Source organism: Chiroxiphia lanceolata, chromosome 3 (assembly GCF_009829145.1).
Source record: "Chiroxiphia lanceolata isolate bChiLan1 chromosome 3, bChiLan1.pri, whole genome shotgun sequence".
NCBI lineage: Eukaryota > Metazoa > Chordata > Aves > Passeriformes > Pipridae > Chiroxiphia > Chiroxiphia lanceolata.
Genome location: NC_045639.1, coordinates 100,092,821 through 100,236,999, shown reverse-complemented (window position 1 = coordinate 100,236,999; position 144,179 = coordinate 100,092,821). Strand labels below are relative to the sequence as shown.

The 144,179-nt window shown below is 40.5% G+C and overlaps 3 protein-coding genes across 10 annotated transcripts; 1 reads left to right on the top strand and 2 right to left on the bottom strand.

Moving 5' to 3' along the window:
* Window positions 1-38,100: 38,100 nt before the first annotated feature.
* On the bottom strand, window positions 38,101-105,687 carry RNF144A (ring finger protein 144A). 8 transcript variants are annotated; one of them, XM_032682764.1, is made up of 11 exons: window positions 105,158-105,222; window positions 87,798-87,887; window positions 83,163-83,275; window positions 81,964-82,062; window positions 66,442-66,587; window positions 50,588-50,692; window positions 50,315-50,375; window positions 49,034-49,241; window positions 47,028-47,175; window positions 45,739-45,828; window positions 38,101-42,859 (listed from the first exon to the last, which is right to left on the bottom strand). In XM_032682764.1, the coding sequence occupies exons 3-11, from the start codon at window positions 83,230-83,232 to the stop codon at window positions 42,728-42,730; spliced, it is 1,059 nt and encodes a 352-aa protein (XP_032538655.1). In that variant the 5' UTR covers window positions 83,233-83,275; window positions 87,798-87,887; window positions 105,158-105,222; the 3' UTR covers window positions 38,101-42,727. The 8 variants fall into 8 exon arrangements, with proteins under 8 accessions (XP_032538655.1, XP_032538653.1, XP_032538656.1 ...); XM_032682762.1 differs by lacking the exon at window positions 81,964-82,062 and adding an exon at window positions 76,312-76,431; XM_032682765.1 differs by lacking the exon at window positions 81,964-82,062.
* A 3,459-nt stretch (window positions 105,688-109,146) lies between these two features.
* Window positions 109,147-113,703, bottom strand: RSAD2 (radical S-adenosyl methionine domain containing 2). The gene is made up of 6 exons (XM_032684425.1): window positions 113,250-113,703; window positions 112,898-113,059; window positions 112,288-112,517; window positions 111,239-111,388; window positions 110,463-110,495; window positions 109,147-109,920 (listed from the first exon to the last, which is right to left on the bottom strand). The coding sequence occupies exons 1-6, from the start codon at window positions 113,575-113,577 to the stop codon at window positions 109,756-109,758; spliced, it is 1,068 nt and encodes a 355-aa protein (XP_032540316.1). The 5' UTR covers window positions 113,578-113,703; the 3' UTR covers window positions 109,147-109,755.
* Window positions 113,576-128,980, top strand: CMPK2 (cytidine/uridine monophosphate kinase 2). The gene is made up of 7 exons (XM_032682242.1): window positions 113,576-113,723; window positions 119,688-119,738; window positions 120,585-121,051; window positions 121,374-121,488; window positions 122,268-122,469; window positions 123,709-123,942; window positions 127,710-128,980. The coding sequence occupies exons 1-7, from the start codon at window positions 113,576-113,578 to the stop codon at window positions 127,828-127,830; spliced, it is 1,338 nt and encodes a 445-aa protein (XP_032538133.1). The 3' UTR covers window positions 127,831-128,980.
* The last annotated feature ends 15,199 nt before the right edge of the window (window positions 128,981-144,179 follow it).

The window sequence follows — 144,179 nt, the reverse complement described above, 5'->3', positions numbered from 1 at the left end:
CATATTTAAAAAATAGAACCATAGAAAAATTGGATTAGAAGGAACTTCAGAAACTGAATGCTGTATGATGAGATCAGTTATGCTTTCTAATTATACCCTAACTATGCCTTGTAAGTATAGATATATACTATACCTACACCTCCTAATCACCAATCAAACTCTTCCACTGGTTCAGTAACTTACTTTTTTTTTTTAAATTAAATTTTAGTAAGCTTTCTCAGTGTCTGACATGAATGACTCCTGTATTTCTTCAATTACCTTGTTTATCAGTATATCCCTACTGGATGTGAAAAACAGATCATTCTTTTCCTCTCTGCACGAGGTTTCTTCCTTCAGGTTTCTCTTCAGGTTACCCTCCCCTCCCATTTCACTATTTATGTCAATATTCCCTCATTCCTTTAGAATTCCTTTTTAGACCTCTAATTCAGCTTCCAGACTCTCCAGAAGGTCCATCTAATTCTTACAATATGGTACTTGGAGGTATGATACTCAAGAATAACTGTAGTGGTCCAGCTGAGTCCTTAGCAGCAAACAGAAAACTTGTTACCAATTCTTATGTCTTGCATTTTGTCAGGTTTTTTTGGGTTTTGTTTTATTAGATATATAGATGTCTCCTTTCTTATATGCCCTTATGGTATTCTGTCATCAAATGTATAGTGTTTGCACTAGCTTGAAATCCAGCGTCTGTTGCACATGAGCTCTTCAAAGTCAAAGTACTCTCATCCCTGAAACACAGACTTAGGTCACGTCAAATATATTCAGCATTGACTTTGCGATGAATGTTACAGTCCAACATGAAGACAGAAATCAAATGGGCTGAGAATTTGGTTCCATTTAGAACAATGGCATCATACATTTGCCCTGAGGTTCTATCCATCATACCTGGCTCAAAGGACTTGTAAGCTAAAGAGTCATGCCAACATCAGCTGTAGATTACAAATCTTTTTATGATTTTTGTGAAATTCCAATGTTGAAACATTTACATATCAAAATCACCTGGACAGATAGACGTTGCTTCAACTATTGACATTACCTCATGACAACTGAAATAACATTGCATAAATCTCTCTAATACCCTTCATGAAGGTCATCATTGATTTTTAAGTGTTCATAACACTGAAGTGTAAGAGAAGGTAGTATTGCTCCTTTGGATGTAGAGATGCATTGCACTTAACCACAGCATTTTTAACAAACTCTCGATAATGATAAAATACATATATGTACTTAAAGTACATATATGTAATGATAAAGTACATATGATGATGATCTTATTTATGCCTCAGTTACATCTGACAATTTTAATATTTTATCTTTAAACAATTTTATTTATACTGTTTCTCATCCTTTACTTTCTCAAAGTTGTAAAATGGACTTACTTTAAGATACAGTTTGAAAATTCTTTCCTGATCAGGAATGTATGAGAGACCTGGAAATATATAGCTCTTATTTTCACATCTATATAATCAAGATAAAACTAAGTGAAAATTAAAGTCTTCCCTTAAATAAATAGTTTTATGAACTTTACAGCCCACTATTTGCCTGGTTTAGGAATAGCAGAAGAGATATTGCACTGTAAAGGTTATAAAGATCTTTCAATCTGAAACAGGTTGGTAAAGGACTTTAGACTATAAAAGCTACTAAGAAGAATATAGTGACATGTAGTGAAAGCGATATTAAAATAAAATTTACATGTCATTACATTTGCAACTTATTTCCCCTTTCTTCTTTGCCTTGAAATTTAGTCCATGAATTTTTCCCCACACTAGAGAGCTTTGTTGACCAAGGACAGACCTAATAGCGCTGACAGGCCCAAACCTCCAGGTGCCACATGCAGATCACCACTGCATGACCTGAGCCATATGGGGAGAGGTTGGCCCTGGTTTACTTCTGTGCACTGCTCCAGATCACTATGCCAAGCAGCAGAGACAGGTAGTCCTCCTCAACAGGGCAGTCAGTCTTACAGAGCCAAGGGATCGGGAAGGAAAGGAAGAAGGATGCTGAGAAAGGAGCACTGCAGCTCATGAAAGGAAAGAGGATGAAAATAATTGTTGTGAGAACTGAAAGGAAACCATACAGGATGAAGTGCTGGAGTTTGGAAAAAGTCAAAGTATCTCACACTCCACTAGGCTCCAAAGAGAGATGTTGGAAAACCTTGCAAAACACACCCCCCAGGAGCAAGTGCTCTGTGCTGGCTTATCCTACCTTGCTCCCCTCCTGGCCAGGTCACCCACACCTCCACACCTCTCTGTTAGTGGGAAGGGTATGAGATCTGTCCCTAGAGAAATGAAGCAGCAGATTTGATTGAGGAGGAGAAGGACAAAGAACCTGCTGGTCACCTTGTACTGAAATTGATGGTAAGAAGAGGAATTTCTATGTATATATGCAGTAAATTCAGGTCGAGTGCATGGGAAAGTCAGCTTTGAGTTACTGGCCCTGCAGATGTGGGGGAATAGACTTGACCACTTAGGGAGAAAAAGCAAAACAAGGAAAGGTGAAGGTGAAAACTACATATAACCAGATGACAGGAAAAGTGGGGGAAAAAAAGACTTGCTAAAGGAAATTAGAAATTAAGGGTCAAAGTAAGTGAAGGGAAACCAGGAGAGTATAAAATTGTAGATTTCAAAAAAAGGACAGTGCATTCCTAGTAAAAGCAGCATTTCATTAGGACTGGTGAGAGTTTCAGGGAACCTGAAGAGTGGCAATGACACAAAGATGGCACATTATATTAAATTTAAGACATAAAAATTTGAAATAAGTATAGGAGAAAAACTGCAATTTGAAAAAAAATATGGTCTCTCAAACAAGACAGAGAGCACGTACAGAAGTAGTTGCTTTTAAAAGCTGAAATAATGATGCCATTTTACCAGGTTCAGAGAAATCTAGGGAAATTACTATTCCCTTTCTCCTTGTAATTGGAAAACTAGAAATCTGATAGAACAGGTTCAAGAACAGTGAGGTTGTATCAGAAATTGTATTTAGAATACAAACATATACAAAAGAGGAGGAATTAGATTGAGGATGTGGTAACACTCTCAAATTGTTAAAAATAAAACAAAACAAAACAGCAATCATTTTTCCGGAGCTATTTTTTTTTTCTCCCTACCTGCTGCCTATGAATAACATTTAACAACAGCTATTCTGATCCTTTGCCCAACTGTGTTCTGAGACCACTTACATCTCTGTGGTAACCAAAGCATTTAAAACTTAAGCAGACTTAAGCAGAAGAAAATATACTTATGCTCATCAAGAAGAAAAACATGAAAGCAGGAAAAAGTAGAAGAGTGTGTACTGCATCTTGTTCTGGAAAATCTATCATACCATGGACATAACTGTGATTTGATATAGAAAAACAGTCACAGAGAAACTAAAAAAACAAGCGTTGCGACTTTCCTACTTTTGCAATCTCTCCACGTCTTTCTCTGTCATCACATCTCCAGCATTTAGATGATAGATGAAAGACCTGCGAGAATTTTTTAGAAATTGAGATTTTAAAAACCTCTCAAAGTACTTTGTGGAGGTTTCTGACTGAAATAATAATAGTCCTAATCTTATGCCACATTGTTTAGCTGTAGTTCTCAGAAGATTTTCTTGAATAGGTCTGTTTAATTTTTTTTCTATCAACAAATAAGTAACACCTGGCTCACAGGTGGTTCTTCTTTGAAAGGGCTTTTCTTTTAAAATACTATCTATATTGACATAATATGAAAATGTAATAGCAGTTAACTAACAATCACTTTGCTCTGAAGACAACTGAAATTAGTATAAAAAATTCCAGTACCATTAAACCCAATGGCTTGTCAGGCTCAACTGCAGTTTCCTTTAGATTCCTCTTCATGACCCCTGACAAAAACTATTGACCTTGTTTGGTTTCATTTGTGTCATAAAAGGTACCAACATAGGAGCTGCAAAAGAACATGCAGGGAATTTAGAGGCAGCCCTGGAGATACTGGAGTTGGAAGGGGGGAGGCTGAGCTTAATGGAGAAGTCAGTCCTAGAAATGAGTGGGATGCTGGACGACCCATTGTGCTTAAGCACAGAGGTTTAGTTCAGACTGTTCATCTGGTCTTAACTTGTGGTGGCTCAGAGACAGCAACTGTGAGGATTAGCTACCGCTGGAGAAATGCTGATTAGCAAAATGTGACTAAAAACCTTTTCAGATCATCAGCTGAAATTTTGAATCAAATTTCAGTTTCAGCTTTGAAGGACTTACTTAGACTTAGGACTTAAATCAAGGACTTAGAAGCCCCCTTTGCCATAGAAATGTTGAGATCACTTAACCAGCAACAGATGGTAACAAGAGAGAACTTCATAAGGAGATTGGAAGAAACCAGGATTCAGAGAGTTTACAGAGCTATGGAAAAGAAGGTAATAGGGCATGTAATTTCTCCCTGTTAAAGCTGACTCAGCAGCCAGCTCTTCCTTCACCTGCCCTCAGGGGAGCTATGTCCAGACTAGGATCCAATCCCAACTGCAGATGTTTTTATCTGGGTCACAGTCTGGATTTTCAGAGAATGTGGTTTATAGCATAATCCAGAGATCCAGGAAGTGTAATTTCCTAGAAATCAAATGGAAGAATTACAGGAAGAGAGGGTGGGCTGAGAAGTATGAGGGAGCACAAAAACTTCATAGATGTACTAGATGTGGAGACTCCAAGAACAAAGAAGCTGAGGTCTGCAGAAGCCCCAGCAAAAGAATAGGAACACATTACTCCACGGGGAGAAAGTTGGCTGTGACCTACTATTGCTGGCAGATGGAGCTTCAGCCTCAGCTGGCAATCTATCACGCTTTAAAAACAGTAGTAAACTGTCTTGGCAATGAGTGGGAAACCGACTGCATTACTGAAGGAAGAAAAACCACATGCTCTGACAGCTAAGTAGTTCATGACCCCTGCTCACAAAAGAAAATGAAAGGTGGTAGTGGTTGGTGACTCACTTCTCTGGGTAACAGAAACATCCATTTGTTGGCATGATCTAATGCTTATGGAGAGATTCTGTCCAAACCAGAGCTATTGCAAAAGTCTGCCAAGGCTCATTCAGCCCTCTGACACCTCCTCCATGTGGTTCATTTACTTAAGAGCTAATGCTGCTGCTCTAGGAACAAGTAAGAGAAAACCATAGAGCAAGGATCCTGAAGTGATGGTGAGAGAATCAGAGCCTCAGCTGGTGTTCTTATCAATCCCATTGGAGAGGGTGAAAGCCCAAGCAAGGACAGACACATCCTGGAGATAAATATATGGCTGTACAGATGGTGAGGCTTAGAGGACTTGGGTTTCCTGAAGGGGGAGGAGGTATTCATAACAGGGTCATAAGAGGGACGAGAAGGAAATGACTGAATCAGTAGTAGATATGTGTAAAGTATTTTAACTTATATGATGCAGGATGCACATGTTCACTCTGAGATCTGGAATCTGGTGGGAGACAGACCTGTTGAAAGTCTCCAGGGTAATAACAGGAGGAGGAAAGGACATCTTTAGGAAAGAAATACAACAGGACATAGAAAATGCAAAGCTGGGTGTGTTTAAACTTATTTTAGCCTTTTCATAGGTATCTAACTTAAACTAGTCATGTAGGCTAGTATTGCAATCAGATTCTTCCACCTGTCCTAAACTGCTGTTTTAGGATGGGAAGAATTGCCTCTGAAGGAGTCTGTCTCTACATAGAATATGAAGGAAACCTAGGTAACAAAGTATCTAGATAACTAAAAATCAGAATAAATTATTATTACTTTCACAGTTCTGCATGGAAATCAAGCCCCTTCTCATTTTGATTCTGATCAAAAAGGAAAACATGACTGAAAATGAGGAGGGGCAGGTAAACTCAAGGAGAATGAGAAGTGGTAGAAATGATACTTCTTGGAAATGGAGGAGAGAACAGTGAAAAAACAGGACAGTGGGCTTCAAGAAAGGAGGTTTTCACAACTCACTGAACCAATCAGTAAGACCTATTAGGAAACACAACTATAGGAAAGACAGTCCAAGGGAGTTGGCAGCTGGCAGTTTCTTAAAAAAAGGCAAAAGAAAGAGGCATAGTAAGCTAAATAAGTATAAGGAAGAGTGGCCACCTCAAGGACTGATTTAACTTTCTAGTTTAGGGGACTCAATAACATATCCAACAGTATTCCAAACCAGAACAGAAGCGACATCTTTTACTCCCTCACAAGTTTCTTTCTCATCTGTCTCTTAATTTCCCTTTAGCTGTAATGAAAAACAATCTTACTTATAAGTTCCGCCTCAAATTCTCCTTGAAAACAAATACACGAACTCAATAGCTAGATGCTTCAGCTACCTCTTCAATATTTCACTCTCAAGGGAAAAAGGAATGTAAAATATAAACTGGTCAAACTGTTAATGACAAGCATGATGAATAACATAAATATGAAGAGCCAATGCCAGAAAGACCAAAACGCAAGATAATTTCAATGCAGTTGTTACAAAAGAAGAAAAAGAGTAACACTAAAGCATTCCTCATTTTTTTAAGTAGTAGGGTGTAGTCTTTTGCTTAATGGATAGCGAAGGCTAATGACAGATGTCTCCAGTAGATCTGAAGAATTCCATGGGTTTTTGGCTTTAGTCTTCACCAACTGTGAATAGATAGCTAATACAATTAGCATCAATGTCAAAGGAGTATGAAGTCATCTGGCATAGAAAAAGAGCATCTTGGAGTCTATCAAAATAAGTTAAATACTTTCAAATAATTTGATACCCTCCTTAAATTCTCCTCAGAGAAATTAGGACATTGACTAGGGTAATGCCAGAAAATCTAGTCATTATGGAGGATAGCTGGGCTCCAGAAGACAGAATAGATAAAATACAGTGTAATGTATAAAAAGAAGAAAAGAAGTCCTCAGTCATTTATAGACCAGTGGAGCACTGGAATAAACAAAATCTTTAAAAAGCTGTAAGTATTTGACATAGATTAGTAAAAAAATAAACACTGTCAAATCCATTGAAAGACCTTTGATGACACAATAAAAGGGTGTGTGGATAGGAAAGAAGAAATAAGTATGACATACTTATGCATGTTGTTTAAGCTTTTGACTCTGTCTCCTATCCCAACTCTATAAACATTTTAGGAATATTGCACAGAATTAGATAAGAAAATAAGTGTTAAGCAACATCAAGATGGAAAGATGCATAAAGGTGGGATCTACAAGGTTCTGTGTTTGGTTTGGTAGTCTCCAGTATCTGCAGTAAATAATTTGGACAGAAGAATAGAAATAAGTTTTTGAAATCTGAGGTTGTACCAACCTGGAATTGCAAATATAGTAGATGTCAGTATTAGAGCTCAAAATGGCTTTGATAAATTAAATATATTCCTGATTTCAAGAATGACATTGAGAAACTGAATAAATGGCATGCAATAAATGGGTCACAATTCAACAAGCTTGTTGCAAAACATGGCACTGTAAGATATAAACAAAGGTGAAGTACAAATATGTCAGTAAATCTACTGGTTACAGGTGAAGCTCTTCACCCTGTGGTGAATGACAGTATATAAGCTGATTGTGGCATACATTACAAAAGGGCTGACATCACACTGGTAATAATAAACAGATGTTCCATATGGAAGACATGCCATGGAATCCCTTTCACTTCAAATAAAATGTGACTTCAGCCAGAGATCCATTCTATATATATTTCTAAAAACCAGGGCACTTCTAGAGAGGGTCCAGAGGTCAGTGACAAGTCTGGTCAGAAATTTAAAGACCTAGAAGACCTAGCAAGGAGTCTTCTGGGGTTTTTGTTGGTTTTTTTTTTTTTAAGTGCAAATAGAAGAGAGGCAGACCCTTAAAAGCTGTTTTAAAAAATATCAAAGTTTACTGAAAAAAAGAAAGAAATTTTTGGCACCAATTTTTTTGCCTTTTTTTTTTTTTTTAATGCACACTGGAGACAGAACAAGTACTGGGGATTTAAATTGCAGCAGTAGAAAATTTCACAAGATTTTCTCACTGCAAAGAGAGGGAAACTCCAGATTGGTTTGCCAAAGATGATTACAGAATCCTCAAACTTTGTTGACCAGGTTAGGCAAAGAGGTATTACACAAAGTAATGAGTGTGGGAGGGATTTTGCCTTAGATTTAGGCAGTTTGGCTTACTTATTTTAGGCTATCTCCTACATATTTCTTTGAATCTGTACTCTTGACCGGATCCTATTCTTTCCTTCTTTGAGAACAAAAACGATGCAGAGCGATATTAACCTCTTTTCTTTGCTTCAATCCTGTTGTCAGTTGTTGCAAATGGTATCCATTTTGAGAAAGATAAATGTGGAGAAGAGAATGTAATAGTCATGACACTGGGAATGAAAGCTGCTGCTGCTCTGGAGGGCTGCAAGATCTGTGATGGACATCACTAGTACACCTTTGAGAAACTTCGTCTCACTTGCAGATGAGACTCACTGTAAAGCATACAGTTATTCTAAAGGAAGTGAGTTATCCATGAGCCTAGATTTAGAGGTTTATTTTAGATATCCTTGGTTTAAACTATAGAGTATCTCATAGGTTTGGAAGACAAGTTGTGTTGCTGACAGATTCATATTCTGGAGTAGCGTATGAAATTAGCTCATTTAAGGAATGAAAAAGACATAAACAACCCTTCCTTTTCCTTATCTCTCTGGTAGAGCATTCGTTCATCAGTAGGGTATGATTGAAAGTTTTACCCACAGGCACTTCTGCTTGAAATCTTTGATATAAGTCATAAACCCTTTTATCTGAGGGAATAAAAGTAGAGGGCTACAGTACATTTTAAATATATGTAAAATGAAAAATAAAATTAAAAACAAAAGGAAAAACAGACACAACAGGAAAACAGTTCCTTTCAGTTCTTCATTTAGTGATTTTTTAATTGTACACTCTGTATGTATGGCCAGTCTTTGCGAATGAAGATTTGGGAAAGGTCTTTACCCTTCGAGCCTGCGCAGTGGATTTTTTAGGTGAGACACAGTGTACGCTGAGCTGAGCCCACCCTTTAATCCTAAGGTTCATCTGCCGGGGCCGAGCAAGCTTGGACAGTGGCAGTGAGGTCCTCAGGACGTAGGTTTGTTTAGAGTGACCTTCTCTTAGATGGATGGGTTTACAGGGCTGACGAGCTCCGTCTGCCCAGGGGAGTTTCCCTGGCCAGGAATTGAACCCAGGCTGCAGCGGTGAGAGTGCTGCATCCTAACCACTAGACCACCAGGGGTCCCCTTGTACACTCTAATGAAGAAGATATATGGCAAGCCCCTAAAAATATAATATTTACCTTCACATTGTGTAGTAGAGACAACAAGATATTGTATTGTTTTCTTGATTTAATAAAGGCTGATATCTTGTTCCGTGTGAAAAGCAAATAAACACAGGTAGTCTCCTTTGTGATAAAAAAATAAATAAAAATTAAATTTCAATCCTAAATATTGTGGAACTGTCTTATATCTCTCTGGTTTTCAGTGCATATCTTAATCCTACAATTCCATCCTTACTAAGATGAATTTTAATTTTTCTCATGCATGTATGGGAAGAATTAGTATTTCATGGATGACTGCATTGATTTTGCTTCTGTACTCCAATAATATGATATTAAAAAAAAAAAAGAGAAAACACCAAGGAGAAATTTTATATTTCGAGAGAATCTATCATTATATTAAATTCTTTCTGACAACTAACTGACCTGGTCCACTAATATTTATTTACTAGCTGAGGAGGAAAAACTCAAATAAAAATAAACCTTCAGCAACCCTATCAGGTAATGGATTTTTTTTTGTTTAATTTCACATAAAACATGGGCATTGTAGGCCTTATAGGCCTCTTTGGTGAACATTTACTATCAATTCTATCCAATGCAAATTTAACATTCAGGAACTAATAAAAAAGAAAAATTGATCAATTAAAGTCAGGTGATTTCTTTAATATACATATTTCATTATATATAAACACTGGAAGTTTAAAGAAACTGATTTTAGAAAACTTTTCAGGGGGCAAAGATTCTTATACATCTGTCCTATAAAAATACATAAGGCTTGTCCTATGATAAATCGGGCAATGATTATGTTCATCTAGCTTTTACCATGTCAGAGGAAAAATGGTCCACACCTTTATTGTTCATTTCAGCTGGAATATCTTGCTTTTTGAGAGTGATATGTAATGCTAGAACTGAACATTGGTTTACTTACATGTTGTTTCTTCCTTTGGAGAGCTGAAAAAACAGACCTTAGCTACCCTTCTGCCTGGCAAGATGCACACAGTGCAAATAATCAATGCCAGTAAAACTAAGGTAAGAAAACTAGCTAAGCTGAAAGTTGACTTTGAGGTTTTCTTACTCATAGGTCCAGCACAATAATAAAGACCATGGTTACTCTGACAATAAACTTTGTGTAGTTTGTGATGCAGAAGGGACTGGAATGGAAAGGAAAGCACCAGGTTGATACAACCTTCACAATATAACTGTTGGATAAAATCCTCTGTACCAAAACATGAGAAAAATTAGTACTAGTGGGACATTTGAGAGTGTGGAACAACAGGGAAGCCAGTCTATGCATCGATGTTTCTCAGGCATTGAATGGAAAATGTCAGTGTTTCTAGAAGTCTGTTGAATACATTTAGGGTAGTTTTCTTCCAGTAAAATTAAGGCAAAACACTGAGCAAATAAGAAATTCTGGAGCACCTCCATTCACAGAATCACACTTCCACAGAATCACACTTCCACAGAATCACAGAACTGTTGAAGCTTGGAGGCTCCTTGGGGATTCACCTAGTACAATTCCCTGCTCAAAGCAAGGTCTGTTAAGAGCAGGTTTCTCAGGACTGTGTCCTGTCAGGTGTTACATATCACCAAGGCTGGAGATGCCACAAATTCTCTGAGCAAATTGTGGTGTTAAACCAGCCTCACATTAAAAAAGTTTTTTCCTGATGTTTAAATGGAATTATCAGTATTTCAGTTTGTAACCATTGACTCTTTTATTCTCGCTAGATACCACTGAGAAGAGTCTGGTTGTCTCCTGATCAGGTATTTATATACATTGACAAGATTCCCGCAAAGCTTTCTCTTCTCCAACAAGAATCAGCCTTTACTCATATGACAGATGCTCCACTTCCTTCATCATCTTCATGGTCCTTCCCTGGATCTGTTCCAGTATGTACATGACTGTCTTGTGTTGAGTCCAGAATGTACTTGTAGTCCAGAACTGAACCAAGCACTCCAGATATTCAGGGCTGAATATAGAGGAACGGGTCACTTCCCTTGATCTGCTGCCAATGCAGCTCTGATGTAGGCCAGGATGCTGCTGACTTCTGCTGTGAGGGCATGTTGTTGGCTTATGGCCAACTTGGTGCACAACTGCACTCCCAGGGCTTTCTCTGAAAAACTGCTTTCCAGCTGGCTGTACTGGTGCATGGGGTCACTCCTCCCCAGTTGCAGGACTTGGCATTTCCCTTTGTTGAACTTCCTCAGATTCTCGTTGGACCATTTCTTGAGCTAGCTGAGGTCCCTCTGAATTGCAATGCAAGCATTAGGTGTATTAGCTACTCCTCCCAATTTTGCAATGACATGGGTACAGGCTGACACCACGAATTTATGTACAGCATTGCTGGTTCTCCTTTACACAGAGACACACATACACACAAACATACATATTATGCACTGGAATATATATAACAACTGTATGGGCAGTTGGACTAGATGGATGCTGTAGCTTCCTTCCAACTGAAGTATTCTGTTATTCTGTTATATACATATATATATATATACATAAAAACATGGATATGTAAGGATGCATATATACACTTATACACACACTGATATCCACAGAGGTATACATCAGGTGTAGTAGACAAGTTCATGGTGTTTGAACAGCTCATTTTAAGCACATTTAGAAAGTGTCAGTCCCATCCATATTCCACAGGCAAAGGAGTGGAATGATTAGAGAGAAGTATGATTGTGGACAGTGAACCACCCCAAATCTGATCACCAGAATGTGCCAAGCACAGTACAGGTACGGTACACACCAACATTCTCCTAGTCCTGTCAGTTCTTCAGAAAGTGTGGAGATTGTTGCACTCAGATAGTATCAAGGTTCATTGAAACAAACACATACTGTCTGTCATTCAGTTGAAACAAATTTACCTACCTTGGCGGCAAACCATGGGGAAGATGGCATTAAAGTGCCTGCATGAAATGTGAAGACAAAACTCCTTTCAAAAACTCTCTGTGCTTCAAGAATTGTGCAGGCTGGTAAGGTCAGATATTCAAAATTCAGAATTTGATGCTTTGATGAGCATTTAAATTAATTTAATTAAATGGTGCCTAAAGAAGAGCTGGCATTCTTGAATGTCCCTTAATAGGACATTCCAATCAATGCCAAATCTAGAAAATGAGCTGTATTTCACATCCTTAGCAAAAGGCTTTGGGTGTCATAGGCACAGCAGGAAGTGAAACCTGAGTTTATAGAGAAGCAAGTTGATGATTAGATTGAAATAGATTTAGAGATGAAATTTAGGCAGACTGGACAGAAAAGATGTAGATGGGTAGACACAGCGCAGAAATGGAGAGCTGAAGAGATAGATACAGCAGATAGATTCTCATGAAATAGTCTTTCCGTGTTTGGTGTGCAGCTGCATAGCACCTGCCTGACATTTACAGCAGATAGCTTTTATTCATTTCATGGGATATTCATCAAAATGTGGTTGAGAGATGGAGAAAATTCCAAGTATGTGTCATCACTTTACTGGTTTGTGCAGCTGTTTCCTAAAGCATACAATGATGTTGTGTTGTTAAGGAAATACACTGTCACCCTGCTGAACAAATAAAGCATTTAGTTTTATTGAGTAACATTACAATAATGGTGGGAAATAATAGACTAAAAATACTGTTTATTCAGTAAGAATGGACAAAAACTTTACTGTCCGTGAAAGAATCACTTCATGTACAGAAAATAAAAATTGTCTTATTTATTTAAGCTACCTTTTTGATAGTACTGGTGCAAAATACTTCCTGACATAAGCCTTGATCAAGGATAAGAACCAGCAAGCATCCTTAGCAGCAGAACTCATCAGACTAGAGCTCAGACTACTGGAACCTGACAGAGGACTGTATCTATTGAGTCTAACAAATAGCAAATAATTATGTTGGGAAATGCATAAGCCTAAGATAGATGGGGGTGGTGGGTGGGGGTGGGTGTTGCAGTGTTGTTGCTGGGATATTAAATTCATAGATTTCTGATCATAACAAAGACTCGTTACCCTATGCTGGGAATAAATCTGTCTTGATTTTAAATGATGTTAAATATTTCTCAAAAATTGATGCTTTCAGAACACTTATTTAGATATTTCTGATGAGGATGGTATATCGGCAAGTCCATCTGAGCCACAGTTCCACAGGACTAGGCTGTTAATTGTATGGAGACTTGTTTACAAAGGCACATCTACCCAAGTGGTAACATTTTTCCTATGTGCCTGTTTTCTTTTTTTTTAGTTTTTGCAACTGTTGAAGAAGAAAAATAAGGAAAAGAAAAAGAAAAAAAAAGAAAAAGAAAAAAAGGAAAAGAAAAAATAAAAAAAGGAAAAAAAAGAAAAATAAAAAGACAAAAATAAAAAGAAAAACTCTTACAAATAAAAAGAAAAAAAGAAAAAAGAAAAAAGAAAAAGAAAAGAAAAATAAAAGAAAAAAGAAAAAGAAAAAAGAAAAAGAAAAGAAAAGGAAAAAGAAAAAGAAAAAGAAAAAAGAAAAGAAAAGAAAAAGAAAAAGAGAAAAGAAAAAGAAAAAAGAAAAAGAAAAAGAAAAAAGAGAAAGAGAAAGAAAAGAAAAAGAAAGAAAAAAGAAAAAGAAAAAGGAAAAAGAAAAGAAAAAAGAAAAAGAAAGAAAAGAAAAAGAAAAAGAAAAGAAAAAGAAAAAGAAAAGAAAAACAGAAAAAGAAAGAAAACAAGAAAAGAAAAAAAGAAAAAATAAAAAGGTCTGACATAATATTTTTTTCAGAGGGGTAGCTGGGACCAATTTTCTGCTCACAGTTTCATTTGTAATAGATTTTTCTTATGTTTCTTATATTTGAACCTATGTTTTGGGGCTTTTACTTGATTTAAGCAAACTTTCACAAGAAAGTTCAGGGAAAAGATAGAAGTATGTGGTTTGTATTCAAGATTGTGTGTTGGTCCAGACTGGTCAAAATCAGACTTCATTTCAAGCAAGGCCCCCTTTGTGTGCTTCACTTGCATTATCCGAAACCTGTCACCAACCTCCCACACATCTGACCTGTCCCTCTGGGATAATCCCAAGGGAGTGCCTTGCCCCCCACACTGCCCCATGCTAGCTCAGCCGCCACACTGCACAGCACGGTGACAAACCCCATCTTTGGGCTCAGAAAAGCACTCCCTTGAGGGTAGTCTTGAAGTAGGCACAACCCACAACATGGCAGTGGGACAAAGAGCAAAAGCAACACCTTACCAGCCCAGGATTACTCAGCAAACCAATATGAGCTCGCCCTCCATGGCTAAAGGCCACGTGCAAAGACAGGACACCAGTGCTATGTGCTCTGTTATAGCTCCTGGCTGGAGCAAGGACTGCAATACAAATGAGGGGGGAGGGAGAGGGGAGGGAAGGGGGGAAACGGTGTTAATTATATTTATGTTTTTTACTTATTTATTGGAAATCTAAAAAAACCCCAAAAACCAAAAATAAAAACCTCTTCTGTGAAGAAGTTGTTGCAGAAGGCTGAATGCTGAACTGCTGATGTAAGCCCTTAGGACAATCCCTGCAATCACAGCTACAGTGACATGCAGTTACTGAAGCCGTCCAGGCCATCTGTGGTAGCAGCTGAAGAAGAGAGTAGAGATGCACTGTTGTAATTTATGGAAAAAGCTTCAGAGCTCCCTGAGAGCCCTCCCTGTTCTAGAGGCAACCCTAACCACTGCAACCACAAGCTTTTCTCACTTGAGCACTTGGTAGCATCCTCTCAACTAAAAGGAAAGTAGATTCAATTCATAATGCAAACTGTCCACTGAAGCCTCCTGGAGCTAAGTAAGGAATTAATGAGTGTTGGAACATTTACACTTTGTCCTTTAGGACAAAGTTGTTAAACTATGACCTCATGGTGCCTCTATCCTGGCCTAGATCCAAAGGCAATTGAAGTCAGCTCCTATTGACTTCAGCGGGCTTTGGAACAAGCCCTCTTCCACTTCAGCACAAGGCTATTTTTAATGACTCAAGACAGCCTCGTCAGAATCCATTTTGGCCTTAAAAATGGAGTGTACTATTGCCCTGGAACTGAAAGTCTCATCATGATGCTTGGCTATGGTATCAGGATGGAAGGAGAGATAAAAGTCCTCTTCTTGCACCAAGCTGCTCCCACTGGAGCTGCCTCTTCCTTGTTTCTTGTTGCTAAAATAGCAGTGCTATTGTTTGCTTTTATTGGTTTCATCTTCTGGGATTTGGAAATTGCTTCTAAGGCAGGCAACTTGCATGCATACACAGGTACCCCACACTCCCCTACCCACACAGACACACACAGACACATCAATCTTGTGTGCTCATTGCTGTCCACATTTCTGCAGAGGTATTTTAGATTCATTGCCTACAATTCACTGATTGTCTATTTAAAATAAATTTTTTTCTTATAATATAGGACAGATTTCCCGGAAGAATTTACTATCATATTGCTATGCACAAGCACTTTTTCCATTTCTTAAACATGTAGCAGAACAACTTTCATACTGTTTTTTGTGCTCAAGGGAGATGTTTTTACTGTATTGCCTCTAGTTTTCTCAGTGTGTTGTCCTGTCTTAAAACAATCAAACTATTTCATTGTAACATTAAAAGGAAATACTGATTAAAAAAAGAGGGAAAAAAGAGAGATTTCATTTGTTGTTATGTTACTAGAGAGCACCTCCCCCTACAATCTAAAAAAAGAAAACCATATCAAACTGGGTTTTTCAACCATATTTCTATCACATTATGCTGTATTACAGGCAGTGATAATTTGTGTTTCAGACAGTAATTAACGATAGATGATGGTAATTATGTATAAAAGAAGAAAATCCCATTTCATAAGTTAAATATAAAACTGAAGAATGATCTCAGCCTTGATATTTCAAAATCTGAATAACCTCTTAGGTTATTACATTCTATAATATTTTTGTCATAAGAAATCACAGAATCATAGAATTATATAATATTCTGAGTTGGAAGGGACCTATCAGAATGACTGAGTCCAACTCCTGGCCCTGCATAGGACACCACGAAAGTCACACCATGTGCCTGAGAGCGTTGTCCAAAAGCTTCTTGAACTCTGTCAGGCTTGGTGCTGTGACAACTTCCCTGCCTGTTGCAGTGCCTGGCCACTCTCTGGGTGAAGAACCTTTTCCTGATATCTAACCTAAACCTCTCCTGACTCAGCTTCATGCCATTGTATTTTTCTAAATCAGAATGAGAACAATCTTCAACATGTTAAAAATTTCTTATTCAAAATTAATTACAATTTTCAGCTGGCTCTGAACTGTGAGAGGAATAGAAGGTCAGAAGACCTATGTTTCAAGTCAAAAGGGCTTTATCTTGTTTGATATTAATAGAACTCATAAAAGGAAATATAATGAGCTTTCACTAAGCTCTGTGGATGTAAGTTACCACAGAAATGGGAAGTGCTGTTATTAAAAAGAAAAACATGATTACAGGTCCTGAGCCAAAACGAGCCAGGATACGGAAAGAGCCCGATCCAAAGCCCTCTGGAGTCAACACAGTCTTTCCATTGCTTACTGTGGAACTTTATTCAAATTGCAAATTTCTCATAGTGACATCTGTGCGTCCTTCATTGATGGATGTGGTGAAACAGTGCTGGAGACGATCACAGATAGATGCCATTGCTGCAAAATGACAATTTCCTGGCTTTGTGTACCATTTCTTCAGTTTTGTCATGCCATTCTTTGGATGTCATCATTCATCTGTTTCTTACTTTGAATTAATTCTCTCATTTTTTTTCTTTCACAAGGTATAGTAATAACATATACCATCAGACACAAAAAATTATTCTGGAATATGACCAGTCAGACAATATATTTTCTGTTTTACTCTATAGCATTTGTTTCTCTGCAAGTATTAAAATTGCTTTTTTTCCTTCCATGCAATACAATACAATACAATACAATGCAGGTAAGAAGGGTGGAAATGAAGTACAGTGTTGCATTTGTGACAACCTGAGGAATAACACTGTCACTTCTTTCCCTCATGAGATGAAATTACGACTCTCATGTTTTCATGTCCCTTTTCCATATGTCATTTCTTATGTTATCTTACATTAGAAATATGCAGGAAAAATAAAAATGCAGTTGTTTCCTTGCTTTTCACCTCATAGGAAAATATATTGGTATGATTTCATTCCATTGCTTTGGGAGTAGAGGAGAGTTTAGGGCCAGCTGGGGTCTACCAAACCTGGGCAATGTAGTTTGAGTTCAACCAGTGTAAGGCTTGCATGAGCACTAATGAGTCAGACTACTGCTCCTTAGTGCATGTATTGTTCTTCAGTATAATTGTCCATCTCATAGATAGCCCAAAGGGACTAAGGAAGTGCATAATACACACCTGGAAAACAGTAAGTTGCCAGTATGTGGTAATAGTATCTACATTTTGATCTACACAAAATGGGAAAAGGAACAACTTGTTTTCATGCAATAGATACGTATAGGTTTAGAAAAGATCTCTAGGTTCCAGAAACACCATGATATGGCAGGCTTTTAAAGGTGATTTCACTCCACTAAAACTATAAGAAGAAAAAGAGAGTAGAGATTTAGTCTGTTGTCTTCCCAAGTAAGTCTGACTTGGTAAACATCACTGCCTGCTATTTATTTCTTTCCCTTCACAGAAAGATTTCTTAATGCACTGCAGCTGATATCTGCAAAGACAGCAAGTCCTGTCTCCAACCAGAGAAGTATTCCATTCTATTTTAAATCTAGTCAACCTGTTAGAGCTGGTGTGCCAAACTGTCCCATAGTTTGGTTACCAAAAAGAGAGTAAGGTTATTGAATGTGTCTGTATCAGATCTTACTTTCTGGACAAGTAAACTTTTCCTCCACCTCAGGTTTGACATGGGCTTTTGAAACAAGGCTTTCCCTTACCAAAGTTTTTTCCCAAACAACCTTTTCTCTGTGTCCTTTTGTTTCTTGAGCTCTCTTTACTCCCAAGCTTATGTTGAAACTATTTCAAAGTCAGATATTTTACCCTCTGTCTTTTCTCAAAACCTTTGTAAAACTGAACCTATTGCACAGGGTGGTCTCTCCTTTCATTTTCACTGCCTTTATTGTAGGCTGCTGGAAGGGCAAGGAAAAGCCTCTTCCATTTGTTAAGGAAAACTCCACTTTCATTCACAAACGGTCACTAAATAGTGATATGGATACCCACATCCTGGTAATCATGTGAAGCAGCAGCTGGGACAAACTCAGGCTGCTTCCTCCATATGCTCTCTTGAGTATCTGTGGCCAGGAAGTGAGATTTTAGTAGCCTTCCTATGTTATAAAATACCATAGCGGTCATAATGACTTGCCCAAATGTCTGAACACAGGTCTGAACTTTTCTGAAGTTTTGGAGTAGGTTCTACTTGAATTGTTATTGGTAACACAAGGTCTCATCATGGATTTAAATTCATAGGACAGCAGAGTTCAGAGGTGTTTCAGGAGGTCCCAGTCCATCACCAGAACAACTTTCCTACGAAATATTTGTCCAACCTCTTATTAAAACCTCTAACATGAAGAAACCTCAGAATCATTAGCCTGTTCTGGGGCTTCACTGACTTAGCCATTAGTAAACCTTTGTTTCACTTAATTGTCCTTTTTTTTTGCAGGCTAAAGCCACTGTTTACCCTTCCACTACGGACAGAACCATTCATCAAATAATATTGTTGGTCACGGCCTTCAGATTTAGGAGATTATGCTTTCAAACAAGAGTGAATCTAAGATGCAAGTGTGAGACGTGAATTCAGCCAAAATACAGTGAAGAGGTAAGACTTGGCAAATATATGATAATGGCAATAGTAGGAGAATTTAGTTTGGCCTGCATTTTTTGAACTTCACTTTCATTATAAAATATTATTTTGGAATATCAAACTGCTCAAAACCACATAAATACTTGTGTTAAGCAAGTCTTAGAGAGTTACAGCATATGAAGAATTATTATTTAGTACATTTTTGAATAAGAAAAGAGCAAAGCATGCATTCTTCATGGGGATTTTTGAATGTAACACACCCATCTATTTTTAAACTGATGAATTGCTCTAAAAACAAAGATCAGTCAGAAACAATAAACCAGAGGGGACTATAGACTACATATAAATATTCAAAGTGAAGACATATGGCTTCTGGCACCAGTGTTCTGCAGTTATGCTGGAACAGTGAAGAGAATGGAAAGAAGGAATATTACCTCAAATTGCATTGATTTGCAATGTCCTGATATGGACCTTTTTATATATGGGCTACATCTCGATATATGAAATTGTGAACTGTTAGCTGGAAAAAGCACACCTACATACCTGATGAGTATAAACAACTATAAACAGAAGAGTCACAAAGATGCCCCCATGTGTTTCAGGTGAGTTTAGGCAAGTCTGCTACACAAAGAGCTCAGCTGACTGTTTCTAATCAGAGTTCAGAACAGGGGACACAAAAGTTTAACTATCTGCAGTTTTTATTCTTAATCAAATTCACTTTCAGTTTCCCATGTATGGCTGTATCAAGTTCACTGTCTTAATTTCTCCAGTGTCAGGAATATCCCTCAAGAATTCAACTGCTGAAATACAGAGCATGTGCAACACTCTGCTTGCATTTCACAGAAGAATTTTTAGACTTTCTTTCCCCCACTCCCCAACCCCACAGAAATAACACTTGAAAACAGCAAGTCTATCCTGTCTGCTCAGAAATCAAAATGAGAACCGACCTCTGTAGTAGGCATCAGGAACATAATCCTTTTCCACAAAAGCAAACACACAAAATCCCTCAGAAATAATTTTATCTCAGGAAATTTAAGCAGCCAAAATTTATTCATTTCAGACTGCAATTTTACTGTGATAGTTCTGATGGGCTGCTAAATAAACACGTGGAAAAGTATCCCAAAAGCTCCAGTGTTAGTTTTGGGAAGAGAATCTTCTGTCAGGCTTGCTTGGGTTATTGCAAACCAACTCCATGCTTCTTCAACATCTGTGGACTGAAAGAGGGAGCAGTTAATCTCATCTCACCCCTCTTAGACACCAAACCTGGAGACGAGTCTAAATTTTGCATAACCTGCAAGATAAGCCTCCTCCAGAGATAACTTTCTTTCTGTTGAATGTAATGAGAGGGTTTGCTGTCTAGACATCTAATTTGTAGACATCCAGTTTGGGTGAGATAAAAACCCATGAGAATCAGTGTGAGAAACTCAGTTTTGGGCTCCTCATTACAGCTCTGTGAAAGGAAAGAACGAAAAATTTTGTAGAGCAATAGAAATTAAGCACATTGTGGTGGTTTCACTCTAGGCCTTCCTGGAGACCAACTTGTAGCCAGGAAGGAACTAGAAAAGTGATCACGGAAGTATTCCATGCTATTCCTTTACGTAACTTGAGGTATAAATAAAGCCAGCGGGAGGGATCTCGCTCTCTTCCTCTCCGGCGAGGTTCGAGAACGGTGGATCCCTGTTTCGGTCGGGCTTATCTGGAGCCGAGGCCTATAGTGACTGCCGTTATCTGCCCGCGTGAGGGGAGAGCCGAGGACCGTGTCTGGTCATCCTGCCTGTTCGAAGGGAAGTGGTGAGATTTTTGCTAGTTTGCCTTCGGCTGGCCGTTTGACTTGTTCGGTCCTTGCCCCTTTTTGTCCTTCTCCCTTTCCCCCCTTCCCCCCCCCCCCCCGCCCCGGTGTGTGGTATTCTCCTTTTGTGTATCTGTCTCATATGTAAAGTATATACATATATATATATATATATATATTTTGCTATAGCTTTGGCTGCTTGGTTTTTTTTTCTTTCCCTTTTTCCCTCTCTGGGAGGCGGGTTCTTGTTGTCAAGTTTCGGGGGGACTTGGCGGGAAGCCAGCTCGAAACTTGTACAACATTTTTGGTAGCAGAGGATGGTTGTTTTGGTTAAGTTTGGCTTGTTTTGATAAACATTTTCCGGGAAGACAGCCAAGTTCGGTGTTGTTTTGCAAACCAATCTATTGTTTTGGGAACAGGTCTGGGAACACTGCCAGAGTCTGGGAAAGCAGCCAAGGAAACTTTGTTTATATAAACAAAAGTTTGTTTTGGGATCAGGAAGAAATAATAACAAAAACAATGGCTATTTCATTAATTTGTCTTATAATTCTAGCCATCTTTACACCTGTGTTAGGCTACTCTATAGGGAGACGTCCAGACCTTGAGGATGGATGGAACGAATTGCTTCCATCCTTTAATTTTGACATCGAAGGTTTGGTAAAGGAGATCCCCATGGTTAAAATTGGCTCTAATTACTATATAAATCTTATTGCAACAGTACTGTCATTGATAAAGGTACTGGAAGTGCTCCTTAAACTTGGAAGAATGGGGTTCCGTTGCTTTCCCTCTTGTAGGAAAGATCACACCTCAAAGGGACTCGCTGGAACTTTGGAAAGGGCTGCAGACAGGCCAGTCTCCGGGTGGCATGGAGCTTGGGAAGATTTCGGTAGATTAGTAGGACATGTGTCACCCCCCATTAATTGGGAGTTTACACCAGAACAAATGTTTGATTCTGGTGAAATGGCCCACTGTTTGGCAGAAGGGTGTTTTTCCTACAAAGATCCGAATATGCAATTCTCCGCTTTGTGCTGGGGCCTGGCTAATGCTTATCGAGCTGCCATAGACCACCTTCAGAGGGTTAAGGTTGACACAGAGACCCAAACCACGCCACTTGAAACCAGTGATGTCCCTATTAGGTCCACAGAAGTTGGAGTCCAAGCACAACTTGAAGTCAATACCATCTCTACTAAGTCCACTAGGACCGGGACTCAAGCTAAGAACCGGAAGGTCATCATTGCCCCTGTGAAGAAGAAGAAGACGTGGGTAAGGGAGATCAAGGAACTTACGGACCCATCTCCGCAACCAGAATGCACAGAAGAAAGAGAAGAAGAAGAAGAAGAAGAAGGAACAGAGGATGTAGTGAACGAAGGAGCGGCAGCAATTGGAGAAGGAGCAACAGCAAGTGATGAAGGCGCGACTGCGAGAGAGGAAGAAGTGGTTGTGACTGAGGAAGGAGCGATTAGAAGAGAAGAAGCAGTTACCAGAGAGGAAGAAACGGCTACACGGGAAGGAGCACGTCCAAAAGAACTAGGGGCACGCCCAAAGGAATACAGAATAGCATCAAGAGAAAAGAAAGCAACAGTACAAACGGTCGGTGGTATATTGTCGCTTGATGATTTATATCCTGACTACACATTCAGTATTACAAAAGACGCAAAGAAGGAGCCAAAGCATCCCCCTCAATTGGAGGGGGAATTATCCCTACCCCTCCAGACCCAACCTTCTCTTGGAGGTATGAATGATTGGAGGAGAAGGCCCTTATCTCAGCACGCGGAAGATTACTCACTACCTCCACCCGCGGGGTATCGCGAACGACACAGGAGTCCATCCCCATGGCGTGAATGGCATAGAAGTCCATCTCCACGGCGTGAACGACGCAGAAGTCCATCTCCGCGGCGCGAGCGGCGTAGGAGTCCATCCCCACGGTATGAACGACGTAGAAGTCCATCTCCGCGGCGTGAACGGCGTAGGAGTCCATCCCCACAGTATGAACGGCGTAGAAATCCATCTCCGCGGCGTGAACAATATAGAAGCTTATCCCCACAGTACGCCCAGTCTCCACCTCCACATGAGAGATATAGGGAGGAAGTGGGAGCAGTCCCACGTAGGAGTGGAAGAGTAAAGAGAGAGGTGGAAAAGATTCTACGTGGGAGAGATGGACAAGAAATAATGCGAGAAAGCGAAATTACACAATCACTGACCACAAGAGAGCTTCGAGATTTACGGAGAGATTATATGCGCTTGCCTGGTGAAGAAGTCCTCACCTGGCTGGTGCGATGCTGGGACAAAGGAGCTGATAGTCATGTAATTGAAGGTGATGAAGCACGACAATTGGGATCCATTGCTCGAGACCCTGTGATAGAGCAAGAAATGGGGAGGGAGAAAATGGCGTCCAGCCTTTGGCTCCGAATCCTCCACGCGGTGAGAGTGAAATACCCATTTAAGGAGTCCCTGAAGAGTTCTTCAAGAAGGTGGAGGACTGCAGAAGAAGGCATCCAATACCTACGGGAATTGGCCATGCTGGAGATCATCTATTCTGATCCAGATTATTATGACATCCAAGTTCCTGAGAATGTTCCATGCACGCAACCAATGTGGAAAAGGTAATTCAAGGTGCCCCCAAACCATATATTTCCTGCTTGATATCCGTATATAATCCAAAGATGGAGGAACCAAGCGTGGACGCTATGTGTGCTTGGATAAGAACCATAGAGGAAATATGGAAGACTCCTTCAATCCCCTCTACCGACGCACCTACGATAGGGAAAGAATGGAGAGAGATTATGAATGTTCCAGATATGAGGACGACCTTAGAGACAGAGAGGACAGAAGGTATAGAGATTACCAAGAAAGGCCAATGGGAAGATCACGGTGGAACCGACAAAGACGACCTCGGCCTAGACCTCGATCCTGGTCTCGATCTCGCTCACGGTCCCTGTCATTCACACGTCGAAGGAAAGAGAACTCTAAGCGTTGGTCACGTAACCAACTATGGGCATACCTTCGTAGTAAAGGAGAAAACATGAAGAAGTGGGATGGTGAACCCACTTCTAAGCTTGAAGCTAGAGTGAGGGAGTTGAAGCGAAAGAAGACTGACAAGAAAGTTGTCTATGTAGTAGACGGAGATTTCTTAAAAGAGAAACTGCGATCACCGAAACACGAGAAGATGGAGGTCCACTTCGACAACGGCAAAAAGTCTAAGAAGTCAAAGTCAAGCTCTGACGACGAATGCTCTGATCAAGACCAGTAGAGGGGCCCTGCCTTCTGCCAGGAGAAGGAGAGGGACCAAGAAGATAACCGAGTTTACTGGGCTGTGTGGGTTCGATGGCCTGGCACATCGGATCCTCAGAGATACCAGGCCTTGATAGATACTGGAGCCCAGTGTACTGTAATGCCTTCAGAGTGTAAGAGTACCGAGACTGTTACTATTTCTGGAGTGACCGGAGGGTCTCAAGAATTGTCAGTAGTAGAGGCAGACATGAGCTTGACGGGAGACCAATGGGAAAAGCGTCCCATTGTGACGGGGCCAGAAGCCCCTTGCATCCTTGGTATGGACTACCTAAGAAGAGGATACTTCAAGGACCCGAAAGGGTACCGGTGGGCTTTTGGTATAGCCTCGGTGATTGAAGAGGAGTCCAAGCAGTTGTCTGCCCTTCCTGGCCTCTCAGAAGACCCTTCCATTGTAGGATTACTGCGAGTTAAAGATCAAGAAGTGCCAATAGCCACAACAACTGTACACAGACGACAGTATCGGACAAACCGAGATGCTGTGATCCCTATCCACAAAATGATCCGAAAGTTGGAGAGCCAAGGGGTGGTCAGCAGAACCCATTCACCCTTCAACAGCCCCATCTGGCCTGTGCGTAAATCCGATGGAGAGTGGAGACTGACTGTGGACTATCGTGGCTTAAATGAAGTTACGCCACCGTTGAGTGCTGCCGTGCCAGATATGTTGGAGCTCCAATACGAGTTGGAGTCCAAGACAGCAAAGTGGTACGCCACCATCGACATAGCCAACGCGTTTTTCTCCATTCCTTTAGCGGTAGAGTGCAGGCCACAGTTTGCTTTCACCTGGAGGGGCGTTCAATACACCTGGAATCGACTGCCCCAGGGGTGGAAACACAGTCCAACCATCTGTCATGGACTGATCCAGGTCACGCTAGAGAAGGGTAAGGCTCCCGAACACATCCAGTACATCGATGACATCATTGTATGGGGGGATACAGCAGAAGAAGTTTTCAAAAAAGGACAGACGATCATCCAGATTCTCCTCAAGGCCGGTTTCGCTATAAAGAAGAGCAAAGTCAAGGGACCTGCCCGAGAGATCCAATTCCTAGGGGTGAAATGGCAAGATGGACGACGTCAGATACCAACAGACATAATCAACAAGATTGTAGCAATGGCTCCCCCCACAAACAAGAAAGAAACCCAAGCTTTTCTGGGAGCAATAGGTTTCTGGAGGATGCATATCCCAGAATACAGTCAGATTGTGAGCCCTCTTTACTTTGTGACCCGTAAAAAGAACAATTTCCAGTGGGGTCCTGAGCAACAACAAGCTTTCAGGCAGATCAAGCAAGAAATTGCACATGCCGTGGCTCTTGGACCAGTTAGAACGGGACCAGATGTAAAGAACGTACTCTATTCTGCAGCTGGAGATAAAGGTCCCTCCTGGAGCCTCTGGCAAAAGGTGCCTGGCGAGACGCGAGGGCGACCACTGGGTTTCTGGAGCCGAAGCTACAGAGGTTCTGAGGCCAATTACACCCCTGTGGAAAAAGAAATCTTAGCGGCATATGAAGGTATACGAGCAGCTTCGGAGGTAATCGGTACTGAAGCACAGCTCTTCCTGGCACCCCCGATTACCAGTCTTGAGTTGGATGTTCAAAGGGAAGGTGCCCCCTACGCATCATGCCACCGATGCTACGTGGAGTAAGTGGATAGCCTTGATTACGCAGCGTGTACGATTGGGAAGCTCAAATCGCCCTGGAATTCTGGAGGTTATCACAAATTGGCCTGAAGGTGGGAACTTCAGTCTGGCAGAAGAAGAAGAAGAACCAGTGAGCCGAGCTGAAGAAGCTCCACCATTTGATCAGCTGCCAGATGAAGAAAGGTGTTATGCCCTTTTCACTGATGGTTCTTGCCGTATTGTAGGAAGGAACCGGAAGTGGAAAGCAGCCGTTTGGAGTCCCACCCGACGAGTGGCAGAAGCTGCCGAGGGTCAAGGCGAGTCGAGTCAATTTGCAGAGCTCAAAGCCGTCCAATTGGCCCTGGACATCGCCGAACGAGAAGGATGGCCGAGACTCTACCTCTACACAGACTCGTGGATGATAGCCAATGCTCTGTGGGGATGGTTAGACCGATGGAAAAAGATGAACTGGAGGCGTGGAGGAAAACCCATCTGGGCTGCTGACTTGTGGCAGGACATCGCTGCCAGAGCGAAGAGTCTGAATGTGAGAGTCCACCATGTAGATGCCCATGTGTCCAAGAAGCGAGCTAATGAAGAACATAATAACAACAGAGAAGCTGACCGAGCTGCACAGATAGGGGTGTCACAAGTAGACCTAGACTGGCAGCAGAAGGGAGAGCTGTTTCTGGCTCGATGGGCCCATGATGCTTCCGGTCATCAGGGCCGAGATGCCACCCACAGATGGGCACGAGACCGAGGGGTGGATTTAACCATGGATATCATTTCTGAAGTTATCCATGATTGTGAGACCTGTGCCGCTATTAAGCAGGCAAAAAGACTGAAGCCCCTATGGTATGGTGGACGATGGGATAAGTATAAGTATGGAGAGGCATGGCAGGTTGATTATATCAAACTGCCACAGACTCGCCAAGGTAAGTGCTATGTACTTACCATGGTGGAAGCAACAACGGGATGGTTAGAGACTTTTTCGGTGCCCCACGCAACGGCCCGGAATACCATTCTGGGCCTTGAAAAGCAGGTCCTGTGGAGACACGGGACCCCAGAACGTATTGAGTCAGACAACGGGACTCATTTCAAAAATCAATTAGTCACCACTTGGGCGAGAGAACATGGTATCGAATGGGTGTACCACATTCCTTATCATGCACCAGCTGCTGGGAAGGTTGAGAGATATAATGGACTATTGAAGACCACTCTAAAGTCATTAGGAGAAGGAACTTATAAAAACTGGGACAAAAACTTAGCCAAGGCTACCTGGCTAGTTAACACCAGGGGTTCTGTCAATCGAGCTGGCCCTGCACAGGCAGAATCCCTTCACATTGTTGATGGAGATAAAGTTCCAGCGATCCATTTGAGGGGAATGCTAGGGAAAGCTGTTTGGGTTACCCCTGCCTCAGGCCAAAACAAACCCATTCGTGGGATTGTCTTTGCTCAAGGGCCAGGACATACGTGGTGGTTAATGAGGAAGGATGGAGTCATCCAGTGTGTGCCTCAAGGAAATTTAGCCTTGGGGAAAAACTAATTGTAGGTCCTAAGTTGTGTTTTTACAGGAAGCCAGTCACCAGATGAGAGAGAGACCTGAACTAAGCTGATGCTGGTATCCGGCGATGAAACAGCCCAGTGACGAAACAGCCATAAATCGAAACTGTAATTGTGACTGAGGAGACCAAAGATCTGGACTGAACTGACATCGGCATTGATTTTCCAACGACGAGACAACTATGCTATATATGCGCGGGATGTAGGCGAACATGAAACATAGGTGTTACGTAAAGAAATAGTATGGAATAAGGGGTGGAGAATGTGGTGGTTTCACTCTAGGCCTTCCTGGAGACCAACTTGTAGCCAGGAAGGAACTAGAAAAGTGATCACGGAAGTATTCCATGCTATTCCTTTACGTAACTTGAGGTATAAATAAAGCCAGCGGGAGGGATCTCGCTCTCTTCCTCTCCGGCGAGGTTCGAGAACGGTGGATCCCTGTTTCGGTCGGGCTTATCTGGAGCCGAGGCCTATAGTGACTGCCGTTATCTGCCCGCGTGAGGGGAGAGCCGAGGACCGTGTCTGGTCATCCTGCCTGTTCGAAGGGAAGTGGTGAGATTTTTGCTAGTTTGCCTTCGGCTGGCCGTTTGACTTGTTCGGTCCTTGCCCCTTTTTGTCCTTCTCCCTTTCCCCCCTTCCCCCCCCCCCCCGCCCCGGTGTGTGGTATTCTCCTTTTGTGTATCTGTCTCATATGTAAAGTATATACATATATATATATATATATATTTTGCTATAGCTTTGGCTGCTTGGTTTTTTTTTCTTTCCCTTTTTCCCTCTCTGGGAGGCGGGTTCTTGTTGTCAAGTTTCGGGGGGACTTGGCGGGAAGCCAGCTCGAAACTTGTACACACATCAAATGTAAATACTGGAAATCTACATGTATGTATGTCAGAGGAAGAGAATGATTTTGAAAAAATAAGACTGCATTGAAAATCTCTGTTTCTTTTAGGTACATTTTCACCATTGCTCTTTATATCCCAGTCCCCACACTGAAGTGGGATGGAAACTTGCTGTTTTACTGCAAGATTTTGTTGCATGTTGTGTGAAAGGATGCCAGTCCATGATGTCAGTCTACCTTCTGCCAAACTCAAAGTCTTCTCAATTTTCAAACTCCTTTCATTCAGTATTATTCCTTGTGGTTGCACACCTTCGCAACTACTTTATCATCCTTTATAGTGGTCTAAGTCTTATTAAATGTTAAGCTATGAGATGCTAAAATTACAGTATTATGAGGTTTGGCTCTTGAACTTGCCCTGTATGAAGATGCAAAGTGCCCCTCTTTGGTGACCCTGGCTGGAGTTCTGAATGAAGGCAAGTCTATTTGTGCTCAGTCAGGTGGCAGTGCTGCTGCCATGGAGGGAAGTGTGCTGTCAGCAGTCCTGGCTTGAGTAGATTTGCATAGCAGATGCAAAGTAACCCAGTAACACAGACAGATTAATAAAGACAGTAGAAATAGTCTTTTACCCAGGTATTCTATGAAATAGTATGCATGTTTTTTCACATAAACATTTTACACCTGATCAATTTGCATTTGGTGGTTTTTCTCCTTTCACTTGTATTTGCATGGTGGATTTGTGTGGTGGTTTGATTTGGTTTACTTTAGAATTACACTGCTGTGTGTTTCCATCTTTTTATTAAGTACAGTGTTCTCTTGTACTCTACTGGACAACTCTCCTCTAACTCTTTAGGTTTTGTCCTTGGCCCCACTATGAATCTGCTCTGCCAGGTTTTCAGCTGACATAACATTGTTCATATCCAGGAAGTTACTTAGCTTCTGCTGCTTTCCCACTTCTGTTTAACTATGGATTAAACATACAGATTCTCTTCAGCTGCCTGCAAGGTCTCACCATTTTGCTAACTGGGAACACAGTTTTCAGAAGTGACAAGTTGGGAGCATGTTCCTGGGAGAAAGGGGTTACTGGTACACATCAGTGCCTTCGATTGCTGCTTGCTTGCCAGTCTATATGGAGAAAACCCGGATCTCACTACCTCCATGCATAAAAGAAACAGAGTCATTTAAAACAATATAAGAAATAAATGGCAATAACTATTTATGGAACTATCTAAAAACATGTTAGAGCAATTCAGGTGATATAAATCCTCCAGTATAATCTGTGACTATAAATCCTGCTGGCTGCAGGCCATACAGATTCAAAACACTGAAAGAGAGCCACAGTTAGAGAGCCACTGTGAAAGCACTACTCCTCAGAGTAACTACAAACTACTAAATCTGGTTGTTTCTTTGTCTCTTACCCACTCTCCTTTAGCCTCACATGTTTTTTCAGAAAGCTGACACTAATGTGGTATCACATTCCAGAATATCTTCATCCTCCATGTTGGGGAAGTGTCTACAACCCCAAATATTTCTGCTGAACTGAGTAATTTACTGTCTTCAAAAAATACAGCTAGCAGAATTCATGTCTTTGATATTCCATATGTGGAGACAAGAGGAATCAGGAAAGGTGCTTCTCTCATACATCTGTAAGTGGATCAATACACCAACACTCTGCATGGAGGACTTAACATGTTGTTCGGTTACTATTTTTCCCACATGTTCTTCCTCAGTTGTTGCAATGAGTAGAAGTTTTATTCTGACATAGAAATTAGTCACAATATTCAGAAGTTATTTATGTAATACCACTGATCCCTGATGCCAAAGTCTGGGAGGGCATTAGCTTCTGGAACTTCCTTTATCATCAGCACTTATTGTGCAATAACTCCTAGAAATTGTTTTGAGACCAGAGAGGTAAATAAGTTTGGAGAGACTTAGCTTAAAAATGCCCTCAAAGTTGCTCTCAGTACATGTAAAGGCTTGGACAACAGCGATAGTCACAAGCTTCAGGACTTCCTAGTGCCTGACTTCTGGGGAATTATCAGCTCAGTAAGAGATCTCTTTAATTCTTCACTTAGTCAACAACTAAATGCACAGTAATATCTGAATATAGGTTGTAGATTGTTTGTTTTTTCCAGATGGATATAGCTTTCCATTCCAATAAAAAATAGCATTTCTCCTATTGAAAACAAGAAAGAGAATATCCTGTTTAGTCGATGGTAGGCTGTTTGTGGCTACCTGATACCTGGAACATGCAATTCAGGGCTGACTTGGCATAAAGGAAATGAGATGTATGCAAGATATCTTGTAAAAAACAAGCAATAAAATGCAACACCTTGTTATATTTATTATTTATTTAGAAATCTGATTTTTGGAGTTTGTGCTCTAGCTTGGTTTTGGCTTGTTTGTTCTGGGATTTTCATAATGAGTGAAAACTTGCATGCTTATTATTCAAAAGCCGATGAGCGGACATAAAGAATCCAGAACTTCCTTTTTCTTTATGATGAACACCTGTACACGTCTCATGATTTTCCAGGAGCTGCCTCATAAATGGGTCACTCACACATCACACAGGGGTTATTTCTGTGTAACACAGAACAGGTTGCAGGAATCTGCTGCAGGGCAATCTCAGACTGTACTGTGGTCCCTTCACAGGATGCACAGTATGTCTGCAGGTGGAACTGCAAAATAGACTTGCTGGTACAGATCTGCAGAGCTGGCTTTCCAGGTATAAGAATGCTATCTAAAAGCTAAAAAACTTGAATTTGGTCCTCTCTGTATGAAAATACATACAATATATTGCTCTTTAGCAATGCAGAACAGAAGAGAAAAATGAAGAATTTGGGACTTGGAATGAACAAGTGAAACGTGTTAGGCTGGAAAGTCTAATTGAATTTTCGTTGAGTTCCCTTTGTGTACCATCAAGGTGTCTTTAAGGTTAAGGTATCATCATATCAAGGCAGGTACTGAACATTTCTTAGATGAAGTATGTTCTTATATCTGATTACTAAGTCATAAATCAAATCTTTTTAGGCAACTTGTTAACAGCAATTTTCATTGAGCTGTTCCCCCTAAAAGGAACATTTTTCACTTTGTTTTACTCATGGGATTTACTCAGGTTTAACAAGATCTGTTTCTCTTAATCACTTACTACCTTTTTCTGCTTTTCCCTTTGAATCTTCTATTGTTTCATATCTTTGTATTAAATCAAAGCAACAATTTTCACTGGCATCTTGCTACATGGTCAAATTAGTGACCAAAAGATTTCTTTACCAGGGAAAGAAAAATCCCTAGTAGCAAGGAGCACCTTTGTTATTGCTTTGTCAAAAATTAAATCAGGAGGCCAGGCTACACCCAGCATAATGTAAGTAGAGGCCATCTTGCCTGGATTATAATTAATTTTGAATTCCTCCTGTTGCCATGACACCATGCATGAAAAGAAATAAGCCAGGCATTGTGCAGCACTCAAGAGCTTGTTGGAATTTTGGGTTTTGATTCTTATGTTTAAAATAGTAAGAAAATTCCAATTCAGTGAAACAAAAGCCAGCACTAATATCACAGAGGTTTTCCTCTCTGTAGACTAGTAGAGGGGTACATGCAAGATATCTTTTGAAATTTTGCTTGTTGAAGGAAATAATAATGAATTGGAGTTGTTTGCTTAAATTGCCTGATTCCACTCCTGACAAATCAAGTGATTATCACCTTTTCTAATCTTTGTGGAATACTCTCATTTAATATTCCTCTGTGACCACCCCCTCCCAGCTGCTACAGGGGCAGCAATTAGCCAGAGCACAGCACACAACCCACACACCCATCACACAAACCTTATGTTGAGCCTTCAGTACCTCTTCAGAGAGCTGAGAGAATGAGTTCTTCAGGGTGGAAAAACCTATCTCACACAAAGGACATACAGGACACTCCAGAGAGGAAAGAAAATTTTTCTCAACCTCATGTTCTGACTGCTTTTATGGCCTTTGAAGTGATTATAATACTTTCCAATAAACAGAAAATGTTTTCTTCTCCTACTGACACATCGAGTGCTCCTTTATCCAGGGGCTTTGTTTGTAGTGTTTCACAGGTGGTTGTTGAATACTCCGAAACATAAAAGTCTATAAAATCCTTCCACTGGGGCATCCTTAGGTGTTTTATTGGCAAATCCCACCCAACACAGACTTCTGACTGAGACCAATAACTGTCAATTGAAGAAACACTGCAGTCGTCTCTGTGGGGCTACTGTCCACACTTGTTTGGAGAGGGTCATCTCTGAGCCCAGACAATCATAAGCACTGCTACTGAATGCTCCAGAGTGCTGTGAGCTGCAGGAAAAGGGCAGGAAGGCAGCTCTCAGCTGCTTTACTGGCACTGGATAGCAGCTAGAGCTCCTGTACAAGCCCCATATTTTAACTGGAGTAAGGAAAGTCATAGTCCATCCAGCTGAGAGTGGTGTTATAACCCTACTGACCTATGCTGACAGGCTGCACATTTGAGGTTGCCATCAAAAACTTTAAAGACTTTAAGTACTTAGTGTCCTGAAGGGTCATTAAGGTATCCTGTGATTTAAAGCAGATGTCGCTGGAACATCAGGCATTTCTCAGTTTCCTTTTCCTCACAGGCACAGCTTTTCCCCACAGCTTCTGGCCAGACCCCATGGCTCAAAAGGCATTTTCTCAGGCTTAATGTTAAAAGCTATCAAAGGGAGATGGTTTGCACACCCCCCCCCACCCCCCCCCTCAGAACTCTTTAGGTTTCAAAGGAGCCCTGGGATGTCTTTAGAAGGACCAAGGATGTTGCTTGCAGCTACTGTAGCTTATCACATCTAGTTTATTCCCACAGACAAACAGCAGAGAAAATATCTGGGCCTCATTTTTAGGGCAAAGGAGAAGCTGAGTCAGGGGGCCAGTTCTCACGTAAGGCACTCACATTTTAACTCAACTCCCCCCTCTGCCTTCCCCAAGTCTTAGTTGTAAGGAAATGCCAGTAATTGACTGCAGAACCTGCAATGCAGTACATCCTGAGATCATAAGTGAAAGGATAAAAATTGCTGGTAAGGATGATGGGACTGAGCACCAACGTACATTTTAGTCACAGCATAGGTAGAGGGTGTTATTCTCAGTGCCTCTGCCTTCTGCTGCTCTGGATCTCTCTGCTTTCTGCTTCAAATTGTGGGAAGCAGTGAGATGGCCCCTCTAGATTTGCACCTTCCAAGGGCCATTCTTCAATACTCTGCACTTAGAAACACTACCCTGCTGCTGGGAAGCCAGGAAATGCTGCAAAGGACACTGAAAGGCTGGAAGATCCTGAACTGTGAAGGTTCTCAGCCTGTAACCCCTGATTGATGCTGAAGGTTGGGAAAATCTGCTGAACAAAATGCAGGGATACGGTGGGAATAGAGTGTTAATGGTCTGGTAAGATACACTGTGCTACCCCAAACCTCTAATTGCATCATTTCATGTAAGAAAATTTCAAGGTTCTTAAAAGGAAAAATTGATCCAGCTCACAAAACATGCTCCAAACACATCCCTAACAGGCTGTAATTGTCATGAACTAGAAGTTTCCTGGGAGCCCCTGGAAGTTTATCAGGGAGATGGTGGCAGCCAGGACTGTGCATTATATTTTTTTTTTTTTTTAAAGTTCAAGCTTGTGTTAGTGTTGGCAGGATCCTCTAGGCCACAAAAAATACAAGAAACCAACTTTGCTTTACTCAGATATATTTGGGGGCTGGGCAGGGGAAGGAAGACACACTAACTTTGGAACATATATAAATAGAGTAAGGTAAAGGCAGAAGAACTCACAGCAACCCTCCCTTGCAGCTTGTCTCCCCTGCCAAACATGTTGACTGCTGAACGGATGGTTAGAGTTATTGTTTGGACAGTTACATTGTTTCTGCTGAACATCTGTATTAAGGAACACAGATACGACAGCAGGCCTGGCTAGAAAGGGAGAAAAGAATAATTTGGCTCAGCTACAACATCCGTCAATTATAAAACATAGAGAAGATGTAATGTTATTAGTCAATAGTTACTGTTTGTATCTGATTTTTAGTGTTCCCCCTTCTCCCAGTGCGATTAGTCAGTGCTCTTTGACCGTGGCATTTTGAAAGAGACCTCTGGTATGCACCTCTCATTTACATTTGTAGACTGGAACATCAGCTTTTGAAAGTTCAAACACTTCAGCTTTTCCTTTTCAGAAAAGGTTTATATGCTCTCAAGAGAACAGGAGCAATAACATGTTAATATCAGAGACTAGAACAGCCCCAGCAGAGTGTGCAGGCCCATCATAACATTGTTATTTTTAGCTGTGTCTTTACAATTAGCTCTGTGGAGGCTTTGAAACCCAGACTTTACAAGCTCGAGGTAGAAATCTGGTTCACAGGGATTTCTCTGGGAAACCTACCCGCACTGAGCCGTCGTGATCGGCGGCTGCTCCCTGCTGGCTCATGGCAGCACCGCTCACATGGCTGCCTGAAACACCCTTCCAGGGGGGCTATGCTAAGGCAGTGGGAAAAGTTTATCCCTATTCCAACTCAGGAATCACTCACTCCACCTGTACCCCTCATTACATGAGATTTCAACAAAATGAGTCCACTAATAATTACTAAGGCATGAAAACAAAGAAACACTGCACTCTGCTTATCTGCTGAGGCAGTTTTAAATGCAATTTTACACAAGCTCATGCATTTCTCCCATGGCTAATCCCAAAAAATGACAGTGGTGTTCTCAAAATACAGTAAGACCTCAGGATTTTGAGGCAGCCCCGAGCATTTCTTCCACCCACCAAAACACCATCTTGAGGGAGCATAGAGGAAAAATTGTTTGTAATTGTTCTTAAGAATAACACACAGCAGTGAGATCTCAGGAATGGCTGAGCCTGCATCTTTAATTTTGACTAGTATGAGCAGGTCAGGCTTACGGAACCTTCTAAATTTTTAATGATACATAACTTTTTTCTCTCACAGTCCACAGTGAAATCAGTCTCATATTGTGTCACACAAAAAAGACCATGACAATTGAAGAAACTCACTGGCAGAGAAAATCCTGTCAGAAAAACATAGTTCTGTCGCAGGTGCTCTCTTACACAGCAAGATGAGCTCTCTGCTCACCTAAAATGAAAATCCAAACTCACTAAAAGATAATGGAAAGGCTAATCTGTTTTAATGGGCTCTCAGCATCCAATTCATAGGAAAGATGGATGGAGTCAACCTCACCCAAGCTTACAGGTAGTTGGTTTTACTCATCCAGCTACTTGGTGAAAAAAGGTAGTGTTTGGAAGAAAGAAGTGATTTAATTCTATTCCTAATACACTTTCTTCCACATAAGCTACAAAAAATATTGCAGAACCGTCACCAGTCTATTTAATATGGGCAATCTGCATTGCACCAGGATCAGATTTCTTGCTCTAAAAAATTACACAGAGAATTTCCTCTTCCTGTAATCATATATATCACATTTGACATTTAAGGAGATGTTGCACATAAAGTACATATCAGCTAGACACATACATAGATCCAGATTTTAGAAAATTGCACTGAGTGAGGACACCTAGAATTCACTCCCAGGAGCTCTCTTCATGGATCTAGGTTCAAGTTTAGCATTTATATACTGATTATAGTGTTAATTTCATTTTTGGCTTTAAAAACCAAAAGAACAAGGAATACTGGACTAAATTCCCAGTTATCACATACAACTTGACAATGTTCTCTCCTGTCACACATCACAAAAGAACTGGACTCTACAGTCTTTTAAGTGCACTTCCATTGCTTGCATGTCTGAGTTGGTTTGCATGATATACAGCTTCTAAACATTTTTTATATGTGCCACATGTGTTAAGTTATAGTCACTACACATATATTCTCATCTGGAAACACCATATGGGAGCAGAGTAACCTGGTTTTAATTTGCACCACCAAGTTCTGCCCTGGCATCTGAAAGCAGTCCTTGCCATAAGGCACTCTGTGACTGTTTCCCTCAGTTTTAGCCATGTAAAAGTTATATGCCTGGACAAAGACAGTTGTCTAGACTTCCTCTGTCAAAGTGTGTGAGGAAAAACCCACACCTAAGTAGCAGCTTGAGAGGCTAAAGTTTGTTTATACAACTACTTTAGTAAGAACCATAGGACACACAAAGCGAAATCTCTCAGGAGATGTGTTTTTGCACTGACTACCATAAGTTAAAGCCAGATACATGAATGCCAAGACAAATCTCATACTCAAGTGGTGTCAGATACTAGGCTGAATCATAATTTCCAGAGCGCAGAATCTGGATATAAAACAGCTTTACCTATAATTATCAAAATCAACAAAAGTTTTCATCAGTTTCACTATATCCTGCATAAAATAACTCTTGGTATAGATGCAGGGCTAACAGGCAAGTTAGCACAAAACAGCACAAAAATCTTTTATCAGAAACTTCCTAGTTGATCTCCATTAAAAAAAAAAAAGAAGGAAGGTGCTTTGTAGATGTGGATGCACTGTGCTTGTAGGTTGATAGTGTCAATTCCTAGCACTACCCCATACATGCGTGAGTACACAATATAAATGTGGGTAGAGCCCCTCCCAAATCTTCATTCGCGAAGCCTAGCCATGATGACCTGACACAATACAATTTCTACAGTCACATCTCCATTAGTGCCACTATGACTAGCAGAATGCTGGAACTATCACAAAGTTTTTGCGCTGTGCAACTCTATTGCTTAAATCTTTCCGATTTTACGGGACAGTTACTGCCATGATTTTCACCTGAACTCTCCCATTCAACACCCAAGTACACTTCAGGAGTTATTCTGGGCCTTGGGCCCCTCCTAGCAGAACTTATTACTACAGATGTGGGTCACATCCAGCAAATGAATGATCCTGGACACTATTTACTAGAACATACATGGGCTATAAGTTTGCCACTTAGGAATTCAACTTAAATGCTCTAATTTTAGACTATCGACTGTTACTTAAGAGTTTCTGCAGTGCTTGATTTTCGGATGACAGACAGTTGTGCAGAAACCCAGTCACACAGTTGAAGGCATGGGTGAGAAAATCCTTCTACACTAAGGTAAGTTGAACCCGGCAGAGAGACTGAGAAACTGCCCAGGAGCTAAATGTTACTAAACTATATGATTACTGCATGTGACTAAGAAATAATCATACTCTTTAAGAGAAAACTACAATGCAAAACATGGTCTAATTGGAAGCAACAGATTGGTGGAGTTACAGAAGCAAGCAGAAAGACCACTTTGTTACCGATACCTGCTCCTAGAATATGTCAAAACCCCTTGTAGCTTTTATAGACTATTTTCTGCCCAATTAATTGAACAAAAAATCTAAATTGATCTTACCCTTATGGAGAAAGATCATTATTCTCCATGAAAATGAAAGAAGGAATGACTGAGTAGCAGCTATTACGTGACCCTGATTTCTCTAAAATTGTCAGGTATAAAGCATGTAGATGCATATTATTTATGCACTGCATTTTCTTGAAGAAATTGTGCTTGTGCTTTTTCATGGGTAGAGACAAATTGTGAGAAAAACAAAGGCAAAAAGTGAGAAAGAAACTATGGGGACTGAAGGAAAGTCTGCATCCTCAATTGCAATTTAGGCAAAATACAAAGTGCCTGTTGGTGGAGTCAAGAACACTGGAGCCCATTACCACTGTCAGAGTTAACTATGCTCTGTTGTTCAGGAGATTGAGCTTTGCCTTTAAGAGTTTCACTTCCGCATGACCAAGCTGAGGGGAATACAAGCTTTTCACAGCAACCTCCACCAGATCTAAATCTGTGGTGCAAAAATATACACACTCCTCAGAGTGATCCTTGGGGTAGCACATCCACCTGCCTAGAGCATCCATCAGTGGACTGCAACAGGAGCTGGACCAAAGACCCAGGGTAAAATTAGCTCTAGAGATATGCAGATTCCCTCTTTTAGCTAAATGGGAAGACGGGGAGTCAGAAACCACAGTTCTGCCCAGAAGTGCCGCAGGAGGTCTCCAGGCTGTGTTTGCTCTGAAAGACTGAGAGGCAGAGAAAGCCCAGAGAATCCTATAAAAGTACTTTTCTTTAGCAGACGTACAGAGCTGAAAAGTCACTATGAAGAATCACAGGAGACACACTCATTTAAAATATCTATTGAAATTACAAATTAAACTCTTCAGTATGATTCAAAGTACAAAACACCACATTAAAAGGCATTCAACAGCTCTTTTATACATCACAGTGTTAGTGGCACAAAATGTACTTACATTTCAAATACATCAACAGAACTATTTTTACACTTATCAAATACATTATTTATACATATGCATGACTCCTTCATGCTTATCCCTATACAAGTTTAAAATACATTATGATAAAATGATCAAGAAAGGTTCAGTTATGGACCACGTACCTGTACCTAATGTTCCTGAAATTCTTATAAGAGATACACAAATCAAAGCAATAATGAAGACCACAGGGCTCTAAACACAAACAGCATGCCTTACTTAGTATAAGTGCATTAGCAATTAAGCGCCGATACAGGCTTTTTTTATGTCCTTAATATCACTTATTAACAACCGTATTCTACTTGTTTTCCTCAGGCTTTCAGATTATGTATGTGAAATGTACAAACTTTGGTTTTTGAAAAAGCAAACCTGCACAAAGCTTTATGCATGCTGCACCTCACTGGGATAATGGCCTGCATTAAATACATTTATTCTTATACAGTAAAAGGCCTACAGATGAAATGCACAGAACTTAATTTTTATCTTCCTGGTCATAGTATTTAAAAAAAAAAAAAAGCACTTCATACTTTTCTGACCTATGAATGTTTTATCCTGTCAGCTCCACAAATGAGGGCTTTTCACTACTTTTGTCAGATCAGATGTAAACTGAGATTTGATCCAGTCAGCTGTTATTTGGGATTTTGCCTAATTCATAAACCAGAGTATTTGAGGAAAGATCATGCTATTTGGTATGTGAGGGAAAGCATCCCAAATTCTTGACATGCTAAAGTCAGTAGGAGGAGACTTCAGGATGACTGCCAATATGAATAAAACTGAAATAATAACATAAAACAACAGTAAGCTTTTATATATAATTGTTCATCCCAAACTCTTGAAGAGCTTCAAAACCAACTTATTTGCCCTCACAGCCCTCTTATGAAGTAGGCAAACACTGGTTCATCCGTTAAAAGGACAGTTAAATTGAGATAAAAGGAGATAAGTGACTTGTCCAATGTGGGGGAAACCCCAAAGCTATCATCATTGAAGTTAATGTGGGCTGTGCTCCTGTTCGCTCTCAGGACTGACTTCAGCCCAACTAATGAATGGCAAGCCTAGGGACATCCAAAGCCTCTGGAGTTGGGACTCAACACTTGCTAGACATGACACCACTTCACCCAGAACATGCAAATGAAGTACTGTCACAAACTCCATTAAAAACAGGATTTAAGAATGGGCCATTCGCTTAAGAGTTGGACTTGATGAATGTTGCGGGTGCCTTCCACCTCAGAATAGTCTGTGATTCTGTGTGAATGCAAAACCCTAAATGACAGCATAACCATAAAAATGCAACAGAAATCATACTGTGATACCTATTTTTCTGGTGAAAAATCTAAAAAGCCATAGCTGTTGTAATTTAATTTGAAAAGCAGCAGAAACAAACATTAACTTTTCCATGGCAAAGCATTTAAATGTCAGAGTTTAAAATAATGTATTTACAATTCAATTTCAGGGTATTTAATGTCACAGTATCAACATAAGCTGTAACATTAAAACACTCTGAATATACCTTACCACCAAAAGTTGCTACTTTGAAACCAAATAATCTGCATTACAAAAAATAAAATAATGACAACAAACAAAAAAATCCCATGCAGATGGAATGACATTTAGCAAACCTGAAAAGACTAGGTATTTGTTAAATATATGTAGGCATATAGTCTATCCCAACAGCCAGGATGTGAAATAAGAGCTGCGTCATAAAAATCTCCAGTAGCAATTCAGGTGCGTTGAGATCAGAGATATACTAACACAGTTTTCCCATTATATATAATGTTACCTGTGAGCATCAATTATAAATTATTATTTAAAAAATATCTGTATTTGGAAAGGACATTTTTCTTTCCTTTTTGTTTTAAATTTGGAAATGCATTAATTTTGACATTGATTATTAACTGGCCACACAATACTCTGGGAAACTCAAGTTTTGCTGTATTGATACATAAAGGCTAAGAAAGGCATAGAGAAAACAAACCTTATCATACCAGGACACTCTAACACTGTTCACAGGGCACTGAACCTCTACTGTTTACTATGACCCCAGTAGTACATATATGTGGTCATCAGAGTCACAGCCACAATACAGCAGAATCTCTTAGTGCCCCCAATTAGAAAATTAATAACCCATGAAGTCTTTACATCCTGTTGTCCAGGTTTTTCCTCTTCTCCAGTTAAAGAGAATTACAGGGCCATGCAGGCAAGGCCACAGTTCAAGCTTACCTGCTGGAAGCTGTCCTTCTCAGAATCCTTCACAGAAAGTTTTCTGCACAGTGAAACTATGACTCAGGACAACCAGGTGCTTGCCTTGGGATACCTCTGGGAGATGGACTGAGCTGACACCAGAGCCAGAGGGAGATAAGCACTTCACTGCCTGCTGAACTCAGCAGTGCTTCAGACACCCTTAGGGGCTGGCAAACAGTGATCAAATGCACTACAGATATTTTTTAAGAACAAAGCAATTTTAATAACAAATTCTAGACTACTAAATATACTCAGGTAACAAAAGATCTTAATTGCACATTGCCATAAACAATCTGAAGATATCACAAGGAGTTCATATTTGCTGGAAACCAGCTATCCTTTTTCTTCACATTTTAATGGCTGAACTCATTAAAATCAAGCCCAATAAGTGAACTACAGATAACCTCCAGCTCCTAGAGGTAAAATCTGTGGTTAGACAGAGTTTGTATTTGAATAGAATTAAACCTGGAAGATGGGGGAGGAGAATGGTTTTATAAAAAGACAGTGGCCCTTTTCAAAACTGCACCCTACAGTATTTTTATTAACAGATAGACTGCAAACCAAAAGCTAAAGAGTAATTTTTTATGCTTGAGCTATGAAAACACATTCCCAGTCTGAGACAGCAGACACAAGTAGTTGCATTTAAGGGTCTTAAGACATTTTCAGTGTAAAGTTATTCTGGCTTCAAGATATCCATTCACCTCAGTACATTGTTGACACACAGAACTAAATGATGATGACAAAAATGCAGTCAGACTTCAGTCCACAAGCCAGTTGAAAGAATGTTTTCCTTCAGTACTACAGATATACACATTGTTTCAGGTGCTTCATATTTCATGGCAAGAAGTTATGAGTCAAATTCTTGCAGGCTTTAAAATCAAAGCAAAATGGTTTTCAATAAAATATTTCTAAAGAGAAACCACAATGATGTAGCATGTTGGCTAGCACACTTTACTACCCTGAAAACACAGCACTGAATACTGCAAAACTATCAAGTGATTATTTTTCAAATAAAACCTCATTTTGTTACAGTATTGTTATTAACACAATACACCACATACCATACAATTTTAACTCTGAAATGGGCTAAGTAGTTTAAACGTAAAGTAGAACTTCCACATATATCCCAGGCATTTTATTATTACGGGGGTAATTATACAGGGATAACCATGATGTATTTTAATATTTAAAAGGGAAGATTCATTGATAACCCAAGAGTCTGCTAAATATTAAAGTTAGTCCTGTATTTTTAAATAATTGCCCTAAAGACAGAAGCAATATATCCTGAACTTCAAAAATATTTCAATAGCACAGCTATTTACACATTTGTTTAAATAGGATTATATATATATATCTATGTATCTATAAAAAGATTAAGATACCTGGATTAGAAGTTATGTAGCCCTATAAGTGTAGCAGAACCCTAAACAACAGCAAAAAATAACAATTCAGAAAAACACTAGTGGTCCAGTGGTAATCAATACCATCAATGCATTTTTAAAAGAACCTTGATTAGATAGCAGGTTTGTGTCACCACTCAACCTTACAGCTTCATCAATTAATTTTAAAATGTAGCTTTTAATCAAACGAATTTCTTATAAGACTTGACAAAATTTGTGGAAGGCAGCAGGATGAACTTTGTCCCTCTAACACCCTCCCCAAATTTCAAGAAAGGCATAGGATGGCCTATATGCACCTTACTAATTTTATTATACTTGGAAGAATAGGTACTAGAAAGGACATTGTGATGGCTTTAACAAAAACAATGTGTAATAAACATAATAAAGTCACACTAAGTTGACTATCTGATTTAAATGATAGGCAACTTAAGTATATACAGGAATAAGACACCAAATCTGGAAGCGAACAGATATGCAGAAGTTCATATTTGTATGCTTTTTCAGCTTGTTTTGCTGATGTCGTTCAGTACAGTTCCCAGTCCACTGGCAGGGCAGCACCAACTTTTTGCATTATTTTTAGCAGTATCACCTCTTGATTTCAGGTAGCTACCCAGGTCCGTGGTCTCCCTTTAGCACCAAACTTGCCTTCTGTTACCCTCCTTGTCTATTATCAAGTAATCTATATAACAGTAGTAACAACAGTTCCTGGAACCAAGACTGTGTGTCAATGAAAAGCAGAATGGGACAAGTAAGGCTACAGCAATGTAAGTGCAAGAGAGAAACATAACAGCACAATAAAATAAAAACACATGTTGTGATGAGTCCAATCTTTTCCCAGTCTAGGTAGGTAGAGGGTCATCATCTCCTTTATTACATTTGCACTTGCAGCACAGAACAAATGGTGTAGCAAGTAGAAGGAAAGGGGAGGCCACCAAAAGTAGAAGACCAAATCCTGCAAAAATTCCTACCACCTGCAAGAAAAAGGGATAACATTGTGTCAGGGATAGCATTGCCTAGATTCTGTGCCTGCTGACACCAGCGTATCATCAGTGTCTGTCAAAAAGACCTCAGCAAACACCATTGACCTTATCAGAGCCAGGACTCGCTCCAGGTGTACACTGCAGTCAGCTCCTGTGACCAGTAAATGCGAGGGAAAGGAGAATGTTCGTGTTTCATGGCTCCAGTCAGAACCACGCCACACAACTCGGTTCCATCACAAAACATGATGCAAATGGCTATTTGCCTTTTTGAGTTTTCCTATATCTCAAACAACTAATGAAGCAAATGACCACTCAAAAGCTTAGGAATTTCAGTCACAGATTAAAAACACTACAGATTATAGGAGGACTTTGCATACGCAATGGCTTTCTGCAGTCAGACCTAAGCTCATCCTGCTGCTTCAGGGGACAAGACCTAACTCTTTCTAAAAGCATTTTTTCATTGACGTTTATTAATTGCCCTCTTCCCAGCATGGGAAGAGGACCACAGACTTACCCATCCTGTCAGTGTGCCAAACTAATAACTTCTACAAAGTTGAAATTTGGAAAATTATTTAGAAAAACATTCAAGTTGAGGTTCATTGCCTGAGAAAGTTCCCCATTTGCCATAGGCAGCTGTAAGAGTGATGTTGCAACAATATGCCCACAAATTATTTGAGAAAATAATTTAGATTTATTCACATAAGAGTGCCTGTGAATAATTTTGAATAATGAAGGCAGGAGTGGAATGCTAATTTGCTAGCAAAACCTCACAACAGAAGGCAAAATGAAATTAAGAGTGCAGCATTCATTAAGAATTCTTCTAAGTCAGCGCTAGATACACCACTCCAATTAGCTGGTAAATATTTAATTGGCCATGGTATAGATGGGACAATCCACTAGCACTTTTGCTGGCCACGGGCAATTTCGCATTTTGATTACCTTGCACATCGTTTTGCCATCACTCCACTCCAGGAATTCCGGCAGGGTGAGAGGGCCAGGTGCCTGCGGGAGATGGCGCTGTAGGACAGCGCTCACCATCCCTGGCTCCGGCACTCCTGGATTCCGGCTGTCCAGGGATATGAAGCTCGAACCTCATTGCCCTAACAATTTTATTTCTTCCCAAGAGCAATTTCTTTTTCAGCTTCAGAGGTGGGCAGGTTTAATAACTCTTTTTTTTTTGTGGCGCTGACAATTGGCTGCAACTTCCATTTACTAATCTTCACATTATTTCTCACAGATATAAACCAAAGCTAAATTCTCATCTTTAAAAAAAACACGAGCTGCAACTATTGTGTTGCTTTTTGGAGTCAGCATGCCCTTGTCTAGCTCTTTGCAGTGCAGGCTGAGTGCAGTGGTCAGACAGAGCCAAGCTAGAAGTAAGCAATTCAATGGACCAGACTGACTACTGGTAATTAAAATTAAATATCTATTTACACTTTCCTTTCAGCCTCAATATGCCATCAAAAAAAATCATCAAGTTTCATTTTGTTTGTTGTACTGGTTTTCTTTTTGTTTGGTTGGGGTTTTGTGGGGGTTTTTTGGGGTGTGCGTGTGTGGTTTTCATTTGTTTATTTTTAAATAAAACTGACTGCTGAGTATTATTTATTTTCTACTTGGTTGTTCGCCTTCTGAAGACATTGCTGCCTTATTCAGCATCAAGTCATTTCCTCTGGCCAAAACCAATATTTTTTTAAACCCACAAACAACAAATCAAAGGCTCACCTCAATTTACTTTGGGTAAATCTAAGAATAAACAACTTAGTCAAAGAAACTTAACATAAGGAAACAATTGCAGTGTTGATTTGGCTTTAGTGGGTTCAGCAGAATTATATCCTGACTGCTAGAGAATGATCACTTCCTTTCTCAACAATGACTTGATCAAACATACCGTGTATTAAACATATTTGCACAAACTGCAGTGGCTTAGAACAGATTCCAACTATCAGATTAATTGCCTCATATTACAGGTGTATCAAGTAAGCTTAATGTAGCCATACACTTCCTAAGATACCAATGGCTAAGCCAAGCAAAACCCAGTCCATAGCTCAGTCACTCAGTGGTGCATGTAAAAGGTGAGGGGTGAGACCCTTTTCCTTTTATTTCAGTTTAGCTGTTTGTCCAGACTTGAGGGTTATTCTATAGACCTGGGGCTCATGCTCAAATGGAAAGAAATCAGTACTTCAAGAAAAGTACTTCATCTCAAGTTACGGTAGCTTTTTACAGGCACACAGTTTAGGAAGAGATGACTCAGATACACGGATGTCCCTGTATCTCTGAAGTGACTGTACAGACAGTAGATTGGACCAAATAACACATTAGCATTTATACTGCATTCCTGCTGAGTCCAGCCACACTGAATCTAGACTACAAGAACTATTCCCACACTCTTTGCAACTGTCAATTTTAATCTGTATTTGAAACTACTGATAAGCTTTCAGGGTTACTTTCTATTCAACCTACACGAATGAGTCAAATGGAGTCCATAGCAAGATACAGACTGTATTCAGGCTAATTCCTTTCTAGTTCTGGATCCGGACCTAAAGATCCCTTGCAAGAAGAGCTTTCCTATTAATAATATGGATGGTGGCAACCTACTTTGTCCTCCAGGTTCAGTGAGAACATATCAGGGCTGGCACTAAAGTGGCTCTGCAAATGTACCTTTCCTCGTTCTCAGTGGCTTTTTGTCAAGGAGTGTCCTCTCTTGAAGAGCTAATTGGTCCTCTTCAAGCTACTGCCCTCTTTAAATCTGCTATGAAAATCAGTTACCATTTAGCACAGAATTTTACCCTAAAGTGTAAAATGAGTAAAGCAAACAAAGACATTATGACAGCAGTAGACCTATACAGAGTTTTTAAAGATCTGAGCTTTACCTGTGTCCTGTGCCAGATAACAGATGCCCTGGAGTGACCCAGCTTGTTTCGACAAGGTCCTTTGTCATAATGTATAAGGAGAAAATCATCCTACAAAATATTAAATGAGAAGGTAGGCAATAAACAGAAATTCTTCAAGTTACAAAATACCATATCCTAAGAACCTAAAACCAGGAATTAAATAGGAAGATAAAAGCAGGCGGATGTGGCCAGGTCTAACCTTTCCAAAGCACTTTTTTTACAGTTATAGATATATAGGCTCTCAAGCTGCATATTTAAATGCTAGCATGGACTTTAGCAAGAAGATCCAAGAAGATAAGCTGACTATTGCATATTTTACATTCACAGAGAAGAACAAAGGAAATGAATACTTGTACTGCAAAATTCCCAAAGTTGATTCCCTTCACTAGTTAAAGAATAGAAGAAAGACAATACAGACTTTTGAGATATTATGTCCCTATCAGTCCCACCATCTTCACACAAACCAGCCAAGACAGAAGGCTTAGTACCAAGGGAATGTTGCTTTTTATCTGAGCATGTGAGAAGCCTGTGACTTGAGGACCCTTATTAAAGTATTCAAATAGGACAACCACAGGATTTGAGTCGTCAGAGTAGCTTTCGGGAACCTAACTTCCTTTGCTATTGTTAACAATGCTGTAAAGTAAAACTGATAACATGGAAACAGATGTTGTATATACACATCTTGTATCTGATCCTTGGGCATGATAACAGGCTGATTTAAAAAAATATAAACAAATGACAGCAACAGCTTATAGACTGATAAATTCCTCATGTTGGGAGAGTATTGTGTTCTTTCTCCTATGTCAGATCTATTTCTTGTCTCACAGAATACAGTGAATGGTAAACAAATCTGACTGTTATTGACACACCAAATCTAGTTTATCTGTTAAAACTTCCTCAGACTAATAGCATTGCTACATTCATCCCTGTATCTCCTTCAAGAAGGGCACCACTGAAAAATAAGTACTGAAGAAAAAGCAACGCCCCTCCTCCATGTTAGTTGCCATATATAGATTGTAAACAGATTATTCTCATAAAATTTTACTTTTCAATAATTATTTACTGACACACACAGAGCAAATGCTAAAATCACACAGGTCAGACAAGTAAAACAGAGCATATAAATCCTATCAAATTTCCAGCAACAGCTCTGGTGAGTTGTGGCCAAAAGCTAGTGAACTATTATTTAATTCACTAAAGAGACAGCCACATGGCAAAGCAATGAACTTTTAGGCTTCTGAGAGCCAGAGTGCATGGCATATACTCACATCAAGAGATTCCAGACAGTACCAGCAAAAGGCATGTTTGCAATTCTTACACATCATTTGGGCACAGCCTTCATCTCTTTCAATGTAAACTTTACACTTTGGACAGCGTTTGATTGGAGCATTGTCATCTTCCATTTTAAAAACTGAACTGCGGGAGAGAGTGAGACATCAGTAAGATGTGTGGCCATGTCAGTTTAGAGAAGACTGTCTAAGAACTGTGCTACAAAAGCAAGCCTGCTTTTTTGTTAAAAAAAAAAAAAAAAAAAAGAAAGAGAACTTACTAGAGATTCAAGTATTAAACTGAATTTTATTATTCAGATATTTTGGCTATACACTATTTTTGAAACATATCTCTGGAAAAGATGTTTAATGACTACAATATCTACATAAAAGTTAGGATACTTTCTTTACCACATATTTTCCAACTGTTTTTGTTATCTAGAGATACTAATAGATATTAAACTGTTTTCTCTTGGAATGTAGCAGATGAGCAGCTAGGTCACATCTAAATGTTTTGTACCTCTAGGTCATTTTCCTTTTTTCTCCCTTCTTTCTCAGAAAAGGGAACAATCCCTTGATTGCACAATAAGACCAGACCATATTCCTTTGGATTGGGCACCAGGGAGAGATTACTTATCTCTGCCCTCCTTGAGGATCCTCCCTAGGAATTTCCCTCCAAATAAAGAACCATAAGGTTCTGGGGGCATGTCATCCTTCCAGAGTTATCTCTGTCCCTGTTGACACAGTTCTAACAAGTCACTGTTCATGAGTTAGGATCAGTATCGACTCGTCTTGCACAACTGTGCAAAACCACAGGTGTCCCCTCATATAGTGAACAGAACACAGAGGAATGTCAAAACACTGGAAGAACATTTATTTCCCTTGGGGAGCTTCCTACTGTATGCAGGTTTTATGCACACTAATAACTAAAATGTACCTTGAGAAATGACAATTCCTGCAGCAACTGCCAGTGGAGATACAAGAATAACTGATGGGTAATCAACAGTTTGCTGGAAAACAGGACTGACACTTGATTGATTGGTTTACCCAACAGCAGGATAAAAGGACATACACTAATTAATTATACTAGGAGCAACTGTATTGCAGAAAACTGCTTTGCATCCATAAAATGCATATGAAACTCCAAATGCATTGTAGCACAAGTTGCTACCGGCCCATTATGCTCCAAAATAATGAAAAAAATCAACTTTTACTCAGTGGAGTGAAAAATAAAGCGTGAAACAATTAACTAAGAGCAACAAAAAGACTAAGCAAAAATAGATGACATTTTTTACCTTGCCATGAAATATAGCGAGCTTCAGTTCTTGTCAAGCACTCACAAAAGCATGTGTATAAGTTAGTATATTTGATCATTTGATCACTTGTCATGACAGCATCCTAGCTAGTCATCTGTTACAGCAGAGCTTGAAAGAAGACAAGTTAGGAGTAACTAAGTCCAAGGCTGGGCAGGGCTTCATTGATGTCTTGACCTGTGATACAATCTTTGAAAAAGCCCAAACATGAAGTGGAACACATGCACAACAGCCTTTCTTATTCAGTGGCTGCAGTACGCCATGGGAAACTGCTTGAAAAAAAACTTAAGATCATGGGCCAAATGTGCAGCAGTTAGGATGACTGACAGGGCATCCTAAAAATCACTGTCTGGCATGATGTTACTGACCCGCACATTGTCCAGGAGAGCAGCAGTAACAAGATCTTCTTTCAAGGAAGCTCATGAGCTGCCTGGATGTCATATTTTCCCACTGGGGCAAAAGGCCAAAGGCCCAAGCAGCTCCTTTGTGCTTTGCTGGGAATGGTGGCAAAGAACAAGGCTGCCAAGAGCTATTCAGTTTTGGAATATGGCATTAAAAGAACAGGAACGACTAAGAAAAGGAAACAGCTTTAGAACAAAACATCAGGAAAATGCCTCTTTACTATTCATAATCCGATTTGTTCAATAATTGAGTGTTTAGTTTCTAAATACTTGATCTTTTGCAATACTTTACCTTGTTTCTCCTGGAAGAAAAGAGATTGGCATGTTCTCTTGACAGCCCTGACCTGGATGCCAATTAGATTTGCAAGCAGAGCAGAACTCAATGTCACACACTTTGCACTGGACCAGTTGGGGGTCTTGTGGGCTTGATTCCTGGAGTTGGCAAACTGCCTGGCAAGTAGAGGATGGACACCAAGTCCGGCATGGATCCAAAAGCACTTCTGCAAAGGGACATAAAAGAACAAAATTCAAAGGCGGATACAAGACTGGCCTTCCACAACAGTGCATTCCAGCTGAGGTTGGCTGGCAGGGCTTTTGAAGACACAAGTTTTCAAAAGGAGCCCTTTAATTTATGCTACCCACTTAGACATAAACCTGGCCTGTTTTCCAAACTAAAGACACCAAACTAAAGTGAGCTTCACAAGTCCGAATTAATTGCCCACTTTCATTCACTGAACTAAACCTGTTCTGAGAATGAGATTTTTTTCTTTTCAGATGTACTTCAAATTAAGCACAGCATATACTATGGAGGTAAAACCCATTAGAAAGTGTTTTTACAGTGTCCTGCCCATTAGGATTCTTATTTCAAGTTGGCCTCTTCTCTAATGTGACGACATGATTAATAATGGCATAAGACTCTCGCAGAGTTCCATCTCTTTCTTGAAGGCTCCTTACAGGTAAGTCATTTCACGTTTCAAAGCCCACTGAAGACAATATAAATAATTAACTAAATAAATAAAAAATTAAATTACTTCAGTGGTTTCTAGGCTGGATCCTGCCCTCAGTAAAACCTTAAGTTCTCTATGACCACACCATTCCACATCCTGATAGGCACGCAGTCAGCTTAACACAAACCTTATTAATGCTTATATCATTACACACTACACATAGAACTGCTTGGTAATTCTGCACCAGATGCCATCCCAGGAGATAATGCTGACTGTGAAAGAGGTCAGTCTACCTCTCCAGCCCCTACAGTACTAGTAGTCAACTTAAACAGCAAAGCTCAAAATAGAAGTCACTCCCTCCCTTAGTTATATAGCAATATAATACATAGCAATTTTCTTTCCTTTGTTTATTGCCAGAGTGTTGTAGTTCTGGGAATCACACAGGCAAGAACAGAAACAACTACTTCTTGGGTTTTGGTTTTGATTTTTTCTTTTTTTATGATGACCAAACAATTAATGTACAATGCTACTGCATGAACACGTGCAGAGACTGATTCTGATTTATAGGATTGTTCTGGAATGATACCATTCTCACAGCCTTCAATGGGTAGTGTTATATGTGTTACCTCTTTCAAACTGCAGCTTCTTATATCTTTGCATGATTTCTGATGCAACCATGCACTCAATCTGTTGAAGGAAGTAAAACAAAGACAAATTTCCAATTAGGAGCAGCGATAATCTAACTAATTTTAAACAAATGAAGATAAAATATTTGACCTTTGATGAATTATTAAAACAATGTCTTGTTAACAATGGAAGCTATAACATAAAGAGCAAGACACATTTAAACATCCTGTAAAGAAAAGAAAACACTCCATTTGCAGTAACAGTGTACCTACCTCATTTTCTTGCAGATGACCTCGCTTTGGGCAGGCAGCATCAGGGCAGCTGATTGCTGTTTCTAGACCTTCTTTGATTAACAGTTCCACATACTGTTTTAGGCACTGTAAGACAGCCAAAGACTGAGTTCACTATCCCATCAAGAATAAATCACTCAGTATTTTAACAGCTTTCCTCTGAAAACTGGAAGAACTCAAACTTTGCAAAAACAGGTACTATGGTGTCCCTTTTACAGCCATGGGCTTTACAGCTTTTGCTACAGTTATACCTTTAAGCAGAAAACAGTAAAGTTCATTTCCCCATCAAATCATAGAATCACTTGAGTTGGAAAAGACCCCTAAGATCACCAAGTCCAACTGTTAACCAAATAACTCTTCATCAAATTCAAATATGCCGCAAATTAAAAAAATAACAATAATGGGGAAAAGGACAAATCGAACAGGGAGCAAAGACAAAGGGAAAAAATAATGAAACATCATCATGATAAAATTAGACATTTCAAAAATCCTTGTGACTGGAAGCCACAACATAGCTTAGTAAGCAGTAACTCCCAATAACCACTCAAAGACAAACATCTGTCAAGCATATCAGAGCATAAAGGGAGTTGTGTATCTTGCCTTCATTGTTCTAGAAAATAATATGTGAACTTCACGGTTAAAGAGATATCTTTTCCATAGGAAGGAAAAATGTGAGAATTAGGACTCCCCAAAGAACTACAGTTTCCATGGGGACTGAATAATAAATATTGGTAATACTAATACTTTTCTCCCCTAGCAACCACAGTGTTTTACCTAAGTCATAACTGAACATGTAGCCTCTAACACAGCAGCGCACAGCGCGGTTGTCAACAAAACAGATAAGAAAAAGGCGTATTTTTGACCAAGGGCAAATTAAGACCAAACCTTGTTATTCTTGAAGAGCAACAACCCCCTTCCACCTCCACCCTTCCCACATGAAGGTGAGAGCTAATGCATAAGTGTCTGCTGGGAAGGCAAGGGAATGATAGAGACAGAGACTCTTCTCTCTACAACTTCCACCAGCCCAACATTACACAGAAAGAGCAAACCAGGGTCTGCTTCCCAGCAGATTGGTCACCCCACAGTGTTCTCACCCTGCTTGTGAGCTCAGCTGGCAGTGGTAAATCAACTACAGGAGTCCCCTAACTCTCTGTTACCAGATGTTTGAATAAAGAGAAAGGCTAGACCAACAGCAGAGTGAAATGAAGATATGAAACAAGCTCAGCATCCAGCTGTGTAGGAGGCAAGAACAATTACATACTCTGCAGCAAACTGGCAAAACAGGGACTTCAGTTACCATTTCCACAAAGCACTTGCAAAACGTACGCAGCTGCTGACTCACCACCAGCCTAGGAAGGCAAAGGGCTGCACTGACCTTGCCAAGGCTGGCGTGCCTAACTGCACATCAGAGCACAAAACTGTTTCTTCCTTCCAACCACGCCATCAGTGAGCACCTTTTAGCCTAACTCTCAAGCATGCAGCTTGTAGCTGTTAAGGTCCAGACTTTGAGCCTATTTTTCTCTTCTGCCTCTTGATTTGTCTATTCAGCTCCTTTCAGAGACCTGTATTAACACAACATTCTCGGTTTTAGAGCTCACAGCTTGATTGCAGCAAAAACTTAACTTCCTGCCCACGCAGTCTTTGCTGCTCTGGTCCACAGCTTTTCTGGTAGCAACATGCCACCACCTTGATAGCACAACAAATAATTTCTGTTAGAGTCCCTCTTCCTTGTGTCTCCCACTCAGTAGAGAAAACAGGTCTATTTTTTGAAAAAGAAAGGAGACAGAAAACTGACACCTTAAAAATTTTTAATTGGGCAGAGAAATCCATATGTAACAGACTATAGTTTATGTCTTTCAATAGGGACTTAATAAGGACAACTGTTCACTTAGTAAATGTTTGATTTGCAGGTTTCCAAGCCTTCATTTTAAGCTCTTCAAGGCAGCTGGTGGAGCAGTTGAAGAGAACCACGGGCAGCAATCACCACAGGCTGAGCTCTGCAAGACCCAGATCCCAGGTTGTGTGCCTTGACAAACTGTAATTTCAGCTGTAGTGGGGTATTAGTGCTGCTATAATGACACTGCTGGCTCTTCCCTTTCCTCTCCATTTGCAGACGCCAAGTGTGGATTAAAATGAAAATGCATGCATTTTTAATGCCAGCACTTAGCACTTATAGAAAGTACTTTTCGAGCTGAATGAGCTTTGCAATCATTAATCATTAATGTGGCTAATTCTCCTCCTCAACCTGTTTGGGAGCATTGCCAAAGCCTATTCAATTTGCTTCCCTTTCTTCGCTTACATCTTCCAAGAAATGACACAGTTCATCCCTGTCACGAGCAGTGTCCATGGCCTTCCCCTTCCCCTGATATGGTACTGGTCCCTGCCAGTACAGCCTCAATGTCAGTACAGTCAAGTGCACTTCTCATGCTTCACCCTCTGGGAACTGTCTTAAGGCCGCAAAATCTTGCTGTAAAATAGGCAGAGGATAAAACACTCTGTCCACTCAAGACTTCCTCACTCCAGAGATTTTTTTAAGTGGAGAAAGAGTAATCCACAGTAGTTGAAAGAGAAGCCGATGCAACACGTGCCACTTTACCAGAAATGCTCAAACAACACTAGGATTAGTACTCAATTATACACTATGAAAAGTTCATTGCAAAACAACTACAATAGGATGATAAATAAATTGTTGCTCATTTTCTGTGTAACTTGTAGTTGATTCCATGCTGGAAGAAAGTATCTTCATAGCCTTCCCAGTAAGGCAATAAAGTACTGTACAGCATGAAGAAAAATGTGGGAGTGTAAGTAATTAAATAACTAAATATTATTTAAGTAAATCACACTTGAAGGTACTCTAAACCTGATTTTTTTTTATTTGCATTTCTGCTTTATGCATAACAATCTCTAGCCAGTTTATTCTGGTTTATGCTGCAGTTGTAACAAGCAAGGAGGTAACTGGAGTAGCTTAGATTTCTATCCAGCATGCATTCTCTCAGCATATCAAACAATTCAGGAGAGGAAAACAGTTATTATATGGTGGTACCCCAGGACACTGGTAATGTTGTTTGGGTTCCTTAAGGATACACATCTATTTTTTATCTATTTATTATCTATATTTTTATTTATTATCTTATTATTTATCTATTTATTATCTATAACATTTCATTTTGCAATGTCATGAATGTTAGACAGGCAATGAAAACTGCCATTTAACTCTGGTAATTTCCCATAGACAAAGAAAAGTAAAGCACTGCACAACATGTGTTACATATAAACCATATACAGGTTACATACACCATATATATATAATATATATATAACCTATAAATAAAACTTTTTATAAAAACTATGTAAAGTACAGGTCAAGATGCATCCAGTGCCCCAGATGCTGCTAAGATCAGTCAGAAGAGAGTGGTTAGCTCCCCTGAGCATCACCCCTGTATTTTCCCTGTGCATCTCTGCTCTGTCCTCCATCCATCACTGTTGCCCTTTCTGGTATGTGGATAACTTTCACTTGGTAATTCAAGAATTCTACTGTCACTTGTTGTCCACATGCCAAGGGCAGGAGCACAACCACTTTTGAGGAGTTTTGACCCAGATCCATTCTTACCTCACAAAGGTAAACTGAGAGCCCAACTCAGCAGCAGTTTACAATAAGCTGCCTATATAAGTTGGGAATACTTTTGGTTTTGCCTCAGAGACAGATGGCTAGTAAAGGAATGATTTCCTTTCTGAAGCTGCCAAACACAGTTTAGTATTTAAAGCTCTGCAAGATGTGCTGTACTTCTAACCTTTATAGATCAAGGATTGCATCACACAGAAAGGTATGTTCAGTGACCACTACATGCTGCTGTTTTAGAGCATATCTTTTTGTCTAATGCTATGAAGATCAAAATATACTACGAGAATCAAAACAGTTATTTTTTACCTAATTTCCAAACCATAACACAGTCTTGCTCTGTTGCACTTAGCTCTAACAAACCTGCACAGGCCACAGCAAAATTTATATATATAAAGAATTAAAATTTCCGGCTTTCAATTTTTTTTCCAGAAGAATTCCAGGAACAATCATGCTTACTTCTGATGATGGTGCTTTGACTTTTTTCTCCTGACATCAAATCTCAAATAAACCCCATCCTAATTCCTAAGAAGGAATCTGGCTTTCATTATTTCCACATGGGGCAACACTTATCCACCATCTACTTTGACACAAAAAAAAAAAAAAAAAAAAATGTATTCACTTGGTGCCTAAAGGTCATTTTACAATACAAAATGCATATAATTAAAAACACTTGAAGATGTTTCTGGAAAGTCATAAATTTACTGTTAAGAACACGTTATTGCTACTATTGCAGCAAATGAGAAACGGCTTTTCAAGATGTCATCTTTAATTTGCAAGTTAGGTGGGCAAAAATATTATCCTGTATTATTTTCTTAACAGCTGCTAGGTGGATTTGGTCAGAATGCAGACTTCTGACTACATTAATGCTGCAGATTCAAGTGCCAAGTCATATGGGAAATTTTATAAATAAGTCAATGGATTTGGAAAAGCCAAAAAAGCATGACAGGATTGCAGAGCCAAGTATATCATATCATTTGATTTATTTCTTAAAACTTCAAATGTATTTTAGTGCTGGCACTAGGCCACAGTCATTCCCAAATGAAATGTGCACTACATGCGGAATCATCACATGCTGGTGTTGATAAAACATTTTTAAAAAGCCACACACACAGAGATAAAATTGAAAGGAGAAAAAATGAAGAAATAAAAAGAAGAAATGCAGTTTTTACCAACTTCTAAAAAGAAAAGGAAAATAGTTTTTTACAATGCATTTGGTAATGGTAAATATTGAAGATAAGCAAAGGAAGTTGCTACTGTACACAAAGATTAACCAGGTAAATAACCCCGCACTTTGGGTAGACAACTACTAACAGTTTGCACTGCACTTCAGGAACACAAGGAAGGACTGACATGCATTTTTAACAAGGGAGATTTCTTTAAAGTTCAAACTGATCAAGAAAATGTTTTCAAGTAGGATGATTATTAGTATGTAGACTAAGCTGCTAGTCTAAAATTCTGTATCAAACCAGCATTAAGTGAACTTCTAAAAATATACATACATATATAAATAAACTTGCATTCAACCACGTGAAGAACCAGAAAACGCCAGCTGGTATTTTGTGATTCATATTACAAGTGACATCAGACTATGTGAATGTAAAGATACCTTTGAGCCTTACATTCTAGGAAAGAATATGAAGAATATGAAGGGATATTGAGTGAGTAGCACTTACTTAGCAGTGTCTTCTAGCTACAAATCTACAGTTTGGTTCTATGGGTCATTCTTGAGCTAATAGGACACTAAGTCAAAGCTCAAAAATTCATGTGATGAGGATACACAGATGAACAAAATTACCACAACAACTACTTTTGATAGTATTTTGTAATACTTTTATGCTCTGCATACCAGGAGTTTTTCTTTACATTACTTTAAAATGACTACCCAGAAGGTGATATCTTCTCTTGCCATAAGGCAGTGCAATACCAGTTATTCCACCGCTCTGAGCTAATTCCACTAAGCCAATTCTGCAGTCAGTCTGGTGAATAGGTGTTTATACCAGTAGACATATTGCCTGTAAAGGTTTCAGGTAATGAGATGTAATGCCCTATTTTAGCTTCAGATTAGGATAGTACATAGTGATGCAGTCTGTGATACTCAATGGGGCTGGGGGTGAGAGTGTGTAAGAGTGAGTGAATTTCTGTAACTACAAAAAAAAAAAATCAGATCAATTTGGGTGTCCGTGTCTCAGGTGAAGACTAATACTCTTGGAATAATAGCTTCCCTCCCTTTTGTCCAAACAGCAAACTCACTCTGGTAGAGAGCTTTTACTTGAATAAAACATCATCATCTAGAAATATTTTCCATTTTGACAAAGCTGAACAATTCCAAGAAGAAAAACTCCCTTAAATTAAGCAGCCTACATCTGGTGTGTTCTCTGAAGAGAGAAGTAAGGCTTGACCTTCCCTATTCCTGAAAAAGAGATTCTTGTAGCCACATATAACTTTCATATGCTTCTTAAAGCAATAGTTCATCTGGCAATAAGACAAATCATAGAATGGCTCGGGATGGGACAGACCTTAGAGATCATCTAGTTCCAAACCCCCTGCCATAGGCAGGGACACTTTCTACTAGACTAGGTTGCTCAGAGGTCCATCCAAACTGGCCTTGAACACTTCCAGGGATGGGACATCCACAACTTCTCTGGGTAACCTGTTCCAGTGCTTCACCACCCTCACAGAATTCTTTACTTAGTATCTAAACCTACCCTCTTACAGTCTGAAGCCATTTCCCCTTGTCCAATCACTACATGCCCTTGTTAAAAGTCCCTCTAACTTTCTTGTAAGGCCTCCTGGTCAGGTTCCTTGTAACAGACCCCATTATATAAAGTTACCTGTCCCAGCCTTCCCTTTAATTCTGACCCATAAGCTCTGGGTTGGCTCCTCGTTCATCCTCAAGCAGAGCTCCACAGCTGGTTACTGACATACAGGGTAACTGACACCCCCACCTCATCTCCTCTGCCTGTTCTTCCTCAAGAGCCTGTATGCTTCCATTCCAGCACTCCAGTCATAGGAATCATCTTATTTTAAGCTTAATGTTTCATAGAAAAAGAAAACTACTTTCTGACAGATTTCCGTGGAAGAAAACCTGTGAGAGAAAAGGTAGATTTCTTGGAGAGCTTTTAAGCTTTTTTCAATCTTACTACATGGCCTCTTTGTGTTAAGTACTTACAATCCTGTCTCAAATCTATTGTTGTTTAATAACAGGCTCAACTTGGAATCACTCCTGTGTTGCTGCTCCAGTGTGCACAATTCTCTACATCAGATCTCCAATCTAGCTTTTTAATATCACCCTAATCCTACTTAGTTGACAAGTGATTTATGAGAAAATATCTACACACACAATCAGAGATCTGTTTGAAGCATATGCATGACTGTGGGAGTGATTTTTTCCTCTATTAGATAATCTGTCAACTATACTGACCAAACCCACAAGCACAAGCTCTATCCAACTCCACAAACCACCTAGACCAGAGACAGATGTACACTAGAGATGTTTAATATTTGCAGTAATACTTTGAACTTAAAGAATTTCCATTTCTATAGACGTCTTCTCACAGACAATACTCTACCATCAAAGAAATCTTCACTATTAAAATTCCAATTTTTATTAACCCTGCAGCTGATTCATCATCCTTAAGAATAAATCACAGGAAGAAACAGTCACTTATCTTGACATGCAGTACTTCAAATCTACCAATCTGAAAGCAGTAACAGAGAACAGTCTAACATGTTTATTCTTTATATCCTTTGTTTTGTTACAGAGACAAAAGTTCTGCTACACAAGCACACCAAACCCTGACTCCCAGAAGAGCACCTGCAAGGTGATCCAGAGCTCTGCAACAGGAAAATATTTAGTGCCCTGTGCTGCGAACAAGAATGTACACACCAAGAGACCTTGGCCAGGACCAGATATAGGTAACATCACAGCTAATAAATGCTTTACCCCAAGAGGCAAACAATTTGAAAAACCTCTGTTTGACAGCCTTCTTGCCTCTGCCTGCCCAATACTTGGACTTTTTTTTAAAAGACACCTTTTTGTTCAAAATTGCCAAGGGTAAATGCCTCTTTCTCCCATCATGCTGTCAATTTTTAAAGACTGCACCAGCTGTTCTGTAGCTCTGTTACAGACTATATTGTTAGTCTAAATGCAATCACATCATCTTGCCTGTGGATGATGGCCAAACAGGATGATGGCTGGGAAAGATAAACAACCTATGTGCTTCCATGTCTGAGGACAAACCATCTGAACATCCTTTCCTGAGCTGTAAAAATTTTCTTGTTCAGAAATCCCTGTGCTCCCATCCATGGTGCAATCTCAGGATGGGAATTGGCCAGCATCCTGGCAGGAGCAGGGACTCAGTCACTGTATATGTCACTGTGGGTTAGTGCAACAATGGCTGATGATTCATCCCGTGGGCAGCAGAGCAATTTTGTTGCTTTGGTTCTATCTCTGTCCAAAGGCTTTGAGAGTACACTCAAATATCACAGCAGTCCCTGGTACACACTGCTTAACTGATGCAAACAATAACTCAGACAAAATATTTATAATAGAGATGAGGGGCATCACCCTTCTTGACTGAATCCAGCCTCCAACCCCTCCGTGTAAGACTAACTGCCAGTATGAGCACAGGGAAGTGGCAGCATCAGGCTATGGAGTCAACAAATGATGAAAGGAAGGTGAGAAGAAACATATGTTTCAAGAATGCAGCAAGAAGAGCCCTGATAACTACTTCAGCTCAAGAAATATTAGGATATGGCAAACATCCTGTGAGACACAGCAATCAATGGCTGCACAAATCACAAGCAGGACCAAGCATCCAGAAACAAATGCACTGGAAAACAAGTGCCTTTTCCCAGTTGAATATCTTAAAGGGAAGGTAGACTTACAGCAGCCTAACCTTTGAAGTAGTGGGGCTGTTTTTTATATACATATTTATTTATGACTGTGTACTGTAAAATATACAGAAGACGAACAATTTTTCTTCAGAGAAATCAATCATAGTAGACAGTAGAAAATGACCAAGTGAGACAAGGATAATATCTTTTAATTTGTGCATATCTTCATCTTACAATAGGTAGTTCAAGTGGATGTATGTGTAAACTTCTTTCATGTTGGATTTTTACCCCTCCATTTCCCTGCATAAGCTGCTTGTTCTCACCTATTCAGGACTGAAATTCATAAAAACACACAGAGTAAACTTTACAAAAATAAACTTGTTTTCAAAACGCAAACATATGTTGGATGAAACTTAAATATTCAGGAGGCAAAACCACCAACAAATAATTAAGTCTTTACTTATGTTTGAGAAAAGTTTATTCTATTTCAGAACAAAATTAATAGTTCTAATGGGAGGACAATACACCTGCAGCAAACAAAGGACCTTCCTTTTTCACATGCAAAACACTGCAAACAAAAGTGAACTAATTTCCCCAACACGCTTATGAAGGACAGATAATGTTAATCTTACTTAGTAATGTAACATAGGAGAGGAAAGCTGAAGGCTCTGGATCAAGTTTAGTTTTCACTCAGGGTTCTGCAGTTCACAAATGCACATTACTCTGTAAACAGGTAAGTTTATTATTCAAGCAGGAAGTTCTGTCATCATAGCACCTAAAGACAAGTCAGAACTCAGCCAGCCACGTGAATTGCTATGCAAACACATAATGACCTCTAACCATGAAGCCTCTACTGCCACATCATGCGTCAAGATTAGTATCAGTTCTCTGCTAAGGTTGGGGTAAGTGAGAAAAAGCAGCAAGCTGTAACCTTTGCCAGCAGCTAGTAGGAAATAGGGAAACATTACAGCTACTAAGGAGGACTCAGAATTCTGTAAAACCTCACAAGCCATTAGGTTTTCCCCCCTCCTGTTTCCAAGCATGTAGGCCATCTCCTTTGGTAGAGGCAAGGCCTGGTCCCACTACAGTGCTGCCCTGCTGAGGCAGGTTTCCCTTGGCAAGCAGACACAAACCATCCAGGATCAGGAAGGCAGCCAAGCCCACCTGTTCCCATCCACACTGCTCTGTTTGCCTTGCCCCAGGGGAAAGAGAAGCTGAATCTGCCTCATTTGGAGTGAGGGATAACACTAACTAAATCATGCCTTTTCCTGTCATTTAACTCAGAGAAGCTCTATGTGCTTCCAGTCAAGCATAACAAGAAGAAGAAAAAAAAAAAAAAAAAAAGGGATTCCTGATGCCGGTTATAGGCAGGATAATATTTGCTTTGCTGATCTTCAGTCTACGAGGAGGCTCAAAGAGGGGAATGATTAGAATTAAGCAGATATGTATGAACAGTCACGATTAGGCAAATTCAGTATTCCTGTTTAAAAAGGACTAGTGAAAGCAGGAGTTTGTCACTATCCTGCTGCCATGCTACTTGAGATAGAATACATCAAACCACGGGACACCTAAAGGTCCAAGTAAGATTGACCATTTGCCTCAAGGGCTTAAGGTAGAGTCTAAGGAGTAAGAATCCAAGTATGAGTATCTACTAAGCAGTGCTAGTTTCAAACACCACAAAGTTGATCCACATGTGCACATCTGGTCAACAAGAAAACACAAACAAGCAGCAGAAGGTAGGTCTTAACATTAGTTTTGTTATTTTCTTTCTGATTGTAGGCCCTCTCACACATCTGAACAACAGTTTCTCCTTCCATCAGTAAAAAGGTGAACTGCAAATGAGCAATCAAAATAAACTTTTCCATTAAAGACAAGTTTTCTGTTAGGCTTCATATTTCTTCTAGATGTTTTCTTGCCTGGACTACCTACTTGACTGATTTTCTTTTTAAATTTGAGAAAAGTAAGCAATGAATCCTCCAGAACCAGAATGATCAGCACTGCATAATACCTTGAAGGGAATTGAGCAATCTAATGTGAGGTCAAAAGGAGTTTAGCATGTCTTGAGTAATAGTGCCATCACGGTACTTGCAACACACTGACAGATCTACGTGTATGCTTCTATATATATAAATTATATAGTATTTATATACACAGATGTACATGTAAATCTGAATTGGAACACAGTCAAGCAACTAACTGCTTAAACGCAAGAATATCAACTAGAACAAAAACCTGTTGTAACTTTAGCCCAAATACAATTGGTAACACATCAAGGAAACATCCTATCCTTTAAGACACATGAGGATTTCATCATAGATTACAAAATAATTAGAATTTCAGACATTAAGTCGACTAAAATTGCTCCCTCCTTATCTCCTGCTAACCCTTCAAAAAAGAAAAGGCTAAGTAATTAGTGAAAAAATTTAGTGCAGTAACTAATAAAAAATAGAAAAAAGCAGTGTTCTCTGCTTTACTCTCCTTCTATAAGTGTTATGAGGAAAGTTTTCTGAAGAAAACATGTACAATCAATTGCTTCTGCTGGGGCAAGCAACTGTTAAGCAACTATCTTAAAATTTAAGTTACTAGCTATGTACTGTGTGCTATTTAATAAAAAGTAAGCTATTTAAGTGTTTTGGTCCAGAATTAGATGAGCACACTTAAGATTAGTCCTGTTGTTGACATGATTCCAGAAGAGAGATAGTAGTCTGCCTCTCGATAATACTCAGAAAAACTAAAAGCCATCAGCAGATCGCTTGTTTTCTTTCTACTCTCTAGACTTTTGTTCCTCTGGTACCTTGAGCAATCCAACAAGGATTTGCTTGAGGTGCCAGAGCAAATACATTCTTGTAACATTCCTAATGGATGAGATACACAAAACTTGAGGGCTCACAGCACTGTGTGCACATTAACGATCATAATGATAAAAGCCATAATGGAGTATGAAATGGAGTAATTTGTACTAAATAGTCACAATCGCAAAGTAATACTATGGGAAATTGCAGTGCCTATGCCTTATCAGCAGAGGAGTGGCAGTCTGTTCTATTCAATCCATGCACAGCTCTGCCAGAAAGCAAAAGGAAACAATGTCCCCATTCTATTTTTCTGAATAGCAAAGTTGTGCTACTGTATAAGTGTCAGGAAGAGACAACTCTTCATGGGATCTTTACTACAGCATTTCTATGATTAGAAAGAGTATTATAATATACAAATATTATAGGATTAAGAGACCTGTACATTGATACAAATTCTGCCTACATACCACTAGTACTTAATTTCAAAGATTTTTTGTAATACATACTGATGCTATCTCAGCTTGCTGTGATTTAGACAGAAAGGCTAGAGCTGGTGACAAAAGCTCCAGCAAAAGTACCTCTCACACCTGTAACAGACATTCCTTTTTCTCTTTTGCTCATATCCCTGGAGAAGCCATCAGTTATCTCTGTTCATTTACATAAAAGCAAGCAGCCAGAAAAAAAAATTATATATTGGTCAATCAAAACCAAAATAGATGTGGTCGATGTACTGTACATAGACTCCATGCAAAATTTTGAATCAAAAGGCTTGTTTTTTTTTTCTGTCAGTTTTAAACAATGTTAGTTTGGCTATTTACAAAGCATAGTTCATACTAAAGACTGCAATGTCCTTGGTGTTTCTGGAAATTGTCACTAGAGGAACAGGAGAGGAGGAATCTGTGAACAGCTCTCACACTTTTCCTTAACAATTGCCAACAATCTTGCCTGATTTAGGGGAGTATTTTCTTCAGCAATTTATTTACCTTTGGGACAGCCTGCAGGTTGAGATGAAGGTCTTGGATTTCAGATGAAAGTTGGAACTGTAACAGGTTTACAGTTATTGCCTCTTGCATTTATTTGACTGATTCTTAATTCTTCCTTCACCATCACCAACGAAAGCAAAAGTAATATTTCCTTTTAATTTACAGCAGCACTTTAGGATAAATAATTTTTTCAGGGCGCTCAAACATCACTGTAGTGAAGCAAGTGGCAAACGAGGCAGACAAACTACACCAGTTTCCTTAAACAGGACAAGGCTGAATGAACTATTTAAACAGCCAAATACAAGTGAGTTGGTGATTCCACCCAAATAGAGTTCAAAATAAAAAGCCCGTGTCACAACAGCCAGGTTACTTATGTCAGCTGCTAAGTACAGATTACTGGCAAAGGTTACATATTTAATGTCTCTAACTGGTTGTATCTTTCAAATGAGCAGTAAGAGCCAGCTACTATACTCTGTCAAGAAACAGATCAGTGACAGTAGCAAACATCAGAAGGAACCACGTGAAGATGAAAAGGTGTATCTGGTAACCCAGGTTTTCTGCTACCATTGAAATGCTACTGAAAACTGAAATTTAAGTATTTTCCACACCCAAGCAAGAGAGAGAAACAGAATACTCAGCTGTAAGTACTAGAACAGCGGAGAACAGATTTCATGAAGCCTATAATTCTACATACTTTTGCATGTTTAAGCAAACACTCCTTTCAAACTGGAATTGTCTGTTCTATTGACTGTTCTTTTTTCCATCAGGGAAAAAATCTATTATTAAAAGACAGTATTTTCATGAAGAAAAATAAAATTAAAAAGTAACTAAAATCCTTGATCTTGAACATTAAGAACACACACTCAAAAACTTTGTTGAAAAGGACTTTCAGATTTAACAAAAAAGAAAAAGTCACTCAATCCCATTTCTGAATCTGTAACATCATGTCAAAACTCTTGGGAAATTAAAGCCTGAGCATCATGTACCCCAGAAATTATATTCTTACTCATAATACTCCAACTCTTCCTCTGTTGAATCATTGTTACAAAGTTTTTGGTGTACCTGCACCCACTGTAAAATTTAAGGATCTAAAATTTTAATTTCAAATCATTATAAGGTAAGAAAAATTAGTACTAGTTTTCATCCTCTATTCATAAACCATCAATATCCATTAACTGTGATGATGATGATCTTTGTCACATACTACACTTATGTTTGCCAGTGTTTTGTACTTAACTGACAATATGCTTGTTATTCCAGGCAAGCATTTGTACAATACAGTAATGGAAACCTGTTATGTGACTAACTATGATACAGTGAAATTAAAGTCTATAATACATTAAATACTTTCGTAGTTACAAGTGTGTGGCAATACTGGGTACTGCTGAAAGGCATTTTGAAGAATAATGCAATCATCAGGCACAGTCAATATGGGTTCACAAAGGGTAAGTCTGTTTTAACTAATTTGATAACCTTCTATGACAAGGTCAGCTGCCTAGTGAATGAAGGAAAGGCAGTGGACATATTTTTTCTGGATTTTAGTAAGGCTTTTGATACTGTCCTTCACAGTAGCCTTCTGCACAAGATGTCCAGCCATGAGATGAACAGGTATACACATGGTGCTCTGGGTGAAGAATTGGGCTCCAAGGGTTGTAGTGAATGGGGCTACCTCTGTCTGGCAACCAGTCACCAGCACTTTCTCTGAGCTCAATTCTAGTGTCAGTTCTGTTCAATATGTTTATCCACTGTTTGGATGCAGGAGCTGAATGCACCATTAGCCAGACTGATGGTGATACAAAACCAGGAAGTGCTGTTGATTCTCTTGAGGGACAAGATACCTTGCAAAGGGATCTAGAGAAACTGGAGCAATGGGCTATGATTAATGATATGAAATTTAAAAAGTTGAAGTGTCAGATTCTCCACCTCATATTGAGTAACACCAGACACAAGTATAAATTCAGAGAGGAGTGCCTGGAGAACAGTTCTGCAGAAAGGGATCTGGAGGTGCTGTGGGACAACAGGTTCCATACAAGTCAGTGAGCCCTGGCAGCCAGGAGGGTAAACCCCATTCCAGGGTGCATTAAACAGCCTCACTAGCTGGTCAAAAGAGGTGATTGTTCTCCTGTATTCAGCATTGGTGCAGCCTGGAGTGCTGTGTGCAGTTCTGGGCCCCATAATTTAAGGAGAATGTGAAGGAACCTGAATGCATCCAGAGAAGGACAAAAAAGTTGATGAAAGGGCTGGAAGGCACATTCATGTGAGGAGCAGGTGAGAACCTTAGGTTTATCTTGTTTGGAGAGGATGGGGCTGAGGGGGTGAACTCATTGCTCTCTAAAGCTTCCTGAGGAGGGGAAGTAGAGAGGGAGGTACTGACCTCTTCTCCCTAGTATCCAGTGAGAGGACATGCAGGAATGGTTCAAAGCTGCACCAGGGAAGGTTCAGACTGGACATTAGGAAGCACTTCTTTACAAAGAAGGTGACCAAACACTGGAACAGGTTTCACAAACAGGTTTGGGGTAGCAGCCTTCTGTTGGTGTTTAAGACACGTTTGGATAACACCTTTCACACTGTGCTTTAACTTTTGATGAGCCCTAAAGTGATCAGGTAGTAGGACTGATGAACATTGCAGAACAATCCTTTCCAACTGAAAGATTCTATCCTCTTCTAAAGTTAAAAAAAAAAAAATCCAAAATCCAGCCAACCAAAATCCAGCCAACCAAAATCCAGCCAACCAAAATCCAGCCAACCAAAATCCAGCCAACCAAAATCCAGCCAACCAAAATCCAGCCAACCAAAATCCAGCCAACCAAAATCCAGCCAACCAAAATCCAGCCAACCAAAATCCAGCCAACCAAAATCCAGCCAACCAAAATCCAGCCAACCAAAATCCAGCCAACCAAAATCCAGCCAACCAAAATCCAGCCAACCAAAATCCAGCCAACCAAAATCCAGCCAACCAAAATCCAGCCAACCAAAATCCAGCCAACCAAAATCCAGCCAACCAAAATCCAGCCAACCAAAATCCAGCCAACCAAAATCCAGCCAACCAAAATCCAGCCAACCAAAATCCAGCCAACCAAAATCCAGCCAACCAAAATCCAGCCAACCAAAATCCAGCCAACCAAAATCCAGCCAACCAAAATCCAGCCAACCAAAATCCAGCCAACCAAAATCCAGCCAACCAAAATCCAGCCAACCAAAATCCAGCCAACCAAAATCCAGCCAACCAAAATCCAGCCAACCAAAATCCAGCCAACCAAAATCCAGCCAACCAAAATCCAGCCAACCAAAATCCAGCCAACCAAAATCCAGCCAACCAAAATCCAGCCAACCAAAATCCAGCCAACCAAAATCCAATCCACTGAGATGAAAAGAGAAGCATGAATAACCTTGCTAAGGAGGTAACTATACAGTATGTTCAATGCCAAGTAAAAAAAATTTTTTGAACAGGAAAACAAAAGTTTACCCACTAGCATTTGTGTCAAGTACACAGAAACAGTATTTATTTCCACTGCAACATCAATACTTCAGTGTGAAACCCACACAGCAGAAACATAAAAGTTATGTTTTGGTTTTTATGCCTAATATAGAACACAAACTCACCAGGGTACAGAAGATGCATTGGCATTGTGCTATTGTTGTCATCTGCTCCACAGGATATTCACCAAGGCAGAGTTTGCAGGACACTAATGGGTCAAGCACCAAGTCCCAGGTAGGCCTGTATCTTGCTGTAGTCATTGCAGAGCAGTCTGAAAAACAGCACAAAAAGGAAAGATACTCCATTATTTCCTTAAATTAATACTCTACATCTCTGCCATTGGAAATCACATTGTCAGCTGCTGCCTGTTGGGTTTGTTTTTTTCTAATGACTTTGCTGTAAACAGCAATAGCTAACTTCTTGCTGCACTTGTAGTAGGCTATACATCCCCTGTCTGATGGAACTTCATGTAGAAACCAGAAAGCAAAAAACCCACACTGACAAAATACAAGAGTAAGCAGTAAATACCTTTTGGTCACAGGCTTTTGTCAAACATTACACATGCAAAAATCTTATTTCCAATTCCTGTCATTTTCACCACTGGTTAAAAGTTTTCTCTCACCAGCATCAAAATTTACTTATGACATTCCTTAACCTCAGCTACCCCGGCAAGATTCAAAAGGTCTTTCATAAGCCAGGCATTTATTATGTCCCTTTTCCAGCGTGATGATATTGCAACTCACAGAGCCAGATATTTTCATTCCCAAGAGCATGACAAATCAATCAGTTTGCTGTTAATTTTAGAAAGAACTATAAATATTTTGAGTACACTACGAGTTTTATTCTGCATTTTTCTTCCAACACTTTCAATACGCTGAGACTACAACTTTGTCATTGCAACAACCAGTTGGGGCAGATAAGAGCACAAAGTGAGCTAAAAGAAGGGGTTATAATACCTATATATCACTCTAAAGACAGCAATAGGACAGGACCATGCAGAGCATCTTTATCCTAGGCTTCAGAGCCCTGATGGAGAGTTGACAACTGACTAACCAGAAAGAAAATAATCTCACACACAAACAAATGTATTCTCAAAAAGTGTAAAGCTAATTTACAAGTTTTACAGGAAGAAAAACAAAATAAAAACCTACGCAGCTCCCCCAAACATCTAGGGTAATTTACACAGTACATCAAATATTAACAACATATTTACTAGTAATATTTTGTCACTGTGACTTTGACCTTCCAAGTGTAAAAAATTCACATCCCAAGCTGCTGAGGGGCTCACATTATCTCACCTCTGTCCTTCAATAATTAGGTGGTTCCTTACCTTCTCCACACCAGCAGTTATGCCACTCCAATCATGCTTACAGTTTTTTTTCAATTCTGGTTTTCTTTTTTCCCCTGCCTTCATCAGCCCTTGTAGAAACTGCTTATATCTAAGTCACATCTGCGAACTTCGCAAGACCTCCAGAACTGTAAAAAATTACTTTAATGCTTACTAGACTAGATTTAGGTAGATGTTCAAGCAAAATGTGCTTTTTGTCCCTGAAGAAATCACATGCAGACTTCACAAACACTTCTTTTAAGTCCAAGGCTTTGATATTTAATCATGGGCATGACTCCACCAAGGTCTCTAAAATTTCTGAAATGAAGATTTTGTCAGCCCCTCCATTCAGTCTAACTCATTAGAAGATGCTTTTTATAAGGTACATAAAGGACACTAAAAAACTTTTTTCTAGTGCAGCCATCAGGAAGAAGGGGAGATAAGAAACATTAAGCAACCCCATTTCCAGGGTCGCTCTGGATCATTTCCTCTGAAAGTCCCCACAAACTCCACACTCTTTCAAAGGAAACAGATGAAAGAGTCACACAGAACAACACATGAATGATGGCTCCACATCACAAAATACAACTTGTGCTGTGCACTGTGTTCTGAGACCCTAACATCAAGGTCTGATACAGTGATATTAATGAAACCCCAAGACTTTTAAGGTTATTAGGCTGCTTCTTTACTGTCAATCACCACTACTTCTTCATTTAACACAAATTACCATCAAAACACATTTTCTTTTTCCAAGCTTTGGTTTAGCTGACATTTACAGACAGTTTCATAAGGTATTTGAGAAGAAGTGACCAAACACACCTGAACTGTCTGCTATTGTTTGGAGTGTCCTTTGCTTGTCCTGATCAGTTTTATTGCATATCTGATACTTATGGTAGCAAGTGGATGAAACTAGCAAATGAACAATCAAGAGGGATAGATTTAAGTTAAGGATGCACTTGTATACATCAGGCAGACCAAAATCCTAGCGAATTTTATGGTGAAGATGTAAAATCCGGTACAACGCAAACTAAGGCTTACCAAATATACGATACAACCCAATTCAGACAAAAAAAAAGAAATTTAAATATATATTCCATGTGGGTCAATAAGCGAAGATAAAGGGGAAAATATCAACATTTCAGCCCCAATGCTTACCGTTGTTCCCTAGGACATTCAGAGGCTTATTGGTATCCCTGTGGTAATTCTTCTTGCAGCACAACTATATCACAGTAACACCTCACTGGGAAATATTTCTCCTCTTCATCTGCCGCAAAGTAAGAATTCATCTGAATCAAAGCGAAATGTCTTTCAAGCTGGTTCCCAACAGGCCAGCAGAAACTGGCTGCCCTGTACAGCTGGCACGTAATTCATGCTGAATTCAGCCATCGTGATAACCAAGCAAAACCTGAATTCAGCTTCAAATGGCAGCAGACCTAATTCTCCTCACCCCTCCTTGCCAAACATCTTTTAATAATGAAATCTTGCATTTATGATGGGACAGGATCAAGAAATTTGCCACCTGGCCTTGAAAAATATATACAAAAAACCTCCACATCCCCGTGGATCATCTCTGCTGGGTATCTCTTTAAAGGTAGAGAGAATAAAACCTTCCCAAGCACAGACTAGATCTTGTTTCATGATCATCTGGCATACTGCTGCAAGTAAATAATAAGCTTCTGTGTTTACATCATGATGCTTAAAAAAGCTTTTTTACAAAAAAAAAACAAAACCCAAAAAACAAAACACAACAACAACCCAGCACAAAACCAAACAACAAACTCACAAGAGAAAAGCAGAGAAACAAACAGCTTCTGTCATAAACAGATTAAGACTCCCACTGTTCCACAGTTGTGGCATCTTATGGCTTCAGATTGCGTTCTCATGCATTCTAGTGATGAGCAATATTTCAGGGACAATGCTACGTAATTGCAAGAAAAAAGACAAGATAACTAAAAGAAGTTCTAAAGAAACAAGATATTGAAAAACGCCTTGGTTTGTCATTGTACTCAAGGTCACCAGTTACACCAACAGCCAGTAGAAAATTTTGCCTCTTCATTTGGCTACCTGCTATGAGGCCTCAAGAAATACAGCTAGCGAAGGTACAGAACTACAGACCAATATATCTATCTGAATAGACCTTAGCACACTAAATATTTAGCTCATTGGAGATTTAGTGTTGCTTACCAAACTCAGTCCAAACACCAATACCGAAAATGGACACAACAAATCAGACTTAGAGACACAGAAAACCAGAAGGGAAGTTGGTTGTCAGTTCAGAGACTCCAAACTCCACTGCAATCAAGGTCAGTCTCATTTTCGTATTTTTGCTGACTGTGGTCCATATCTGATAATATTGAATTTGTAAAAAATATGGTCACACAGCACATAATTTTCTAGAACAGCATCCCAAAGCAAGCTGAAAGCAAGAAGCATAAGAAACAGCTTTACTAAGAGTTTGTTCAGACAGTCTTGTCATAAATAATCAACAACCTGACTAATAACTGTTCAATTCTGCAATCATGTGCATGCCCACACTAAAAGGAAACCACTGCATAAAGAGATAGAAGTGACTGAAGTCCTGTTGCTGTAAAAACATGTCAATACATTTAAAATGTGATTGTTAGGCATTCCAGGAAATGGGTATGGAGGGAAAAGGAATCTTTCATTTTTTTCACTTCTGCAGAACAATTAATGAATTAAGTGAACACAAATTGTATTTCTGAACAGTAATCCCTCAGTTTTTGGTCCACCTACACAGACTACATTTTCCAGTGAGAAACAGCTGACTTGACCTCTAGTAAGTCAAGAATAGAACAATTCTTTCTTTCCAGACCTCAAAAAGTTGCAGAAAACAGTGAAACAGAAATACTGTGAAAGCTTCTGTGAAAGCAGGAAATAATGTAATTTTTTTCCATAAAAGTCATTGAAGAAGTCATAAAACAGGATGATTTTTCTTACTGCTTGCTAATCAAGTATTTTATGGCATTATACAATCAAGCTGCATTTGCATCGCAAACGCTTCAGATACATGACCACCACTGAGAAAAGTGTGACTACAAAATAGGGTTGAATAACAGTCATATGAGCACACTAACTGGTGGGTCTTTTTCACCAAGCAAGACTCAAAATAGAGATTTCACCAGAATCTAAATTTCAGCTTTAAATCAAGGATGGGTTTAATTTCTAAATTAAGAGCTTCAGTCTCCTCTCCTACCAGACACATGTAATCAGGTACACTTAAGTCATCTGCCTTAAGGAGTTATCTTAATCTGAATTTACTGACACAATGAAAAGCAGCTCTTTTAGAAGTCAAGGGAAGGGATTTAAACAGGATTTAAAATTTGTTCTCATTCCTCTCATCCCTCTGTCAAAATAACTCTATTGAAAGTCATACAGGCTACTAAATGAAATCAAACACATCTGCTATAGTACAGTTTTAGTATTGTGTATATATATTTATAGATATAAGTATATATGTAATTCAGACTACATTTCCCCCTACATGAAGTGAAACACATCTGTCACATTGTATTTATGTAATATATGAAGTATGTTTATATACTATTTATACCATTTTTAGAAATACATAAAAATATTAAAAAAAAAAAATTTTTTTACTTACGGGGAAAACCCCACACATTTCTCAAGTGGAGTCATCTGCAGAAAGGCTACTACATTGCACTGTGGGACTGGTACTGCCTGCCACATCTATTAAGAGAATATTTTGGACTCTGACCTAAACAATTCTGAGCCTTCCTATGCAGCCACAGCTGCAGCTCACTGCACACAATTCAACAGCTTTCTGCCATACCCCCAAGGCAGCAGGGACCTGTTTACATGATCAAGGTTGGCAGCTAAGGGTGTTCAGCAGTCTTGCAGCTTGCATTATTTGTCACCCCTCTGTCAGAGTTTGAACTTGATGCCCTTTTTCTTTGTTCCGAGGCTCTTAAAAAGATCCTCAGGAAGACTATGCGAAAGGAGCCTACATAATATGATTGACCACTTAGCAACTATTTTTTTTGTTGTCCACAGTTTTTATTATGCAACTATACCACAGATAAGGTCATTTAAAAGTCACTTTATAAAACAGATTGATTAATAAATCCACCCACTAGGTAGATTTTACAGTAACACAAATTGGCAGGCAAATTGATACCTCTTATTTATCAATCAGTTAGTTACCGGCATCTATCTAAATGAACTGTCTCCAGTTCTTCATCCTCACAGAACTGCTTGGGAAGTAAAGCAAAATCATTCTTTGATATCAGGCAAACTAACACATGGAAGTTTGGATTTACATGGATATTCAGAGACTTCTAACTTCAGAGTTTTGATGCCTGCCTTCTTAGGTTCTTAAATTCTGTCAAATGCCTACCTAACTCTAAAGGTCCACTCACAAATCTGATCTAAAATCAACTACATTATCTACAGCTTAAGTTCAGCAGGTAGATATCATCCTCTGAATTGACAACCCCAACACATAAAGCCATGTTCTGTCTTCCAGCAGTATAACAGGCTGCTGTTTTCAGGCATAACTCACTTCAACACATAAGAAACTTCATCTTGTGCAGAATACTGCAGAAAGTCATGTCAACACATTGTCTATTCTGAACTCTCCAGACCTGGCCTTTAAGTCCTTACACAGATTAACCATCAATTCCATCCTCACTATGTTTTATCTTCAAGCTATTCCAGTGCCCAAGCCCAGAAGGGATAAAAGATCACGTATAGGCTTAGAGCACTGTCAGCAACTTCAGTCTCTTGGACAACATAGCTCATGGGAAACAGGCTCTTATCCTGAGTTGAAACAATTACTCCAGTGTGGCAATGGATTTGCCATATGTAGGATGGAAGAAGTCCTGTCAGAGATGGACTAGTGAAGAAAAAGAAAACAGCTCAAATGTTATAGAAACAGAAGTTTTTAAGGTGGTTTAAACAGGTTTTAAAATGGCTCTTGCTTTTCTGCAGAGTCATTGCTCCCTTTTCCCGACACCCCCTGTGAGGGACTTGTCTCCCACACAGGAGTGTCCTGGGAAGGTGTCCTGAGGTGTTTCTTATTGGTCCTTGTTAACCCCTTCCTATTGGTTGTTGACTTTTTACCTGATTGTTTTTTTCTATGTGACCCTGAACTTGTGATTGGTCCCCTTTTGATCCTCCTGAAAGCCTTATAAACCCCTACCCCACAATAAACTTCCTCTTTTGTCCGTCCCTCCCTGGTGGTCTGTGTGAGCTCCTTACAGGGTCATCAGGCCACATGGCGGGGGCAGGGGGGAAGAGCATTCACCTTCCAGGTAATAGGTTCTCCCCCTCCCACTAATCCACTGTACTCCAGGGACTTCAGTCCACTCACGAACAGCCACTGTGTTTCTTTGTTTCACCTTCCTAACTGATATATATATAAGATATGGTTATATGAGTAACATATATAGAGAACATAAAAATATATACATGTATAAAGATTACATTGAAACATTCCAACGTGGAGGGGAAAAAAAAGAGAAAGAACATCTAGTTTTTCACTAATGAAAGGTATTTGAACAATACCATTACAAGTACAAAACTGTACTGCTTCGGGGACTGTCCTAGTTAGAACAGCTGGGACCAGTTCATGAGTGGATGGGTGTAACCCAAAACTGTGTACTCTATAGCCTTCCATGCCATTTCCCAGAAACTGTTGTCAATAGACTATTTGCACCCTCTGCCCATAGAGCCTGACTCCTCAGGCTATAAACTGGGTGTTAAGAGGTCTGTGAGATAGGAGGGTGCCCCCTGTCCTCACACCTATTGTGGAACTCCCCGCCCTGAGGGAGGTACTGGGCATTCCTGCCTGAACTGGAGAATATATAATCTTGGAGTCCTGAAATTTTTTTAACCACTTGTGGGATCCAGAGGAAGACTGCAGACCACCACCCTCAACCGGACTGCACCAGCACTCTCACCAACAGGTTTTCCTCTCTCCTTTTACTTTGGACTCAGGGGGCCCAACAAACACCACTCTGTTCATGCCCCAGGGTGCTGGGTTATACATTTGGGTTTTGTGGGTTAAAGCCAGTTGTTTGTCTGTGTAATCATACTTATTGTATTATTTTATTAAATTGTTATTCTGACTTATAGTCTCTCTTTTGGGTTGAGTTCATTTTCCCCTGCTGGTTTACCTTTAAACCAGTACAGGGATAAGTCATTGTTAGGGAAAGTTAAAAAAATAAATAACCAACAATTTCTTTGCTAAATACCTGGCTAAAAACTTCTCGTTTCTTTTTCAGAGAAATTAGAGCATCATATAAAGCAAAAAACCCCAAACCTTAGACGACACAGCTTGATTACTGATCATGAAAGGTTTTAAATATTAGAAATTAGTGGTCAGTTTCCAGATCTATGGATGTATATGACAATACTGCCTATTAAATTCACGGGTGGGTAAAGAGAAAAAGATACTATGGAGACAAAGGCAGAAAATGACAGATTTTTAAAACTCCAAAAGAAATGCCATAAACTCATCATCTGTCCACGCAGAAGTGCCTCAGAGAGCTAGATCCCTGCACATATTCCAAAAAATACAGCTGCTGAATAATGTGACAGAGCCAAAGACTTTCCTGACCTTGCATTTTCCTGTGTTTGTCACCAGCTCTGGTGCCACTGTGGCTTCTTGAAGCATTGCCAAACAGCAGCAACCTGAAATAAACTGGGTGAGGCTGTTATTCAAACCCTGTAGGCAGGGCTGAAAACATTTCAAAGAGAAAATAAAAAATCACTTCACTCCATCTGAAAAACTGTAGATGGGAAAGGCAAATGGTCAGGCAGAAGGGAAAGAACTGGAAGATTCAAAGATGTGGAAAAAAAGAAATTTAATGAAAAGAAAAAAAGCAGTAAGAAGGCAGACAATAGAGAACAGGAAAGACAGGAGAGAAATGAGGAGAAAATAGAAAAAAAACAGATCATCTTCCTGGCTGCTCTCAGAAGTAGCATATTTTGTTGTACAGAGTAAAATAACAACTGAAGTGGAATTCCACTGCACTATGCCCCAAAATATGGCATGAATAAAAAGACAAAAGTGTGGAAATACTAAGGAACACTGCCCAGAATTCATGTGTCTAATCAATGTTTGCTATCCAAGAGATTACAAAAGCAGCAGAGCACCTCAGGGAAAAGCTGAGAAATCTTTGCACCCTTCCATTTCCCAGCACTGGAGTCCCAGGCCCTCAGCACACCTCAGAGCACTCTCAGCAGCCAGAGACACAAGACCTTATGATAATTTGAAACAGCTAGGTCAAGAGGATACACATTTTAAAAGCATCTTCATAAAACTCCATCCCCATCATACAGGAGGAAAAGCCTGGATGCTGTAGCACTGGTGTATCAACTGGATTTGAAACTGCCACGAGTGCAATACATTTTGGTCTAGAGAGAATGAGCCTGCCCATCTCACTTGCTTTTAAGAGTCATGAACCTACTAAAATTCTCATTAAAAATTCCCATAATTTTTTTTTTTACTTTACTGCAGTGAACCACTGCCTTTGAATACTGGGGCCAATACCAAGGCACCATCTATGTATTATTGTGGCAACCACTAAACCCATACAAAAGTGTGGAAGGTCATAGGTTAAATCATTAACAGTCAACATGTTTAAGCTCTGAGTATTTTAGAGACAGGAAGATCAACTGCACACAGAAGAGATCTGAAAGCGAGGCAAGATGAAACCAACCTAAAAGAGACTGATTGTAAAGCCAATTGTAACCAAAGTATGCAACTGAACTGCAAAAACCCCCGAACACTATCTGTCAGAAGTCAGTCGAGATTGTATAATGTTATAGCGCATGAAGGCCACAGTAATAAGGGCACAGACAATTCCACTGCTCTCTAGGGTAACATTTTATTTTATTGTTTTCCAGAAATTCCTAAGGTATCCAGTCAAAAACAACGGCTTTGCTATGCCTTTCCTCCCACCCCTTGTATTTCCCCATGTTTTTTTCTCTTCCCCAACTCTTTTCCCCTCCACCCCTTTCCTTGTTTCCTCCTATTCTTTCCCTCCTCTCTGCTTACAAGAACCGATGAATTAGTACACTCTGGGCTGTCTCCAGAACAGCAGTAAATCAGTAAGGAGCAGTTTCAAACTTTAACATACCACAAGCTTTTTCCTTCTTCATAGTTGACTCAGAAAAGTATGTTCACACAAAGTCCAACTAACACCAAGCTTGAGCTCTGTGAGAGTTTTCTTCATCCGGGGGAAAGAGAAAAAAGTCGCAGAAGCTTAGATCTAGAAACCACATTTAAAGCTATGCAAAGTTACTGAGAAACTGCAAATATGAGCAAGGGGAGTGGAGCCCCAGTTCTGACTGAGACACTTGGCCCACCAGTCAAAAGGAAATCAAAACTGTCCCTTTACTTTCAACTACGAAATAATGTATGCTTAGGACATGCTGTACTTCCACTGTGTTTTACAAGTCTCAGATGAGGAACAGAGTACACAGGACTGAAAAACCCACCACAAACCCACTCGGGGTCTGTCACTTGCATACCAACAGTGGAGCTCAGGTTTGAACAACAGCTCTCATGTTAGTTTTAAGACAACACGTATGCAAGTACCATCCCTTCATACGCTACACCAGAAATCCAAATGTTTGTAGCTGAAAACAGCATTCAGAGTGGGGTGCATTCTGGTTAACTTACACATAAGCCCCTTGTTCCTGTGACTCAGTAACAACCAAATTATTCCAAGCAGATATTTGTAAGAGACAACATCTTTCACAGCTCTCAGTGTGGACAAGTTCCCAGTCTCATGTCCCAGATCTACTCTGCAGAGATGAGAGTAAAGGTTTCCCTTGTTCTGAAGGGTTATCTTCCACAAACAATATTAAGAGGAAGTAGAACCAGAAGAGCACATATCAATAGGACAAGAAAGAATATATTGCCAAGATGCAAGAAAAGAGAAAGACTCTTCACAGAAAAATAACTTCATAGAGGTGTTTTGTGCAGTCATTATGGTCATATGGAAAGTTACTTTTACTTTTTTCAAAGCCATGTCTAAAAACAGCAGCTCTAGCTAGAAGTTGGACAGCTTGTCTGCAGAGGCAACAGCCTCTATTATACCATTTTCCCCTGTGAATTAGATGTCATGGTATACACAGTCATTTGCCATGCTGGTGTGATGCACCAGACTAAGCATAAGGAAAAAATTAAGATGGGATTTAGATTACCCAAGATAGTTATCCTATGGTTGGTGCCTAAAGAAGCAGATTTTAAGATAATTGCCCACACTACTTATTCAGTGAGAGGAAGGAAAGCGATTTCAAATGCCTTCAGGGGAAGACTGTATGTCTAATACCAGGCACCTCAGCCAAAGGAAAAACACCTGAAAAGAAAAAGAAAAAAACACCAAAACAAACAAACAAACAAAACAACCCAAACCCAACAACAAAACCCTACCACATCTTTCTGTCAGAATTGTCTCCTGATAATAAAAGAAGAAAATATTTGAGAAGTCCTGTATCTCTCAAAAACTAATCAACTATTCATATAATCTGATGCTTTACATGATAAAAATTACACCTATCAGCTAGGACATTTTACAACAAACCTCTGGCCCAACAAATTTGATAACTCTGTATACAAATATCTCTTTCTACACTGTTCAAATCCCATTGATTATCCCCCTGCATTCTCCTAAAAGTTTTGTTTTGTCTTTATCTCCTTTCCTATACAAAATACTGTTGCTCTAATTTCCTCCTGCTTGAAGCAGTCTGCCCTCTTCCCTTCATCTGTATGACAATCCAGTTCTTCACTCTCAGCTCTACTGCACAGTATCCAAGGGAGTGCAGCCTAAATCAGCCAAACAAAGAGTTGAGGGTGTCCTACTAGGCAACTGGCTTGAAACAAGTTTTCCCTTTCTCTCTGGGAGAGAAGCAGTTTGCCTTTAAGCATAATATTACAAAATTTTGTTATATTTTGGTCTATGTTAATACTTCAGTCATGCTAGCTTGGTGAATGAAGTGGTGTTTGTTTCCAAGATTCTTCTCGCACATCCCAAATTACATGTTTCAACTATATTTCTCCATGTGCTGGTGTGACAGCCAGCACATGCCTGTGCAAGGACAGGTCACTCACATGGGTTAGGAAACTTAAAAGTCAGATTCTTATTATAGAACAACACTTTAATTTGGGGCAGATGCTTAATTTGGTCTGGTTTCTTTCTCTTAGAATGTGATGATCTAGTCAAGTCATTTAGCACTTGTCTTGCAAGACCTTCAACAAACACAATCAAGAGAAAGTAAGAACGTCAGTGTGAACCACTAAGACAGCATGCACCAAAAAATGACAGTCTGGTGATCAGAATATCATCTGAATTCTAAAAAACCCTACTGATAACCTCTTCTGCCTCAAACTGACTGTGTAACTGAGCAGCTCACACAGCTTAGTCATGCCTCAGTCAGACACATCAGTTGGTACCTACCACAACACATAGGCTGAGCAGTGGATGGATGGATGAGCGGTGCATTAGCTGCCTAAGTAATGTTCTCCTTCACTTCTCCTCTGCAGAGAATCAGCACTTACAGTAATTTCAGAGGTGTAAAGTATTACATCAAGCCCCAGCTCTAATCCTTCACAGTAACATTACTGTTGCATAGCAGTGTTTCCTGTTTCATTGTTGTTTTTCCCCTCCCTCCCCACATTTCACAACATTAGCAATACAACAGATATATAACACTTGTTTACTGCAGAAAGCAGCAGCATTCTAGCACCCTATCTGCACATGGCAGAGACTGCCTAATGCCTCTGCAACCACACAGGCATAGATACCAAAACCAAAGGTTGAAGCACTAAGGGCATGTAGAGACATCTGAAAGCATCACAGAGAAGAAATGAAAGAGCACAGGATCACCACAGTGGAAACACTCCCTTCAGGGTTCCCCTTGTCTAGGTAACAAGTACAATAAGTTACAGGCCTTTGATTCTGGGAACACATGCAGAGGAATGCTATTGGGATTTTCCCTGTACCACTCTGTATGCTTGAACACAGCTCAAAAATCAATAGGTATTGGTCTTTGGTTTATTACTTCTAGTTTCCATTTAGTTTTCTCCTTTAACTCACTGATTAATTGTACTAAATTAAGATGCTTTTGGATGTGTGAACTATAGTTTTTCTTTCCTCATTTCTAACAAAATCTTAAGAACAAACTACAGTGGCAAAGGGCTTTCCCTGCCAATTAATCCATTTAATAAGGATAAGAGGCAACAGGCAGAAACCAATGCACAGGAAGTTCCACCTGAATGAGGTGGAACTTCTTTACTGTGCAGTGACCACACACATGAATAGGCTGCCCAGAGAGGTTGTGGAATCTCCCTCACTGGCAATATTCAAGAATGTCAGGACACAATCCTTGGCAATGTGCTCTAGGATGACCCTGCTTGAGTAGGGAGCTTGGACCACATGACACCCTGTGGTCTCTTCCAACGTTGACCATTCTGTGATTCTATGATTAAGACCTTCTGGACTTTTAATCTTTTATTATTATAGAAGAGACTTGGCTTTTGAGTTACCCAAGAAGAAGAGATGTCAAAAATTGTTACAGGAATATACCAACTCTATAGAATAAGCTATCAAGAAGTCATTTAAATAAAGTTTTTCCAACATATCAGCAAAATAGATTTGAATTGCAAGAAAAATAAATTAAAAAGCATGTTGCCTTACATGTCGTTGTATTGTTATAAAGAGAAAACTGAAGGTACTTAGTCAGTCCATTACACCTTCTACATACCCATATAGTTCATCCTGCTAAAGAGGGAAAACCTCAGGTACCAATTAAGCAATGCATAAATACCCAGTGTGATCAGAGTACTTAGCTTTGCTGTAGATTCAGTACACAGTAAAAAGCGACAGTCTACTCAAGATAGGAATTCCCTGCTAACATTTTGCATTGTCTCTCAGCACTCCTAGACCCTATTAACTCCCTTCCCAAATTAACAGAGACATGGCAACAGGTTGTCAGTCCTGGAGTTTTGGATATATCCCATGCTGCACGCTTGTCAGAGCAGTTTTGGTTTGTATCTCTGTTCAAACTGCCTGCATCCTGCTCTATCTGTAACTCCTACCTGCTTGTGAATGGGGGCAGGAAGGATGCTGAAACACAGCCCTTGCTATGCATCTTGTGGGTCACAGTGCTGACCTGCTTACTATCAGAGAGCACACTGGGCACAGGGATAGAAAACACATACCTACTCTTCAGTTTCCCAGCAGAGAGACCTGGCTTGATGCATAAAGCAAGAGAAATTTGCATAGACTTATTCTGGCAAGGTAAAAAACATTTTTGAGGCAGCTTAAGCTTGTGGTCATCATTCTAGGGGTTTATAAAGAAAAGGATTAAAAACAAAACAGTCAAACAAAGAGCTTTTTTTAGTGAGTCTCTGTGGTTTTTAAAGGAAGTTAATGGAATCATAATTTAGTTGTTTTATTTCCTAAAGAAGGAAACAAATAAAGCACTGATACTTACATATAAAGCATTGACACAAAAAAGCCTCTTCATAAAATAAGCTCCTTCCAGAGGTCCAAGTGATCAGTCCATTACCTAAAAGGTGACTAAAGTTTGTCCTACAAAAACAAGACTCAGGAGAAGACTAAGTTCTTTGAAGACATGCTTCTCCCTTTGCAAAACATCTACGTCAAGCCTTTCACCTTGGACATGAGTTATGTCTGAAAAAACCTTTTCAGGAGCTTCACAGATACTCATATGGGTGCTCTACACAGTCCCAACCAGTTTATTAACACAAATCAACTGAAAATTCCTCTGAGGGAAAAAGATTTTAATTTTTATGTTTGCACAGTGTACACTGCAGTGGACCAGAGGTTACAGAAATTAACATCAATACAAACAAGTTATAAGACAATTCAACTAATGATCATAGCCTTGGTACTAAATTCTCTGCCTCAGAAAACAGCTGAGCAGCTGAATGTAGGGGTCAACCATTTTATCCAGACTCCTGAAACACTCTGAGCAGTTTTGACTCCTGTAGCTTCCACCCTTTTGTACACAGCCTAAAGCAATCATGTTAAATAAAGAAAAAAAAAGCCTTTTTACTCAAAAAAGTTACAATTAAAAAGGCTGAATTAAAAATGGTAGGCAGAGATATTCTATGCTTTCCAGAGGTCAAGTGTTGAACATTTTAGATAGTAGGAAACTCTCCAAGTTCAACTCACACTTTCCCAAACCAAACAAGATATAAACCACAGAAGCCTGCCCTCTTTTCCAGCTTCTGGGAAGATCACAGATGAGGTCGTTCATTATGGTCCCAGCCAAGTAACACAGTACACACACACCACCCACCTCTTGAAACATACCCCTCTATTTAAAGGGAATCCACTGTACTAAAAAATAAATCTTTTTTTTTTTTTTTGGGGGGGGGTAAGTTCTGTAATTGTTACTTTTTCCTATTTACTTTAATGGTCACCACAGTGTTTTATGTTAAGGACACTGTGAAAAAGCAGCCACAGAGGTCTAACCCACCAGTTTAAAATAGATATTTGGAAAGGAATTGCTGCAGGGGCTCTAAACCAAACAGCATGGATTACAACCCACTGTTTAAAATTAGGTTTTGTGGTTTGTTTTTAGATATTCCTAGTAACAAACTCAATCTGATTGCCCTTTCTTGGTTTATTTTATTGCACCTAACAATCTGGGAGGCCAAAATTAGAAATTTCAAATATGGCTATTAATTTTCCTAAATATAGTCTACTACATGAGTAAGCTGTGTCACAGGTCTGAAGGTTTTGTTGGGGTTTGAGGTTCTTTTGGTCCAAGGACAATAAATGCTTGACTAGGAGTTAAGAGCTGTACATGCTTTTAGGATTAAGTAGTTTGTCAATAATAAAATTACACAGAAAAAAAAGAAATCCAGAAGGAAGGAACTGAACCTGGAACATATTTGAATTCCTATTCCATATTTAATGACAAGAATCCACCACCAAAGAAGTGCTTAACCATCAAAGCTATCCCACATCTCTTTTCTGAAATCCTTGGTTAACCTACATTGTCTACCAATAGACTATTTCGTCCTAGTTAATTGGCAAAGGCAGTTCTTTAGTTTCTTTCCAGCAGGAAATCAATTAAATAAGATTCAAGAGAGTAAAGTAGTGCTACGTTAAAAAAAAAACAAAACAAGAAGGAAGAGCACAGTAGTTGGCTGCTGCTTCTCCAAAAGAGTTGGAACAAGCCATTTGTTCAAAAACTGGAGACACAAAGCAGTCCATCTCCTTTACAGTGGTCAGCAAAGATGGGAGCAAGAACATCACAGCTTAAACGAAGGTGCTTGGTGGGCTTCAGAACTCACTTAGGTGGGAAAGGCTAGAGCAGAGCAGTGTAGGAAGACTCCACAATGCAACAGAATATGGGAAATTCAGGGTTTCTTTCATCCACATCAAACTCTGTCCTAGATAGAGAACAGGGAGTTTTTAGCATCAGACATACTGCACCAGCTGTAAATCACATTTTGCCACAAACTTTAAACCTCTGATGTCACACAGTTGAGTTAATGGGGAGTTTGGGAATATGACTGACAACACCACTAGGTCAGTAACTACCTGCACATTCATAGTCTTTCCATACTTGAAAAAAAAAACCAACAAAAAAACCCAAACCCTACTAATCAAGGCCTACAGGAGATTGTGAAAATGAGGACATGCAGACCAGGAAACACCTAAATACTAGATTTAAAAACAACGCACAAGCTTTCTACGTGGGGTTTCTGTAATTGTTAGAAATTAATAAAAGTAATCAACCATTTGTAAAAATGGTTAATAAAGATAAAAAAGTATAAAAATAATGAAAGCAATACAGAAAGGAGCCAATTATGGACATAAAAATGGCTCTAGAGGAAGAATTCAGGCTGCTGGGCAGAGACCTCTTCTCCCGGGTGCTGGACAGCAATACAGGCTCTTGCACTTGGGTACAACACTTCAATACTGAGTGACAAACTGAGCTTAACTTCCAGCATAGATTTCAGTCACCTGAGCCTGTCTGAGGAGCATGCACCAATACCTGCTAGTGACCTGAAATAACCAGGAGGTCTGGACTGCTGCAATGCCAGGAGTGGTCAGAGACTTAGCAGATGGAAAAAGCAGGCAAAGTGGCATGTACTGCATAAAGCAATATAATTATCCAGTTTACAGACTGTTTGTACTCTCTCCTGCCTTTTCTACTAATACTCAAAATGAAATGTTTTCTTCTGTGCAGATTAGTTGTTTTTGGTTAAAATAAAGTGTGGTTGAAAAGTGGCTGTTGTGCTTGGAACAGCAAGCAGTGAGGTTTGAGAGGGCTCCGAGTTCCTGGAGAAGTTCTTTCCGTAGTCCCTGAGAAAACTACTTTGCTTATGCAGCTCAGCTTATGCCTGTGACAGAGCAGCCACCAACCTGCTTTCTCCCCAGGCCTGGGCTCAAGGCTTTACAGAAATGGGAACAAGCACCCCAAGATATGACAAAGACATTAAAAGGAGAGCTGATTAATACAACAAGTTGTAAATAAGCCTTTTACCACAATGGAAAAGGAAAAAGATGAAGTGGACAGTTCCTTTCTGAGATGCAGAGCTCTTCAGTAGCTTCATTCCTACTGGCAGTTCTTATTCTGAAGTGTTGTTTCAAGCCAACCTGCAAATTTTATAGGAAAGTGAAACTGGATTGAGACATGCAAAAAGCAAGCCAGAAGAAAAAAGGAAGAACTTAATTTCTAACTACTGGGGATAGGGGGAATATTGCTGAGATGACAGCAAACATGGAGAGAGCTATCAGTTCCTGTTGGGATCAATACACTAACAGGAGAACAAAAAACTGCAGTGGGGCTTCTAATGTTCTCTAAACAATGTCTGAATCCAGAGTCAGAAAGATTTCTCAGTTACCGCTATAATGAATTTGTGTACATTGCATTCAAAAGAAGCAGAAAAAGTGGAAGACAGCTTGTGAAAGCTCAGGAACTTTGTTATGCAGCAACAAGACCCTTTTGCACAAGACAGATGATTGCTTAAAGGACTAGTATGCAGTGGTTGCCTAATTTTATGAAGGTCATAATACACAACAGCAGACAACTGCCTTGACTTGTGTCTCTTTCCCTACTTCCATACATTGCCAGTACATTCCAACACATTTAAAGTACTGGAACCCTACTGCTTTTCCCTGTTGCTTTCTGCATCTGCAGTACTCAGTGTCCCCTACTCCCTTCTCACTTTGCTGAACTGGAGGAAAAGAACTATCCCAAATTCCACTGACTCTTGCAATCACAACAGAAAGGTGACCAGTTATACAGAACTTGGAACAATCTATACAAAAAGCCAATTTCACATATACGTGAAATCTGTAAAAAAAGTGAACATTTGCAGTCAGATTTCATTCTACAGACTGAAAAAGAAGAGAGAAATAACTCCCCTTCAGGTTTTGATGTATGATAGAACCCCAAAACATCTTTTCAATCTGAACTTATTAGAAGCTAATACTACGTTCAAAAAAACAATCCAGCAACACCAAAACTACAAAAATGAAGGAAAAAACCTCCAGTATTTGAAACAAAGCCTCAGAAATGTAACCGACAGCTATTTATTTCAATAGGATGCCAAGTTCTTGTGCAGTAATAGTGGGACATTCAAAACTAACAATTAGAAAACATGAAGACCAAAGCAGCCTTACCTGGTCAGAACCACTTCCATGTTGCTCTGCACAAGCCAGATCCAAATATACAAACAACCAGGCAAATAAGGGAAGGCAGATGGCTTGAAAATGAGCTAATTTACTTTTTAAAATTTTCCTTACTGAAAAAAAGTATTTCCAACCTTCAAACTTTTCTTGGTTATTGGGGGAGATTTTTTGTGACTAAAGCTAATAAGTAAGTTTAGTTTTACATCCTATAACTAAAAATCAAATTTTACTTTGTGGCCAACACTACAGAAATGAGTTTTGTCACCTCCACAATGCAGTTCTGTCCTCTAGTCACAGGCTAAAAAAGCAATACTTGACTTTTGCAGGCAGATTGTATTTACATTTTTATTAAATTTCATTAGCTATCCATTTTCTAAGTTGGACTGAGCCAAGCTGTGCCTTTGGCTACTGCTATGAGACATAATATCATTATCACCATAATTATTAGTGTATCCCTGGAGCTTGATCACCCACAGTGCACACTTGTCACTAAATTATTGTACACTGACTCAGTTATAGAGGTCTCAGCCACCACTAGGGTTACAGACAGCTACTTAGAAAACATCTTTATCTAAGGTAAAGCCAAAATATTTTGATTGCTTCCTTCCACAGTGAAATAAAACATAACTATTTTAAAGGTTATAAACAATGAGATAAAATTAACAACTCTATTAGAAAATCCCACAATTTCAAGCCAACACTAGATCATTAGAGAAGAATTTTGCATTTTACTGGCAAGCACTGACTTTCCCCATCTGCTTGCTTCTCTCCCTACTAATGAGCAGGAGCAAGTTACATCTTCAAAAGCATCTTTAAAGATGACAAGAGCACAAGCTTTTCTCTAGATGCTTAGGAAGGTTCAATTAGTTGTGCCACTATGCCTACTATCACACTGACAGGATTGGTAGGCTCTTGCCTGCCAGACAAGGAAAATCAGAGGGCAACACTCCTCTGCTTTGTATTAATCGTCTGAGCTATGTATGGTATGTTCTTGTTCGTTACACAAATACCTCATGATCATCCATATGCCACAAATATTTTCCAATACAGACCTCTGCCAGGACATGTTCCATTCCAGTAATCCTTCAGAGCCATTTCAGTGAAATAAGGCTGGCAGGTAGCAGAAAGACTGAAAAGCTCAAGGCACATTTCAGCTATGTATGTGCACAACATGTCAGAGCTGCTCTCACACTGATCATCCAAGTCCAAAAAATATCACAGAAGTTCTGGCAAATGTGAAACAAGAGCAAACAGCCACACAACTGAGGTTTCTGTTTCTTTCAGGAAAAAAGACAGACCAGCCATGCATATCTTTCCAAGAGACTGGATACAGGTCCAGAGAATACTTCACACATTTTTCCCCTTGCGTTTCAGAAAATGGGATATGGTGCCTGGAGAGGTTTGAGGATCTTCAGAAACACCCCAACAGAAAACTACACAACCAGTGAGAACCAGCTGCACCGCTGATAAGAACACGGTGGAGAACGGGTACAGAGGTAGACCCCCACCTACGCCCGAAGGCACGGGACTCTATAGGAGAGGAGTGAAGAGCTGAACACAGGGAAAGAGGCTGGGGGACTTTGGCTTATTTGCTTCACACATGGAGATCAAGAAGAGATGTAGTCACTCCTTGAATACAGATGATGTAGGGTAATGCAAATCACACAATGAGAGAGAAATTATTTAAGATAAAAAGAAATCATTGACCAAAAAGACAGACATATAAACTTGCCATTTTCGATCTGTTATAGAGATTTTCTTTAAGTTTCTAAGTATCAGAGATGAATTACATGTTTCTATTATAGCTTTTCAAAAGTAGGCAAAATGCTGATTACTTGTAAGCTGAAAGTTTATAAAAGCAATTAACTAGCTATAGACCAAACTGTGAGGGACTTAAAAAAAATAATTTTCACTTCTCTGTATTTATATTTTAAATCAATCAGTTAAATTAAAGAAGAAAACAATGAAATTGTACAATTTTTTTGAACCTCAATTTGCTTTTTAAGCAAGAGATATGGAAAAATAGTATCAGACATTTTGGCTTTAAATGAAATTTATGTCTCTTTTCTTCACCTCCTTCCATTTTGTTTTTCTGCTAGTAAAAAAAGATGTGGCAATACAGATTTTTCCACTCGGTAGTAAAAAAGGGAACAAAAAACATCTAAATGAAAAATATTTCAACTAGTTATACAATTAAGAAGTACTTCTTTACATTAAGATATGTTACTCAAGTTGAGCATACAGCTTGTTACATTAAAAACTCAAATACAAGCCAATGAGGCCATGACTATGTTTTCACAAGAGGTTTTTCCTGTGATCAGAAAGAGTCAAGCAAAAACACCATTACATTTTGATAATTAAGCCAAGAATAGAAGTTCCAAAGAAAAGGAGGAGAAAAAAAAAATTACAATCTGCAAGCCTGAAAGTATGACTTTTCAGTGCTACTTCCAGAAGATGCATGCACACAAAGGTGGCATTGCTGGGGAAAACAAAGCCACCAACAGCAGTTCACGAGGAAATGAGGAATCTAAAAATATCATTATTTCTGCATATAGCCATGTTAGTAACCACAGCAGTGTTGGATCAAGGGTTGAACTTGATGATCTCAGAGGTCTTTTCCAACCCAGTTGATTCTATGATTAGAGCAAGCACAGTGCAGTACTTGCAGATCTAGTGATATTTGCAGGATGATCTTTTCCAAACCACAGAGAAACAGAACGGTTTAAATTATTTAAATAGAATTTTTACTGCCTTCTAAAAGACAAGAAGATAAATATGTACTACTTTTTTTTTACTGACTGGAAACACATTGATCAAATATATGAATAATTTGCTACACAGTACAGATAGAACTGTAGCCACCACAAAAAGAAAATCACACTTATTATCCCACTTCGATATTTGGAGTATGGAGTACATGGGACATATGGAGTACATGGGAAATTGAACTATTAAATCAAGAACCATATATGAAAGCAAAACAGGCTCCGTTACAAAGATATAAAGAGACATTTTTTATATATATGTACATATATGTCTATATATATATGTTGAGATTTAAAAATAAAAGCCTAGTGAACCCATTTGAGTAATACCATAAAATTGCACTTTTCAGATAGTTGCCAAACTACAGTAAAACAAGTCTCTCTGTGACTTGGATTTTGCTAGGAAGATAACTAGAATGTAGTTTGTTGTTTTTCTACATTTCTTTGGTAAATGAACCCTTTTCATTCTGGAGATCCATAATTAATATCAAATTTTGACAAATTCCCTCCTCTATAGTACCTCAGGCTATGTGGTTTCTAGTTTTATGGAGAACCAAACAGCAGTTCCAAAGACTATAAAACCCATCTCTCAGGCCCTTTTTTCCCCTCTCTCAGCTTCTGTTGGTGTAAGAGTCTTATGAAAGAGTGGCTGCACTGGAAACTGCATCTGCCTGGTGCCCTGGCCAAGTGTTGTCAAGACAGTCAAGGCAAATGCCTACCACAACAATCTCTCCTTTGTCAGTCACAGGGATTCCATGAGAAAGCACCAACCAGTCTAGGAATTTGGCTCAAGGTAGTGTTAGACAAGCCTGAAAGAAAAAAAAAAAGAAAAAAGATAGTAAGGGTCAGACTTTATTTAGATTGATTGTATGAACCCGGAACTAACAGCTCCATTTTGCCAACGAGCTTTTAAAATTGTATGGTAGCACAAGCAGTCTTAGCAAAGACACACAAAATTCACCTCCTAACCCATTCTACTCTCTGCACTTACTGGATCAGTTTGCACTTAGTAGCTTGGAAAGATTAATCCCATTACACAAGAGAATTTTACTATTATTATTTTTGTCTTTATCATTGAATTTCCAAGCCTGAAAATTCACATTTTACTATCACCCTATATAGCTGCAGCCCCATGACCAAGAACTTTTGGAAAACATCACCAATTGTATCCAGAGCTAGGTTCAGGGACTTCTTACATATAAAACCAGCAGTGAACTACAACAGCTTTTCTCACATTTAGCAAAGTCTCTGTAGAAACTGTACTAGGAAAACATACATACAACATACATACAAAACAATGTACAAAGCCCACTACTTTGAGCAAAAAAAAAAAAGAAATCAGTCTGTAGGTAGAACAATTTAAAAACTGTGATGAGATGCCAGGGAAAAGAGGGAAACAAAGAGGAAGAGCTGGAAGCTACTGTGCAGCAGGAAAGCTATGATAATTGCCATCACAGAGACATGGTGGGATGACCCACAGAACTGAAGTGCTTCAATGGATGGCTATAAATCCTTTGGAAGGGAAAGACAAGGAAGGAGAGGTGGTGGGGTAGCCCTGGAGGTCAGAGAGTGTTTTGACTACATAGAGCTTGATGATGGGTGAAGTGTTTATAAGTAAGAATCAGGGGTAATAAGGCCAATAAGGCAGGTATCCTAGTGGTAGTCTGTAACAGACTGTCCAAGCAGGATGAAGAAGCAGACAAAATACACTATAAGCGGTTGTGAGAAGCACCATGATTACTATCCCTGTTCTTTTGGGAGATTTCAACTCACCAGATACCTGCTGGAAATACAATAAATCAGAAAGGAAACAGCCTAGGACATTCCTGGACTGTGTGGGAGAACTTCCTGAAACAGTTGGCGAGTGACTCAACCAGCAGTGGTGCTTCACTGGACCTGCTTTTCACAAATACAGGACTTGTGGGTGATAAGATAGTTGGAGGCTGTCTTGGGCATAGCAATTATAAAAGGAAAGTTTTTGATCCCTGAAGTAAGAAGAGAGGCCAAAGAAGGAGACATTATGACCTCAGTAACTTGCAGAAGGACTACAAGAATGTCATGAGGTTATGCAAGGAGAAAATGAGAAGGGCCAAAGCCCAACTAGAACTAATTCTATCTACTGTCATAAAAGACCATAAAAAGTTTCTATAAATACATCAGCAACAAGAAGGTTAAAGAAAATCTCTATCCTTTATTGAATATGGGGGAAGGTAGTGGCAAAGGTTGAGGAAAAGGCTGATGTATTAATGTCTTCCTTGCCTCAGTTTTTAACATAAGACCAACTGTTCTCAGGGTTACCCAGCCCTCTAAGTTGGAAGACAGGGAGCAGAATGAAGCCCTCATAATGCAAGGTGAAATGGTCAGCAACCTGCTACACCACTTTGATGCACATAAGACTATGAGGCTGGATGGGATCTACACTCAAGTGAGAAAGCTGGTGGACATGCTCACCAAGCCACTGTCAGTCATTTACCAGCAGTCCTAGTTAACTGGGGAGGTCCCAGGTGACTGGAAGTTAAATGTGACACCTATCTATAAAAAGGGGCAGAATGAGGATGTGGAGAACTACACACCTGACAGCCTGATATCAGTGCCAGGGAAGATCATGGAGCAGATCATCCCAAGTGCCTTCATGTGGCATGTACAGGACAACCAGAGGATCAGGCCCAGACAGTATAAAAGGCAGATTCTGCTTGATCGACCTGATCTCCTGTAACAAGGTGATCCACTTATTGGATAAGGGAAAGACTGTGGATGTTGCCTATCTAGACTTTACTAAAGCCTTTAATACCCTTTCCCACAGCATTCTCATGGAGAAACTGGCTGCTCATTGCTTGGACAGGTGTACTGTTCACCGGGTAAAAAACTGGCTAGACAGAAAGGCCCAGTGTGAGTAGTAGTGAATGGAGTTGCTCCAGCTGGTGGCTGGTCACAAGTGGTGACCCCTAGGGATCAGTCTTGGGGCCAGTCCTATTTAATGTCTTTATCAATCATCCAGATGAGGGGGTCAAGTACCCCAGTCAGTTCCAGATGACACCACATTGGGCAGAAGCACTGACGGTAGGAATGCTCTGCAGAGGGATCTGGAAAGGCTGGATTGATGGGCCAAGGCCAGTGGTATGAGGTTCAAAAAAGCCAAGTGCCAGGTCCTGCCCTTGGGTCACAACAACCCATTCAGTGCTACAGGCTTGGGGAAGAGTAGATGAAAAGTTCCTAGTGGCAAAGGACCTAGGGTGCTGGTCAACAACCAGATGAACACAAGCCAGCAGTATGCACAGGCAGTCAGGAAGGCCAAGGGCATCCTGGCTTGTATCAGCAACAGTGTGGCCAATAGGACCAGGGTAGTGATCACTTCCCCATACTTGGCACTGGTAAAGCCACACCTTGAATCCTGTGTCCAGTTTTGGGCCTCTCATTTCAAGAAAGAAATTGAGGTGCTAGAACGAGTCCAGAGAAGGGCAGTGGAGCTGGTGAAGGGTCTGGAGCACAGGCCTGATGAGGAGCAGCTGAGGGAGCTGGGATTGTTTAGCCTGGAGAAAAGGAGGCTGTGAGGGGGGAACATCATTGCTCTCTACAACTACCTGAAATGAGCTTGTAGCCAGGTAACAAGCAATAGGCCAAGAGGAAATGGCTCAAATGGCACCAGAGGAAGTATAGATTAGATATTAGGAAAATCTTCACTGAAAAGGCTGTCAAGCATTGCAATAGGCTCCCCACGGAAATGGTGGAATCACCATTCCTGGAGGTATTTGAAAGACGTGTAGATGTGGTACTTGGGGACATGGTTTAATAGTGGACTTGGCAGTACTGGGTAAACAGTTGGACTTGATCACCTTAAAGGTCTTCTTCAACTAAACAATTTTACGATTCTATAAATTTGGAACACAGTAATTAGCAGTAGTCTTACTTTCACTGCAAGCTATTTCCCAGTTTCAGATTTATCCAATAGTGTTGTTTCTCAGAGATAAATCATCAGCTCAGTTCTTTTCCAACAAATACTCAAAAAACTTATATCCCCAAACTGAGTACGTAGATTTTTAACATAAAACCTGCCCTTTGCTAACAAATCTAAAAAAAAAAAAAAAAAGCAGCTTGGAACTAGTTTATAACCAAACACACAAGATTCCAGTCTTCCTTATTCATCCTAAATTTTAGACAACACACTATTTAAAAATATTTGTAATTATAGAAGTTCCAAATGTTAAAGAATGTTCCAAGAAATATGCATTTAATTCCCAAAACATTCTCATCCTCCACTCTGATTTCCATTTAGAGGGAGATGTGATATGGGAAAAATATGTACCATACTTCTAGGAAAAACAAACAGTAGTTACTGTTACTCAGGCAACCAATACTTGAAAAATGCTTATATATATATATATATGCACTGTAAGATTCTAGGCTACTGATCAGCTATTCAGTCAGTAGCTGTGTCACCAAAAGAGGTTCCCTGTTCACTTCAACCTTCCTCTGTTACTTCTTTACAACAAAGCTTGCTTGAAAACTAGGAAATCTGACAAAATATGTTACTACCCTCTTCCTAAATTCTCTTGACATTTCAGGAGGAAAAACAAACTAGATTTTCATTATGGTGTAACTGTTTGTAAAACAAGAAAACTGCTTCCTTAGGGTTAGAAGGGTTATTAGATTGTTAACCTGAACCCCACAAATTACTACATATTCCCAAGTACCCTGATAAGTACAATTACCTTGTACGTGGATAACAAATACTGCCTGGGCACATGACCTGACTTGGGCTGGAAACCTCAGAAGATTCACTACTTTCTCTAACGGTGGGAAGTGCAATTTACTGGTTTAAAGAGCTACAGCCATTCCCTTTTCCATTTAGGTGTAACTAGAAACACTGGTTGAAGACCTATCACTCTGTAAATGAGAGAAGAAAGAAAATAAATTAAAAAGGGAGAGTAACAGGAAGTCAGTACAACATACTTTCTTGTCAAGACAGTCTCTTCTCATACTGTCAGGGTATGGTTAGTGTTTAAGCTGCTTAAGAACTCCATTCTCAAAATCTCTACCACAGACGTTTTTCAGCTCCTCTGCCAGTCCTTCTTCTTGCTTAGTACAAAACTTGTCCCATTCAGTACTCTCAGTCATTGCATCAGCTTCATCCAATTTACACATCTCCTGACCTCTTTCTTCCTCTAAAAACCTTGCCCTTGTCAGCACTTCACTCAGTAGTTCACTAATTGCTCTACCAGCACTGCCTTCCTGGGGCCCTCTCTCCCACTTCTATTTTTTAAAGGCTGGAGGGATCTTGAGGAAACAAACAGATTTTACCTGCAGCACTTGTCTCTCCTGTTTGCTCCTGGGCAACCTCTTCCAGCCACAAGAACTGTTATCCTCTCTACAGAGGGACCTCACAGAATTACCTCCTATTTGAAGCCGCTCTTCTCATCAAAACCGGAAATTTCAACCCTTCTCTCTGGCATTTCCTTGGAGTTAGCCAGTTCCTAGGTTAAGCTCTACACAGAAACAGACAAACCTCTTATCTCCCCTCCCATACAAGACTTTCCCAAGAGGCTCTTCCTTGATTAGCCAGCATCCTGCCAGTCCCCCAGCCTGCAGGATGATAATTATACTCAACAAGAAGCTGTATGTCTAAATCCTGTAGAAAGGACATGCATAATATACACAAAATGCAGTCTTTCTATTGATCTCTCAGATAACTAAAATGCTTATCCTGGCACTCAAGATGCTCCTCCTTTTCGTGGGCTTCAACCAAGTGAATCCAATCTTGAGAAGTTTTTCTGATGAGACATAAGCAATGGTCATGTCACCCACATGTTGCTGGGCTATTTTAACCCTTTCATTGATTTATTATTCAATTAATGTAAAAAAACCTTCACACTCCTTTCCCATAATTTTAATAACCTTCTCAGCCTGTTTTCTCTTGATCATTTTTTACCAGTGTTTTGTCCTCCATCCCCAGCAGGGAAATATCTCACAAAGATGGACCTGACAGATCAATCCATTTGACAGTTATCAGACATTTGTCTTCGGATGATACGAAGTCTGTCCTAAAATTATCTGGACAGGGATCCAAATAACTACAAATAAAAACACAGGGGGAAAAAATAAAAGCTGCTCACACCTCACCCTTCCCAGGTTCACTTCCAGGAATTTTTTCACCACTGATAATTATTGTGGCTCTTTCTATACCTTCTGCAGGTTTTTAAAAGACCTTTTAATGATCCTAGTGAAAACTAGGATCAGATACAGAATTTAAGTATTACTGCCATTAATGCATTGCAAGGAGAAATATGTTTATTTTATAAATCCCATTACCCAAGTATTAAATTAGACCTCTCTTTTCTCCCTACAACAGTGCACTGGTCCCTTAAAAGTTCTGCATCCAGCCTGATCCCTAACCCTTTTGCTGAGCTGCTGTTTTTCAGGATGCAGTCGCCCATGCCCAGAAAACTTTCCACCAAGAAAGCTGATTGAATTCGGCCCCATCCTGCATACATACCTTTGGTTTTACTCATCAAAAACAAATAAATGCTTTGTGGCTACTTACTGATTATTAAAATCTAGTAATGAAAGACTGGTAAACAACATAATTGGATGCCTTTATTTTTTAAAGCTTCTGTCTTAGAAATTAAAATGTTAAACGGTGTCTTGTCCAGGCCCAGTCCTGAAGCATCTTGATTTTCAGTTTATTTTTCACAGACATCTACTTGTTTATATTTTACAGGCAGCTGCTGCTCCATTCACCTGGTATGCTTTTGCTGACGTGCTGTAATGGTTTTCCCAACAAGAAAGCTCTATTGCACAGAGCCACAAGCTGACAGGCAGAATTAGGAAACCTGTGTCAGTCTCAGCACAGGACGAGCAGCAGATGTGAAAAGAAAGGCTGTGGGATCTGCTCTATATTTGTGTGACAGCCCATGGTTCATCTGTTTTTTGTGTCAGCCAAGAGTAGCTAGGAGGCACAAATGGCCATGAACTCATCTCTCTCCACTCCATCCTGTCAGAGCTGATGATGCAGCTCACAGTCTGGCAGCCACAGGGTCCCAAGGACAAATGTTAAAGGACACACAGGAAAGAAGATGAGGTTTGACAGCTTATATGCATGCAAAGGAATTTCAGCTTTGGATTCTCACCTCTACTTATGGTGGTGACAACATGTGGTTATGCAAAACGTGATTTCCTCGCCAGCCTCCTTATCCTTGTCAGGAGACAGCATTTCATACAGCCCTACACTGTCACCCCTACCCACAGAGAGATGCAAGGTGAAAGATGAGATCCCTCAGCAGCAATGCTCCCACAGCAGCCAGGGACACAATACTCGTCAAAGGGAAATTCTGCTGTGCAAAGTATTTACATGCCACAACCAAATTGAAACCCTGTGGTCCCTGTGCCATGGAGGTCACACAGAGTTACATCCTGGAACACTTAAGCAAAACTTAAGCATATAGTTCCATGAAGAAAGCACATATGAGCTCTGGATAAAGCTCCTTGCTGTGCAGAGCCAGCCTAAGCATGCTGTCACTCAAGCCAGGAGATGAAATTCCCATGGACTCCCTGACAGAGGAGGAAGCTACTCACCTGCCACAGTCCTTCCCCTCCTTCCCTCTGGTTTACATATCCCACACCATTTTCTCACAGCATGTGCTATTCAGGTTACCACAGCTGAACAGCTATTCAACTGGCTGGTTCCCAACAATAAGATGCTTTTTATCAGATCAGATGCGGGAAGCTTTTTAAAGGCTTTTTACAGAAAGCAGCTACATGATTTCAAAAAGGCAGAAAAGCTCAAAGCATAGTGATAAAAGGTATTTTAATAGATCCATTCATACTAATACAGGAGATACTGTGTGCTGAAAACAGGGAAATAATACATTTCTAACATGATAGGCCAGAAGATTTAATTACTAGCTTTGCTTTGAACCTGACATCTATTACTATTCTACTAACTCTTGGATGTGCTTCCAAAGAAGCGTTGTCATTTCAGACTTTTAAGAAGAAGTGGTTGGATTTAACTGCCAGGTTTACTAAAATGTGTAAAAGAAAAGCACAAGAATTAAGCCTTCATGAGAAGACAACTCCCCCCCACATACACACCTGCTCATTAAAAAGTTGGAATGGAAAATGCCTTCCCTATATTTTTCCTCTACAGTAAAGAACAAAAAAAAAAAAAAAAAAAATCAAAATCTACTGTTAACATAATGAAATTAGCACTTCATATTTATCTTACTGGACAAGCTTTCCTAAGCCTTCCAGACGAACTCTAAATTCAGTAAAGTCGACAAAATATTCCATGGATTTCTATAAAAACGGAGGGGTAGGCATATCATACCACTTGGAACAATATTAAAACTGTGTAGGAAAAAAAAAAAAACAAACGCTTTTTCCACATGGCTAGTCTAGTTTCTTAAGAAAAAATATTAAAATAATTTTACTATGATTGGCATGGAAGGGTGAAGGGGTATAAAAAACAAGTCTAAATTTTGCAACTTTTCTATCCATCCCTCAGAAGTGTACAAGAACATAAATCCATTTTTTAATTCCTCCATTTGCAAATATTTTTTCAAGTTATTTTCACTTTATGTACTAGAGAGAAATTTAAGCTAAACAATAGTCTAAGGTTCGGTCTGACCTAGAATTTGACATAGATTTAACCTGACCTGATTTTGACAGTCAATCAGAAAGGGACCAAAGAATTTGCTGATCAGCTCAGATACACTGAAACACACAAAGTATTTGGCTGAAAGAAAAGAAATCGGGATAGGGACACAGGCAAAGGGGAGGGAACGTGGGAGGAACCGGGGAAGGAAAGGGCGAATGGTAACTGTCTCCTCTCTGCAGCTTCTGCAGCCTATCAGAGAGGGGAGCGGGGAAGCAGGGAGCAGGCAAACTCGTGGCAAGCCCAGGCATGCCCAGGCTGTGCAATGTGTAGTGTGGATACAAAGCAATACACATATTTGAAACCACATAGTAACGGTAAAGTCCATATAATAAAGTCCTGTCAATTGCTGTATGTCTTTCTCCACGCCTGGAACCGCTCCCATCCTGAATCTTGCTCCTTCACATGGTAGTATAGTTCTGCATATTTTCCCTGAATGAAAATAATCAAAGCTCTGATGAATGTCTGGGTGAGAAATAGTTAAGTAACCTCTGATTTTCTCCCACACAAGCACTGTAACAGTTGGACAACAGACTTCAGGTAACATGAAATACCGAAACCGAGATCTACAGCTCCTATGAAGAGCATTTCCCACACACTTCTAGGAAGACCTATTTGTTGATGGTCAGATACAAATCTCCTGCAGCCTTTCAGCAATTACAAGAGCTCAGATACATACTGTCTTTCATTTAAACCTACTTGTTTTAAGTTTCTTTGTAGAGATTTTTTTTTGAGGAGAGCAATTTCCTCTCTTTATGTAAAACTCCAGATACTGTGAATTCTTCATACCCAATAGGGCTGGATAAGTCCCATGTTAAGGGAATCATATGAAAACTCTCTCGGTATTCAGAAAAGTGGATTTTCACATTAGTTGAGGTGACTCTGATAGGACATCCTGACCTGCACATATTTTTTTACCCTGGTACTCTCCAGTGTTTAGTAACACTGCCTAGGATAGCACAAAAACTGCTTTGTTTTGCAGAGGGTTTTGTGGGGTTTTTTTCCCCCTCTAAAAATAGCACCATCTTTACCCTTCTTCCACTGTTCAATATCAGAATTGGTTAATACCACAGTAAAAATATGCTGCTATTTCAATGAAAATAATGGTTCAGTCTCACGGGGTGAGAAATGAATGTGCATAAGAAAAGATATTAAGGTGAGAGGGGGAAAAGCAGAGATCCTGACTGACCCTGCTGCCCCTCTAGTGATCCCTCCTGAAGCTGTCACTGGCAAAGTGGTACACCACTATTATTAGCACAGTGAGGGAGCATGACAGTTTGACTGTTCTTTATATTGGCAGCTGTGTTGAACCATCCCATCCAAAAACAATTCCTATTAATGAAAGTTACAAGGACAGGCCTATGTTGGTCTGGAGACCACTACAGTAGAATCATGGACTACAGGAAATAAAACCAAACCAAAGAAACCCCCCAAAAAACCCATGCAGACCTTTCAGACGAGAGCAAAACAGTGAACTTTGCAAGAAAGAGCAGACCCTGACAACACATTTACCTGTAACTGTAAAAAAAGCTTCATAGCAGTAGTCTAAATCGAAAAGCAAGGGAACACAGCCATAAATATTGGATTTCATTCAAACCTGTGAACTTCAGCTTTTTAAGGAGCTAATGGAAATGTTAACTGACTGATGCAAATATTTAGCACGAACTGACAGTTTGCTAAAAAGACTATCACACTCTTTGCATTTATGAGTTGTCTATGAATTTCTCATACTTCAATTTTAGGCTAAATATGTAACACAAACTGAAGTTAGAATTACCCTGTTACTCCCTCTGAAGTGAGATTATTTTTTTTAAAGACAATGACAACCTGGAACAAAAGAACAGAAGACAGAGAAGTGGGTTATTACCCTCCTAATGAAGGGGATAGACAGTAAAACAACCAAGAACTATTATGTTTCATGCTCAATAACAGTCAAGGGTAAAACATTTGAGAATGGATCTTCAGACATAAATCCATGCAAAGTAAGTGGTCAGTGCTGCTGCTCTAGTGGGACATCACATCATGGAAGAAAGGAGATAACAGGAGGTTACATATTCTGAACACAGCCATAGCTGATGCCCACTGACAGGAGCAGTGTCTGCTCCAACAAGCAGTGGATGTGAGAAACTACAGTAGAGAGAAGGAAGAACTCACACTGTAGAGAATAGCTCTCTCAGAGCCAAAAGGATCCAAAGTACAGTGCACAACCAAACACACACAGGGAGCCAACAACACCATGGAAAGGTGCCAGGGTCAGCAGCACTGCTTAGTGCAAGCTCCACATGGCACCAATATTCTTAGAGTAACCTTTCCCAAGGCCAGTGGCTGCCACATCACAAGATAAAGACAAACAAACAAGCCTTGAGATAAACTTATGCCCTGCAGGTGACTAAAAATAGATGAACATCCACAAATTTAAAAGGTTTTTAACTGCTTACAATCAGAGGTGCAGATAAGATAATACATACTGCACCCTTAGGAAGTGGTTGGTTCCAATTCATGTAGCAACTACAAGGTTCACCACCACGTGTGCTTAACAACCTGTACACAGTTCATTTCTCAGTCATTAATAGGAAGAGCTGACTGTTTTACCTGCAACTTCTGAGGTACAAAGCTTATGACCTCAGCTTGGTCTTAGGTGCAAAAAAGAGTCCAGCAGGTTCCAAATCTGGTCCTGAGGATCAGCTGAGACCAAACTTTAAGATGCAATGGGCACCAATGGCTCACCTGAGCTAGCACGTGCATCCTGCAGCTGTGACCATGGTTATCCTACCTCTCCCAGTTTTCCAGCTACAGCTAGTAAGGCCTAGTGAATGTTGTCACTACATCTTTGCTAGACAGCAAGACACATACACAACTAGGAAAGAGTAACAGACACAAGCATAATGTAGTAATTTCAAGTAGAGAGAAATGTCACCTACTAACCTTTCAAAAATCTAAGATGTCAACAAATATCAGAAAGACAATGAAAAAATTGAAAAGCTTTACTAAAAAGTATGGTGTTGGGTTTTTTTCTTAATTTAAATATGGTCTGCCTTTACACAAATCTAAGACATCTTCCACATCCTCATCATGTACCTTCAGTCAGCACTTTTTCCACAAAAGTAAGAACAGTACACATCAAAGATAAAAGTAATGCATAATAAATCTAAAGAAAGTAGGTGTAGGTGTTTTCTCCTCTAAGTTCCAACTGCATGACAAGAAATACATTATTCATGAAGGAAGATGATGGTCCAACATTAATCAAGTCAGCATGACAAGACAGAAGACCATAAGATGTATTCAACAGATACTAGAGTACAAAAGTGATCAGCTAACTGAAAGGGTCACACAGGGTCTGTTTACACAAAACAATTACTGAGGAGAAATACAGAAATAAGACTAAACTGTTTCAGTTTGTGTCCTATCAAGTTATGTTCCACTGGGGGAACAATCTTCATACAATACAACATAAGAATCCTAAAAGTTTCTGGGGTGCCTAAAAAATTGCTACTACAAGGCAAAATTAATAAAAGATAAGAGTTCAAATAATCATTTTAAAATAAGAACTTGCATAAGTGGAACATGTATGAAGAACAGTAATAAAATGTTTTTAAAAAAACAAACAACCTTTCCTTTCTTATCATGAACTTTTTGCCACATTATGAAGCTACTTGGGGCTAAAGACTAAACACTTGCTCTTCTTCCATATTCAGAACTGTTGCAAAAATAACCAAAAAGGAAGTAACAGTCTAATTTGAGACAATGTAAAAAAATAGGAGCACAATGTAAGTTGATTTGTAAGCAACTGAGCCAGTAAAATCCAGTTTCCTAGGAATGGGTGTCAAATTTGTAGACAGAGCTCAGACTTCAATCTCTCCTTCAGCAGGCATCTTTCCATCTGCTGAGGTTACCTACTGCCAGAAAACTGTAGGTTTACTGGAGATAAGCTTCTACTCTCAAAAATGCAACTGGAACAGCTCAAAAGATTCAGAAGACAAGAACAAGAGGGAAAGTCAGACATTCACAGAAAGAGTTGCATGCAACCTCTATTTTCTCAGAAAACCAGGCTAAAAATATACATACACTGACTGCAAATAGCTTAGTCTTGTATTTGCAGACTGTGCTGGAGACATAAGCCTGACTGCACAAGTCACAGAGCATCGCTCTCATTCTGTCTGGATGGATGTATTTCTTAATACGGGTATAGAGAGATGAAGAGGAAAACTGTTCCCTTAAGCAGCAATAGAAGGAAAACCGGAGTTAAATAACATTCATGTTCCTCCTAAGAGGACAGACGTCGTCCAAAACATCAGGCCCAGAAAAATACAGTTGCTTTAAGCAATGCAGCAAGACCCTTCCTGTCACCCCAGGGAGGCAGCATTTGGGCTCACCCACACCACCACAGCTACCCTGTATGGTCACATACAGGGAGACAGCCCTGACTGAAAACTGTGTGAAATCCTCCTGGGAGGGCCTGTAATACTCCATAGGAACTGGCAACATCTGGGCACTTCCCAGAAGTCCTTCAAGCAAGAGCATCTGGCTGTACTACAGGCCCAGGGCCACAGCAGATCCACCATCCTGAGTTATTCTGGGGATCATGCTGCATGTGTAGCTTCAGCAACCAACTACCAGGATACCTATTGTAGGAACAGAAAGACTGATCCATCAGAAAGACCCTCTTAAATACCACAAAACTGAAATAGTCTCAGGTTCCTCACAGAATGGTTTGAGTTAGAAGGGGACCTTTAAAGATCATCTAGTCCAACCCCCCAACATTGGAAGTGTTCAGGGTGAGTGGGACAGAATGCAACCACTTTTGATAATTCTCCCAGAACTGTCCCCTATTAGATGCTGTTTAGAGAAATTCAAGAGTAAAAAATATTTGGTTTTACATATATAAAACATTATATAACAAAATATCACATATAGCATTAGTTTTATTTATGCATATATATAACTATATATACAAAAGCAAATAAATATCTGTGAGATTATGAAATCTGCATAGAGTCTTACCAGCAATCAAACAGGAAGTAAATCAACTGTTAAACAGCAATAGCAGAAATAATAAGAATAGGAAGAAGCTGATCACATACCAGATTATGGTGGGCTAATATTGAATTTTGCCTCATCTCCTCGGATGGCAAGATTGACAGGGAGATAGACAACAGGTTGGCAAAGGCATACAGTGCTTTCGGAAAACTCCACAAAAGAGTATGGCGTAATAAACACTTGAAGAAAAGCACCAAGATCAGTGTTTACAAAGCCATAGTGCTGTCTACTCTCTTGTATGGTTCCGAATCATGGGTCATCTACCGCCACCACCTGCGTCTCCTAGAACGCTTCCATCAGCGCTGCCTCCGTACAATCTTAAACATCCACTGGTCAGATTATGTGACCAATACATCTGTTCTTGAGCAAGCAGCAGTCACAAGTGTAGAGGCCATGCTGATGAGAACACAGCTGCGGTGGGCAGGGCACGTCTCAAGGATGAAGGACCACCGCCTCCCTAAGATCTTGCTCTATGGTGAACTTGCCACTGGCTGCCGCAAGAGAGGAGCCCCGAAGAAAAGATACAAGGACTCCCTGAAACAACATCTCAGCCTTGGCCATATTGATCACCATAATTGGTCCACTCTGGCCTCAAATCGGGAGGCTTGGAGACACAGCATCTATAACGCAGCGGAAGCCTTTGAGAACACACGCAGGATCTCTCTCGAGGAGAAAAGGCAACGCAGGAAGAACCGTGTCTTGCTGAATACTTCATCTAAGGAGTCTTTCTGTTGTGCCTTTTGCAACCGGATATGTCTGTCACGTATTGGCCTCATAAGTCACCAACGTGCCTGTAACAAATGTGGATAAAGCCTTCCCAAATCTTCGTTCGCGAAGCCCAGCCATGAATATTGAATTTTGGCCTTAATGTACTTTCCTAATTTCATCTTCATATTTGTCACTAGCTAAGAGTCCTCCACAAGGGCTGAATGTGTACAGCAGTTGCCAGGTATTATACAATTCTTATGATGTATATGACCTATTTATTAGAGACTGGAGTTGAGATGAAGGTAGTTCAGCTGAAACTGTCTCCAAGAACCACAGTGATAGCTTTGATAGCTTGTAGTGGAGTTTTATGATAACAGGAAATAACCCCAATACTACAGCAAAAACAGAAGAGTCAGTAAAATTTCCAAGTGAAACTCAAGAATAAATACAAAGACTCCAAAACTATTGAATCTGGCTGCTCACAAGCAAAGCAGTGATCAGTGCAAACAAAGCTAAATGTTTGGATGTAGTGAAAAAAATTGTGCCTGAACCTGGTGAGTTAGAATCTTATTTTTCAGACAACCTGAAAGACCCATATTCATTCCCAAGTATCTCAGACAATCCTTTGGATATCATACAGAAGGAAAAGGAAAAGGTTATATTAAGTAAGCTTTAGTGCATTTCTTCAATCATAAGTCACTTCCATTCAATATAAACAGGAAGTAGTTGTATTAAACTATCATAGTGATAGTTGTAGGATAACAGCAAGGTACTTTAATGCAAAAAGCTACCACTCACTTGCTATTCTTTGAATGAAAAGATGAAATGATCCTATAAGAAGGCAGTAACATTGTCATGCCAAGCCTAGAACCATCTGGTGGGAATATTTTTCATTACCGTAAATGAAGTTATGAGACATATTGGTTCACTTACTCTGTTCCTCATTTTCTTCAGACTTTTTGAGAAAGGACACTTATGGTGTCACCACTGTAAATGCCCCATCAAACAGTCAAGCTATTTAAAAACCTACTTGGTATTAGCACTGTCAGCTCCAGAATTTGCTGACTGCATATGCAGAAAAACTGTAAGCGTTTCTGATACCATTTGATTAGGAAGTATAAAAAAATATTCCTATCACTTTGCAGCAGACAGCCAGAGGAGCAAGTGTATTTTCAAGAGCTCCTCCCAGCCATCAGAACTGGAAAACAGACATTATCATTATGATCTTTTTGTCTGATCTCCTTCAAAAGGTCAGGGAAAGATGAATTTTATGAGCTCATTTTTGCAAAGCAAAACAGAAAAGGATCCTGCTTTATAATAAGAACAGCTGACTACAGCCTAAGACTTGGCAGAATCACTAAACCATTGAAACAGAGTGGTGGATTCATTTGTAATTGTTTTCAGTTTTCTTTTTGTAACTCAGGATATAAAAAGGTTTCTAATCAAACCATAGACCGCTAACTCAAGGTGTAACTATTGATACTACTCCACAGGAAGCACGGCAATCAATGTAACAGGTTCCAACTCCCCTGCTGCATCAGGTTTCTAGGAGAGAAAGGGTCTACATTTGCAGACCAAGCTGTGGGATGATCAGAGCTATTATTTTTCCCTGAATCAGCACTGGGAGGGCAAACAAGAGTTTTCTGCCAGCCTATGAGAACACATTTGTAAATACAGCAGATACACTGAAGCCATTCATACCCACTCTATGACACTGCAGCCAAAATCCATGTTTAAGACAGCAGCCTTGTCCTCTGGCTTAACTAAAAGAAAAGCTGTAAGAAGTTATTACAAAACCTCTCATGAAACGTGACAACGTGACAAAGACTTGGAATGTAAAACAGCGGGAAAAAAACAAGAGCAACACATTAGAAACAAGAGGAGTTAAGCAAATATAGTCTTTTTTTTCCTCAACAAAGTATTGTCTTAAAATACTAAAACAAGCAAAATTCAGACAGTAAGTGAAGATAACATAATACTGTGATTCAAGGGCAAAATCTTCAATAACTGCAGACGATAAACACACGATTTTATCTAGCAGGTCCTAGAATATGAATCAAGGAGATTTAGAAGTTAACTCTGTTCTACATAAAGGATGGCTCATTGAAAGTAGTGTTATCAAACAAGCACCTATCATTGTACTAGTATTTCAATCACAGACATTTTCCCCCCCTCATAATACACAGACTGCTCAAGAGGATAATGAGACATGATGGCCAGGGAAAGGGGGGAGGGGAGTAAAGAAATAAAACTTCTTCCCGACGGCGGGGGTGGGGGAAATCCTGTCTTTTTCAAGCAACTCCTAAACAAATGGAATTATTTCTCTTTCCCATCACCATTCTTCTCACTTGATCTTGTTTCTGTTGAGTATTTAACAAACTTTGACTGATGCCCCACTACCAGGAAAAAGCAATTTAAGTTATCCCACACCGTGAAGTCCCTTCCAAGTATAAACAAAGCATTTTCTTTAAATGCACAAGTCTGCCCGCCCCTCAGGACACCACAACCCCACACATCCTTCCCTCCCCCCCCCCCAAACCACCCCTTCACTACATCTGATGCTTGTAAGAGAAGCACACACTAGGCCAGGCCACCAGAAGTTTAAAGTACTGATGTAATCTCTCCGGTAGCACTCTGCCCAAGAACGTGCAGCTTCAGCTGTAGCCACTCCTGGGTCAGCACTGATAAGCTAATGTGAAATGAAGCAAGCCATTTCACAATGTAAACAGTTGTTTGGCTACACGGGGAACAATATAAACAAATGGATCTATTTATAAGTCATCATTTATGCCTGTTGCAGAACAGGGAATATTATGTTCCAGTGCAGAAGCGACAGTATTTCCAAGAATACAGTAAAACTACAAACAGCTTGTGTCTTCTTCCATCAGCCTGCCCCATTAACACTCCCTGTTCCAGTTCTATAGAAGCCACAAACACATGATGCGGGGCCTGATCTTTTCAGGAACAAGATACCCTTGATTTAAAAGCACATTGGCAATCCAGGGCGTGGGAGGCAACCTCATTATCGTACCTATGGTTACTTCCAACACCTCAAAAAAGTCAGCGGTAACATCTCAGCTCAGCGAGAGAAGGAAAAAGCGAGACTTACTCCTACTTTTTCCACCTCTGAAACCCAAACGAATCGATTTCTCCCCACGCCGCACACCTCGTTTGTATCCGAGAACACCGGCAGGGCACGGCACTTCACACACCGCTATAACCCCTACACTTAATTTCCTGCTCCCCTCAAGAGCGGCCACCGCGGTCCAGGGCGCGGGGCTCTTCCGAGACGCTTCACCTCCTTTACGGAAACCACCGGGCAGAGCACACGGGGCTCCGCGGAGCCGCTGTCACTGCGAACCCTCCGCAGCGCTCCGCAGGCAGCCCGCGCCCCGCCATACCCTGCCCGCGGCCAGGCGCCGCTCCTCGCACACCGCCCAGGGGCTCCGGGAGCGGGATAACGCCGCCGCTGCCCGCGGCACCCCCGCCGCGGGGAGCGCCCAGCACAGCCCTTTACGTAAGGGGCCGGGGGTGCCCCGCGCGGTCCGGCACCGCCTCCGGCCGCCCCGCCGGGGGGAACGACAGCACCCCCACCGCCCCGGGAGGTGCCCCTGCTGCCCCGGGAGGCTCCCCCACCCCAGCCGGGCTCCCCACTCCCGCCGCGCCGGCTCCCCCGCCCGCTCTTACCGTGCCGTTCCAGCCGCGGGTCGGGCCGCGGGCGGTGCGCGGCGCTGTCCCGCGCTATCCCGCGGAGCCGCGGCAGGGCGCCGCCGCCCCACCCATGGTCTCCACCCCCCGCGGAGCCGGAGTGTGCGCGGCGGGCGCCGCTCCCGGGCTTTTCTGCGGCGGGGGCGGAGGAGAAGGGCGGGCGGGGGCGGGCGCCATTAAACCACCGCCTCCCGCCACCGCCCGCTTTGAAGCGGCCGCGCTACGCCAGGCACAGCGGCGCCCCCTGGCGGCGGCGAGCGCGGGGATCCCGGGATTTCCTGCTTGGCAACGCCAGGCGGGCTGAGGGCGCCGTGCCGAGCCCCGCCGTGCCGAGCCCCGCCGTGCCGAGCCCCGCCGTGCCGAGCCCCGCCGTGCCGAGCCCCGCCGTGCCGAGCCCCGCCGTGCCGAGCCCCGCCGGCGGTTTTATTGTGGGATTTTTAATCTGTTGTAAGGAATATTACCTTGGGTTGCCCGAACGTGACGGCCCCGGCCCAGCAGGTCCTTCGGCGGCCGGAGAGAGCAACGGCGGCTGGTGGTGCAGAGGGGGCGGGGGATTTGTCCTGCCTGCCGGGGAAGGAAGGAGGGAAAAGCATGGGAACCATGACGGGCAGGGGTGTGCTGCTAGCGCTGTCTGTCCTTCCCTGTTGTTGGTGCATGAACGGATCAAGGTCCGGTGCTCCTCCGACAGGCACGGTAGGAGCCGCACGGAGCTGGGAGGCGAACGGGAGATTCCTGGTGGATTCACCGCGGCGCAGCTCAGCCCTCGCCCGGGTCGCGGCGGGGGTGACAGAGCCCGGCAACAACCCTGGGAGTCACACACACACACAGCGCAGCGGCCTCGGGGGTGACACACACACAAAACACAGCAGCCCCAGGTAAGACACACACATACAGAGCACAGCAGCCCCGGGGGGTGACACACACAGCATCTCGCTGCGGTGCTGCTCCTGGGCACCCTCACCCCACCTCATTATGCAGGGAACAAAAAAAAAAAAAAAAAGGCAAACGGAGGGATAAAAGACTAAGCCTCCCCTCAAACTCAGCAAAAATACTGTGAAAAGCTCGAGTTCTCGTTGTCTGGTACCAGGGTTTGCACAGAACCTCAAGAGGGGAGATGAGCTTGAGAAGCTGCTTATTTTCGGTCTTCTAAATAGACTGGCTTTCCTCTTTTATTTACCATGACAGAAGATAATCTTTTTTTGTCCTCAGATATTTATGGGTGGCTGTGTCTTTCGTAGCGGCTGTCATCCAAACAGCACAAGGTATTTGAACTGTCTTTTTCCCAGCACAGCTCAGTCCACTCAGGCTTGTAACAAACGCCTTTCATCACAAGGAAAATCACCACTATTGTCCTCCATTTCAGCCTAGATGCTGTCCTTGGCACTGTGCAAGCGGCCCCCTGCTAAATACGGACTGCATCCTGAATTACAGATCTCTTGTGAATGCAGACATACATTCTGCAAGTATGGGTTACATTACACAAAAATAAAACCAAAAAAAACCAAACAAAAAAACCAACCAAACTTAAGAAAATAGAAACTTTTATTGAAATGTGCAACATACTCATGTGAAATACTTAGTGCTAAATATTTGACAGCATTATTACAAAATTAATCTTTTGTAACATTCAAAGATAACAGCATCCTTCTCACTGAAAAAGAGGGCATCCTAAAGTGCATCTTAAGTGACAATTTTATTCATTACCCAAGGTGTAGTCATAACTTTATCAGAAGTTAGTTCCCCAAACACTCATTCTCTACAGTTTTTTTACAAATAGGAACAGCTGTGTAATGGTAGTACACTACAACAGCACAGTGTCAGTTCCTTCCCAATTCAGCATCTTAAGCAAGTCCTTAGCTGCAATACTATGAGATTACACATGAAAATTGAGCATATCTGTGTTTACAAGACTCGAAAGATTTAAATCCTGACTCTTCAGGGTCAAGATGTACCTGTAATTGCTAAGCCTGGGAGTAGCTCTACTGAATTCAGTTTTGTTTTTCTAGTCCTGTGCTGAAATTTAGGCCTAACTACATAATGAAAGCCTAAAGTCTATTTTTGGTCCAATATGAACTGTGTTTATAAACTAAATCTCCCCCAAAAAACCTAGATTATTCAAGCTGTAGGAAAAAAAACGTTTTACACAACAATGAATTTTGCATATAAAAAGACCAAGAGTTATTCATCAATTTAAATGACTTTTAGTTGAACTATGTAATGTCAGATTCTTCATTTCCAATGTACACAACTGGTATTTCCTTTGAAAAAGAGTATCACACAGAGCAGAAACCTTTTTCTTAATTATATGTGGTAGCAAGAGGTAAAATCCTTAACCTTTTTAAGAAGATAAGAACTTAGAACCTTCTCATAAAAGCTGTCTTCAATGTCTTTACATGATTTACTGGATTTTGACATTTTCAGCTCCATTTTGTTTCTCCTGCATCTTCCTCTGTAGGCACAGAGGAAGCAAAGGAATAACCATTTACAGGGTAAGATGCAAGGCAAAGAATGGCAGAATTTTGGGGTCTGAAGGGGAGTTTGTGTACCACGCATCTGCGTGCTGTGCTACAGCTGGTGTTTCCTGCAGAAGCTGCAAGCTGGTAGATTTACTAGTACATTGATGCACTAAATCTTTCCCCATGCTGGGACTGAGCCAGCAGCAAAGGAAAATGCTCCTTTTCTATCATGCAGCGTAGGTGCTGAGGAAGAGGCTGAATTTAACATTTGAGCAGTGGGAACGCAAGAGGAAGTCAAACCCCAGTTACATAAATTTGCACTGTCTGTAGTTACTACTCAGGCAGAACTCCAGCTGAGGTCAGTGAAACAGCTGCCAAAAGACTGTGGGGTTAATGTGTGTGGGTCACATTTTAAATGCCACTTAGTATTAGTACAAGGGGGGGAAAAAAAGACTAAAATGTTTCTAGGAAGTGTTGTGATTGCAAAATGCAAAATACATAGAGACAAAAGATCACCACTGAGTATACTTACAGTCAGGATAGTAAAAATAGAAACTGAAAGAATTATAAATGGAAACATTTTTACAGTGTATTTGGAGGTGCACAGAAGTAGCAGCTCCTACTAAGCGCTTTTCCCTTCAACTTTGAAGATGCAGTAGGTGAATGTAAAATATTTCTCTCAAAAACCTCTTCAAAAAAAAAGGTGTCATTTTCTGTATGTGATACATTTAATGCATGCTGACTCCCAACTGCTGCAAATATTTAGAAGTGTGAGACAGTCCAGACATTCAACGGACAGGATGAATGAGTAGTGCCAGCTCACTTCTGCTCTCTGCAATGCTTATCCCTATTCCTTTCAAACAGGAGGAGGATGGGACTGGTTAAATTTGAAAAGCTGCAATTACAAAGACATAACAATTGCCACAAACCCAAGAATGAGGGAAGTATACTTGATTATTTTTGGCTTTTTTTCATTTTTTTTCTTTATTTTATATTGATGCTGCAAGCTCTTAATCAAAGGCAGCTATCCAAAAATCCAATTAATTTCATTTAATATCTGCAGGTTTGCAACCAGCAAGATAATTAATTACTAAACCAAGCAACCTTTAAAGCAAGGTTACAAGATAAGATGAACTTTTCTGTTTGTAATTCCATGGCTTAGCAAAATAAAAAGCCACTATGCAACAGAAGATTCATATTAGGTTGTGCTACATAGTATTAATTGAGAAGGAATCTTCATCAGAACTGTATGCACGCAGAGAGAAAAAAGCTGAAAATAATAAATCAATATTTGCAGATAAAAGGAAAATGGAGGAATTAATAAAATGCAAACATTCTCACTGTAAATATTAGTTAGAACTAAGGCCATTGCCAATGTGAAATAAGAAGTTGTTTATCATTAGGTAGAATGTACTTCTAGGTTTTAGGATGGACAAATACAATATTCTTTCATGATTAAAAATATGTTTTTGAAGAAATTTACATCCCCCAACATTTTTGCAAATGTTTTCTGTTAAGTCTTAAAAAATGAGAATGGCCAAGTTTTTCATCTTGATTTTCTTTTAAATACATTATTGCAGATAATGATTCCTAGATTCTGACCCTCTATTACCTCCGAAAAAGGCAGATGGTGCTTCCAGTGGCCTGCCAGCTGGCCCTCTTGTGATCTACAGAGGAACTACAATCCACCTTTCCCTGAGAAACAGGCAGAATGCATTCCCCGATAAGAGTTTTCATTTCTCCATCCTTACAGCTGTTTATAATGAAGTAGAGATTGGGGTGGGGTTTGATTTATCTGGCATGCACACTCATGTAGTATTTTAAAAACATTTACTGCATGACGTTATGTTAACAGTTTGCCCTTAAGTCCTTCATAAAATGGATTAGAAAGTTTATTTCAGACATCTGTTCATATGAAAGCTCTGAAAGTATTAAGTTATGCTCAATAAAATAAAAGTACATAATCTGCATTTAATAAACACATTCACATATAGAGTTATACTGAACATCAGTCTGTATAATATACTGAGTGTAATTAAAAGCATTAAACACAGGTATACACTCATCATATACACACACATTTTCTTTACATGATGCGCTGCCCTAACTCAGTATATTGAGTTACCAGTCTAGTTTCATGTCGGCTTTACTCCACACATACTTTCCTCCTCTTGTTAAGAACATCTTCTCATCAAATCCACTGAATTTTATAGCTGCTTCCACACCAACATCTAGGATAGACTTGGAAGGCTCTTTCCGTCCATTTCTACAGTTTAGAAAACGCATCTGGAACATCAATAGATAAGACATTAAAAAGTCAATTTGCAAAAACTTAACTTTCCCACAGAATTAAACAAGCTGCACTGCAATCCCACAAAAGCCTATATAAGTGCATGAAGAGTTTCACTCTAGTCCTTAGAAAGCTCAGAAGCTCATGGTTAGACACCTTAGCAGGAACAAAGCTATACCATAATTCCTGAAGACTGGCTCTTCAATTACACATAAACTAAGTAGGCACTTTGAAACTTAACTTTCAGGGCAAGTTCTGTATTTTTAAATTAAAGGAAAAAAGCAAAGATATCCTCCAGAAATAGACATCTACACTTTAAATTTGTGATGTAATCATTATGCATGCAACCCAATTGCAAGTTCTCCTCAGCTCATACTATATTAAAGTTCTTTTTATGTCTGATGGGAATAAATCACATCCATTCCTTGTACTATATGGTAAAATTGTTTTATAGAATGCATACTAAATTGAATTGGTTATCACTGTTGATACATACATATATTAGCATACAAATACTAAGTATGAAATAAAGACTTACATATTCATCCAGAATGAGGTATGAATCTCTCATCTGTAATAGATCAAAAGAAAAAAAATGAAATTAATATACAAATTAAAATTCCATTCTAGTGAAAAATGAAAGACAAAGCAAACAACTATTCAGTCAGATACAAATCTTTGAACCAGTTACTGTATCACCACTATTTCAGTGAGCTTGGATCAAATTTATCGAAATAAATGAGAGAATTGCTAGAATAACTTTATGTATGAATAAACTAGTAATTCTTGAAATATGACCTCTCCAGTGTCTAATTGAAATGTGGGTGCCCAATTGGATAAAGGTGGTTTAAATAATATCTAAATTTTCTATTAATTTTTACAGCAGTAGAACTTACAGATTTGTATGCTGGAATGATTATGCCATTTTCAAAACAAATGTTGTAATTGTTTAAGCTGGGGAATCTCTATTAGGAAACTATGCTTAGAGTATAAAGTGTGTTTTTATTAACTTTGAACTTTTTCAGGATGTTGTGCCATGGTGGGGAAAAGTACTCCCACTGGTTTCCACAGGATTGGGATCAATGGGTTTTTAGTTTTCTGCTAATAACTTCATGGTCAATAAAAAACCTTAAAGAAAATTAAAAAAACTTGGCTTCTACCATAACAAAACTGGTTGCTGATAAAGTTGTACTGTACCTCTTCTAAGCCACTACTTGTAGGGAAAGTACTAAATGCCATGAAAATTTCTAGTTCCTTTTCAATTTTCCAACATTATTTGAAAATAAAGTTACAGAGGGACAGTTTAATTTTTACCTTCTGATTAGATTCAGGTACCAAACAGGAGACATCTTTATGGCGATCCAAGAATCGTTCAAAGTCTTCATCACTAATAACAAATTTTTCTGCTTCTCTCAAGGCATCCTCACCACTGTTCTCCCCCTCAATGAGCAGGCACTGGAATACCTGAAAACAGAAGGCACCTAGTTAAGATTTTACATTTTCACTTGCCTTGAGGTTAAGAGACTGTCCCCACGACAAAAACCTTTAGTTGTCTAATATTAAGTTGTCTAATATTTAGTTGTCTAATATTAAGATATTTAGTAGCAATATCTTAATTTTTCTGTCAGTGGGGCTACACTGACACAAATTGTGATAACTGAATACTATACAAAGAGCATGGTGCAGATTTATTTTTAGCAACTTAACCATTACAGAGTTCTAAATTTTCTAAATTTCATTACTATCCTTTAGTAGGACCAAGATTTCACTTAAAGTGTTTGGTTTGGGTTTTTTTCTGAGAAATTCTGTGTGTATAACAATTTCCATGAAGCAAATAATGAGAAATTATTCCACAAGTTCTCTCATATTTATGCCACATTACCTCTACCCATTTGCAAACTGATAACATAATGTATTTAATGCATTCTAATAAAAAATATATGTACATTAATTGTTAATACTCTATAACAGAACATTAATGTACACATATCTTTCTAACAATATCTTGACTCTAATGTATCATTGTATACTGATTTTTCATTTTCTCTACACTGTGACACATTTCCAAATCTTAAAGACTTTCTATATTAATTTTAATATAATAAAATACCCATATCTACATACACTGAAATAGTAATTTTCTGTACGTATCACAGCAGAAAAATATTCTTGACATACTAGGCTCCATTTAAGTGCAGAATGAGACAGAACCCATCTCAACACCATACAACATTGACAAGAAGGCCCCTAACACCAGCCCGAGCTGGAGATCCAACTGAGGTCATTAGACATTCAGACAACTCCAAAACCTCATTATTACTTTTCTTTGAACAAGAAACCTATGGTATACGCTACTTTCATACCTTCCAGCGCACAGGGTTGAGTGCCTTGATCTGCTCATTCATATCTTCCTCAACATTAAATCTGTTGATCACCGAATTTATTTTGAAAGCAACAGCATACTCTCGGCACCACTGTCTCAGTTTATGCAGATTTTCCACGTGGTTCTTCTTTCCTTGACCACGGCCAATTAAAATGTTGACATCCTCATCAAAACTATCACATGAAATTGCCAGAATGTCTAAATATTCACCTGAGAACAAGTTTTAAAAATTGATTAATATCCAGTCCCTCAGCTAAAAGCTGTCAGAAATGTGCCCACTTTCACTTCCTTATCATCTGTCATGAAGTGCCATGTAAATATAGTTCTGTGGAGTCATCCCATCAACCGCAAAAGCCACAGCAACAGCAGTGTCAAAACACATAAGTTGAGCGTGTCTGTCCCCAGCATTATGGAGACAGGCTGAGCTATTGTTTTATTACATCATTATACCAAAGAGGCCTTTGGTATAATGCCTATGTTCACAAAATATAATCAACACAATTTCACTGGTATTTACATTTGGGTTGTACAACCACTAAAAAAACATCTCCCACTTGCCAGTGTTGCTGTGCCCAGCAGTTCCTCCTTACCGTACTTCTTGAACCACCGCTCTCTGATCAGGCTGCCGTTGCTAACAATGCTGACACTTGGGAGCTCCAACTCCTGCTTGCAAAATTGGACCAGTTTGCCTACAAATTCGCCTCTGTCCTGAAGAAACGGTTCTCCACCCGAGAAATTTATTTTCTCCATTCCTAGAGAAGGACCAAAGAAAGATGATGAACATCTCTTGCCCGTCGCCTGCTCCTTCCCCATGCTATCAGTGCCCCACGGCAGCCCCATGAAAAGGTACAGGAACATTCCCGGGATAACTTTTTCGACGGCACTTGCTCTTGCGGGGTCTCCCCTCCCCGGTTACCGCCGGCGCCCCTCCCCGGGACTCACCCGCCTCCTTGAGCATCGCCAGCCCCCGCTTGGCCTCCTCCAGCGGCAGCACGAAGGAGGTCTTGGCAGTGTGGAAGCAGAAGCCGCACTTGTAGTTGCACTGCCGAGTGAAGTGGTAGTTGACACTGGTGGGTGTCGGGGACGCGTCGTCCCACTCCTGCTCTCTCTCCCACCGTGGGGGTGAGTCCCGTCGCCAGCCGGGCAAGGACAGGGACAGGGACAGGGAGAGGGGAGTCAGGCTCCAGCACAACGCGCCCAGCCGCCCCCGCAGCGCCGCCAGCACCGCCCGTCCTATGGACAACAGCCGGCCCAGCACGTCCAGGTGCATGGCTCGGCTCAACTCGGCTCGGCTTGGACCCGGCGGGATGCGCTGCGGTTCACTTGGAGTCGCCTGGGCACGCTTCGACCGGAGTTGGTTCGGTTGGGCTCGGTTCGGTTCAATCCGACCCGGCTCGGCTCGCAGTCTGCAGCGAGGTGCCCGGCGCTTCTCATTTTAAGAGCGCGGTGAGAGCCTCCCCGTCCCGTCCCGCCCCGCTGTGCCGGAGCACGGGGAACCGCTCCGTTTCGTTTTCCGTTCTCGGAAAAGCGAAACTTGGCACCGAGCCGCAGGCGCGATGTTTTCCTTCTCCCATCCCACCCCCCGTGCGTCCCCCGTGTCCCCACGCCTCAGATGCGCTTCTCGGACACGGCCACGGCGGAACCCGCTGACTGCCAAGCGCTGGTAGCAGGTTTCAGCACCTCGGTTTGAGCAGGTTTAGCACCTGAAGACCACTTTTGGTGTGTGAGGTCTCAGTGGCTCTGGCTCTTCTGGTTAAAATTCGTGTGACTTATGAAGCAGGGCGAAAGCTCAGCTTGTATAACTGCATTGCAGCCTTCTTAGTAAGTCAGGAGCGTTTGTAAGTTGAAACAGTTTTGCATTGCAAAGCAGCCCAAGCTAGGAAGCCTGAAGGCTTCAGATATGTGAAAGAATATACTTGTAGGTTCTTTAATTCTTGGCCTCCAATACTGGACCTCAAGCAAAGCTACTGCACCAGGCTGAGTACATGGATAGCCCTGACAGCAGGAACAGCTGGCAGCCTGAGGTGAGACACTGGCAGGGCAGATAGCAGCCCACTCATGGTAACACCAGGAGAGACCAGAACCAAGCTTCCAGCTTCCATATTCCTCAGTTCCTCATGGCACAACAGCTGTTGCTAGAGAAGGAACATCACAGCACCCATTGCTATTCCTCAGTCCTTCGATGTGTCCAAACATACCAATAAGTACACCACAAATTTTCAGCCTCACTCTGCCTTCAGTCAGCCTGACCTCAGTCTTGTGTGGGCAGTTTAGAGTTGCCACTGCTGCCAAGGTGAGGAGCCATACTCAAAACTGATCACCTACCAATTGCATGTTGTCCATGGCAGGTTTCTCTCACTTTGGAGCTTCCCTCACTTCCATTTACCAGACAGAATTGCTGATGTAGCTGGGCAGTCTTGCCCTCATGTTGCTACCTTTCTTTTTTTTTTTTTTCCACTTGAAAAAGGAGTAGGAGAACTAGCTTCATCCTGTTTGCAAGTTTTAGTGGGAAACAAAACCTTCTTGTGAATAAGAAATGTTTCCTTTATGTTAATTAGGCGTGTCATTGGCTATCCTCAAATTCCCATCACCTTTCTTTCACTTTCCTGGAGATGATCTACTGGCTCAGTAATGTCTGGATCAGTAAATAACAGGGTTTCAGGTTTTCTCCTTTAAACAGTTTTTATTGTCTCTATCAGCTGTTTCTTGCTGGAACGGATTCATGCCAGCAGGGTGGAATGGGAGACTTCGTGCTATGACTAATTCCAGTAATGCCACCTCACGATGGTATTGTTGAAGCAGGATGGGAAACATCTCTGTTCCTGAGGATTTCCAAAATTGTCTCTGAGGTTGTCAGCAGAGACCATTCCAGCAGGAGAAGTTAACTGTGAGCCCTTCCAGTTTCTTGAGGTTTATGTAAGACACAAGCTTAAGAATGAAAGCAGGATTTTCTAATAAATAAAGGGTTTACTGATCACAAACTTGAAAATGGAATTGCAAAAGAAGAACAAGACAATGCTATTTAGACTGAAATCTGATGTTGAAGTTGCTCCTTGATTGTTTCAGTGTTTCAATCGTTTTGAATAAGTCTACACAGTCTATACAACCCTTCTGCTGCATGTTAGGAACTCTTTCCAATTTATTATCTTCTCTGATCCCAACTCAGGTTCCTCTCTCCCCTCATTCATATCTTTGTTCATATTTAGTTGAGCCAATGCAGATATAGGGACTACAGCCTTTCTTCCTTCTTTGAGGTGGAAAATTCAATTACTAAGAATACTTGTGGTGAACACGAGATCTTAAAAACAATCACAACACTTCAAACTCTACAACTCAAGAAATATTATGTTGTGTCTATGTTTGTATATACATATATATGTATGTGTGTCACCACCACACAATCTAAATATAGCTTTGCACAGGGATTTTATTTCAGGTGATAAATTATCATTTAGCTCACCCTGTCTCAGAAACTTCCCTGACCTCCTGAAAGTTTGGGAATTGCAGAAGATCCACTAAAAATGGCACAGTGACCTAGACCTATTGTAGCTTCAGCCCTGAGCTCGTTGCCTAGTGCCTCAGTTGGATAGGAAAATTAGGTTTAAAATACTTCATTTCCAAAATCAGTAAAGAATCCTTGATAATTTTCAATTTATCTCAATACAAGACTTACATCTGATACACAAACACTCCAAGAGCATGTCAGAAAAATTTTGCTCAAAGAATCAGCAAACTAAAACATTACCATTTTGAACTGTTTTTCTTTGAAATGTTCCCTGTTTCAGGGAACAAAACATGCAGAGAACCTAACACTCAAGCATATTTGAGACTTCCTGTTCTCTGTAATTCTATCAGTACTTTCTTAGAAAATGGCAATTATAAGGGTTCTATTTTTTGCCTTGACTAAGCATGTTTTCAGACAACACTGCATCACTATAAAGCCTCACAATGCAAACCCAGACCAGGACATGCCCCCTACAGATGTACAGATGTTGCTGTACTACCTAGCAACAAGAATGACAATCACATTTTACTTCCTGAACTGTCCCACCTCACAGGCTGTATGGTGAGACCTACAAGAAAACACAAACGTGCTCTTTTATACAGTAGCTTTGAATCTACAAGAAATGTTGCAAGCAAGAACTGTAACAAAATTTTCTGTCCTGGTGCCTTCTAAAAGAGTCTCAGAAAAACATGATATTCTTTGAAAATGGTAGGAAGTCTGATTTCTTCCCATTGCTTCCTATGGAAGTCATCTGACAGTGACAAAGGAGTCACAAAGGAGTCCCAGTACTCAAAATGTTTTAGATCTGCAAATCTGCACAAGAAAAACTTTTAAAGATTAATATAATTTTCTAAAATGACTGAATAATATTATTTATGGTGCACTCAATGTTACATAGGTACACAACTAACATGGAAGAATCCAACTGGATAAACAGGGATAATGTTCTTGTGCTCCCTAGTTGTTAGGAAAGCAAAACTTTGAAACAATTATTTATCTAAATAATGTATTTTTATTTTTAAAAAATAAAGATATTGATTCCTCCAGTGTGGCTTTTTGGCAGTTCCAGTCAAACAGTATCTTGCTAGGGAAAACAAGGTACTGACGGGAGCCAGAAACATAAATAAGGTTAAAGGAGGAGTCATTATCACTTCACCTGTGAGGACCACAAAAGGTCCAAGAACAACCACGCAATGACAGATGTAATTTTCAGCATTTGATAAATGTGTTACTTCTTGCTTTAGTCCCAGCTGGAAATGACCTCCATCTTATTGCATCTGCAACACTATAAATGGGATTCTGTCAAGGACCTTGTACTTAGTGACTCAACCCTCCCTGGGATGCAGAAATCCAAGGAGAAATTACCATACAGAAAGTTAAAACTCTCATGCAATTAAGTTATGAAAGACATATGAAATACACAATATAAATATGGACACAGATTAGACACATTGAAAGAGGTCCACCATGGGCCCTTAATAGTGCATATGTGGTTTCCCACTCAGGAAGTATTCAAAAGATGGTTCCTAGGATATGAGACAAGACCACAGAATTGTAGAATGATAGAATATCAGGTTGGAATCGACCTCAAGGATCATCAGGTCCTTTCTTGGTAAAAGTATGTTGGGAGAAGGATCCTTCTTTGTCCTTTCCATATCCTTCTCCAAACATCTGGCACTGGACATTATCATGGGCAGAAGAGGGGGCTCTTTTGGTCTGAGACCATACTGATTTCTGCCATCTTACGGTCTTATACCTAGACCTTTGTCTACTGGAAGGCCCTTTACTGATGTCCTTTAAAGTCTATTCTGCATTAAAACAGTAGTTGTATTTGTGTGTATTCTCTGTACCTATGCATTTTATGGCCTTCCACTTAAGTTTTTCTCTGTCTCATGTAGCATTTTGAGAGGCATGGAGAGGTGAAGAACTGAGACATTTTATTAAAAGGATGCAGATTTTATAGCCAACACAAACATGGAAACATTCCTTATAAGGCAGAAACTGTAATCGTAGCATCTGATTGTCTGCCTCCTGTCGCCTGGGGATGTGTCAGGCTTTCGGAGTGGTGGCTCATCCCTGTGATGAGTTTCACAGTACTCTGCTTCACCCAAAACTTGCTGCAAAGGTCTGGTTCTTTCCAGGCCTTCATCCTGCCTATTTCCCACAGTCTCAGACAGCTGTTTACAGGACTGTGCACTTAGATACATTTTTAAGTTATAGGCTAAGCAATTTTCAGGTGGTTTTTTTTCTTTTTCCATTTTGGGTGGATCAAAAGGTTTTTGAATATTCACATGGCTTTTTGTTGTGTCTGTATCTCTTCCCTATAGCTTCATGCAAGCACAATGGGCACTCAAAGATGTGAAAAGGCTCCTGAACAGTCTTTTTCACATAATTAGCATATTTTCTCTTCAACTTTGCATCATATTATACCAAGGGCAAAATTATAAAGGCCCTTGTAAAAAGGCTGAAAACTGCTTAAAATAAGTTAATTTCAAAACAGAGTTATACACTCTACACTGATTTTAAGTACAAAGACCTATCTTGGGCATAAAAGGCAACTGTCTTTTCCTACCTTTGTACTTGAATCATGCAAGAGGGTAAATAGTCAGAAGGACAGGCCTATTATGAATGATCTCATAAGCATGGTATAAATGAAGAAAGCAACCAACCAACAGTGAAGTAACCAACTTAGCTCAGGAATGCTTGTAACAAGGCTGTATGGAGGCAGTGGGAGGGGAAAAGGGAAAATGAAAGTAAGCACTTTCCATTCAACAGAGAGGAGAAAGGCAACAGTAGCATCAGGAAAAAAGCCAAACAAACAGAAGAGTAAGGAGACAGAGGTCAGTGAGGAAAATGGCCAGCTTTACAAGTGCTTTTGAAATGAAACTTGGCTGCAAGTCAATTGGATGTCAAACCAACCAATGAACAGAAAAGTCACAGATTAGTTTTGCTGTAGATAAAGGTGAGACAGTGGAGATAGGAAAGAATAATCGAAACCTTGTGTACCTGATGGTGAGCTCAGCAATGGAACTTGCACTCAGGAAGGAGATCTCAGTCACTGTTGCTACTCTTCTATAAGCAATGGCTCCATGGGAGGCAGTAGCAAAAAAAAGAAAAAACAAATCTTAGTATCACCCATAAAGGTATTTGAAATAAGGCAGACAGCATTATTCTGCAGGTCTGTGGAACATTGGTATGTGTAGCCATATCCTGACTAATGGTCCAGTTTGAGTCTTCACATCTTAGTAGATCCTTATGGAGCTAAACAAGTTATCCCCGGTTCCAAGTGATCAAGGGGATGAAGCACCTGCCTTACAAGAAATGGAGGCTGTCATTTCTGACATGAAAAAGCTGAAGGGGAAATCTAACTGACCTTGAAAAAATCATGTAGGTGATAAATAAGCTGAATGTTGAACTGCTATTCACCAAAATCAGTAATATTATTGGAAGGGGCACTTGTTGAAACAAGTAGGATATGAGTTTAAAACGTATAAAAGAAAAGTTTTTATGCAACAGTTTCACTGCTGGAATTTGAGAACCGAGGGGTTTGTGGAGGTAGACTGCATCACAGACTCAGAAAGGGATTTAGATAGATGTATGAACAAAGATCCATGGCAGGTGCTAAAAGAAAAAGAGGAGGATGTGCTGTCTACCACTCCTAATTCAGTGACTGTGGATGCTGGAGGAGCAGGACTAGGAGAAGGGACCATGGATAAGCCAGGCTTATGCAGAGCATGTCATTCTGCAAGACAAAATCTTATGTGAGAATAGCCACTACTTTGACTCAATGCATATTATCATGGTCTTAAAATTACCATCTATTGGCTTCCTGTGTAACGAACTGTGTTTTACCCTGTGTCTTCTGGTATCCATAGCCAACCATAGTCATGTGTTTGAGTCATGTGGAATTATGCCGGAGTTCTCAGGTATGGTAAAGTGCCTTAAAAAAAAAAGGCAGTTTTGGTATCTGATGCTGAGACTATTGAAGAGACTCTAAGGCTGCATTCCCAGTTTCAGCTCTGGCCCAGCCTTCCACCGGCTTCCTCAGCATGGGCCGTTTCCAACTAGTGCAGCTGATCTCTGTCGAACTGATACTGCCTACCAGCTGCTTCACTGTCCCTGCAGCTACACTAAGCAAAAGCTATTTGTGCAGTATGTTTGAGCTGACCAGAGGAAGACATCAAGTTTCTGAAGAATTTCTTGTACAGTACACTAGCTTGTAGAGTATATTCTTTCAGAAAATGCATCAGAAGTTTAACTTTAGATCTCTCTAGGTGGCAGGTTTTCAACTATTGAAAGGGAGGAAAAGGATTCTACAGAGGTGCAGGTTGTCCTACATTTTAAGTTACATATTTTGAAAACTCAAAATCTACATTTTGGGCAACATTACTCATAGCAGCTGTCATAAGACTAAGTGCTATAGCTATTTTCAGTGCTTCTGGTTCCTGCCACTGAGCTGACGAAAGCTGAAATTTGGCATCATAAAGTTACAAAAACACTACAGGCTTGTAAAAGTTCGTTTTACTCCCAAAATTATTTGTGTCTGTTGTTGATCTTATTATCAAGGCACTGAGTAAACAAATAATGGGATTAAGCTGCCAGTATGCCCAATAGCTCAGTGCTAGTTGGGCACTGCCACTCAACAAAGCAGTTTAGGACTTGTTTGGCTCTTTTAGGCCAGTCCTAAACAGCGGAGCATATTGGCACTTCTCCTTAAAAAAAAAAAAAAAAAAAAAAGATTCTATTTTATTTTATTCTATTTTATTTTTTAGGAGACCACCAGGATTCAGCCACGGGACCCTGTGGGAATGTGACCCTTTGGTGCTGGCGGACCCCTAGGCTAGGACCTTACTTCCCACGTTTGTTGCTGCCCACTCGCTCACGGAGCCATTCCCCGTGGGACCGAGCCCGTTCATCCCAGTACCACTGGTGCGGGGCGGGGGAGGCAGTACAGGCTCCCCAAGGAGTTGCCCTTGGCTCTGGACCGGTCCCCGCAGACCGGCGCTTTCCCGGCCTGCCACTCCAGTTTCGTTTCCCGCTGGCTCCTCCTCCGCCGCCCTCCGGCCCCCTCCGAGCTGCCACCGGCCCCGGCTCCCGGCTCCTGGCTCCTGCTCCTGGCCGGCTCCCGGCTCCCGGCCTGGCGATGCTGCGGCGCTGCGCCCCTGGGTCGCCGAGCCCCGGGCCCCTCCGCCAAGCCCTGCCACCCTCGGCCACCGCCCTCCGCCACCGCCTGCGCCAGGTCAGCACGGCGGGATCTTCTTCGGCTTCGTGGGGCGGGCGAGTGCGAAGGGGACGAGGGGTAATTGTTTCAAACGGAGGGAGGGCAGATCCTGACCAGGTGTAAGGAAGAAGTTTTTTCGATGAGGGTGGCGAAACACTGGTACAGATTTCCCGGAGAGGTGGTGGATGCCCCATCCCTAGAAACATTCCTAGCTTGGTTGAACAGGGCTCTGAGCGACCTGATCTGGTTTAAGATGTCCCAGTGTGCTGCCTGGGCGTTGGACTAGATGACTGATCAAGGTCCCTTCCGACCCAATACGTTCTATGATCTCTCCTTGCAGTGTGCAGAGAGGATCCCAGAGGCTGAAGCAGTACTCGACCTGCTGGAGAAATGTCCGGAGCACCAAAAAAAGGGCGATTTTCCCGTCATAGTTTTTGAGGGGCTGGATGCCACTGGTAAGACCAATGTGTGGTTGAGGAACTATAGATGAGAAATTGTTGAAAAGAGCAAGTGCTCTGGCTTTCATTCAGGTGTAAGTCTTAAAAATTTAAAAAAAAAAAAATCCTGGAAACCTGCAACAGAATTGAAGAAATTAGTAATTATAAATGCCAGTCTGTTTTCCCTGACTTGTAAAAGATGAGTCTACACTAATTTTCACTCTGTGGGTTAATTCGTTATCTAAGTAAATTAAAGAATACAAAGAGTGGAGTACTGAAAATTTAATTTCTTGTGCAGATGATGAAACATACTTTTACTGGAGAGTTTTCAAATAAATGAACTAAAATAGTGATAGTCTGAGAGACTGGCAGTAGTTTGTATCAGAGAAATATTAGTTGCCTCTGTTTTCTGACTTTTCAGTTAAAGAGAACTGAAAATCCCCTTAAAAAGAAAGGACAGCAGGGCAATATCCACATGAACTGTGACCTCAAAAAGTATTATAAATAAGTATACAGAAAAATTGCCATGCATTTAATGTATTAAAGGGAGTAAAGACTGAAAGTTGGCAAGGGGAAGGGCTGGAAGGCCCAGAGAGCAGGAAGGAAAGTAATAATTCCTGCAACCAGACTCAGAGTAATTTTCCCCTGACAACCTTATCACAAGATATCCAAGTTACATATTCAGGTGTTAGAACATTTTCTCCAAATGAACACACAGGAGAGTTTTTCTGTTTTTAAAACTGAGGTGTATCTGACACATAATAACACAAATGTTTCCTTCTGTAAATGAAATGCAGGCAAAACCACTGTGACCGAGGCTGTGAAGGACAACCTGAATGGCATTCTGCTAAGGTCCCCACCACCTTGCATCAGCCAGTGGAGGACTATATTTGATGATGAACCGACACCCATTAAAAGAGCATTTTATGCTGCGGGCAACTACATTCTTGCTTCAGAAATAGCGAAAGCATCCACTCAGGCACCTGTGATCATAGACAGGTCTGTATACTAGAGAAGCCCTCTTATGTCAGTGCTATCATATAGTTGTTCAGTGTTACAAGCAGAAGCGGTCAACAATTGCCTCTGGTTTTCTTTGGAACTTTCTTTGGAGGAGGAGGAGTTGTTTTGATTTGGTTTTGTTTGTGATTTGTTTTGGGGTTTTTTTTGAAGCACTACTCTGCAGAGAGTCAGATAAATATTAAATCTTTCAAAGAGTAATACCTATGATAATAGTAAGTTAGGGAACCTCCATCAGTGTAATACTCATAACTAGCTTTTGGACACGTGAAAATTATTACATCTTCAATTAGGAATAGTGGAGGCTCAAGCTGTGCATCCTGAGCTAGACCAGAGTTTCATGACAAACCTGAGAAGCATGTGGGCTGCTGGTCATGGCTTTCTCTAAGATGAGATATGGGTGGATTGGAATGACTGAGTTTTAGGTAGACTCACTCTTTGCATATATAAAGCCAGAAACATGCTTCACACTTTTTAGGATTTGGGTGTTTTTTTGTTATTTCTGGTATTCATTAACCTGTGTAGGCAGCTTACAGTTTTACTCTTAATAAAGAAGGTCTAGGTGCACTTGGAACCCTCTGGCTTATTTCAGTAGGTGTACTGTAACCTCCCGCCACAACACATACATACACACACACACACACACACACACACACACACACACACACACACTGATATACACAGACGTTGTTTGTATGTACTATTTTTAACCAGTCTCCAATCCACTGAAATCCATCAAACACGATGCCTTGTAGTGGGGAACATTAAATGCAAGTGATATGCGTAACCATTAATAATGCTTGTCTTAATTCACATGTTTGTAAAGACTACACGTTCTCTAGCAAATCTGTTGTGTGAAGTAGGATGGGAACCACCAAAAAAGGACTCAGAGGACTGGATTTTGAGATAAAATGTAACTCTTCTTTGACCTCACTCAATATATGAGAAGATTTTCTTTCAATAGCAGCATCTGGAAGTCTCTGCCTAATGTGTAGCTACTGCCATATGTTTTAATTAATAATTCACATGAACTCTGAGTAGTGCACTGAGCATTATCACTGTTAAGAAATAATGGGTGGCACAGAACTGTTCTTTACATTTCCCCTCAAACCCACCGTGTCATCTGTCTCATCATTATTGACTTCTCATTATAGTGACAACTCTCTCCTATATTATGGAAGAATTAGTGTCCTCTTTAAAATTTCTCTCTCCATCTGACAGATACTGGCACAGCACAGCTGCCTACACAATTGCCACTGAAACAAATGGGAAAGTGAAGGATCTTCCACCAGCTCATGATGAAGTGTACCAGTGGCCTGAGGATCTGCTTAAACCTGATCTTGTTCTTCTCTTGACTGTTGACCCCGAGGAACGAGTCCAGAGACTTCAGCGTCGGGGGCTGGAGAAAACAAAGGAGGAAGCCGAGTTGGAAGCTAACAGCTTGTTTCGCCAAAGGTACCCTTTAATGAGGAATAAGAGGCTGGATGCAATCTTGGCTTCTGTGGGATCAGTGGCAAATGTACCGCTCACATTACTGGGACAAGGATTTCCTATGTCTAAGCTCTTGGTTTGAGGCTTTTTGGAAAGGATTAATGGTTGACAGGGAGGGTAAATTCTGTCAGTTCTGACTGAAAGTGTTTAAAAGCTGCAGGTATAGAATTTAATCATCCTGCAAAGGAGCTTTGAATTAAAATACTTGTATTTTCTACTTGCTGCTTTTATTTTAGCACCTTTCTTAGTTTGGTCATGAAGGAGAGAGACCTAAAAATTTCAGAACTGCAAGGCAAGAAGTTGAAACACACGCCTTCCACATGTGTCTCAGTTTGAAGAGACTGGAATGTTTGCTAAAGAGGATGAGTTATGAGACAAACCAAACTCCTCTCTCTCAGCAATTGTAAATTCAAAATTAAGGGGCTTTAATCGAGGAAGTGTGGAAAAAACAGAAGAAATAACAACCCTTTATTAAAAGATATATGTATGTTGGCAAGAACAGTAACAGAACACACAAAAAACCTAGACAATAGTCCTGTACCCAAAAAGTCCCCTTCAAAAAAAAGAAAAGGTCTGAATACTCCTCTGTCCTTTAGCGCAGTTCTAATCACGGTCGGCAGGGGGCGCTGTTGGATCGCTGGAGGTGCAGAGCCTGCAGTGCTCTGTGTTGGCCTGCAGGGGGCGCTGTCGGGCTCTGGCTTTCGCCGTGCAGGGCGGGGTCTGGGGGTTGGTCTCGGGTCGCGGGAGAAGCCAAAAAGAAAATGGGGACCCTTCCCCCAATGGAAGAAGGGGGAAAGGAAAGCAGTCCACCCCCACGGAACTCACCTTTGTCCTCAGATGACCGTGTCTCAAGGCTCCTCCTTTTTTCTCCCAGTGAGCACAAAAATTCTCAGATGAAAACGCAGCAGGTCTGAGCTGGAGACAAAGACAGCTACCCCGTCTGCGTCCCAGAGAGAGAACCCAGCAAAAACTGACTTCTCCCGCAGCCCCCCCACTCCCTTCCACCCCCCCCCCCCCTTCCCGCGTGAGCTGGGCCAGCTACCCAAAAACTCCCAAACTCCTCCCCCCCACACTCCAGCCTTCGATGGGCCATTAGCTAGGAATTCCGCTTTGCCCCAGACCTTTTGTAAAGCTAATTGACTCCCTTACCCCTTCCCATTCAAACTCCGTTTTTCTTACAGTGGAGCAGGGGAAGGAAAAATTCCCTCCTGGGATTTATAGCCTATAACAACATGAAAGTCTGGAATTGAGCTCCAGATTAAGAACATAAAATTTAGATCTCCTCTTGTGGATGTCTTAGCTGTGTCTTATAGATACTTAGCTGTGCTAAGTATCTTGGGTCCCAGTATAGTCAGTACATTCAATGGAGCCTTCAAAGAGATTCATCTCACCACCCATTTGGAGCTCAGTGATCTAAGCTTAAGTATCTAAAACCATTTGATACGAGGCTGGCAGATGTGATGCAGAACCTGTGGACAATTTCTGGACTAGCAACTGGAAGCTAAATGGGATAGTCCAGAGCATCTCAATCAGTATTAGACACATTTTTTTAAGTAACTACATAGGATACCCTGGGTATCCTTCTTGAGGGTGTGCTGAATTGCTGTCTAGGCTCTCTCTACTCTGTATTGAGTAGATCATCTTTGTATAAAGTGGAAACTTAAATAGCCAATGTTCTCACAGATACCTCAGTATAGACACCTGAATATTGGTTTCCATATCTACAAATCTCAAGACTGAAGTCTACCTCTATTGTTTTAACATTTCTGGCAATGATACACCTTAAAAATAGTAATTGATAACAGCCAACATGGCTTTACAAAGGGGAAATCATGCCTGACAAATCTGGTGACCTTCTATGGCAGGGCTACAACATTTATGGATGGGGCAGAGCAACTGACATCACCTACCTGGCCTTCTGCAAAGTGTTTGACACTGTCCTGCACGACATCCTTGTCTCCAAATTAGAGAGACATGGATTTGGTCGAAGGACTACTTGGTGGATAAAGAAATGGCTGGATGGCTGCACAGAGAGTTGTGGTCAATGGCTCATTGTCCATGTGGAGACCAGTGGTGAGTGGTGTCCTCAGGGGTCAGTACTGGGGCTGATACTGTTCGATAGCTTTGTCAGCAACATTGACAGTGGGATCAAGGGTACCCTCAGCAAGTTCACTGATGACACCAAGATGTATGGTGCAGTTGACACACTGGAGGGAAGGGATGCTATCCAGAGGGGCCTTGACAGGCTTGAGATGTGGGCCAGTGCAGAGAAAGACTTGGGGAGTGATGGCTGATGAAAAACTCAACATGAGCTGGCAGTGTGCATTTGCAGCCCAGGAAGCCAATGAAATCCTGGGTTACTTCAAAAGGAGTGTGGCCAGCAGGTCAAAGGAGGTGATTCGACCTCTACTCTGCTCTTGTGAGACCCCACGTGGAGTGGTGTCCCCAACATAAGAACGACATGGAACCAGTGAAGCAAGTCCAGAGGAGAGCCATGAAGTAGATGAGAGGACTGGAGCACCTTCCCTGTGAGAAAGTTGGGACTATTCAGCCTGGAAAAGAGAAGGTTGTATGGAGACTTGATAGCAACCTTCCAGTATCTGAAGGGGGCCTACAGGGAAGTTGGAGAGGGATTCTTCATCAGGAACTGTAGTGATAGGACAAGGAATGATGGGTACAAACTGAAAGAGGAGAAATTTAGGTTTTACTGTGAGAGTGGTTAGACACTGGAACAGGTGGCCCAGGGAGGCTGTGGTTACCCCAACCCTGGCAGTGTTCAAAGCCAGGTAGGAGCAACCTGGTTTGGTGGGAGGTGTCCCTGCCTCTGGTGGGGGGGAATGGAACTAGATGATCTTTAAGGTCCATTTCAACCCCTTAACATTCTATGATTCTATGATTGCTTAATTTTGACAGAAACTCCCTGCTTATTTAGTAGGAACTGCAGAGAGATGAGTGAGCTAGGGAACAACATTTAAGAATCCTTTAAGTTCTACTTCTCCTACATCTTAGTCCTGTCAGAAAGCCTTTGGTTATTTCTACTTGTTAATTATGTCAGCCTGGGCATGAGAATATCCAGAATCTTGCTTGATTTGTCCTGTGACTTCTGGCCTGAATGGCAATTTTGGGAACATAGGAAATGATATTGACATCCTCATTCACACACTCATAGGCTAAATGTGGGAGAGCTCTGCATTATGCTTGCAGTCTAAGTGAGGATGTTTTCATCCTGTGTTTCATCCTGTTATTCATCTCGATAGTTGATCAGAGGAAGGGTTTGAATGATGTGTCAGCTCTCTAATCCAGTTAGTCAAAGGTGAGATCAGTCAGTGAGCACAGCTACACAGTGCAATGTCATACAGTTCAGAGACACTTTAGCAGAATCTGAAGAAGTTAATTCAGGTGTTAGAAGCAGACTGTCCACTGCACTGCTGTACCAGACTGTATCCACTACCAAGCTGTAAAGAAAGAAATACTTTATACCATGCCATATGTGAATATGGCTAGACCTCCGGGAATCAATGTCTGGGAAACTATGTGCTTTGAGATTTACATTATAATAGTAGTTACTAACTGTTTATTTCTTTTTGCAGTAGATTTTGTTCTTAGCTTCATATTAGATTTTGTATCCTTTGTCTCTGCAGTGTGAACACTTTCTTCTGAGACCAATGAATAATGCCATTTCATATCCCTGCATTTTGAAGTTTAATTTCCCTTGTTTTGTTTTAAAATAGAGTTGAAGAGTCATACAGAAGGATGGTGAACCCTGCGTGCCAAGTGGTTGATGCCAGCCCCTCCAAGGAAGAGGTTCTCAAGACAGTGCTGCAACTAATTAACAAACACTTTGCTTTGTGAAAACAACTTCTGTGTAACAGCACTTAAAAGACACTTTTTATTGCCCCACTGGTTTTGGTACCTGAAAATGCACAGTGATGTGTTTTTTTCTCACAGAAATACTGAATATTGCTTTATTCTGAATACTGTCTTATTCTGTCAACAGTAATCTATGCAGGTTGTCTGTTTTGTGGTTGTTACTGTACCTTTCTGTATAAGGCAAAACACTACTCACATGTCATTCAGCATTCTTAGTAAAGACACAAACATACTACGGTCATGTATGAAGTACCTCAGAGTGATCTCTGACACCATGACATTTTAAGACGGTATCGTGTTGCATCTTCATCACCAGGAGAACCTGTTCAGACAATCCAGTGGCCCAGTGTTGTTTGCTGGAATAGAGGATGAGCAGCTGCTGCTGCAATCCTGCAAAAAACGTGTCATAAGTGAGCACCAGTGAACATCCAGGCCTCTTAGTAATAACGTCCAAGCCTGTCTACATATGCAACTGAAATATCAATTAATTTCAGGGGGAAACCAGGGAAGATTGGCAAATTAGAAACAGAGACCTGAGAAGAACCTGAAATTGAAAACATTTTATAAATGCTAAAATATTTTTTACAAAACTTTTTCTGTATTCTACTAATATTTGTTATGTGAACCTGTGTTCTTTTGAGAGAATGCAAAATGGAAAACTGCAGAGAATCTGAGCAATGGGGATGATTGAACCTTTTCACTTCAGTTTTTCTTTTTTGTATGAGTGTTTGCATTTGTTGAATGTGAAAGCAGGCCACCACCAAGACTTCAGCTCTGCAAAGGCTTGTTTTTTATGTAAATTAGTTACACTATTATTACTCCTAAGTGTAAAACTAAGAATATGGATAAGCCTTTGTGGGGTCAGAAATTAATACAGTTCTAGAAAAAAGCATAACTAAATTGTAAATTCGATTTAAAACTATTTTTACTTACTTTCCTGTGTTAAGCAAGTGCAGTTATCAATGAATCTGTCTTCTAAATAAAAATGTACTCAGTACTCAGTTCTTATATCTAATCTGCATATACAAGGTAATGGAAAGAAAAACTTCTAAAAATATATTTTTTCATGTACTACTTAACATTTTTGAATATATGTTATTAATATAATACATTTATACATACTAGTAATAGATGCTGTTATGTTTGGTGTATTATTTGTATAACAGTAGCCTTAGGATTTACCATATATGCAGACTGAAAATACATACTTGTAGGTTCTCCATTCTTTTGAGAAATTATAAAGCATTCATGTATTCAGCTCTGGATAGAGGAAATTCTCATATAGAAGTCATCACTGTGCATGGATGATTAGGGTGCAAATACATGCCTGCCCTAAATGTTGTGTAGCCTTAGCTTGTCAGGTAAAAGATCACTTGGCATAAGAAATGCCACTGAATGCCTTTTCTCCTTATGCAAACTTGCATGTGAAGCCAGTCTGTCTGGCTTTTGATGCTGAGTTCTTAGAAGTGTAGGTTCATATTTAAAAAAGTGCTGATAATATATATGCAAAAAGTGACATCAGACACTATGGATTACACAAATGCAGAATATATTCATAGTCCGTATTTTTCTTTAACCCAAAGCTACTGATGCAGACTAGGAGACCAGCAAAGCAAGGTAGACCAAATTAACATTCCCTCTCTCATGTCTTTGTTAGAATTGAAGGTCTGCAAGAAATTGTGTGCCACATGCAGGATGTGTTAATGTGCATAATCACTCTCATACTTCCCATTTCTGTGGCATTTCTGCCGCAATTTTGTCCACGGTACCTAAAAAGATTGCACTTCATTTAGATTTAGAACAAATCATAGAATCATAGAAAGGCTGCAAGGGTTGGAAGGGACCCTAAGGATCGCCTAGTTCCAAACCCCCTGCCATGGGCAGAGATACACCCCCTAGATCAGATTTTTCAGGGCCCTATTCAGTCTGATCTTGAACACTTCCAGGCATGAGGCATCCACTACTTCTCTGGGCAAACTGTTCCAGTGCCTCAATACCTTCACAGTAAAGAATTTCTTCCTGATATCTAATCTAAATCTCCCTCTTTTAGTTTAAAACTATTTGCCCTTCTTCTGTCACTATCAGTGTGTGTAAGAAGACACTCTCCATCTTCTTTATAAGACCCTTTTAGGTACTGGAATGCTGCTCTAAGGTCTACCCAGAGTAATCTGTTCTCCAGGATGAACAGCCTCAGCTGTCTCAGCCTGTTTTCGTAAAAGAGGTGCTCCAACCCTCTTATCAAGTTTGTGGCCTCCTCTGGATCCACAAAAACGTTCAAATGCGAGGTTTGTCAATGAGTGCTGGAATGCAGGCAGGCCTGGGAGAGGAGTAGCAGGAATACACAAATGCCAACCATGGCACACACAGCAAGAGCATCACCCAGATTAGAAACCGACAGAAACTTTTGCTGGGCAGTTTGACGGCCACAAGAGGTCAGAATTTTTGTTTAAATGCTTAAAAAGACCTGTAAGCTTCAAGTATTTCCATGCAGATTCAGAAACTTAGGCTGTTTCTTGGTAGGTAAAGCATTAGACCAGCACAGAAGTTTATTTTCAAGCTTCTCAATAGTTTTGTTAAAGTCAGTGAATTCAGCCCTTACTAAAGAATAAATGCTATTTGTGATTGAGGGATTTCTTGAAGGACAAATCACTACTCTTGTTGTCCCAGATTTGTGTACTTTTTAGTTAAGAAAAAAAAAATTATCTCTAAGAGTTTTAGATGAGACAATTTTACAAGAAATGTTATTTTTATTTAATTTTTGCTGGTTTTTTGTTTATTTTATTTCCTAGAACTCACCATAGTATTTCAAGCACCTCCTTTCTCATTTTCTCATATTTAATTTCATTCGCTTTCCTTTTTTTGGTCTAGAGGGGAATAGATGCTAAAATAAAATGGTATTCAGTTTCCTAAACATAGACATCCCCAGCAGTTAGTCTCCCCGTAAGGTATCTGAGATGTCTGCGTGAGGCTGCCAGATATGACATAAGACATTTGGTTGAGCTGTTGATCTGCAGAGTGGCAGCTGGAAGCCTGCAGGGATACCATATGGTGCCTAAAATGGCACTATTCACCCATTTAAGCAGTGAGAGTGCTAGAAAGCAGCAGTACAGCCTCTTCAGGCTGTGTCTACATTAGCAGGTGGCCTGGAACAAGTAGGGACAATCTGTAGCACAGAGAAGCTGGTACTGAGGACCCAGTGTGTGTCCTCCATGACAGCATTTCAGAGATTTATTTGGGACCAGCTCTAATCTGGTCACATTTACTGGTCTCATTCTAGCAGCCGTAGTGCAGTAAGTGTGCTCCTACATCAGATCTTTTTGTTTGGATGGAGTCCAGTTGACAGATGTCAGGAAGCATGGCATGAAGCAAAGTGTGGTAAGGACAGGAGGTCAGGACAAAAGCTTCAAAAGTGCGCTCCTTATCGAAGGTGGAAAACTAATATAGATGTATTATGTGCGTATAATGTAGAGGCAACACGGATCTCTTGGAAAGGTTTCCTTGGAGCCAAAACAGACCTTGGGTTGTTTCCTCATTGTCCTGATTGAGGGCTAAGCTGGAACTTGCTACAGCTCCTTTTGGTCCGTGTTCCCAAGTTGCTTGCCAGGGATAACCAAAGGACAGCAGTAGAAAAGAGTAGATTTTGGTGCATGCTTGGTACCATACTCCTGTAGCACGTGGTACAGCCATGGGCCTCACCCAGTGTTGGGAGTAGTGAGTGCTGCTGTCAATTTGGAAGGTGAGGAACCTACTTACAAGCAAATAATAAACTTTAGCAGTGAAATGTAGGGCTGGTTTTCAGCCATTCCCCTCCTAAAGACAAAAGTTTGCAAGACAAAGTCCCCCAAGTCAGATGCTAGGAGATGACATGCAGGCTCTTTCAGAAGACATGAAGTATCTATCCCCATTACAGATACAGTTTTGAAGTCATGATTTTAACCATTATTTTCTGTAGAGATAACAAGCAGTTTTATATATAAACTGATACTTTATCAAGTAGGAGTTCACTGTGCTGAGTGCCTGGAACTAGAAGATGGCGGCTAGAGAGGCCAGTTCTTCACTAAGTTTTCTTCACACTGCTGTATTTTGAGTCTTTTCCCCATAGCTTTACCAGCTTCTAGAAATTTGTCTAAAAATGTGCATGCTGCTTTTGCTATCATGCAATTCATGACATTTTCAGATGCAGGAGAGTCAGGACACTTGATGGGACTTTAATGGAAGGGAAAATGTCTTTCTTCAAGTTCAGGATAAATAAAGACCCCAAGGAGTTTTTATTTTCCTTTTTCTGCTTTTACAGTCCCAGTTCTCCTGTTTTCTTAATTTGAATAGTTGAAGAAACTTTTGAATTGTTGCTGCAGGGGGCCGAACTGACTTTGATCTTTTAAATGGAAAGCTATATTCAATAAAATTAAAACAGCTCTTTTGTAAAGACAAAGATCATCACCCTCTGGCTTAACTTAACTAAACAGATGTAGGGTTTATGTAAATATGCAGTCAGTACAATGTGAAACAAAAGCTAGAATACCTTGCCATTAGTGTAAAAATGCATTCTGTGTTACCAGCTGGCCAGTCATGACCTTTTGTTCAGCCCTGAAGACAGCGCTGCCGCAAGAGAGGAGCCCCGAAGAAAAGATACAAGGACTCCCTGAAACAACGTCTCGGCCTTGCCCATATTGATCAACATAACTGGTCTACTCTGGCCTCAAATCTGGAGGCCTGGAGGCACACCATCTATAATGCTGCTGCTTCCTTTGAGAAAGCACACAGGATCACTCTTGAGGAGAAAAGACAATGCAGAAAGAATCGTGTCTTGCAGAATGTACCACCTAAGGAGTCTTTCTGCCGTGCCTTTTGCAATCGAACATGTCTGTCTCATATTGGCCTTATTAGCCCCCAGCGTGCTTGTAACAAATGTGGATAAATCCTTTCCCAAATCTTTGTTCATGAAGCCCAGCCATGATGATGATGGCAGTCCTGGGTTAACAGTTGGACTCGAGGATCTTAGAGGTCTTTTCCAACCTACATAATTCAATGATTTTGTGATTCTATGACCATTTCCAACTAAGTCTTCTTTGAATCTGGTGTCAGTCAGACTTGCAGCAAGTTGGAGTGGTAAGAGCAATGCTATGCTAATGAGTGTCATCTACTGATGGAAGCAGCTTTCGTTGTATTGACATACAGACAGTATTGTGCTGCTGCTGTTTCTGAAGCCTGGTCTGTATGTAGCTGCATGTATTCCTGGCTGCAGCTCCCAGAATCTTGCCTTTCCCTCCTGCATTCTAAAGTATTGGCAGTCTAAGCTTCAGACACTCCTGATACCCATTTCGTCCCTCCAAAAAAGAAATCTTCAAGCATCTTAAGATGTTTTTTTTTTCCTCAAAAATAGGATGCAATGCTCCTGCATCAATTTCACAAAAATATCGCTGTCAAAGTTTTTTAACTTGAAAATTTCATTCATGCTACAATAATATTTTACTGGAGCTGATTACCTAAGTGTGTCTTTTCTCAAACAAGCTATATAGATGTTTCTTAGTGATGTAGTTTATGCATCATTTTTGTGTACTATATATGTGTATTGTTCAAACAATATGGGTTTTGCTCTGCTTTTCCAATTTCCACATGAGATTTGTTTAGTAAATGGAATATAGGATATTTTAATGAAGGGAAAGCACTTACAGATAACTTATATTTAACAGTTCCCTGCTTCTGAACTCGCATTAGATTTAACTGTGATATTTAAGATCAGAAGCCTTTAACTGGGTCTGACTCTGCTTCCCCATGGCAGCACAGCTCCTCAGCTGCCAGAAGCATTCCAATATGACTATTGTAACACAGCAAAGAATTCAGCTCTAGAGTTCATCTACTTTACAATTACAGCTACCTCTCTTGGAGATTGGTCTCAACAACTGCTCTCAAGGTACAGTGAAAAGCCTCTTCTTTTTCTGTGTGGGAGTTTCACTGAGCAGACAGCTCAGAAATTATCTGATTGTGGGCTCTTCATAGGAGATTAGGACTTAGTTATTTGCAGCTGCAATTCAAAGGAAACACCTGTCTGTATGCCAGCAATCACTAAAAACAGATTCACTTTCTCGAAGTGTTTGATCTTAGGAAGAAATTGCTTGGGTTTTTACAAAGGTTTTCCTATAAACCCAAATCTATTGGGACAAAACATGTTGCTCATGTAAGTTTCCAGAGGCACTGGATCTATGGAGTGGATTTTCAGGATGATTTCACAATATTCTGAAGGGACAGGTGTTGCTACCGTCGTTTTCCAGGGCAAAACAAAAGAGCATCTGCAGAACTGTCATGGAGAAGGGGAGCAGAATGGTCTGCAGCCACTTATACACACAGATTCACTAAGCTGACCACAGATCCCTGGGACACTGCCCATGACCCAGAAACTGGATCAAACAAGATTGCAGGAGGCTGAAGAAAGCTCCTCAAGGAGGACAAAGGAAAAAAAAAATCTCCCAACGCAAACAAAACAACCTGGGAACTACTCGGAGTTTGCAGCCCACGAGGCAAAGGGGAGATCTGAGTTTCAAGGGAATTATCAAGGACTGTGTTCAGCCCATGCCATTATAAAGAATGAGACAGGAAAAACTGGGAGTATTCAAACAAAAGGCAGGCTCAGAGGAACACACATTTCCCTCCTGAAAGGCCATGCTGCAAAAAGTATAGTAAATATTCTGTACAAAGTAGTAATGAAAAAAAATGAAGAAAATGCAAAGGCTAGAGGCATTTTTGTTTCAAAAACTCTCCTCTGTGATAGAATCACACTGATGCAAGATTGAAAGGATGCAAAGATGAAAGGATGCTGGACTGGATGCACACCATCCTGAGCTGTGCACATGTGTACCTGTGTGTGGATATGCGTGCACACACGTGCTGAGGGAAGGCACAGGGAATTACATCTGTCTCTGAATACATAGCTTAGTTATATGATGGGTATTTTGTTTCAAATGTCTCCTGTCTGAAATTTTAATGGGTATCCCTAATGAATGGCAACTGCAGGTCAGTGGATCCCAGAAGTTTACTTGGGCTGCCTGTATAGCTCACCAGTGAGGAGAAATGATCCATACATAACCTGATACTTGCAAAGAACACTCTAGTGGGTGCACTGATCCACATATGTTGTTTTGCTTCCCTAGCCCTGGGTACCATTTGGCACACTTCTAAGACCAATGCATATATTGCTCAGTTTGCACTGTGATCTGTTAGTAGAACCTGACTTCTCTCAGATATAAAAGACAATGCTGATGATTTCCTAATCTTTTCCTCACAGGGTTACAAGAGCAAAAACTCTCTTATTCCCAAAGCAATTTTAGCCTGACTCTTACCAGAGAGAAAAGACAAGGGATTGAACCTCTGGAGGCAGAGTAAGGATCTGACCTGTGGTTATGTCTTCTTAGAATGTATTGTGTCAATCTGCTGTACAAAGGAAAAGTATTTCTGTCCCTGTGCTCTCAAGTGCAGTGGGTGAGCCCTGGTCAGGGTTTTCACTGAAAGGGTACCACCAAGGTGAGGTTGTTCTCCTGGGCAGATGTGAGTGGTGCATCTGATGGGAAGGAGGATTTAATATGGACCTTCTTCTCAGTCTTTCTACTTTGCTGCCTTTGGAGACCATTAAGCTGTGCATAATTGCTATAAGGAACTCCTTGATCAAAGTCTACACTCTACATGTAAAATGCAGATACCTCATTCAGATTTCTGACTTCATCTTTGGCAGACAGCAGAAAAATCATGTGTTGATCAATTTTTAGAAAACATCAGCAGTAGGGAAAGGAGAATTATTCTGGACACAATTAAAACTCTTAAAACAAAATTGCAGCCCAAGAAACTGCTCAGGAAGGTTCTGAACCTCAACTTCTTTCATCTCTCTCCCTGCCTTCACCCAAGACTATAAATGCTGAAGCAGTGAGAAATCCTACTCATGGAGAAGTCTGTATCAATAAAAACACAGCAGGCTTGAAAGCTTCGCAGGAGGCTTGTTCTCACCATTGTTTCACCTCTCTGAGGATTTGTTTTTGTTTTGTTCTCTTCCTCACAGCTGTACTTACTGAGAGAGACATGAACATATTGTAGATAGCGTTGATTCATATCCCACAGGAAAAATTGCAGAGGTGAGTGATTTTAGTATTTTCCATTGCCAGGTTAAGGATCAGAAAATAGCTGTAGAATTGGAGTTACTGACATTAGAGGGGATGAGGAGATGACCAGTGGGAAGGAGGAGTTGAAAGATTTCTGTAATCAAGCTCTTTGTTCTCATTCCCACTCTGCAGAGAAACAGCTTGTGAGTAAATATCAAACCTTGCTTTACCTTGATTTGCAGTATTGAGGAGAAAATAAGCAGGAACATGCTAACACACCACAGGGGAAAACAAATCATGTCCTTTGCTTCCAGCCATGCCATTGGTATGGCCAGTTGTGATAGGGAAACCCTGTAATCCAGTTTCAGTAAATCAAACACAGCTGGGGCATCAGCAAGTCTGTTGTTTGCTTTTGTCCTCTGGGATTGGAGTTGTGTTAATGTTGCATGCAGAGCCTGTGGAGCTGGGGTAAGTCACAAATCTCTGGATTGGGGTCTGAGCTCCTTCAGAGGTCACAGTTGCTTGGGCTGGGGATTTTGGGTTAGCCTCACTACAGATTATCACTCTGAGCTCTGGTATTCTTTCTCAACGTGGAGTTAATAGGATCCACATGGTGGGTTTGGAATCTAATATTCAGATATGGAGAGCCCTGGGCACTAAGTCCCAATCTTTAACAGGAACGGTGCACATGCTGAGACTTGGGCCAGCAGGTCCTGCATGTTGGTCAGCAGGAAGAAAGCTGGTCTCACTTTGTTTCAGACAGTGGGAGAGGTTCACAGTCTCAAGATATATTAATTTTCAAATACTTCAATAAGTAGAATCAAATATAGGAAGCAACAGAGTTGTATGGAAAATACTTAAAGGAATTTGGAAGACTCTCATCATAATCTGTTCTATTGCATATCAGGGTATGGAAGGAACACCATTTCTTTTAGACAAAAAACTCTTATTTTTTTGGTCAAATGTTGACATTTTCAAGGGCTCTCTGCTCATCCCAGACAGAAGCAGGGATCTCAGATTGCATGGGTTTTCCGTCACTGGCTCTCTGCCTGTATGCCTGACCTACTGATGTCCCTGGTGATCTGTGCAGAGACTTGTACAGAAAGGAGTCCTCTCTCTTGACATTAAGATCCTCTATTTTGACCTTTGGGAAAAGGTTTTTTAGAGCGAATTTTGCCTGAGGCAGGCTCCTGTACCATGAAATCCTTCCCTTGCAGGACCAAAGGGGCCTAAAGGGAGATACAGAGAGCTCCACAAAGTCTGGGAGGAGTGGGGAGGGAGGGCAGAGCCCCAGCAGCCCATGGGAGGTGATTCTAGTTTTGGCAGGAGCCCTCAGAGATCAACAGACCCTGGGGCTATATCTGCAGGGTGGCTAACATCTGACAAAACAATCTGCTGGGAGCCTTGTGGAGGGAACCTCTCAGATTTTCCTGATGCCTGCCCAGATTCCCCCACACAAGGAGCAGGTCTGGCATGAGCTATGTGAGCAGTTGGATTTCCAAATGAACCATGCCATAAATTCCATCGAAGGGGGCAACACTGTAGATCAGATGGTAAGCTCCAACACACCCGTCTCACTCCACTTGTGTGTCTAAACCAGTAGGGATGCCAGTTCCTCCCTGTTAAGTTTCTTTAACTCCTTCTATTAATCCAATATATCCAGCACGTTTGTGCATAAAGGGAAATCTGCAGCAGATTAGATTAATGCTGTTTCCTCTGAAGTTTTTGTCTGCAGTTCTGGAAGCCATCATTTAGAGTCGGTGTGTGGAGAATACAGAGCCACGAGAGGGAGTGAGAGTGCTAAATAATGCAGTTTATGATTTAAGCTTTAGAGTGATAGAAACACATAAAACATAAAGAGCTGGAAGAACAGGAGGAGTGACTCAGAAGATATGTGGTTGTATTTAAATGTGGAAATCCCAAATATATTTTAAAGCCCATTTTGATACATGTGGTACGTGGTGGGGTTTTTTGTTTTGTTTCGGATGGGTTTGTTTGTTTGTTTTTTGTTTTGCTTTAAATTCTTGATTTCTTTTTATAGAGAACACTGGCTAAGCTACATAAGCTGCCAAATGGCATAAAAATGTCGCTGTTACAAGTACATTTTTACCATCACTCTAAGAGAAAGGAAAAAGTGAAATATAAAATAAAGTGATTAATATGGTCCCCAGTTGCACAGAATTTAAACACACTATCTTTACAACAGCACTACTGAACCAAAGTTTGCCTCTTCTGCCACTGCTCTGTACGGCTGTGTGCAAATCACCCAAACCCAGATCCTCAGAGATAATTAGGTAACTAACACAGAAAACAGCAGAACTCAAGTACCTAAATAATACTGTAGTCCTATTTCCCCTATGCCCCATTTGCTCTATGTGTCTGAAATGAATGTGCTATAACTTCTTCCCCTCACAGAGAAATGAAACATGTTCATTGCACTGAAGAGTGTAAGAAGATTATATTTTTCAGGGACCTGGGGTTCAGGAGCTTTGACTGTTACAACTAGCATAAAATAATTGGGCTTTTTTAACAGTGTTATTTTTCGCTCAAGCGCTTCCTGGGCTTGTTTTTCATGCAGCCAATGCAGAAGGCATGTTACTGAGGCTGCAAGCCAGGCATTCTGATTAAAAAGTCAGATCTCCAGAATTCTGCAGCTTAGCACACACAGCATTGATCTACCTTCCTATTACAGACCTGTCTTTTGTGGCTGCAGAGTTTTATCAGTTTCCTTTATTGTACTGGGTTCATTCAGGCTACAATAATTAAGGATGTGTGAGATTTTTCCATCACATGATCTTATTTTTCAACAAGTTATAAAATTTCACTCTTGGCTGAAACCTGACATATGTAGTTGAGAACCTGCCGCTTTTAAAGCATTTTTTAATGCCTTGAAGCATTCTTTGAACCAAATTGGGCCATTAAGAAAAAGTGGACTGCACTCCATAGAACATTGGTTCTCAAGTTAGAATTCTTTCCCCTCCTTCTCTTAATATCTTTCAGGTCACACATAATGGTAGGAGTTGTATGAGTTACTGGTGTTAAATATCATAGGATCATTTAGGTTGGAAAAGACCTCTAAGATCACTTGGTTCAACCATTAATCTGAGACAGACAAATCCACCACTAAACCATGTCCTGAAGTGTCACATCTTCATGCCTTTTAAGTACCTCCAGGGATGGTGACTACACCACTTCCCTGTACAGCCTGTTCCAATGCTGGACAAACCCGTTCTGTGAAGAAATTTTTTACTAATATCCAATCTGAACCTTTCCTGACACAACTTGAAACCATTCCTTCTTGTCTTATTACTTGTTACCTAGGAGAAGAGGCCAACACCTCCTTTCAGGTAGTCATAGAGAGCAACAAGGCCCACCCCTCACAGCCTCCTTTTTTTCTCCAGGCTAAACAACTCCAGCTCCCTCAGCCACTCCTCATAAGACTTACTCTGTAGACCCCTTACTGGCTCTGTTGCCCTTCTCTGGACTCGATCCAGCACCTTGTAGTGAGGGGCCCAGAATTACACACGGCACTTGAGGTGTGGCCTCACTAGTGCCGAGTACAGGGGGACAATCACTGCCGTAGTCCTGATGGCCACACTATTCCTGATACAGGCCAGAATGTCATTGGACTTCTTGACCACCTGTGCACACTGATGGCTCGTGTTCAGCCAGCTATCGACCAGTCCTTTTCCAACAGGCAGCTTTCCAACCACTCTGTCCTAAGTCGATAGCACTACATGGGGTTGTTCTGACACAAGTGCAGGACCCAACACTCAGCCTTGTTGAATCTCACACCACTGGCCTCAGCCCACCAGCTCTGTACAGCCTTCCTACTCTCCAGCAGATCAACACTCCCAGCCAGCTCGGTGTCATTTGCAAACTGACTGAGGGTGCACTTGATCCCCTTGTCCAAGTCATTGGACAGGACTGTCCTCAAAACTGAACCCTGGGGTATGTCACTAGTGACTGGCTACCAGCTGGATGTGATTCCATTCACCCTCACTCTCTGGGCCTGACCACTGAGCCATTTTTTTCGTTGCAGAGATAACATGTTAACTCCATAGTTAAGGTTGTATTGAATTTTGATTTTAAATCAGGGGAAAGATTTACTGTTGAAAAATTGTGGGGCCCCAAAAATTACGTGTACTGTGTAAGTCCATGCCTCTTCTAAACCATATGAGTAGTGGTATTTATGGTGCATGCTGTCTGAAATGTGTCCTTTAAAGATTCCATTTTTAGTTTCTCATAACTGCTAATTTGTCTGATTTGAAATATCCCCTGCAGTGTGCTTGCCCGAGGGTTAATGCTTTTAGAGAGGCATTAGCAAAACATCCAGGAAATACACTGCAAAACAGTGCACTGACTTCCCAGCATGGCATGCAGGAACAGACAAGCTGCTTCACCCATTCCAGAAAGTTTCAGTCACCATTTGGTTGAAGGACTGTTACATCTCCATAGTTTGCATTGCAGTTGAAACCTGAGTTATGGACCACTCGTGACTAGGTGTAAGAAACATGCTGGCAGTGTTCACAAAAAAAAACCCACAACCTATCAACATCTGGCCAAGTCATAAGCCTTCGCAGTGCAGTGATGAGCAGGGTTGTTAAAGAAACCTGATGCTCCTGTTGGTGGGCATGGTCTGGCAGGGCTGAGCAGAGCTCTGTCTGCAGCCTTATCACCCATATCCAGCAGCAGGCACTGGGCATGATGGCACAGGGCTGCCTCCTCCAGCTCTCTCAGCTCGCTAGTGGGGCTGCTGGGCAGTTAGAAGAAAAGCTCTGTGGTATCAATCTAAGGATGAAAAAATACTGGAATGAGCCAAAAGCAAGGAGCTATCTACCTGAATGTGCACAACAGAGAATCACTTTCTCTATGGAGCCAAAGGGCAGATCTCATCGTCTGAGGCTCATCTGCTGGTGAATGTGATGGGACTCATCAGGTTCAGTCTGACAAAATGTTTTCTTCTATATCCTCACCTCACACGCTACAGGAGATTGATGGGATTCAGGAAATGGATGAAGATGGGCTTTATCAATGCCTTGTTAAAAGGGACTCTTGTCACACCATAAGAAAGGAAAGCAGTGAAGGGCTTGCAGCCACAGGAAGACTGTATGTGCCATTAAAGCAGAGACTGATACACAGTCCTGCCCTCTGACTGTGAAGCCCTATGTCATTCTTGGGTGGGATATAACAATTTCCTCATCAACCCCTTCAAAGAAACAGTCTAACAGCAGATCCAATGTGGGGCTTATTTTTTCAAGTATATGTCAAATTCAAAGAGATTTACCTGGATAAGGCACAGTCCCCAGAGCTGTCCCCTGAGAAGCTGCCTCACATGACTTGTCCCCTGCCAGTCCCCTCCGTCTTTCCCTTTGTACAGGCAGACAGTGCCAAGGCTGGGACAGGCCCTGTAGAGCCCCAGTGCTCTTGCTGGGTCAGGTGTCCCTGAGCAAGTGGCATAGGTCACTTTTTTTTCACAGGTGGTGACTATGTGTGTGTGCTCTTTGCTGTAGTGCCTACCAGGGGACATCTGGTGCCTGGTTGGCAGCAATGCTGAGCTTTCAGGGTGACAACCCAAGCCAGTGGGAACTCTACTTAAAGTAAATAAAGCCCTCTGCCATAAATAAAGCACCATTTAACAACATGGTTTGGAAAATCTGGGGCTTAGCATTTAAAATTTAACAAAAGAGGAGGAGGTTTTGATGTGAATATTTGTGCCTTTGTCCTTGTCTGTAGGAGGAGAAGGGGAAGATCTATTCATGTCATAAGGATGCTATCAGGAAAAATCCATTTGGGAAGCATTCATATACTGTCATGATGAAGCAATAGACAAATTTGTTTCCCATGGTTCAAGCTTTCTTCAGGGATATTCCACTGAAGTTTTATTTTGAAAAGAAGACAATAAAAGTAAAACTGTCTCAATATTTTTCAGCATGAAACATACAGTTTTTGCTACAAACTGAAAAAATAGCAACTTTGTTTTATCCAGGTGTTTTTTCCCTTAGAATTAATAAAAAATACTTTTTCCTTCAGTTTGGGTGGAAATAATTTAAAATGTCAGAAGCTTTGTTTATTTGGAAAAAAAACCAAAAAACACACCAAAGCAAGCAAACAAATAATTCTCTAAGAGATCTATTATTTTAAGAAAGATCTAGGAGCTCTTTTTGTCAATGGCTGCCTTCAGATGATTACAGTGAGGCTAGAATTTTGTTCTTTGATCTTGCAAATGCACCCCTGTCATTAAAGTGTGTGAGTCCTTAGTAACAGTATTTCTGCTTTCAGATTTGCATAAATCCAGGAAAAAGCATAGCATTACAGCTCAGTGTCAGAGATTAACAAGGTACCATGTTTAAGCAAAATGTGATTATTGCTGACCAAAGTGGATAAAGGAATACATGCAAATAAATCAAAGCAGTATATAAAATAGTGATAAAAATAAAAATAAATCGTAATTCTGACAGTTTCTAAGGAATGAGGATCTATGATTCTGTTTGAGATGAAAATAAGGATTAAGTCAAGTAAATTAAAATGGTATGGATGACAAGAGCATCAGACCCAGGTTTTTCCAGACAGGCAAGAAGCAGCTTGTAGCAGGTTTCATTTCAGTCAGCGCTTCAAAATGGTTCAAAAAATTTCAGTAAATTCTTATGTGAAAAATAAATGTGAATCTAAGAAGTAAGAATGAAAACAGTTTAGAATGGACAGTAGTTTGGACAGGGTGATTTTCTTCTGCTATCTTGCTCTGACAAATATTGTTATTTTATTGAAGAGAATACAGACGGTTTGAAATCAGTTTGTTTCCTATTGAAGGCAGATCAGAAAAAATTCCTTATAAAAATATTTCATATGTTTTCTGAAGGCTGTACTGTTGCCAGAATCGGCAAGGGTGCATTATCTAGAGTGCAATAAAATGTCGTGCTAGAAAAATACTAAAGCCTTTTTGATCAAAAACTTCACAAGGGATTAAGTAAAATTATAACTACTGGTTACCGTAAGTTTTTTAGAGGGGTACTCATGTGTGTCTGTGTGTGCCTGTGCCTGTGTGAGCAGGGGTATGTGGGTGTGCTGGAGTGCAGTAGAAAATGAACCTTGTCAAACAGCAAGGCACAATGTCTGTGAGGGTTCATCTGAGCGTGCAGCTGTACACAGGCTCTGGAGGAACTGAACACTTTCATGCAGCTCAGCTTCCCAGACTGGCATGCGCAGCAAGTCTGGTGAACGCGATGAGCACAGCCCTTAACCAAGATGTGAATTTTGCAATGAACTTGTGATTTCAAAGCTCCCAAGTGGCTGTTTCCACTGGCACAGTGCTACACACGCAGTATGTCTTTGCCCCTCTTGCTGCCGGAGCTGACAGAGGAAAGGGAAGAAGTGTCACTACAAAGTCAGTGAAGCTCCAGCGGTTTGTGAGAGACAGAATCTGAGGCAGGATATCTGAAAATTGCTCAAGGCGGGGTCAGAGCAGGCAGTTGTCCTGTGACAGGATACTCCACCTTGCATACTCTCCAGCTCCAGCCTCCACACAGGAGTATACAGGACGGTTACCACTTCAAGGCTCGCACTGCTCCCACTCAGATGAAATTGCTGCCTGGCTCAGAAGTATCAGGAAAGGAAAATATTTCCATTTATAGCTTTCTGCTGCTTTTCTTTTCTGCCACAGTTTTTCCTTCAATACCCTCTTAACCTAAGCTCCCTTCCTTTAAACTTTTGTCCACTTAAACACTCCTGTTCCCTTTTCCACTTCTTCCCCCCAGCCCTAACACAGACTGTGCCACCACTCTGCAACCAATCATAATACTGAGTTTTGCCTCGAAAAACTATGATAAGTTATGAATACCCTTCTACAATGTTCAGAATTCCCACGTAACATGTGCTTGGCCATTTTATTAACCAGCAATACCATGTAGCTTCCAACAGTAACAATTGGTTAATTGGTTAATGCTGACAATTCAGGCATAATATAAGGGTGGAGAACTATTCTTTCAAGGCTGAACTGTGGCTTTTCTGTGAAACCAATGCAAAGGTCTGAATAATGTCCCACTGCCCCAGCAGCAGGCTTCAAGACAAGCTGAGTCACCAAGTGTCCTGCTCAAGCAGCTACTCACAGTAATTTTTTATGAGGTATCTGAATCCTATTGTTCCCTTCTGTGGCTCTGGAAATTGTACCACAATTTGGCCCCAAGGAAGTTTAAATATTTTGAGAAACAAATTGCTGGAGTGGCCTGTCCTTTTGTTAGAAATTCA

What these genes read in the sequence shown, in the direction of transcription:
- CMPK2 (XM_032682242.1), top strand. Translation starts at nt 113,576, where the DNA reads ATGGCTCGGCTCAACTCGGCTCGGCTTGGACCCGGCGGGATGCGCTGC. An exon ending in TGAGGGGCTGGATGCCACTG is followed by an intron (nt 121,489 to 122,267) that starts GTAAGACCAATG and finishes AATGAAATGCAG; the next exon opens with GCAAAACCACTGTGACCGAG. An exon ending in GCACCTGTGATCATAGACAG is followed by an intron (nt 122,470 to 123,708) that starts GTCTGTATACTA and finishes TCCATCTGACAG; the next exon opens with ATACTGGCACAGCACAGCTG.
- RNF144A (XM_032682762.1), bottom strand. Translation starts at nt 83,232, where the DNA reads ATGAAGCTACTGAAGAGCTCTGCATCTCAGAAAGGAACTGTCCACTTC. An exon ending in CTTTTTCCTTTTCCATTGTG is followed by an intron (nt 76,432 to 83,162) that starts GTAAAAGGCTTA and finishes TCTGCAGAGTAG; the next exon opens with ATCTGGGACATGAGACTGGG. An exon ending in CAGGAACAAGGGGCTTATGT is followed by an intron (nt 66,588 to 76,311) that starts GTAAGTTAACCA and finishes GCTGTTTTTCAG; the next exon opens with ACTGCTCTGCAATGACTACA.
- RSAD2 (XM_032684425.1), bottom strand. Translation starts at nt 113,577, where the DNA reads ATGCACCTGGACGTGCTGGGCCGGCTGTTGTCCATAGGACGGGCGGTG. An exon ending in GCGGTGGTTCAAGAAGTACG is followed by an intron (nt 112,518 to 112,897) that starts GTAAGGAGGAAC and finishes ACTTGTTCTCAG; the next exon opens with GTGAATATTTAGACATTCTG. An exon ending in TACCTGAATCTAATCAGAAG is followed by an intron (nt 110,496 to 111,238) that starts GTAAAAATTAAA and finishes GATCTATTACAG; the next exon opens with ATGAGAGATTCATACCTCAT.